At 48.6% G+C, this 143,180-nt stretch overlaps 3 protein-coding genes across 5 annotated transcripts in view; 2 read left to right on the forward strand and 1 right to left on the reverse strand.

The window, feature by feature from the left end:
* ZBP1 (Z-DNA binding protein 1) overlaps nucleotides 1–371 on the forward strand; it is a 9,796-nt gene extending 9,425 nt beyond the window's left edge. For all 3 annotated transcript variants that reach the window (XM_043884918.1, XM_043884917.1, XM_043884919.1), the window contains exon 8: nucleotides 1–371. This exon is cut by the window's left edge and continues 106 nt beyond it. In XM_043884918.1, coding sequence (XP_043740853.1) covers nucleotides 1–46 — 46 coding nt within the window. In that variant the 3' untranslated portion in view covers nucleotides 47–371.
* A 34,284-nt stretch (nucleotides 372–34,655) lies between these two features.
* Nucleotides 34,656–40,833, reverse strand: PCK1 (phosphoenolpyruvate carboxykinase 1). The gene is made up of 10 exons (XM_043884642.1): nucleotides 40,687–40,833; nucleotides 40,260–40,524; nucleotides 39,213–39,394; nucleotides 38,277–38,480; nucleotides 37,980–38,167; nucleotides 37,584–37,746; nucleotides 36,743–36,967; nucleotides 36,523–36,654; nucleotides 36,023–36,118; nucleotides 34,656–35,695 (listed from the first exon to the last, which is right to left on the reverse strand). Exons 2-10 carry the CDS (start codon nucleotides 40,481–40,483, stop codon nucleotides 35,241–35,243), a joined length of 1,869 nt encoding a protein of 622 aa, XP_043740577.1. The 5' UTR covers nucleotides 40,484–40,524; nucleotides 40,687–40,833; the 3' UTR covers nucleotides 34,656–35,240.
* Nucleotides 40,834–66,284: 25,451 nt separating this feature from the next.
* On the forward strand, nucleotides 66,285–103,239 carry CTCFL (CCCTC-binding factor like). The gene is made up of 12 exons (XM_043884188.1): nucleotides 66,285–66,317; nucleotides 79,331–79,679; nucleotides 79,776–79,901; nucleotides 80,851–81,076; nucleotides 82,962–83,132; nucleotides 83,442–83,575; nucleotides 88,234–88,354; nucleotides 88,890–89,039; nucleotides 92,424–92,584; nucleotides 93,995–94,177; nucleotides 101,986–102,103; nucleotides 102,986–103,239. Exons 2-12 carry the CDS (start codon nucleotides 79,344–79,346, stop codon nucleotides 103,132–103,134), a joined length of 1,875 nt encoding a protein of 624 aa, XP_043740123.1. The 5' UTR covers nucleotides 66,285–66,317; nucleotides 79,331–79,343; the 3' UTR covers nucleotides 103,135–103,239.
* Nucleotides 103,240–143,180: the final 39,941 nt, after the last annotated feature.

Raw genomic sequence — 143,180 nt, forward strand, 5'->3', positions numbered from 1 at the left:
GACCCTTGAGAAGCATGACTCCGAAAGCGCAGAAGACACCTGCTGAGTGATGGAACCGCAGAGCCTGTGTCCCCGGGGGGTGGGACTCAGAGCAAACAGCCTGCAGGCAGACTCACACAGAAAGAGTCTGGGGGCAGGTGAGCTCTCTGCCGCCATAAATGTCACTTCTTACCTTCTCGCCTCCGGACACATGACCAGTGTGGATCAGCATTTGGGCTGGCCCCAACATGGGGTGAAGGCGGCGTCGCGGCAGTCCAAGTGCAGCTTGGAATAGAATTTCCAGACACAGAGTACTGCAGAAAGTACTGTCTGTTAAGAACAGAGAGCAGAAATAAAGTGGGCACTGTGATCACAGTGGGCCGTCAAGTCCCGACAGGCCTGGGCAGCTGCTGTCCCAGTGCCGTCCCCTCCCTGTGTTGTGGCCGGGTTTGTCCTGCCCTGGCTGGGGCTGCTGGCTCGATGGCTGCTCTGCTTCCTGTCACCAGGCCCAGTTCCTCCAGCCACCCCTGCCCCTACCATCCATCCCCGCTGTGTGACCCCTCAGTCTGATGAGCAGAGACTGCTCTGCTTGGGGCCATGAGGTGGGGGGCAGAGGATACGACTGGCACCCACAGCGTGTGGACAGGAAGAGAAGCCAGGGGGCAGACACTAGGGTCTGGAAGCTGGACTTGGCCTGGACAGTGCTGGCTCCGCACCCCACAGGGCCCCCTCTGGCTGCTGAGATGTCTGTGAGCCGTGCTGGAGGGGGCATCTGGGCAGGACAAAGCTGGATGTCCAGCCGGGGAGGGCAGGGACAGGGTCCGATCATGCCTGAGGACCAGCAGTGGGGCGTGGGCTGGGCTGGGCTGGAGGCGCCCTGTGACACATAGTGCTTTTCCCGTGTACTCTGTGTGTGTCTGGGCTGTGCCTAGGGTTTCACAGATAAAGTCGTGTGGCAGCAGTAGGGAAAAAAAAAAAAATGGGCTTGCCTGGACGGTGCTGGCTTCCCACCCCGTGGGGCCTCCTTCGGCTGCTGAGAAGGGTAGCCGTTCCCTTCTCCGGGGTATCTTCCCGGAGATCCCTGGATTCCCAGGGATCGAATCCAGGTCTCCCACATTGCAGGCAGATTCTTTACCAGCTAAGCCACAGTGGAAGCCAAAGAATATTGCAGTGGGTAGCGTATCCTCTCTCCAGAGGATCTTCCTGACCCAGGAATTGAACCGGGGTCTCCTGCATTGCCGGCGGATTCTTTACCAGCTGAGCCCTATTGAGAACAAAGAGTAGAGATAAAGTGGCCGCTGGCAGCGGGCCGACAACTCCACAACTCCCGACAGGCCAGGGAGAGCTGACAGTTTTTGTGGGTTAATAGCCGATTTTTATAGCCTCAAGACAAAGAAAATTCCTGCTGGATGGTTTTCACCAGGTGATTGCTTGGGATACTATAGGGTATTTACTGCAGTGGGCATCTTTGCCTAGCTGGTAGTCAGGAAACTTGTTAATGATGATCGGGGACTTTCCGCAAAGTTACAAAGGGACTCAGTCAGCTTCTGAGGTGACCTTGGTTCTGGGCTCCGCTTCTGTGGCCTTGGGGACAGGACTCAACAGACAGGGCCTCTGGTGGCCAGGAGCAGCCTGCCAGGGGGCGCCTTCCTGGGTCCACTGAACATCAGAACCACCCACTCTGCTCTTCGTGTAAGACTTGACTTCCTCAAGGCCTATCGTGGCCCCCTGATGGTTTTACCAACTCACCTTTCTAGAACCTTCCCACCTTGACCTTGAAAGCTAGGGATGGGTCAGTCCCTAATGTTACCAGAAAAGGGTAAACTCCCAGATCATCGACTCAATGGGCATGAATTTGGGTAAACTCCGGGAGAGAGTGAAGGACAGGGAAACCTGATGTGCTGCAGTCCATGGGGTTGCAAAGAGTCAGACACGACTGAGTGACTGAACAAGACAGATGAGAACCTCAGAAGCCAGTTGCATCTTCCCCAGCAGCAGCCGGTGAACTCACTAGGCACAGAGGCCCTGTCTTTTCGCTCTTGAACCTCCAATAGATGCTAGACAGGCCCCCGCCTCCCACCACACTGACCATTTCCTGCGTACCACACCCTTGGGCTGCAGAGACAGGAAGACCAAGCCCCTGCTCTCAGGGAGCAGTTCGCAGTCAGCAGGAGAGGCAGCCCAGGCCTGGGCAGTGAGTCCTGAGCAGGAATGACCATGTAGAATAAAGGGGTGCAGAAGAGGGTCCCAGACACCATCTGCAGGGCTAGGAGGCTTTGAAGGAGATAGCTCTGGAACTCATTCTTCAGCACCTGGCAGAAGGAGGGGATTGGGAAGGGAATTATGTTCTAGGCAAGGGCTCAGCCTGAGCAAAGACACGATGCTCAGAACAAGACAACTTAGAGCAGCACAGCAGTGTGGGTGTTGCTGAAAAACCCAATGCGAAGAAAACACAACTGGAAGATCAGCTGGAGAGGAATCTGGACTTGATGCTGAGCTCTGGACAAGCACTGCTCCACCTGCGCAAACATTCAGAGAGAACAAGGAAGTTGGCTTCATTACAAGGAAGGCAGGGTTTTGTCTGGTGATCTGGGGCCCCCAAATCATTCCTGCCTGGGATAACCAGTTTGCAAACATGCCACCAGGATGTCAGGGGCATGAAATCAGGTTTGGCGCCTTGCTTCTGGCATTGTCTTCCCTCTGCAGTGAGCTAAAAACTAAGCGCTTGCCTCAAAGTTTGCCCGGCGTCTGTGGTTAACCAGGCCTGTATCGGTGGGTGATCAAAATCATCTCAGAGCTCAACCTCAGCTCCCACCTGCAGCCCAAGTCAGAGCACTCAATTTTCCTGCAAGATTTCACCTCTCTGTGTGATTAATTTGTCGTAAACACGCTGACAAAGCATTGTTGGCAGTTAATTGGGGCTGGAGGTGAAGGTCAAAGCTGGTCTCTTCAGGAATGAAATTAACTAGCTACCATTAATGCAAAGAATGATTAAGTCCATCTATCCCCCAGCCTTTTGCTCTCACTAGCTCATCCATCGCCCCAGCTTCTGCAATGATTCGAGTGCACACAGAACTTGAAGCCTCTGGAGTGGGATAGGGTGGGGGTGGGATGGGGAAGGAAGAATTTCCTACTTGAGTTAAAAGTGATTTTCCAAAATCACCATGACCTGCTCACACACAATTCTATTTTCCTTCTTTGTAAAAAAATGTTATTAGTGTTGATTTACAATGTCGTTTTAGTTTCTGTTGTACAGCAAAGTGAATCAGTTACACATAAACACATATCCACTCTTTTTTAGATTATTTTCCAATATAGGCCATTAAAATATATTGAGCAGAGTTCCCTGTGCTATACAGTGGGTCCTTTTTAGTTATCTATTTTATGTATAGTGACAAGTATATGTAAATCTCAGCCTCCCAATTCATTTCTCCCCCACCCTCCTTACTCCCTGGTAACCATTAGCTTGTTTTCTACATTTGTAACTCTATTTCTGTTCTGTGGATAAGTTCATTTGTTCCCTTCTTTTAGATCACAAGTGTAAGTGATGTTACATATTTGTCTTTTTCTCTTTCTTATTTCACTCAGTATGAGAAACTCTAGGTCCATCCATGTTACTGCAAGTGGCATTATTTTGCTGAGTAATATCCCATTGCATACATGGCTAAGTAATATTCCATCGTGCATATGTACCACATCTTCTGTATCCATTCCCGTGTCAGTGGACATTTGCGCTGCACCAAGGTCTTGGCTACTGTACATAGTGCTGCAATGAACGTTAGGGTGCATGTATCCTTTCTGATCTTGTTTCTCTCCAGATATATGCCCAGGAGTGGGATCGTGGGGTCAAAAGGTAGCTCTAGTTTTAGTTTTGAAAGGAAATGGCAGTATGTGTTGTGGTCGGCGCAGGGGTGGCTACCCACCTGGACACTTGGTTATCTCGGGCAGGGGGAGCAGGATCCCGTTGCTGCTGTAACAAACGGCCGCATGTGAGGGATTTAAAACAACACAAACTCAGCATCAGGTCCTGGAGGCAGACTGGGTGAAAGTCACTGTGTGAGCAAAGCCGGTTCCTCCGGAGATTCAGCAGAGACCCGTTCTCTTGCCTCTCCCAGCTTCCAGGGCCATCTGCTCTCCTGGCTCACGGCCCCTCCCTCTATCCCCAAATTGAGCAGCGTCATGTCTTCCATTCGCTGCCCTCTCTCCTCTTTCCACCTCTTCTAAGAACCTTGTGATTACTCTGCCCATCCATGATAATCTGCCCTCAAGGTCCTTTATCTCCTCCACACCCCGTGAGGATGAAAGGGTATCATGCACAGTGATTCTCAGCTCTCAGAGCATCTAACAAATGCTGAGTCCCAGTCCACCCAAATCGACTGATGACAGTTTCCGGGAGAGAGGCCTGGGCTGGGGTGTGTTTTTTAAAGCTCCTCTGTGATCCCAAGGAGCCCCTTGGGGGCTGAGATATCTCTGCCTGGCTCCAGTTGGACAAACCCAGGATGCCAACAGACCACAGCTGTTAGGACCCCAGAAACCCCTCACCCAGCACCACCTTCTGGCTAGTGGCAGAAGAGCATCTACAGAGAAAGGAACCCCAAGCCACGTCCCAGCCAGGTTCAGGGTCCCAGGTCCCAGGTCCCAGGTGGCCCTCAGCCTGAGAGCCGACTGTGGAGGATTCAGGTTCAGCCTTTCACTGCTTTGGTTTGAGCGCCACCTGCTGGCCATAGACAACTTGGCCACTGGCCGGCTGCAGCCCCCAGCAGGCTGGGTTTGTGAACTTCGAGGGTCCTAGTCTGGGGTGAGGTGCGCTGGGACCATTCCCTCCCTTTAAAGTAGCCAGACCTACATCCAGGGCTCTGCCTCACACTGTAAACTTGTCCACAGACCCCATATTAAGTCCCTGCACTGCCCTCCCTTCCCCCAGATGCCAGCACCCCAAAAATCAACAACCCAGTGCCCACAAAAGCTGATTCTCTTTCCTCAAGAGGAATACCCCTATAAGTTTGGGGACCCACCCCCCCCTCCACCCCGGAAGGCCCCAGCCCAACTTCTGCAGGAATTCCAGGGACCTGGTCTGTAGCATCACAGCCCTGAGTCCTGATATCGGTAGAACTCCTACTTGTACTAACTCACTTCATCCTTCCATCCAGCCTGTGAAGAAAGGGATTCTCATCCCATTTCACATGGTGGGAATACTGAGTCACAGAGAGGTTAAGCTACTTGCCCATGGTCACACAGCCAGCATCCAATCCAGGGGACAAAGTGGGTAAAAACTGCCCCTTGGGTGTGAAATAAAACCTCTGTACGTGGAAGGCCCACATGCTTGGGCAATGCCTTGGTCTGGGAGGTGAGGGTGGCTCCCACCTTCCCCCCACCTGAGTGCAGTCAGGCCACCTGTCCTCAGACAGGCCCACACAGGTGAATGCCCCCATGTCTCTGCAACAGTATAGGGCTGAAGAGAACAAGCTCAGGGCCACCCCGTTTCTAAGTTCAGCCACTCCCTCTCCTGCTGTGTGATCTTGGGCAGATGTCTAGTCTGTCTGTGCCTTAGATTCCATATGTGTGAAATGGGCTAATCATAGCTCTTCCTTCACAAGATGGTTTGCGGGATGAAATCAGTGTCTGGTTCTTAGGAACCAGGAGCCCCTGTGGCAGTGCTGTTGATAAGTGTGGCCCTCCCACACAGTCCCCTAAACGACCCACATCTCAGAGGCCACCCCTTTCCACATTGCCCCACACCGGCAACATGTGTCCCAGTTGCCCCACAGGCCTCCATCCTCCTCCGAATGCTGGTATAGCCCCTGGTTTTATTCCGACATCAGTGTGGATAGGATGGTCAGAAGCCTCACCACCCCTAGTGAGCCCCGTCAGGCCCAGCAGTCAGAAGCTTCACCCTCTGGGCTGTGACTCACCCTGAGTGGTCTGCTACCTTGGGTCTCAGCACCTCAACTCCCCATTGCACACACAGCTCAGTGCCCAGGACAGAAGGGGTGCCCCTCCCGACAGGGAAGCCCACTCCCACCAGCACGCACACATGTACACACACACGCACACACACACACACGCACGCACACACACACATTACACCTTGGTGTCCCTGGGCAACATCACTTCCTCCTGCCTACCCAGGGGCAACCAGGCCTGGGACCATCAGGGCTCATAGTCTTAGCAGAGGCTTGGCCCTGGAAACGCAATGTAGTCTATCTGAGCTTCGGGTTCCCCATCTGCAAAGCAGAGGGTTAGCACACACTCCGTGGCAGCGTCCAGTGTGCAGTGAGCATTCCGTGGACATTTGTGGATGTGGCTGCTGTGATCCTGTGCCCACAGCTTCCCCCACAGCCGTGGCCACAGTGACAGCAAGCAGTGAGCCTAAGCCGCTCTGACTTAATGCCATCTGCTGCTCAGGCCCCTCCTAGGAGGTATCCTGACCCCGTCTGCAGAGGACGAGGGCAGGCCAGGCCTCATCCCATAGCCTGTGAATCTGCGTTTGACCGCTGAGCTGTCCCTCCACACAGACGTCACCTATTCAGCCCTCACACCAGCCCTAAGAAATGCACAAAGAAATTTTGCTCATTTCACAGATACGGAAACTGAAACCCGGGAAAGCAAGGTCAAATCCCGGTCTGACCAGCCCCCATGGTGGGTCAGGACCCTCCAACTATAGGCAGAGCAGGGGCAGGTCATGGGGTGACTCGTAGCTGACCCTGGGAGGCTGGGTGGACCTGATCCCCAGAGCCATGAGGTGTGTGTCCAAATGTGGATTTGTCAAAACTCCCTTCTCATCACAGAGCTGAGGGCTTTGAAGTTTCAATCTTCCTCCAGGGACAAGAAACTCTGAAAAACTCACTTTGCTGTAATAAATCCAACCTACAGTGCTCAGCCAGCCCGAATCACCCCCTGGCCACACCCAGAGGGCATGTGCAGCTGCTCAGATTAGGTTGTGAAAGAACCTTCAGTGACACAGAAGGAGACCCAGTATCTCACAGTGTGTGGGGACAATCCCAGCAGGTCCCAGAGCTCCGTGTCAGGGGTGATGCACTTTTTGGATAAAAAGTTTCTGGATGCGTGGGAAAGAGATAGAAGAAAGTCAGTGTACATGCGTACATGAAGAAAGGCTCTCCTTGGCTGAAACTCCAGGTGCCTGGTTTATTTCTGCTTTACCTGGGTCTTCAGATTTACCTGCAGGGCGAGTGCATTAATTGGGTAAATATAAACATGGGCTTCCCAAGTGGCACTAGTGGTCAAGAATCTGCCTACAATGCAGGAGACACACGAAATGCGGGTTCAATCCCTCAGTTGGAAAGATCCCCTGGAGGAGGGCATGGCAACCCACTCCATTATTCTTGCCTGGAGAATCCCATGGAGAAAGGAGCCTGGCCAGCTACAGTCCATAGGGTTGCAAAGAGTTGGACACGACCGAGGGTCTTACAGGATAGGAAACACCTGTCATAGGGCCTCCTGGGCCCCCGACCCTGTGGGCCCCGAGGTGGGCCATGGCCAGGGCTCTGACCACGAGGTGGCGCCCCTGATCTTCTTTTGCAAATCGAGCCCAAGGTTGGAATTAATGGGGCAGTGGGGCAAGTGCTCATGGGATCCAATTTTCTGCCTCTAGTGAGCCCAGGACACTGAGGGTCGGGATTGGGTCCTGAGATTCGGAACTTCAGACTCCAAGACGTGGGTAGGGGGGCCTCTATGGACTCGCCACACCCAAGTCAGCAGTTCTTCCGTAGAGCAAGGCGACCACCCTGCACATCTCTTCCCTCTGCCCAGAGGTGTGTGTGTCCTCAAAGTGACCTTCAGGTGACCTTGTGTTCAGTCCCTGTAGGGACCCCACCTGTCCCAGCCCCTTCCCAGCCCTCACTGACCCCCTCATTCTGGTCAGTGTCACACCCCGTACACGCCTGAAGTCCCACCAGCTCTTGTCTTCGGCTGCCTGTCTCTCTGCATCTCTGTCTGATTTCCTCTCTCTGTCTCTCTCTCAGCATCCAGTCCTACCACATGAAATCTTACTGTCCAACAAAGTCCAGTGTCTGCATAGGCAGACTACCAGACCTCACCCTGAGAAATCAGGCGAGCAGGTCTGGGTGGACCCTGGAATCAGCATTTCATGCCAATCCCATCAGCTGAGAACCTTTATGGTGAGCTCACTGCTCAAGATCCCTTCCAGCCTGGGATGCGGGTCTGACCTGGCCCTGCCAGCCCCTCGCCCTCCTCTCCTCCTCTGTCTCCTTCCCTGGCCCCAAATCGCACAGCCTTGAATTTACCCCAGACCTCCTGCCCCAGGGCCTTTGCACAAACACTCCCTCCAGCTTCCTGTCTGTGTCTTCCGACTGGCTCTCCTTCCGGGTCTCAGTTTGTCTGTGATCCTCTCAGCATCAAGAACTATATCTGACTTTCAAATAGGGACGTAATATGTTTGCAATTCATGAATGAATGAGTGAACACCCCCAGGTGACTGATGCCCAGTGAGGGCTGGGACCTGGTCAATTAGCCCGCCTTTCAGGGCCTTTGAAGGGCTTCACTCCCTGCATTTTCCCCCAGGTGCTCCCCAGACCTGATCACTCCACTCCAGGGTCACCCTTTGCAGCCCCCAAGCCTTGGCTTGGGCAGCGCCCCCCACCTGGGTGCTCTCTCAACTCTGCCCATAGAACTCACTGTTAAGGCCCCACCCAACCTCCGACTCCACCAAGAAGCCTTCCTGGACTGTTCCTTTAGTCAATATTTATCTTTCTGTCCCATAAACTCCACCCTGTGCTTTATGGGTTTCTCAGGGCATTTGCTGTTTTCTCCAGGAGCAGCACCCCCCACCCCCCGCCAGGCACCTGGCCTATATTGACCATCCTCAGACCCCTGTGTTGGTTCCATAGAAATGCTGGCTCCAGGGCCCCTGAAGAAGAGGGACAGGATGAGTGTGGCCTGGGAATCAGCATCAGCAGCCTGCTTCCCGGGACCTGGTGTGGGCTGCGGTTGGCTAACCTCAGTGACTCATGTCTCCTCAAGCCAGGAGCCCGAACCCAGAAGGAGCAGCTCTTGCCCTCTGCTCTCTGCCCTTTGCCCTCTGCAGGACCCAGGGCAGCAGGGGAAATCGAGGCCTCCTTGCCCACCTTGTCCCATGGTCAGGCGCTCTGTCCCGGAGCCGCGTCGGCAGTGCAAACGCTCTCCCAGGCTGTGCAGCCCTGGGCAAATGCACGCCCTCTCTGTGCCGGTCTTCCGCCTGCACCGAGCTCACAGGCGGCTGTGGTGGTTCAGGGAGCCCAGACACCGACGCTCTTGAACCAGCCTGACACAGAGAAGCGAGAGCGTTTACTGAAGAAGAAACAGTCCGTCCGAAGAGTGGGCAACTCTTCCGGTCCCCGTATGACACACAAGGCAGAGAGGCAGGTGTGCTGGCGACCCTCCGAGGTCGTAACAGGGACCCTCATCCATCCACCTCCCCCCTGGACGGCAGGGAGGAACTTAGCTCAGCGCCTGTTCCCTCCACTGGACAGTGAGATCCTGAGGACAGCCGCTGTGCCGTCATTTGGGGCCCTGTCCCCACGCACAGTCCCAAACGATCCTGTCCCCTCCCCCTATGAGGGGAGTCCGTCCCAGCAGGACTGCATCTCAGATTCCCCAGGGGACCACGGTCAGGCTGCAGGAAGGTTGGGTGCCCCAGGAGCCCCATAGTCTCTGCACCCGCTACTCTTTGGGCCCTGGCTGCTAAGCACCCCCACTGGTGTCGAGCAGGTGGACTTGAACCCCACTGGTGGGCCAGGACTTTGGGCTGGGACTTCGCTCTGGGCTGGGGTGTTTACAGAGACCCCAGGCCTGGTCCAAGTGCTGACACCGGGGCCGATGTCCCCATTGGGTTAAGCATTGATGGTCCTGGCTGATTCCGGCTTTGGACAGGGTACACCGAAGGGAACTGCTGGGGCCAGACATGACCGAAACAGTTCAGAGGTTTTCCACCCGAGGTGGGGGCTGCCCTCCCACCCCAGACCCAGCTTCTCCTTTTCTGGCTTTCAAAGCCCAGACCAAACCTCCTCTCTGCCCTTGGCGCCAAGCTGCCCTCCCTCTTGCCCCCACTCCTCTGACCCTGTCGCCCTCCTCCAGGCTGACCCCCCACCCCCTCTTCCAGCCTGCCCTTTCCCTGTGAAGGATGGGGGGGGGGGGGCGCTGAGCCAGGCCTCCCTGCCCCTCCCACTGCTCTGAGGTGGTCCTGGCTCCTCCTGGGTGAGACAGAAGTCCCTGGAGGGTGAGGACTGGCACTCTGGATCTCCACCTCCCAGTTCGCTGGGAGTAGGGGAGGGCCTGGCCAGGCGGCTCTGGGCATCCCCAACCCCTGCTCATCAGATCCTTCCCAGGACCCCACAGATCTCTCTTGAGCAGTCTCACCAAGGGAGGGTCCTGACAACATTCACCCAGTAGAGCCTTCAAACCCACCAGACCCCCCTGCTTCCAAAGCCATCTGAGCCAGATGCCACCATCTTTCTACAGACACTCCAGAAGTCTCCTCACTGACCTCCCCTCTCTCACCTCTCTGCCCCTTCTCCACCCTGCATCCAGGAGACTTGGAAAATGCCACTCCAGTTCTGCTCCTCCTCCGCTGCAGCCCTCAGTGGCTCTCGATTGCCCCCTCGAACTTGGCCCTCAGGCCAGCCAGAACCAGTCGTCCAACCCCTCTGCCTCTTCTTCCCACTGCTTAACCCCCAGCTTTGCAAGTCACCCCCAGCTACCGCTTCTCTTCCCCATACGCCTCAGCCTCACCCTGGCCTCCAAGACTCTGCACAAGGCTATTCCCTCTCATGGGACGCCCTTCCCACTTCATGTGGCTCAGCTCAGATGTCTCTTTACAGACAGGAGGCTCCTGTCACTCTCCCTGCAGAGGTGCCGTCTTGGCGCGGCATGTGGCCCTGGGACTGGCACTAGGCCTCCAGTCTCCACTGGAGGCAGCTGTGTTTCGCTGAGTGGGCCTGGGGTGACCAGAGGCTGTGGGTGTCCCCAGGACAGAGCAGAGTGGGTGGATCCAGTTCCTGCCAGGGGCTCATGGGGACATATTCCATCTGCTGCTCAGGTCCCCTCCCAGCGAAGTCCTCCCTTCCAGTGAAGCCCCCCCGCTCAGCTCTTCACTCCAGCTGATGGTAGTGGGTCTCAGCCCTGCCCCGGGTGACCCCTCTGGGTCTGCGAGTCAGCGAGTCCCCAGCCACCCCCACACCACCTCCTTGGGAGCTGGCCGTCGGCCAAGGGAACATGTCCATGTCCATATCCATCCCAGGCCTGCCCACAACTGGCTCACAGGTGATGAGGGGCTCAGAGCTTACCTGCTCTGCCGTTTCCCGGCAGGGGGCTGACCCCTCTGAGCCTCAGGCTGCCCTGGAGTGGAGCTGATGGTGATCCCCCCACCCAGGGGCCCAGTGTGAGCTGGGCAGTTGTTGAGAGCCCGGAAATAACCCTGATGTGTAGTAAAAGCTCAATAAATGTGAGCATTTCCTTGTTAATTTCATCATCCTTTTACCAAGATTTTATTTTCATATTTATGTCTGCACCTGGTGTCTCATACCACCCGGTGTTCTGCAGGTGTTTAGTGAATAAACAATGGTCCCCAGGGCTCCAAGGAGACCCTGGCCCTCTTTACAGGCTGTGACAGGAAGTGGGGGGCGCGGTCTCTGGGGCTGCCCAGCTCCTGTGCCCCAGCCCCTGTTTCTCATCTAATCTCATCCTACCGCCTGTTGGCTCTGGAAGGAGTGTGAAGCGGTGTGACCCCAGCCACAGGAACTCAGGCCTTCCCCACGGACCCCAAAGATCCCCCTTCCTCGGGCAGGTCACAAAACACCCCACGGCACTGATCACAACCAGGCATGATGCTGGAGCCTGGGCCACCTGGGGCCTGGAAAGTTCTTCAGGCAGGACTCCAATGGACAGGGAATGATTAATGGAGCCGGCTGGGGCTGGATCTCTGGCTGGAAACATCCGAGCTCTTGGAGACAGTGGTTTGGATTAGCTGTGGCAGCCCGCACCCACCCCAGCAGGTCTGCCCCCCACTGCCCAGGACTTTGGTAAAGCAAAATCAGGCGTGCAAAGCCCTGTCTTAGCAGGGCAGAGGGCAGTGCAGGGGACACCGGAGGGGGGGACCTCCCCCCACCTGCCAGGAAAGCAGAACTCCTCAGAACTGGTGGCATCCAAGGGGCAGCAGGGCAGGGAGACTGTGTCCTCAAATCCTTTGTCCTGACTGTGCTCCTTGACTAGCTTTGAACCTGGAGCCATTCCTGGGGAGGGGTAGCTCGTTTGCAGGCTGGGACCCCTGGCTCCCCCAACTCAGCCCTCTGCACTGGAAAGCCCACCTCTGAGCTCTCCCCTGGGGCCACAGTCCTGATTCAGAGTGCCAGGTTGAGCCAGGCCTGCTGTGTGCCCAGCTGGGATCTACCCCAGTTCCTCCTCCCCACAGCCCTAGGGGTAGAGCAGGGTGGTAGGGAGGAGCCAAAGCAGACTGGGAGCCTCTCCCGGCTGGGTCCAACCCCAGCTGTGCCATGATGGTCTCTAAAAAATGGGCAATAATCCAACTCAGGGAGCTGCACTCAGAACAGGGAGACCACTGGTCACGGATCACGCAGCTGGGGAACAGCCCTGCAGGAATGCTGTCCACATATCTGTCCATGAACCCCCGCCCCGCCCCGGCCATCACCAGAAGCTCTGCCCTCCTGCAGATGCTGTCTGCATTACAGCCACCTCTAGGCATGCCCTGGGTGTCAGTGTAAAGGATGCTGGCTTAGGGTGGAGCCTGCTTTTTCTGTCCATGAGGAGGAAGTAGTAAGGATAGCACTGTGTGGTTGTTAATTACAGGAACTCTGCTATTTGGAAGTGCATGCTTGTGCTAAGCCACTTCAGTCCTGTCTGATTCTTTGAGGCCCTGTGGACTGTAGCCCACCAGGCTCCCCTGTAAATGGGTTCTCCAGGCAAGAGTACTGGAGTGGCTTGCCGTGTCCTCCTCCAAGGGATCTTCCCAACCCAGGGATTGAAGTCTCCTCTCTTTTTTTTTTTTTTGCTTGCATAAGGAGTTTATTTATTTATTTATTTATTTTTTATTTTTTCAGTGGGTTTTGTCATACATTGACATGAATCAGCAATAGATTTACACGTATCTCTTATGTCTCCTGCATTGGCAGGCGGGATCTTTATCACTAGCACCTCCTGGGACCTGAGTTCAAATCCTGCCTCCCTATATGGCCTCAAGCAGGTCTAGTCTCCCCTGTCATGGTGTCCCCGTTTGCAATGAGGACAATGACAGCTCCTCTTATAGGGGTTGCTCTGAAAGCAACTCTGGGGCCAGTCCCCAGAAGCATCCTCATTTTCACCATTCATGTGCTTGCGATTCCTTGGAAGGTCTGGGTTAGTGTCCAGGGTTAATATCTAGGGTTCAGCCCAGGGCTCAGGAATATTGATCATAAACCACTTGTGCTTTCTGGCCTTGGTTTCCTCTTCTGTTAGACAGAAATAGTAATAGTCAGCACTCCTCAAGTGCTTAGAAGTTACCAGGCCCTGTTCTAAGCTGTTCACATATATTTGTTGCTGTTCAGTCACTCAGTCATGTCCGATTCCTTTCCATATCATGGACTGTAGCACGCCAGGCCTCCCTGTCTCTCACTATCTCCCAGAGTTTGCCCAAGTTCATGTCCATTGAGTCAGTGATGCCATCCAACCATCTCTTTCTCTGTCGTCCCCTTCTTCTGCCCTGAATCTTTCCCAGCATCAGGGTCTTTTCCAATGAGTCGGTTCTTGGCATCAGGTGGTCAAAGTATTGGGGCTTCAGCATCAGTCCTTCCAATGAATATTCAGGGTTGATTTCCTTTAGGATTGACTGGTTTGATCTCCTTGCAGTCCGAGGGACTCTCAAGAGTGTATTATCTCATTTAATTCTCACCACAATCTAGTGAGTGCAGGTGTGGGGAGGGAGGGCCACACCTCCCCAGGCATGGGAGAAGAGCATGTGGCTTAGTCCTTCTAAGAGGCTAAAACACTCCTGGCAACAGAGAGTGCCTTGCATGGGCGCCCGGGTCGCTATTCCCAAGGTGGGACCATAGATTTTACTTATCTCCTCCACCCACCCCAGGACATACCAGTGTCCTCAGCCTGAGGGTCCAAGCCCACTGAGGTAGGTGCCCTTCTCCCCCTCTTGCCTCTTCCTACTCCCTGACTGATGTGAAGCGACCCAGGGATGCTGCAGGCTAAACCCCAGAAGCCGCCTTGGAAGATTGCGTCTGTTTCAGGCACTGTGTTAGGTAAACAAGGGCGGGGCCACCCACACCAGGATCTAAGGAGCGACCGCAGGGCTCATTAATGGTTGTTTTTTACCACCGGAGTGTTTTCTGGGACGTAGACACAAAGCCCTTGAGGATGCAGAGAAGCTTCTGGCTGTTGACCCCACTGGATATAGCCATTCTGCAGCTACTTGGGAAAGAGAGAGGGAGCTTCCCATCCTGGGAGGAAATCAAGCAAGGAATGTACACACCATTGTCTATGGTCCTGCAGTGGCTTGCCTGGGTAAGAAGGTGAACTGATGGTTCCCTCAGGCAGCAGTTTGACAGTGGGAGTGGGTGGGTACATGAGTTAGTCCAGGTCAAGCATCTACCATAGCATCAAGCTTACAGCACCCTGCATGGGCTTGTTGTTCCTTAGAGGTCCCTTCCTGGCCTAAATTGCACAAGTCTATGACTTTGTATTTATATTGCTATGTTTTAAGGAGTCTCAGTTATGTCCGACTCATTGCAACCATGTGAACTGTAGTCCACCAGGCTCCTCTGTCCATGGGGATTCTCCAAGCAAGAATGGGAGTGGGTTGCCATGCCCTCCTCCAAGGGATCTTCCCAACCCAGGGATCGAACCTGTGTCTCTTATGTCTCCTGCATTGGCAGGTGGGTTCTTTACTACTGAGCCACCTGGGAAGCCCTTTGTATTGATACATATGACCAAGTGCATAGCGTGGTGAAGAGACATCAGGGGAGAAAATGCTGAAGGATTTAGGTTTAAGTTAGAAACCAATTAAGGAATGAGTTGAGACACATCTCTGAGCCCCAACTCCCCAGTTGCTAGAACTTCTGTGGGAATGTGACAAATTGGAGAAATTCATATTTATTAGGGCTCCTCTCAGGAAGAATATGTTTGTGATTGCAAGAAATCTCAAGACAGACTGATATGAAGATGAGACTCTTTTCCAAAGATGCGTTTGGATGATAAAAGCGCCCCCTACAGCTGCTTCTAAAGAGGTGCAGCCGTGGCTCCAAAGGACTGGTTTAACAGAGCAGGGCTTCCATGGTGGCTCAGAAGGTAAAGAATCTGCCTGCAGTGCAGGAGACCCAGGTTCGATCCCTGGGTCGGAAAGATCTCCTGGAGAAGGGAATGGCAACCCACTCCAGTATTCTTGCCTAGAGAATTCCATGGACTGAGGAGCCTGGCGGGCTACAGTCTTATGTATACAATCCTATGTACCGGCTATGGGGTCACAAAGAGTCAGACAAGACTGAGTGGCTAACACTTTCACTTGCACTTTGGAGCTGAAGCAGAATTGCTCCAACCAAAAAGGAAGGTTAAATCCTGTCCATCACCTTCTCACTCTTAACATAGGAAACAGGCACAAGGACACCCAAGGAGGAGTTCTGTGGGCCTACTGTCCTCTGTCTCTCCAAGAGTCAGTCCCAAATTGAGAAGCCTCCTCCTGGATGGAGAAAGAGGCAGGGAGGCAAACATGTCCCTTATGGCAGCAAGAATGTGTCTTTTGGAAGAATCCACAAGGTGTACCGTTCAGTCCTCTTTGCTTGAGATGCCTCCCAGCTGTCCCAGCGGACATTGGAGGCCCCTGGGGTGCCCTCAACCTGCTCCCAGGGAGTCATTTCTCAAGGATGACCTCGTATGATGACCCTAGCTAGGCCACCCCACTGGACCTTGTGCTCTATGGGGACAGGGCTGTGTCTGTCTGCTCCCCCATTGTATCTACACATGGATAAAGTTTGTGGGTGCTCAGTTAATATGTGTTGGATCAGGTTATGTACAATCAAAGCCTTGTCCAGAGATGAGCATCTGTTTTCATCCTCTGCCTGACATTTCTGAGCTTCTGTGTTCAGGGAACCTGAACTTCCCTTTGCAGCCCATCCCCAGGCATCTTCTGAGCTCAGGGTGCCACCAGGCCAGTCGGTCCCCAAATGTGGTCCTCCCCACCTTGCTTCCTCCTGCCCATCTGCCTTTTGTCACTGCTCTCCACTTAATTCCAGATTTCTGCAAGTCCCAAATATACTCATTTCTTCCTTCCTCTCTATTCTGGATGAACACCCTTAGGCCACATCAGACATTGTTTTCCTGAGCATGAAGATAATGGAATTATTTTTCAGCACTTAATAAAAGTAATCATCTGGTTTTTACATTGGCTCTGGCATCAGGATAACTCTGTTCTCTGACGTGGACACTCACGGTGAGCCCATCGGTGTCCCAGACAAAGCCCTCTTCGTACCTTGGGACTGCCAGGATGTGGTCCTCCTTGGAGGGCTCCACGTTTAGGTGGACAATCATCACTTTAAAGCTTGGAATGCAACTGTGCGACATAGCTGTTGAGTTTTTATCCTGAGCAGGGGTACAGCCAGCCTCACCTGCAGCGTTCTCCACTCTAGAACTTATACCACAGCCTGGCTGAAGCCAAAACTCTTGGGAGTATCCTTGGTCCTTCTTGGTGTCCCACCACCAGCCTATCCATCTCCAGGCTGGTGGCCCAACCCTAGATGTCGCCTGAATCTGACACGTTCTTTCTACCCTCCTCTCTCTGCTGAAGCCCCTCCTTCACAGGATGGAGACCCTTGCTGTCCCCCTCACCCACCTCCCACATGACAGCCAGAAGGAACATTTTAAAACCGTCTACACTACTGTCTGCACTGTGTGTGCTAAGTCGCTTCAGTCGTGTCTGACTCTTTACGACCCTATAGGCTGTAGCCCACCAAGCTCCTCTGGCCATGGGATTCTCCAAGAATACTGCCATAGGTTGCCCAGTATTCCCTTCTCCAGGCATCTTCCTGACCCAAGGATCAAGCCCGGGTCTCCTGCGTTGCAGACAGATTCTTTACCTTCTGAGCCACCAGGGAAGCCTGTTCTATTAAACCAGAGTCCTTTGGGTTGGCATTGGCAGGAGGGTTCTTTACCACTAGCACCACCTGGGAGTGGGTCTCAGACTTGAGTGTGGGCCAGAGTCTGAATGGGGGGAGTGGTCCTGGGCCCCACCCCTAGTCTCTGATTCAGCATGTCCAGAGTGGGTCTCCCAAGGCTGCCTTGGTAACGAGTTCCCAAGTGCTCTGTGCTGACCTCAAACCAAAATCAGAATCACACGTCCAGTACCCCCCCGGGCAGTGGGTAGCACACAGACTCGGGAACCAGACTGTCTGGATTCAAGTCCTGGCTCAGCCACTTTCTGTGTGTCGATCAAATGATTTAACATCTCTGTGTTTCAGCTCAGTTTTCTTCTCTGCAAAATGGGGGCAACAATAGCATCTCCTTCCCAGGGCTTTGTGAGAATTGAATGAGCTAGCATGGTGTCTGGGTTGGGTTCTCCCACGAGCAGATTAGAGACAAGGATGGGCGTGACCCTGGAAGCCCCGGGGGAGGAATAGGGAAGGGAGACTGGAAGCAGGAGGTAGGCAGTGCAGGGGCTTGGACGGGGTAGGTCATCCTCACGGGCAGCTTGGACTTGGCCTTATGGTGGGGGGTGGGGCTCCAGGAGCCCGGGCAAGACACACTGTTGGTAACTGTGAGATGGAGTTTATTCCCAGCAGGAGGTGAGGGAGACTCAGGATTTACCCAACAACAGGAGGAGCTGTGGGTTGATGGCTGCCCCCAGCAGGATGTGGGGCAGAGTAACCAGCCTGCCCCACAGTGGGAAGAGCAGCCCCAGTGGCCCCAGAGAGCCCCCAGCACACAGAGTCACAGCTGCCGCTGGGAGAGAGCTGGGGGCACATGAGGACATCCTGAAAATACCAGCCTCGGGAGACAGGGCATGGGGAAGAGCTCATGGAGTTCCAGCTCCCCTTGTAACCACCCCCTGAACTGAGCCCTAATTGAATCACCTTCCAAGCTTGCTGCCTGCATGCCAGCCCCCCACTGGCCTGCTTCCTGCTCCCCCGACATGCCCAGCCTGAGAGCCCTTGCCCTGGCTGCACCCTCTGCCCAGAGCATCATTCCCAGCTCCCACGGCCCCTCTCCCCTCCTCCCTGCATCTCAACACCATCCCCTGCTCTGGGAGTGCCTCCCTACTTATCCTGTAAAGCCCACCACCACCAACACATCCCTCTCAATTCCCATTCCCCTTTCACTCCCAGCCTAGCCCACCTACTCCAGAACCTCCACATCCATTTCCTTGTTTATTGGTTCATAGTCTGTCTCCCACTGGAGACAACTGTCTACCTCACCCTGAATTCCAGAAACAGTCATGTTTACCATTCTGTCCCCAGACTCTAGCAAGCACAGAATGGCCTTTACTAGATGAATAAGTGACTAGAAGTACTTGCCTCAGAGGCAGAGAATCAGCAGTGTCATCTAAGGAAACTGGCTTCCTGAGCTGGCACCAAAAGGCTTGAATCTTAGCCCATTCCTCACCCCTGTGTCCTCCCTTTGACCCTCAGTGTGTTGCTTGTCTCATGGGATCACTAATACCCCTCTCACTGTGGGACCCGGGAGCACTGACCATGTCTGTGTAGGGGGGACTCCTCCTGCAAGGGTGAGACCCATAGATCTGAGGACAACCTGGACAGGGCCAAAAACATGTGCTTCCTCCTCTGTCCTGGGCACTCCCAAAAGCCTAGTAGAGTATGAGTTAGAATTCAGAGCAGAGAAACCAAGGTAAATGCAACTTAAAGAGTAGCAACAGATTATTTACCCTCCTGTAGGAGAAGCTCAGAGGAAGGATGTCTGGGGTGAGTAAGGCACCTTGCAAAAGTCAACAAAGCCTGGTCCTTCCTGCCTTGTTACCCCTCTATCCTCAGCACAGAACTTCTACTTCATAGTCCAAGATAGTGGCTTGTGCTCCAGCCATCATGTCTGCATTCCAACCATCAGTTAAAAGAAAGAGATGAAGAAAAGCTTGCTCTCTCCCAATATGGACACCTCCCAGAATGCCACACATAAGACTTCTGCTTGTAACTCATTGGCCAGCATGTGATTGCACATTTATCAGGCACGGATAAAACAGCAGGGGGCAAGATGAAGAAAGCCCTGCTTACTGACTGATGGGACCCACACTCCAGAGAATGGGACAGACAAGAATCAGGTCAGCACACACACGAGCTGGTGGCAGTGAAGCCCTGTGAAGAGAACAACAGTGATGAGAAGGAGCAGCAAATTTTGGGGAGTGAGGGGGTGGAAACCTACTCAAGCCAAGGAACACAGAGTGGGTCTTTCTGAAAAGGAGACATTTGAATGGAGCTACTGACCATTCAAAGAAGCAGGAGATGCCTTGCATGCCTCCACTGGGCCATGTGGCTGCTGTGCACCCTTCGGCAAGTCCCAATAGCTCTCTGAGCCTATCCTTTCTCCTCTGTGAAGTGAAGAGTAGCCACTCTCTCACTGGGTTGTGGGGTGGAATCTTGCTCACAGAACTGGATCTCCATGAAGAAATGAAGCTTACAGAGACCAAAGAACCTGGTTCTAGACCAGTAGTTCTCAACTGGAGGGGGGTTGTACCCTAGGGAACATGTCTGGAGCCATTCCTGGTGCTTAGAGCTGAGCGGGGCGGGGGGTGCTGCTGTGAATGGCATCCAGTGAATGGAGACCAGAAACATCCTGCAATGCTCAGAACAGCCCTCTACAAGAGAGAATCATGAACCCCAAATATCAGCAGTGCTGAGTCTGAGAAACCCCGCTCTCTGCAGTCACCTGGCCAGAAGGAACAGAGTCAGGGTCTAAATGCAGAGACACTTCGTCCAAAGTCCACTCTGTCTTCTCCTGATGGGTTTCAGAGTCCCCACCCCAGACCCCTTCTGTGTCCTCCAGACAATGGGGTTTAGGTGTCTGCTTTCTCAACAAACACCCACTTCAGTGATGACTCAGACATTCACCGTAGTTTAGGGAGAAATAAACTTTGTGCTTATAAAGTGCCAGGCACGTATTTGCCACTTCCCCCATCACCCTCCCTGCCCCCCCCATAACAAAATCCATTACGAGTTTAAAGTACAGCTATTATTTTTACAGCATTGCTTAGAAATGGCTTGCAATCTCTAATTTGCTAAATTGATGTGTATATTGACTAAATAAATATTCGGCACGAAGCCCGAGTCCCCCTTCCACACTTATTAATCCTCAGGAAATGGAAACACAAGACATGAAATGAGCTTTTGCTCAGAGCTACAGACAGGAATACATTATGTTGTTTTTCAAGTGCTCGGGGACTTGACGCGCTGCGGCAGAAGTGGGACAATCAGCTGCCTCTAAGTTTTCCATGACGGACGTGTCTGCCAACAGACGTGACTGTGTTGCTAAGGCTCTTCCTCTGACTTTGAGAGTATAAGACAGAAGACTCATCTCAGTGGGGGGACATCTGGAGTGACTGCCTTTTGGGGAGTTGATTTGAGGGGCTGATGTCTGGCACCAATATTCATTAATAGAAATCAAAACTGCTATAGGACCCCCAAGAGATAACCTGGGGACAGTTTTCTTTCTTTAAGGACTGGGGTGGTTTTAGTTCTCTCAGCTGTGGGGAGATAAGAGAGCTACCTGGGGCAGAGCCTCCCCCTGCAGCATGGAATAAGGAGACAGAGGGGTGCAATTCCCAGGGGCAAAGTTTGTTCTGAGTTTCTGGAGGCTCTGACCTGGCATGCTGATGAGTCCTGGGGCTGACATTATACCAGGATAGCCAAGGGGAGCACTAGACAGGTAGGGGTGACCCTGGGGCAGAGAAGGTCTTGCAGGTACTACTGTCTAAAGGTTCCTAATCCACAGAACATTCACCTACCATGCTGGCTGGCAGCAGCAAAGATAGAGCCCAGAGTTAGCAAACAAGTTCGTCTCATGAGAATCAGGAGATGCGAAATGCTCTCTGGAGAGAAAAGGCGAGAACTTTGCTTTTGCCCTACTGGGAGGAAGTGAATCCCAAGAGGAGGGCATTTCATCAATGTGGGTAGTCTCTGCCCACAGCCAGCCCAGACTGCTCAGGGTCTCCTCCCTGAGGGAAGCCAGATTCCACGGGCTAGAGACAGAGGGGGTTGTGGACATGGTGGAGACTTCAGTGTCCTGGTCTGTCTGATGGGCTTGTTCACATTGGGACCACTAGCAGTGACCTTGCCTGGCACCTAATCCTGCAAGCAAGCCCCTCGCTGCAGAAAACAGTGGTGACTCCCCCCGGACATGCGTTCACTGACAGATGGAGCTGGCAGATGGGAAGGTGGCAGGGGCTTCTCTGCAGACTGTGCTTAACCCCCAGTGAGCCTGTGGGACCCCAGGATGGAGCAGCTACAGAGGATACAGGGGTGAGAGAGGAGAAAACAGACATCTCCAAGGGAGGCCCCTCACTCTTGGGGCAGAAGGAGCAGCCAGTGCAAAGGCCCTGGCGTAGGACCAGATCTGGTTAAGGACTGGGGTGGTTAACAGGTGGGACGGTGGCCCAAGATGTGGGGAGAGGGAGCCCAGAAAGCCAACCCTCCTGCAGACCAATGGAGACTTTGTGGATTAAATAAAAGGGAGCCCTACGGCAGCTGCCACCAATCACACATCTGCTAGGGGAGGGGACAGACATAGCAGACCACTCTGGGTGCTGGCCAGGGTGCCAACCTCTTGTCCACTTGGAAGTGTGCCTGACAGTTCCTTAAAAAGTTAAAGCTGTGTGTGCCTACCCAAGAGAAAATGCCCTGAAGGAAGGACCAGGACAGGCATTCATAGCAGCCTTATCCTAAACAGGCAGCACTGGAAACAGACAAGGCAGCCATGGAGAGGGGAATGTCTCAGCCAACTGTGCTCATTGCTCCCAGTGGAGAACCACACAGCCAGCTACCAGCAGTCTCTGCAATGAGGTTGCCTCTCCTGGGACCGAGCACCAGGGTGGGCTTCTGGAAGTGCAGTCCGGTGAGGACTCAAGGCAAAACAGGCAGAAAACAAAACTGCACACGGAGGGTGAACCCAGGTCGACCCGGGACTTTGTCTGCCATGGATAAGGAGAACCTTGTTTCTAGTGACAGAAGGATCAGTGGTTCCCTGGGGCTTGGGGGGGTGGAGGTTAATAGAGAAGGGCACTAGGGAACTTTCAGGGGTGAAGATCGAATGTTCTGGATCTTGATCCGGGTGGTGGGTACACACAGGGGTCCAAGCTGCTCCCACTTCCGACTTAAGACCTGTGAGTGTTGCTGCAGGTAAAATATGCTTGAGTAAACAGCAGACCCGGTCTGCAGGTTTGCAGGTGGGTTTGAGATCCACACCTGCCCCTCCTCTCTCTCTTCCAAGCTGCCCAAGTTTCCCAGACAGAAGGCGGAAGTTCTGAGCAGGTGGAAAGTGCCTCACTCCAGGGCCGAGGGCTCCTGAGGCCACCGCGCCTGCCTGCCTGCGCCACATCCATCCTGTTATTGCCGGAGCCTGAGAACTGCTCCCCAGGCGGAATCTTGAATATTCATCTGATTTACGGCCCGCTGCCGACAGCTTTATGAATCCGCCCACCAGTACCTGCAGCCGGTCATCAATCTTCCCCCGAGACTGTGCTGCTGCCAGTAACTCATGAATTAAAGAGGCCCCTGGCGGCCCCCACACCTCCCTCCCCCAAGCGTCGCGTCGTGATGGAGAAGGACCTGACCAGAAGTCAAAACACTGCTGCCGCCTCGCCTGGCAGCTCGGGCGACCTTGGATGACTCCCTCAGCCTGTCTGCAGTCAGGAAGAGAAACTCGGGGGCCCTCAGAGAAGCCCCTTCCCAGCTCCCAACCCCAGTTTTCCTGCCTGCAGAGATGCAGAGGGGGCTCAGCATCACCTCTGTCTGCTCACCTGGGCAGGGGGCTGAGGCAGGCAGCTCGGTGGGCAAACCCAGGCGAACGCAAGATGCTTGCTATGATTTGACTTGAAGATTCTCACCGAAGGAGAGAGGTGGTGGTCCTCGCAGCAAGCTCCCCTAGGTGTTCTTATCAACAGAGTGGGAACCAAGGGAGCATCTCCCTCCAGGACTTCGGAGGCCTCCAGGTGGGCCCCCCCGCCCCTGTCCATAGGGAGTAAAGGTGATGATGTTTGTCCAGGAAGGAACAAATCTCACAGACTTAGCTCTGGGCTCCAGAAACAACCCCAAGGGTTTGCAGAGCTGACTCCTAGGCAGGAACTCCTGGCCCTGAATTATGCTACCCATGCCTTAGACAGTCTGGCTCACCCAGGACCCCCAGCACTTGCCATGGGGACAAGACTTGGCAAGTGGTCCCAGGGCTGAGCAAACCTTCGCCAACAAGCAAGACGTTGGTGACATGTGCAGAAGCATTGGGATCAGCCCCTGCCTGGCTCCATCTTGGTCCGCAGGTAGCTGGGAGGCAGAATGGTGGATGAACCCCTCTGAACCCAGACGCCAGGGTTCAAAGCTGCTCTGCCCCTCAGCATCCAGCAACCCTCAAGAGTTGTCTGGCACTGCCTGACCCCCATCCCAGCCTCGAAAGCCAGACACTGGGGTCACAGTTTCCTCAGAGGGTTGTTGGGGGGCTCGAAGAGGCAGCCTGTTGTCAGTGCCCCCACCGCCCCACGAGCCCTTGGGAATATCTGCTCACTGTCTTCCTGACACCAGGCTGTACTGGGTGCCGAGTTGGGTTTCTATTCCTCTGCGGGTCACTCAACAAATATTCACGCATCCCTCTGGATCACAAAATATTCATAATACCTGTGCCCGAGGACAGGCAGAGGGGGGCCCCCCTCCCCAAGTGCCGGCTCCCAGTGGTCTCTGCAATGAGGCTGCCTCTCCTGGGACAGTGACCTGTCGCCCGACTGAGGATCACCAGCCCTTCCAGTGCCCTGCCAAGGCCTCTCGGAGGTGTGGGCTTTCTGGGCCGCTTCAGGCCAGCCCCATGTCAGGGTGTTGGCAGTTTAACCAAGAGGCAGTGGGAGCCCCCAGGACAATCCTGGGTTGTGGGGGCCATTTGACCAACATGACCTCCCCCTCCCCCTTCCTCTGCTGTGGACCAGAATCCCCTTCCCCATGCGTCAGGTGTCAGGGGGTCGAGGAGTCCACCAACCACCAAACTGATTCTGAGGATGGGGTACCATTCAAGGAGGGAAGGAAGAGGCAGAGGCCAGAGCCAAGGGCACCAGTTTGTCTACTGGGCATCCTCCAAAACAGGGCAGAGCTCACGGGGAGAAAGGTCTCCGCTTCTGGGAACACTTCCCGGGGGGCTTGGCCTCAGCCTCTAAGGTTTCTGACCCGTGGACTTTTCACCTTGGCACCAGCTCCCTGACCACGCTGGCAGTGTTTACCTTGTGGGAAAGGCCAGATATGGGGGGCGAGTGTGTGTGTGTGTGTGTGTGTGCACACACGCACACACACACCCACTGGGGCAAGAGATCGGAGCCAGGGCAGCCAGTCTCGGGCCCCTGCCTGAGAGCCTCTGGACCCTGGAACTTTGGCTGTGGTTTTTCTCCTGATGCTTCACCTTCTCTGGTCCCCTTATCCTTCACATCTTGCACTTAGGGCTGAAATGCTGGTGAATGGATGATGCCAAACCCACCACCCTCCTCTCTGGGGATTTGCCCCCAGGGAGGAGAGAAGAGTTAAAATCCAAGTCCCATCCTGGCTAGCCATTCTAGTGCCTCATCTATGTAATGGGGACAACATTAACTTCCCAGCCTCAGCACTGAGCAAAGGAACCAAAGACGCAGTGCTTGGCAAGTGCTCGGCACGCTGTAAGCACTCCATAGAAGCTACTGTTGTTGGACCATGAATGCTCAGTAAATGTTTACTAAGTAGATGGGTGGGTGGATGACAGGGTGGGCTAAGGATAGATGGATGAATGTATAAGCAAGTAGACCCCTAGATAAGTAATTGGAGGTAGATGGTTGGGAGGGTGAATATGCACTTATTCGCTACCCATCCCTGCATCCATCCATCGATGTGTTCTTCCATCCAGCTCTCGGTTGTGGGGGCAGAAAGTGGATGGACAGGTAGACAGATGGATGCGTAGATGAATAAATGCATGGGTGGATATCTGGTTTGGTGGGTGGATAGAGGAAGGGTGGATGGACATTCCGATGGACAATTAGATGAATGAACAGATGGAGAGAGAGATGAATGGGCAGATAACTTGCTGGATGACTGGGACCACAAGCGAACACTTAAATTGCCTCCCCCTGGAAGGTGGAGATAACAATTGCTTCAGCTAATGCCTGGCACCACAGCCATGAACAAGGCCGCAGGGGCTGGAACACCTCAGCCTGCACAATCTGCTCATTAACTGGCTCACAAAGCTTTTCGCCTATTCCAAGCCAACGGGGTAGCAGCGTGACATTTAAGGTTTCCTTTCAGCAATCACTTGTGCGCCTTTCACAGAACACGGTGTGCAGCTGTTTGCTGGCTTGCGTTCTCCTCCAAAGGTGCCTTCAAGCCCCCAGGGCACTAATAGGTCCAAGTTCCCCAGGGCCAAGGTGGGGGTCCCCTGAAATGTTGGGGGCCCCCTTGCCATCTCCTCTGTCTGCAGCTGTGCCACCAATCACCTGAATTATCCTTCAGTTAGGGGGATTAATTTATAACGTGGTGGCAAGGAAGTATCAGAGAAAAGGGTTTCCTTGACAACCAAGTTTTTAAACCCAAGATCCTCTGGGTTTTAAAAGCCGCTTGGCATCTAATTTCCCCCCTCAAAATTAGCTTTAAACTTTTCAGATGCTGAGATTTTTAGCATAACAGCAGGCTAGCACTTATGTCAGAAACCATAAAAGATGGATTTCTCCCCTGCCAGAGGCAAGACCCTGGCAAGTTGTTCGGGTTCCTCCGCCACTTTGTTCTTGGTGAAAAACCAGGCCATTATGAAATGACCATAGAGACATCGTCTTCTGAACTGCAGGCAGCCAAGCTCCTGACAGCAACTTGTTTTCTGGCTCAAGTTGCTTCACGTCCTGTGAGAGCTGAATGGAGAGACCCTCACCCCCGGCCCCTATTCAGCCTTGGCTGGATGGTCTAGGACTGTACTCCTTGACAACCTGGGCCCATCTTCCTAGGTTGAGAAGGCTAATGCCACCGGTACACCCACCCCCCCAAAGGGGATAGTGCACAATTTCAGAGTCTACTCTTGGTCTGGGTTCCTCTCACTGGATGTTCCCCATCACCAGAGGCTTCCTACCTCCCTGTGCCAACAAATGAACCCCAGCCAACTCCACGGCCTGGCTTTCTGTAGTCTGCACCAGCCTGGGACCTACCCTGCCTTTCCCTCCTTCCACCATCCATACCCTTCACTCCGCCCAGGCCACACTCCATCCATTCCACTTTTAACCGTTCACACAGTATCTACCTTCTCTTCACCCTCCACCCATCGGCAAACATATTCCACCTTTGACCCACCCTGACATTCACTAACACTCCTCACTCCACCTGGATTTCCTCTATTTGCCCTTTAGATCTTGGTTTTCCAAATCTGACAGGAGTCTAGGAAAAGCTTCAGTCACTCAGTCATATCCTACTCTTTGTGACCCCATGAACTGCAGCACACCAGGCTTCCCTGTCCTTCACTGCCTCCTAGAGTTTTTTCAAACTCATGTCCATTGAGTCGATGATGTCATCCAACCAACTCATCCTCTGTCATCCCCTTCTCCTCCTGCCCTCAATCTATCCCAGCCTCAGGGTCTTTTCTAATGAATCAACTCTTTGCTTCAGGTGGTCAAATTATTGGAGGTTCAGCTTCAGCATCAGTCCTTCCAATGAATATTCAGGGTTGATTTCCTTTAGGGTTGATTGGTTTGACCTAGGAACACTGCTCAAATGCTGCTTCTTCTAGACCTCCTTCTTCACCCCTCCCCTCTCTCTGAACCTTTGTAGCAAACTGTCTTCAACCCACAGGGCGCCTGGCTCTTCTTCTCCATCCAGCTGAGCAGCTGTTCTGGCCTGGAGGCATGCCATCTAGAGAAAAATCAGGCTGAGTTGATTCAAATCCTGGCTCTCACAGCGTCATAGCTGTATGTCCTTGGTGAGAAGATGGAAGAGTGGCTCAGGGATGGAGGCTGAGTTTACGGCTGGTTGACCCTGAGATTAGGTGAGCCCCTGAGTGGAGGTTGGATGGTCTATTGGATGGGTGTTCAGATGGAAGGTCTATGGGGGCATAGATGGAAGACGCGAGTGGGTGATTAAATGGAAGGGTGGGGCTGGATTGGTGAAAGGAAGGAAGGGAAAGAGGGAAGAAGGGCCGAAGATGAACCCAGCTTCCAGGAAGATTTACAAAGTCGGAGGGACAGCCTAGGAGGCTGACTACCCAGGAATTCTGAACGGAGAAGAAAACAAACCTGTGGATTCTTTTTCACAGAAAATAATGCTCCTGATAACTTGAGGCTTGAAGTTTTTCGGTGACCCTGGGGAAAGGACAAGGCCTCCCATGGGACCAATTCATTAGGAAGGACCGTCCTGATCAGCTCCTCTAAGCACTTGGGCTGACTCTAAGTGCCAGGCAGTCAAAGGACGTTCAATAACTGTTCATTGGAAAGTGACGAATTGATCTCGGAGACCTGCCATCGAGGGGGGGCAGCCAGCTGGAAACAGCCCATCGGAGCTCGTTTCCTCACTCTGAGTGGCAGGAAAGTCTTGTCCTGCAGCAACCAGCCCAGACCCCAGTTTTCATTTATTGCCCCCACATCTGTGCAGTGACTGTAACCAATGTGTCAGAGGGGCTCTGGGGCACTTGCCTCCCAAAGAGAACCAACATCCGTGGTTTCAGAAGGTCGAACCTCTGACCATCTGGGTTCAGACATGAAGGACCTGAGGTTGGGCCAAGTCAATTCAAGGCAACTTGAGTTATAAACTGTTCTCAGGAGTCAATCTGCCTGTGAAACCTGGAAGACCCCATAGATAAAGGGCCACCCTATGGAGTGATCGTGGCACAGAGTGACAACAGGCCTCCTCCACACAAAGTGAGGAGCTCCTTTCTGGGAGGATAAACCTCCATGGGTGCTGATTGGAGACAGGCTCAGAGGTCCCAGGAAAGTACAGACTCCTCAGCTTGCCCGCCGAGGTCTGTTCTGACTTGGACAGTCTTACAGACTCTTGTCTGGGCACCTGAGAGAAGGTTACACTGCACAACCCCAGGGGGCACCCTTCACAGTGACTCGGGGGGAGGAGGGTGGGTTTCAGTGCACTTCATTGTGGGAGGGGGTCTGTGGGCCTCTGGTCTCTCAGTGATCCATCTGAAAAAACAAAGAAAACTTCCCAACATAAGTCACTGAGCCTTGTGTTGTTAATAAAACTATCTCTTTTCTTCTTCCCTCAGACTCCCTCCCTGCCAGGAAATAAAGAAAGGGATCCGGGGAGAGGGAAGGTACAAATTCACTTCTGCCTTATCTCTAAAGTGTTTAGCTAACTGCCGGGCACATAATAAGAACTCAATAAATAACCATTATTAGAGGAGGAAGAGATGGAGGAAATCAGACAGATCAGAATTTAATTCTGCCATGTGGATTTATTGTGCTTCTGCCCAAGGAAGAAGAGAGAAAGAATATCTCAGCTTTCCATCTTCTCTCTCCTGAGCTGACTCTGCGGCAGGCAGTGTCCTCTCGTCCCCTTTCGCCTGCAGCCTGTTGAAAAAAAAAAAAAAAAAGAAACACTGATCTGGCACGCTTGGCTGAGCCCCTGCTCCCAGTCCACAGCTCCCTCTGACTTTATGTTTAATTTCCCCGGGTCGAGAGGAAGCACTCTGATGATCCGAGTTAATTCAAAATGTAAATTCATCTCCTATCGCCTAATGGCTCTGACTCAGCTCTACAGGATGGGAGCAGCTGCCGCCTGAGTCACCTGGGGCCCTGGCTCCTGGGTCCCTGCTCCTAATGGTGATGAAGCCCTTGCCCAGGCTTCGGACAGACAATGCTGCCTCCGTGCCCACCGAGGCTAGAAGGTAGTTCACTTCGGAGAGCAGAGTGTTCCACTACCAGGGGGTGGGGGATGTGGTGGGGTGGGGAGTGGGGCTGGGAGGGAAAACCACAGCGCAGAGGTCAGTCCAGGAGACCCCAAATGAGCTCCCAGGAAGCTCACTAACCCAGATTCAGGATCCTCAGCCCAGGCAGAGTCCACTACAAGCTGGGGTTCCCCACTGGGTACAGAGGACTATCTTCACCCAGATCCCAAAAAGTAGCCATGAACCCTCCAGGAATCTTCACTTGAGTGACAGCCAAGGTCTTCCAGATGCTGGCTGGATGGTCCCAGAGCTGCCACAGAGCGGGTCCCCTCCCTCCCCGGGAGATGCGAAGGCCCCACTGTCTAAGCTTTGTGCCAAAGACAAAACCAGCAGCAGGTTGTGAGTTTCCGTGGGGGAGCCAGGCTTTGGGTCAGGATGGGGGTGGGGGCGAGGGGACCTTGGGGGTGTGCTCATGAGTTTCCTGTTCCCCACTGCCCTTCCCTGGGTCTTGGCATTGGAAGACCTCAGCAATACAGGAGGGGCAGTGGAACAGACAGGGAGCAAGGGGGCGTCCCAGGAGTGGCAGGTTGGAGGGGGAGAGACTTTCTGGGGGCAAGACAGGGCAGTCTTGTAGAGCTGGGGAAACCCAGGCTCAGAGAGGAAGCATTTGCACTGCACCCGGCACCTACGGTTAGTCCATTCCACAGGCTTCTTCTGCTCCCGGGGAGGGCTGAGGGCCCTCCTGCCGGGACTGGAGCTTCTGGGTCCAGGGCACCAGAGTGTCGCCCTCCCCTGTGGGGTGACATGAGCCCCTCTTCCACTGTGAGAGATTCAGATCCACTGTCAGAGGGGGCTGGGACCCATGGCCTCCAAACTCAGGGATCCTTCCCTCTGCTGAGGACCCCTGACACCTGGAATTTGAGGTCTCAGTTCTGCCACCTGCTGGCCTCTAGGAGTTCTGCAGGCTGCTGGTATGTTTCTCCTCTGCCAGTTGCTGTGATGACTTTTAGGGTGCTCATGATCATCTGAAACCAGGCCAGGCATTAAATGGCACTGAATCCCATAATGAATCAGCCCATCCCTTTTCCATTTCTCTGAATCCTCCTGATGCTCTCCAGGAGAGAAGCCCAAGAGGCTGCCTCCACCCTGGCCACATTCCCTTTCCTGGCTGCCCCGCTGTTATCTCCCTTTGTGACATGGCAAACCAGGCCTTCATCTCAGAGCCTTGGCAGATGATTGGTTTCTAACACAAGGCCAGGCTTTTGTTTTTATTGTATTTGTTCTTTGTTTCAATCACTTCATGGAGCTTTAATTCACATGCCATCAAATTCACCCACTTACAATGTAAAATTTATTAGCTTTTATTAGAATATATCCACAGGATTGCGCAACCTTCACCACAATCCAATTTTAGAATAGTTTCATCAGCCCCCAAAGAAACCCTGCGTCCATTAGTGATTTCTCCCCAATCTTTCTCCCTGACCCCTGACCCCTGGAAACCACAAATGTAATTCCTATCTCTGTGGATCTGCCTATTCTGGACATTTCACATCAATGGAACCACACAACGTATGTGTCTTTTGTGGCTAGCTCCTTCCATTCAGGGTTTATGTTTATATGCTTACTTTAGTGAGGAATGCTGGGTTTAGTTAACCACTGGGATTTAATGTTTTCTTCTTCATTCAGTCTAGTGTATTGATCATTTGCTTAAGTTACCAGTTACCCAAGGAAGGTAGGATGTGCTTAGAACATTTTCAATACACAGTGCAAATCCTGTCTGAGAGGTGGGGTCCCATTGCTCTGCTTCTCTGATTTGGGGAAATGTTCCCCTTTCTCCTCTTTCCAGAAGCCACTAAGCCCCTTCCTCCATCCTTTCTGACTTTTCTCCAAACCCTCATTGCACAGAGGAAAGACGGGGACCAGAGCAATATTTCCACAAACAAGCCGTTTGCCCCTCTCTTCAACAAACGCAAAGGGACAGATGTGGCCTCGGCTTCTCCCAGCCATCCTGTCTGGAATCAGCATATACGTCGAGTTTAATTATGCAATTAAAGTCATTTTCCTGAGCTGAACAAATATTTACAGCATATTTTGCTGAAAATGGCTTCGCCTGGAGAAAGGTTCTGCCGTTGGGCTGGCAGGTCTGGTGTGCGAATATTCACACATTTACATACCCTGTTACCAGGGGGCCACGCAGTGCTGAGCAGGTGTCAGACAACCAGGTCCCCAGGAACAAATACGTCAGTGAAAGATGTGGCAGGTGTCAGCCAGGCCTGTGTGTTCTGGGCCCCACCATGGTGTCACTGTGGGCCAGTGACGTCTGCTGTTCCTCCATGGCAGCCCTGAATCCCAGCTCTGCAGCATCAGAGAAACCTCTGGGCTAGGGCAGAGAGAACACAGTGCCTGAGAGCAGCTGTGTGATAATCAGAACCACAGCCATCCTGCCCTGTGCTGTGATCCTGGGAGGTGATACTTAACAAGAACCCATGTAGAGCACCTCCCAGGGGTCCCACTGTGTTCAGCTTCCCATGCAAGAAAATGCAAGGCAAAATTTCCAAAAGGCAGAAAAACCCACTTTGTAATATTTTACTCCCTCTGAACCTTGTCTCCTTCTCAAGCCCCCAGTTTTCCCCTTGGAGGAAACTGGATCTCATTGCACTGTGATGAGGTCAGTGGACTCAAGGTTTTCTTGAGGGTTTCTTCTCCTCCTGCCGAGTTTTATGGTCTTCATCAGAGTTCTGAGTTGGGGGGTGGTTGTGTAGCATCAGAACATTGGGGTGGGGCTAGGACAGGAGTTATGTTCAAAATACTTAAAAACCAGTGGGAGTAATGACCACCCAGAGATAAGCCAGAGATCAGATTTGGGAGTGCCACCCCCCCCTGCCCCCCGCTGTGTGGGAAGGTCTGGGGGTCCTGGGGGAGGACCTGGGATGGGTGATTTGGGGCCAGTCCGGGAGCTGGGGCAGGAGCTCCCCATCAGCCCATATGGGGGTGGGGGTTGGGTTTCAGCTTTTCACTTCCAGTCCCATTGTATTGAATGTCAGCCCAGAGTGGAGTGGAGCCCATTATACAGATGAGGAAACTGAGGTTTCCAGAGCTGTGCGTCATCACCTGAGGATACCCTGCTACAGGGAGGGGGGGTAGTGACTCACACCCAGACCCTCCGAGTCCCAGAACCTGTGCAGAGCTGGCCTGCTCATGTCATGCTCCTTGGACTCTAGCAGGGGCATTATTACTATGCCACGCTGCAGGTCTGGGTGTCACTTCAGGTGACACTGCTGGTCAAAGGCAGAGCTGGGAGGTGTCCAAGGTCACCAGTGTTTACTACCCTCAAGGAAGGAAGGGGGCAGGAGACCGGGGGCAGGCAGCCGGCCCTTTCCCATACATGACGGAACCCAGTCCCTCTTGCTGCAATCGCTGACGGTGAGGACAAGGCAGGGGTCACCGCCCTGGCGGGGCACAGCCCCAGGAGCCTCCAGAGCCCATGCCTGTGGCCTTAGAACCCCGGAAGGTACGTGTTGTGTGGCCCAGAGGTGGGGGGCGGCCGACCAGAGGCTCTGGGTTAGGGCGGGCCGAAGGAGAGAAGGGAGAAGATCCCCAAGAGCCCCCTCCTCACCACCACCCCCCACTCCCCTGGATTCCCCTCAGATGCCCAGGTGAACACAGGGACAAGTTTGTTGTCCTGGTGCAATATGTGCTGTGTATCCACTGTATTCTGGTCTTTAACCCAGACCCCAGCAGGGCTCCGGGAACCCATGGAGGTCAGGGGGCAGCTGCTACACTGGACTCCAGTAGAGGACGTCAGTACCTCTGTTGGTTTGGACTCATGTGTACTGTGGGGAGGGCTGATCAGGAACCAGGAGCCTGACTTCTCATTCTCACCCCCACCCTGAGCAAAGGGCCACTCTCAAGGCCTCAGTCTGATCACCTGCGAATGGCCTTGGCCTTAGCTGCCTTTTTGCCTTCGCTTGACAGCTCAGGCTCAACGATAGAACCTCAGCCATCAAGGTCCTAGTGTCCCTATTATTGTGGGCCCAGCACAGAAACTAGGACTTGGAGGTGGGTGAAGCACAGCCGGCTAGGTTTGGGGAAACCGACTTGGGCACCAATGGCGAGAGCTGAGTCCTTTTGGTTCCCTGAAAATTCTTATTCTGTTTAAGACACCTCCTCCAGGCTATCTCCCTGGCTTCCTGGGTCAGGTGGCAACACAGTCCTGTGTGAGTCTGCTTTCTGGGAGGGTGATGCTGTGCGCAGGGAACTGTGAGGTAGACAGCTTTGCTTGAAAAGAGATGAAGCCTCCGAGAGCCTAGAATAGGACGCCAAAGTCCGGGGTCTGCATTTTAAAAACAGTGCCCCAGCTATATCCTGAAAGTTGAATAGGACACCAAAGTCCCGGGTCTGCATTTTAAAAACAGTGCCCCAGCTATATCCTGAAAGTTCCTCTCAGGGGTCCAAGAAACTTCCTTAGAGGCTCCCAAAGAGTAGAAAAAAGGAAAACAGGAGGCCTGGGTCCCAACACCTGCCCAGCCTCATGTGGGCAGCCTCCTGTTCTGTCTCCCTTAGAAGCTGGGTTTTTTAGTCAGAATATCTGTCAAGCATGGGTTCTGTAGCGAAAAGGAAGAAACAAGTCTGAAAGCCACTGATTTAAATTAATACAACAGATAGCGCTTAATTCAGTTAAATGATTTTTCGCTGTCAGTGGTTTTGCTATCAGAACAGGACACTTTGTCGGCAGAGCCCCATCGGCTCTCAGCTCCTTAAAGGGGAAGAAAACTCTGGCTACCCTTTGGCAGCCCTGAAGGACCCACCTGGCCTCGGTTTCCCCACCTATAACATCGGGTGGATCTCAGCTTGCCCATCCACATGGATCCCAGAAGCAGCACAGGACTTTAAGGGGACGGTGAGTTTATAAGCTGTGGAAGCGAGCAGAGCTGAGGAGAACTGACTTCCTGGTGTGTGCTGAGCAGGAGAGCTGGCCCAGAAAGGAGACCAGCAGCTAGAGAAAGCCCTGTGCATCTATTGAATGCATGTGCCCGGTCCAGCGTGTGATCTGTTCAAACTGCTGGGGTCCCCAATAAACACCAAGGACAGAGGGACCAGAGGAGGGTACAAGGCAGCCCACCTTGAGCCCATCAAAGGCATGATGCCCTGTATACAGAAGGTGCTCCATCAATGCCTTTTTCTGTTTTCTTCTGAAGGATGTTTCTGTCTCTACTCTCCTCCCCAGTGGATGACAGTGAAGAAAAGAGTTGCTCAAAAGAGAATTTATTGACAAAAGTCTGTGAAATTGGCCATGATATAATTCTTGTGAAAGACCGAGCCCCCAGACCCAGGGTTTTGTCAAAAAGCATGCTTTAAACTCTCCTGTTCCACTTACCCAAGACCCACAATTTAAAGGTTTGTGGATGTTCAAGGGCACTGATCGACGGCTTCAAGTTAATTCAGACAACCCAAAGCATCGTGCCGTGTCACCTCTGGATGACAGTCTCTCTGCTCACACCTCCCCATCTGGCTCCCTCCATCCCCCAGCTCACCCCCCTCCACCAGGGTAGCCCCACGTTCTTTGAAGGGGATTCTATCACAGAAGGTTTCATCAGAGTCCCCTCTTCTTGGCTGTTCAGATAAGAAAAATCAGGCAAGCAAATTCATCTTTTCTATAAAAGTTTATTTTGTGATTTTTTTTTTCCAAGAAGTGTTAGGGGAAAATGTTGAAATTATGTAAAGGTAAGGAACCATAGTATATAAAAATAATTTAAACACACATATTAATAAGAAAGCAACATCGCATTCTAGCAACAACTAGTAGGTAATCTTGCCCAAGATTTTTCCAAAGTCATTAAATACGTTTTAGACAACAGTACACAAAAACACACGCATGTGCACACACACATATATACAGCTCAAGTGTCTTTTTCTGTGCATTCTGGCTAACTGATACAGCTAAAGGGAAAAGACAAAGAAGACTGTCTGCTTGAGTGTCCCTAAGTTGAACAAAGGTGCATTGTATCATGAATGTTTGCTATTTCCTGGAGCCTGCTATTTCCCTCCCCAACCTCATTAGTGACTAGCTTCAGTCTGCTATATGGTCTTATCTGAAAAATTAAGGTGTGTCTTTCAATCAGCCCCTGGGTGCGGTCATTGCGGTGCTGCAGGCGGTGAGAATTCAGGAAGCACCATGTCTCCTGTTCCTGGTGCGTTGTATGGACTGGAGGCGGACGGTCAGGCGAACCTGGTTACATCTGGCTGATTCTCTGCTTCAGGGCCAGGACCTCATTCTTGATCTCCGGGGGGAGATCGGCATTCACCTGCTCCTCCAGGTACTTCTGTATTTCTTCCACCTCCTCCTCCCAGAACTCCTTGGAGATGTGGAAGAGCTCCTTCACGTCAACATCCCCCAGGCCCTGCAGGTCCAGGGCACCCTCATCAGGGATGTAGCCGATGGGCGTGAGCTGGGCGCCGCCTTGCCCGCCCACGCGGTTGAACATCCACTCCAGCACCCGGGAGTTCTCGCCGAAGCCGGGCCAGAGGAACCTGCCAGCCTTGTCCTTTCGGAACCAGTTGACGTGGAAGATCTTGGGCAACTTGGCTGCAGGGCGCTGGGCCATGCTGAGCCAGTGCGCCAGGTACTGGCCGAAGTTGTAGCCGAAGAAGGGGCGCATGGCAAACGGGTCGTGCATGATGATTTTGCCTGTTAACAGGGGACTCTGTGGGTAAGTGAAGCCTCACAGGACTACGGGCACATTTACTGTTGACATGGCTGCCTGGCTTTCTGTACCTCTCTGCATATACAGAGAGAGACACGGGGAGACAGAGAGATAAAGAGACAGAGGGGCAACTAAGAGACAGAGATACAGAGACAGAAAGAGCAGAGAGACACAGAGATAGAGAAACAGAGAGAGACAGAGAGAGAAAGAGACAGAGAAGCAGAGTGACCGAAAAATAGAGAGACAGAGAAACACGGAGACAGAGATGTCACTGTCCCTTCTTGGCGGCCCCGGATCTTGGCCAGACTCACCCTTGTACTCCGCCGCTGCCGTGGCCTCGGATCTCATGGCCGCCCCCACAAACACGCCGTGCTGCCAGCTGAGAGCCTCATAGACCAGAGGGACGCCTTTAGCAGGAGAAAGAAACGCTCCTTAGAGGATTTGACCCCCAGCCCCCTCGGCCGCGATGTCGTCTCCCAGGTGGAAAGATGTGCTGTGTGTCGTCTCTCTTCTAAAGGGGCTGATGCTGCAGCTCCAGAGCAAAGGGCAGGCCTGCCACATCAGAGTCACGGCAGGGGGCCACGTGGCCGAAGTCAGACTGGGAGCCACATCCCTGGGATGAGGACCCAGGAGTTCTAGTGGCCAGAGACTAAGTTCTATGCCCGAGCTTGCTCATTACCCTGTCATTTGTGAAAGGAAGCTCCGTATCCCTGACTCCCTCCAACCAGGTCACGGAACGTGAGCCCTTGTAGTGACACATCCCCCCAGAGTGACACACCCGTGTCCCAGCCCAAGGGCCCGGGAGCCTCACCAACAGGCCGACGCCCTCCGAAGATGATGCCCTCAATGGGCACGCCCTCTGGAGACTCCCAGTCAGGGTCAATGATGGGGCACTGGCTGGCCGGAGTGCAGAACCGCGAGTTGGGGTGGGCGCAAGGCTCCCCTACAGCAGCAAGGGAAGACGGGGCCTGAGCGTCTGGCCCAGCACACACACCCAAGGGCTGGGGCTCCAGGCCTCCTGGGGGGCTTACCATCTTTGGGGTCCCACTCCTTGCCCTTCCAGGAAATGAGCTTGATGCCTGAGGCCAGTGGCTGGTCAATGCCTTCCCAGTAAACACCCCCATCACTGGTCTCGGCCACATTGGTGAAGATGGTATTCTTCTGGATGGTCTTGATGGCATTGGGGTTTGTCCTTATAGAGGTTCCCGGAGCGACACCAAAAAACCCATTCTCTGGGTTGATGGCCCGCAAGTTACCTGGCAAGTTTTAAATCAAGGAGTGGAAGTGAGTACCAAGGAAAGCATATCATCTTATATCTTGCCAGGTTAATTTCTGCACCAAATTCTCAAGTCTTTGTACTTTTTCCCTTCTCCCCAGAATCTCTTTCTCTTGTCTCATGCCAGCATTATTAATCAACTTTGACTGTTTCTCACGAGTTTCCCATCAAACTATTTTAACCAACCTAGGTAGCTCAGTGGTAAAGAATCTGCCTGTCAATGCAGGAGATGTGGGTTCGATCCCTGGGTCAGGAAGATCCTCTGGCAAAGGAAATGGCAACCCACTCCAGTATCCTTGCCTGGGAAATCCCATGGACAGAGGAGCCTGGTGGGCTACAGTCCATGTTGCAAAGAATCGGACATGACTTAGCAACTAGACAAAATGTAAACAAACAGTAATAGAAGGTCCCATTTCAATCCAGATTGGATATGAGATTAAAGAAAGCTGATGGAATACATATGTCCGTGCTTTTGCAAGAACTAACTGAATTAAAAAATCCGGACACTGTGGACTTGGGAGGATTTGGCATGTTTAAACCCAAAAGTTCACTAAGGTCCAATGATTATCATCAACACCTGGGCCTAAAAGAGTCACCTTGTTGGTCAAATTTCATCCAGGCGATATCATCACCCACACACTCTACTTTCCATCCTGGGAGGGTAGGGTTCATCATGGCCAGGTTGGTCTTCCCACAGGCGCTGGGAAACGCAGCCGCGAAGTACTTCTTCTGGCCCTTGGGGTTGGTGATGCCCAGAATCTGTTGGAGACAAGGTTTCTCCTGAAGCACTTGGTTCCTTTCTGCCCTAGAGGTCCACGCCCTAGTCTAGGAGGGGGCCTGGAAGCCATTCATCATTACTGATGGAATTCCCAATGTCCTTGGAGCACTGAAACGCTGATGCCTAATAGGAATGCTAATGCAGTAGGGGTCTGCCACTTCCCCTCCTCTGCCCGACCCTCGGCTGCACACATTTAGAATTCCCTGCGTCTTACCAGCATGTGCTCTGCCAGCCACCCCTCCTCCTTGGCCAGCCGGCTGGCCATCCTGAGGGCAAAGCACTTCTTCCCAAGGAGCGAGTTCCCGCCGTACCCACTCCCAAAGGAGATGATTTCTCGGCGGTCGGGCAGGTGGGCGATGAGTGTGAGCTCGGGGTTACAGGCCCAGTTGTTAACCAAAGGCTCTGTGCAGGAGGACACGCCCACATGAGTGTGCCAGGTCCCCAGCGGAGTTTAAGGGTAAGCTTTTTCTTTTTTTAATTCCGGCTTTTGATTTTGAAATAATGTGCTTACTTTTTAAAGGCAAAGGGCACCCCACGGAGTGGAGGCACTTGACGAACTCGCCGTCCCCCAGCGCTTCCAGGACGGCAGTGCCCATCCTCGTCATGATGCGCATGCTGGTCACCACGTAGGGTGAGTCTGTCAGCTCGATGCCAATCTTGGACAGAGGAGAGCCCAGGGGCCCCATGCTGAACGGGATGACGTACATGGTACGACCTGTGGGCCGGGAGGTGGGAGCTGGTGAGAAACAACCCCAGACTCACAGACAACCGCCAGTCATGACCCTTCTCATGATCCCCCTCCAACAACGTCACATCTTGCTTGCCACCAGCCCCTTGATTAGATGAGTCCTGTGGACTACAAGGAGATTACTCCAGTCAATCCTAAAGGAAATCAACCCTGAATACTCATTGGAAGGACTGATGCTGAAGCTCTAATACTCTGGCCACCTGATGTGAAGAACCGACTCATTGAAAAAGACACAGGAAAGATTGAGGACAAAAGTAGAAAGGGGTGGCAGAGGATGAGATGGCTGGATGGCATACCAACTCAATGGACAAGAATTTGAGCAAAGCCCAGAAGACAGTGGAGGACAGAGGAGCCTGGCATGCTGAAGTCCATGGGGTTACAAAAAGTAGAACACAACTTAGTGACTCAACAACACCAAATGAAAAGGTGGCCATGACAGCAAAATTAAGTTTTCATAAATGTGCAGCTGGGTTCCACCAAGCTATCTTAAATCCACAAGCATAGAAATTGTTTTCCTGGCCATCGAAGGCAGTCTATAAAACCAGAACTGAGATGTACATTTTCAACATGTGGCCAATTCTTATGTGGAACTTATGACTCTCTGAGCAATGGGAGTTCCTGAGACAATTACCGGTAGGATAGAGATGATAATAAAAGGTTTGCTGATATTGTACCCAGTCAAATAAATGTTTCACTCACCTTTCATGCACCCTGGAAATCGGATGTTGAACGCTTTCTCAAAATCCTCCTCGGACATCCAGCGGCCCAGCTGGCTGAGGCCGGTTTTGGGGATGGGCACCGTATCTCTTTGCTCTCGAGTGATGATGACCGTCTTGCTTTCAATTCTGGCCACATCCCTGGGGTCTGTGAGAGCCAACCAGCTGCAAAAAAAAAAAAAAAAAAATTAAAATACAGAGATTAGGGGCTTCCCTAGTGGCTTGGTGGTAAAGAATCTGCCTTGCAATGCAAGGGACACAGGTTCAATTTCTGATCTGGGAAGATCCCACATGCCATGGAGCAGCTAAGCCCTTTCACCACAACTGTTGAGCCTGAGCCTGTGTGTAAGAGTCTGGGAGCCGCAACTACTGAAGCCCCCACACTCTAGAGCCCGTGCTCTGCAACAAGAGAAGCCACCACAATGAGAAGCCCTGGCACCGCAACCAGAAAGTTGCCCCCGCTCTCTGCAACTAAAGAAAAGCCCTTGCAGCAACGAAGACCCAGCACAGCTGAAAATAAATAAGTAAATAAAAATTGAAAATACACAGGTGGGGATTAGAGAAGTGCTGGTATTCTGCATGGCATCTCCTCCCTAGGTTCCCTCAGCCATGGACCATTCAGGAAGGGGCCAGTTTTCTCATCATCATGTTCTTCCCACACCTGGCAGGTACCACGGGCACTAAGGATGCTCCATCAATGTGGACACAGCCACATCCACTGGGACGTGGTCAGAAGGACACTCACTAGACCAGGAGTTAGTGTTTTAGGACAGGGATTGTCGGACCTTCCTTTCAACTGGGGACCTGGTTTGCAAAGAGAGTTTGCATGTGCCCCTGCATTGATGACTTGGGCTGCTCTGCAAACATCATAAAATTAAGTCTACATGGTTCTGGCTCTTTTACTAAGTTTTTCAAGAGTCTGCAAACCACACAGCCCCACCTTGGCTCTGCTGAGGCCCACGTCCTCCTCATTCCACCTGCGCCCTGGGTAGAGAGAAAGGCCGAATACCGGGGGCAGAGCTGTGCTCACCAGTTGTCATACTTCTTCAGCCTCTTGATCACACCCTCCTCCTCCATGTGGCTCAGCAGCTGCTGGTTCTCCTCCTCGGAGCCATCGCAGATGTGGACTTGGTCGGGCCGGCACAGCTTGGCGCTGCTCTCCACGAACTCCCTCACGGCCTGGGGCAGGCTGTCCAGGGAGCCCTGGACGATTTTGGCTGAGTAGTTGAGGCCATCTGAGAGCTGGGGAGGCATCTCTGCAGAGCTGGGCTGGGGGGCACGGATGCTGAGGTTCCCTGCAATAGAAAAAGCACAGGCTTCATGAATAAAGACAACCACGGATGCCCTCAACTCCGCACACTTTGTTGGGGTCACCGTCGTGGCTGGGAGGAAAAAGAAAACCAGTTCCTATTAGTGTTGAAGTTTGTTAGAAACGTATGTGAACAGGCTCTGTCTACCTTTCTTCTCTTTGGACGATCAGGTCAGAGGCCCAAGGGTCTCTTGCAAGGCTCTTCCCGCGGGTGAGCGTGCGTTCCCAGTGGGAAGGCCCTGTTTGGGGTGTGGAGGCAGAACTTCCTGGCCTTTAAATTCCAAGAAAGAGAGAGGCCCGGCCCCTCAGCCACACCCAGAGAGGCTCGACTCTGACGTCAGGGGCTGGTCTTTGGATCACGGCCACGATCAGTTATGCTTTGGACTGGCTCACCACAATAAACCCAGGCAGATAATCATTGAACAGACAGTCGTTAATGAGTGCCATGTGGCCTACGGCCCCTGGACCAGCCATGACAGGCCCTTATACAACTTCTGACTGATGGAGCTCTGCCCCAGTCCCCCTGAAGATGCAAAACACATGCCCTCCTGTTGAAGGGAAGGGTGGGAAGGTGCAGAGGCTCGTGGGGAACTCAGGGGTTTTGGCAGCGCATCTTGTGTACAGATGGCTGCTGGTTGGCAGAATGCGGCAGTGGTGAGGTGTCACCCCACGGGCAAAGGCCCACGGGAAGAACACCCCCAAATGTGGGATGGTGCCTGGCTTATTGGCAACTGTCTGACCTAATTAGGGTCTATTAACCTTATAGAGTGTCCATGGTGTGCCCCCTGCCCCCACCCCAAGTATAAATTCCACAAGGGCAAGGATCTCTGTCTATTTTATTCCTCTCTGTATGCACAGCTTCTGGCGCTCAGTAGGTGCTGAATGTAAGAGCACTTACAACAATGCTCTGCACCGACTAACTCCTTGACCCTAAGTGGAGTCCACAAGCCCCCCAGTGTACAGACAAGGACGCTGAGGCATCAGGGATCTGGCGACTACTCCCCAACCCCAGGCTGGTGGGTTGCAGAGAGGGACTGGAACACGAGCTGCCGAGCTCCGGACTATCCCTTGTAAGGGAACTTTGCCCCTCCTGGAACCTTCCACGTATTGTCCCAGGAGTTCTGGGCTGGGTGCAGTTATTTCTGGAGTCAACTGTACACTTTTTGTTGCCCTTGCAAATCCCAGCGTCCAGGGAGTGGAGGGGGCTTGGCAGTTTTGCTCGATTACACTTGAGCAATGAGACCTTTATAACAGCTGTAAAAAAATTTGCTTTGCAAGCCATCAGAACATCAGTCCAATTTAATGAGCTATGGAGCTACTGGCTAGCATTTCAAGAACACTAGGTGAGAAGTCAGGAGAACAGGGCCAGGCCCCAACCGCCAGCAGCCAGCCCCCCAGCTCAGTGGGCGTCCTCTCACTGGAGGAGGTCAGTGGAGTGTGAGCCGAGATGGCTCCGTGACTGTGTCTGTGAGGAGCTGTGACAATCACAAGGCATTGGGAACAACAATCTCAAACCAGGAGTTCTCTGAGGACCATCCTATGGGACTTCACTCCCACCACCGTGCTGAGTGTACACACGTCACCAACTTCCACCAAAATTACCAACCCATTGCTATGTTTCATTTATTCAGATTTTGTGTGTGTGTGTGTAACATAAGGCTTTGTTTGTAAAAGCCAAAACTGGAAACAAGCCGAATGTCCATTAAGTGGGTAAGGAAACTGTGGGGCATCTATACAGGATAGTACATGGCTATAAAAAGAATGAAGCTATGAATTATGAATCATGAAATAATTATGCAGCATTGAGGGAAAGTACAATTTTTAAAATGTAAACATTTTTATGATTTCCATCATATAAAATTCTACAACACAAACTAATTTACTGTGAAAGTGTAAATCAGTAGTTGCTGTGAGGGCAGAAGGAGAGATTTTTAAAAGGGTACAAGCAAGTTCATTTATTCAGACTTTTAATTCAGCCAATTGAATCTTTCAGTGTAAGTACAACAGGAGATGTTTCTGTTTAGTTTAAAATCATTTGCCTAAATGGTCACCGAAATTCATTCATAACAATGCTGTCAGCCAAACAGAAGTGTGTCCCGTCTAATTTCCACCAAAACGTAACACTCCAAACACTCTGTTGCTGGGGACACTTTCTGAGAATCTGACATCAGTGAAATTAGCCATTCAAAGGCACAACCTTTGGGTAAATACGCAGCACACACATTCACACCCAGGTGGCTGATTTCCTCAAGTGAGTAGAGATTCCCAGTTTGCTGTTAAAAACTGTAATGGTGAAACCGAGCCCCCCAAAACCATGTTCCCTTACTGAGTTTATGATTAATCTCTCTACCCAAACTGCCCCCTTCCTCTGACCTCAATCCTGTTCTTGTCCCGTCAGAACTCCATGTTGTGCTAACTGAGCACTAATCAACCCGAGTTAGATGACTAAGACCATTGTTGTCAGAACTTCACTAATGCACTGAGGTTGCTGCTGTAGGTCTCATCACTAACGTACAAACTTGGGTTGTTTCTCTAAGGCCAGGTGAGCTCACAGACCCCTGAGCCACAGATCACCTGGCTAGAGAGTCATAAATAAGAGAATCCTGACCCCTGAAAGTACAATTAAGAAATGTCACAAAACAATGGTTAATCCCTGTTTCTTTGCTCTTCCCCTTTAAAAACACCCCAGCTCAGAGACCGAGATGGAGCAGATCTGAGGCTTACCTCCCGCTGCCCCACTTGATGCCCTCTGTTGATGCTGACTCGGGCCCAAGTCTGTCCCTGTTCTCGGAGACTCCCTGCCCCGGAGGGGACTCACTGAGCCAAGTTTTCAAAGGACTGACTGGTGACATTGTGTCTTCCCCATTTACCCATGGGCTTCATTGTAAATGGGCTTCCCAGGAAGTTCAGATGGTAAAGAAGCTGCCTGTAATGCCGGAGGCCTGGGTTCAGTCCCTGGTCCAGGAATATCCAATGGAGAAGGGAATGGCTACTCACACCAGTATTCTTACCTGGAGAATTCCATGGACAGAGGAGCCTGGCAGGCTATATGTAGTCCATGGGGTTGCACAGTATCGGACATGACTGAGCGACTAACACTGAGTTGTAAGTAAGTCTCAGAACTGAGTACCGGCCATGGGGGCCTGCAGTGGCAGCTCTGCTGTTGTTCTGCTGCTGGACTCCCTGAGGACGCTCAGTCACACCCGCCTCGTGGATTTTTTAATACATTCCTAGGTGGCCAGGGACGGTGGGGGCTACCTCTGTTCCTAGGTGGCCAGGGAGGGTGGGGGCTACCTCTGCCCGGCCCACTGTGTGAGCTGCATTTGTCGTTTCTACATTTGCAAACACCACAGGGACCCCTCAGCTTTCCTGGGGCTGTTTAAACATATCCTAAGGTACAAAGTTTCTCTTCTTTTAGAAAGCATCTTAAACGTTGAGCCCAGACACAAAACTGCTTTGTTGAAAGGAGAAAAATCAGACACTGAAAAAAAAAAAAAGCAGTTTCACTACATCTCCTTGAGGTCACACACACATTTTTTTGTTGTTGTCCTAAGCTGTAGCTGGCTGACCCCAGGGTTCTGAGGAGTGAGGAAGCAAGATTTTGAAAAGCCTTTATGTAATTTGTGCTCAGTCGTGTCCAACTCTTTGTGGCCTCATGGACTGTAACCTGCCAGTTCCTCTGTCCATGGGATTTCTTAGGCAAGAAAACTGGAGTGGGTTGCCATTTCCTTCTCCAGGGGATCTTCCTGACCCAAGGATGGAACCCAAGTTTCTTGCATCTCCTACACTAGCAGGCAGAATCTTTACCACTAGCGCCACCTGGAAAGCCCACTGAAAAGCCTTTATCATGAAAAACCTTTCTCATGTGCAAAATAGATAAGTAGCGGGAAGTTGTTATATAACATAGGGAGCCTATATATGTATGTGTATATATATATATGCTATATATATGCTATATAACATAGAGCCTGGTGCTCTATGACAACCTAGAAGGGTGAGATGGGAGGGGGAGGAGATATATATATATAAAATTATGGCTGATTCATGTTGTTGTACAACAGAAGCCAACACAACATTGTAAAGCAATTATCTTCTAATTAAAAAAGAAAAGAAAAGGTTTCAGTTGCCTGTGTGGACGGAGCCGTCAGGAGGGCAACTTGGAAACCAAGGCAGGACGAGGATGACAGGTGTGAGCAGGTGAGGCGAAGGGTGGGGAATGACAGCATTCCAGAAAGCAATGAAAAGCAAAGCCATGAACTTGGGCGGAATCTCCCAGAGGATTTTGAGGACAGTTTGACTGACATATGTTGGCATTTTCCTGGTTACCTTGAGGCCAATAAAATTACAACAGAAATTTCCAAGACCAGCCAACCAGAACTTGGAGTTCCTGTAGAGTCAGGAGCTGTGGTTTCTGCCCTGTGTTCTGAGGGGTTTAGGGGGCATTCTTCTGAGCCTCCTAAGGAGGAGGCAGGGTGAATGGCTAGGCGAGATGTGCTCAGGACCCTCCTCACTCACAGCAGCTTTGACCTCACCTGTGCTATATATTGGGTCTTCCCAAATGGCTCAGTGGCAAAGAATCTGCCTGCAATGCAAGAGACACAGGTTTGATCCTTGGGGTGGGAAAACCTCCTGGAGGAGGAAATGGCAACCCACTCCTGTATTCTTGCTTGGGAAATCCCATAGACAGAGAAGCCTGGCAGGGCTACAGTCCATGGGGTCGCAAAGAGTTGGACATGACTGAGTGCACATGCATGTGGTACGTATTGTATTAGACTGACATATTGGATCTCTGTTTCAGCAAGGAATTTCAGAAAACATTGGAAATCCACCGTTTACAATCAATTATTTCATTGGAAGAATGGAATAGCTGAGATTCAGGGAGGGCAAATGACGCGACTCAGTGACTAAACACCAACAAGAGAGAGCAAATAAACCATTTTTCCAAGCTAGGGCTCTCAACTGCAAGCCCATGACCTCTCTGCTGCTGCTGCTAAGTCGCTTCAGTCATGTCCGACTCTGTGCGACCCCATAGATGGCAGCCCACCAGGCTCCCCCCGTCCCTGGGATTCTCCAGGCAAGAGCACTGAAGTGGGGTGCCATTGCCTTCTCCGATGACCTCTCTACTCTAACCCAAAACTGATGAGAGTGACCACAAAAATGCCCCCCAGTTCAGGAATCTGAATTCCTGTGTCAGCCTGCCCCTTTTCTGGTAAAGATCAAAGGGACAGTGGTTTGCCAGGAGATGATAAGAAACTAACAGTGTAAATCCCATGTCTTGTCCTGGTGTCAAAGGTTGTACACAAATCAACTGTGGGTGTCCATTGCCACAGATGCTGCTCCGTGGGCACAGACTGGCCCCGCCATGGAAGTTTCCAACAGCAGGAAAACACTGGCCAGTCCTGTAATGATCTGCATGGCATCATCAGACCTGGGAAATTCCCATCAGCCACTCCGGCTGTGTTTGTTAGAGACAAATTTTAGACATTCTATTTTATGGGGAACCTTAAAATCTCTACAGCTTGGAGGGGTTTTGTTTTATTCTCTTTTATTTTACAGAGCTAAATGAGTTGAGTTCCTATTTTAAAGCCATAGAATCATACAATTAAGGTCCTTAAAAGATGATGCTCATCCAGCTTAATGAGTCGGCGGTCTCCCTTGGGGGTGATGAACATGTCTTGGAATCAGATAGAGGTGGTGGTTGCATCACATTCTCAACACACTAAATGTGGCTGACTTGTACACTTTAAAATGGCTGATTTTATGGCATGTGAATTTTACCTCAACTGAAAAACAAAAGTGGTAGTCCTGTCTTTTAGGCTTCTCTGGTGGCTCAGATGGTGAAGAATCCACCTGCAATGCGGGAGACCTGAGTCCAAACCCTGGGTTGGGAAGATCCCCTGGAGGAGGGCATGGCAACCCACTCCAGTATTCTTGCCTGGAGAATCCCATGGGCAGAAGAGCCTGGCAGGCTACAGTCCATGGGTTCAAAGAATCAGACATGACTGAGTGACTAAGCACAGCACAGCACAGTCCTGTCTTTTATTTGAAAGATGTAGAAATAATGACCCAGGGTGGATGGCAGGTATATTGTGGGGGAACGAGTCATTCTAGGATGTTGGCAGGTCTTCAACACTCCCCACCCGCCCATCATCCCTCTTCCTAATCCTTTCTGCATCTCTCAACAGCCTCGTAACGTTTGAAGACCCCAGTCTTAGGCTGAATGTACACTCACCCAGCAAAGACGACTGTTTGTGATATTAGCGAATCTTCTCCCGCGAGGGTCATGATTTTGTCTGTGTGCATATTCTTTCCACAATGAAGAAATAAAAATGGATCTAGAGGGAACCCATTTTGCCTCCACATGTTAATAATGCAAAATTTTTTCAGCAAAGACATGCACATAGTATGTGTTAAATGAATGCTAACAACCAAGTGTTAGAATCTATCTAGGGGGTTGGCTGTCTCCCCTTTCAGTCATTAGTGACCCATGGAAATAGCGACTCTATAAAGTCTTGTTTATTTCCTTTGGAGATTTCTTTGTCAGGTGTTTGGAGAGCTGTAAAGACGATCTGGGTGTGCAAGAGTGATGCACATGTTGGAATTCAACATCCCACCCCACATCCATCCCGTGAACGACTTCAGAGCACAGGGTCACCTCTGTGGGATGCTGACACTTAACGGCTATGGAGGCTGGGGCACCAGGTGGGGACAGGAGAGTCAACCCTCCAAGTCAGGACCAGCAGATAAAGTCCACGACTCCTCTGGGTCACCTTTGCTGGCTGGCTGTTTGAATTAGGTGGCTTCTGGTTTGCAGCCAAAAACATCCTCCATTAGACAAGATTTCAACCTACACAGAACCCTAACTCAGGAGACCCAGGTCAATCCTGGACCCGGCTTCTCCAGAAACCCGTGAGACCAGCATCCATGCCTCACTCTATTCACCTGTGCGGGGAGGAAGCAAATGAGACACTGCGCGTGTTCACTGCCATGCATTCTGAGGCCCATGGTGGCTTTGGTTTTCATCTTCTTCCCCTCTCACTTACTTTGGAAAATCAGTGATTCTGTGTCTGCTGGGTCTCCTTTCTTGTTGGAGGCTGGGGAGGACTTAGTGTCCATGCTGCATGTGCATATTAAAACAGGAAGTCAGAGTCACATGCTGGCTAACTTATGTGCACGGCTACATTGGGTGGAAAACGATAAAAAAAAAAAAACTACAGAAGAAAATTAAAAACTCAGGTTTGCCTTAAGTTTTTTTTTTTTTTTACAACCTTGCCTTAGTTCTCTTCGTCAGTTCCATGCTGTATTCAGAGTGTAGCCAGATTTTGGCTTCAATCCCGAATCTTCTACTATTTCTATATTCCAACTTTCTACTATGATTTTCAGTGTGGAGGGTGCTAGCTGGGCCAGACAGCTCCATGTGGTCTTTGACAATGCGTGTGCCCCCTGTGCTGAGTGTCCCTGGATCGGTCACCTACTGTCTCAGTTTCCTTATCTCTAAAATGAGATGGACTTTCTGACTCTCAGTGCCCTTGGGATGTCAAGTGCTACAGAGAAAGTTAAGTCCATTTTCCCAGAGTGTCTGGGAGAACACAGAATGCTGTTCCAAGCACGCTCGCAGAGAAAAGACAGCACCACCCAGTGAAGCACGGAGCAAAGAGAACTCATTGCATCGTTACCATGAAAACAATCCAATGCACTTGTTTTGTAGCGAGAAAATGGATCCACTTTGCAGTGCAGTTAACTGTCTCTGAAAGTTATAATTGCTCAGGAACTGAACACTCCTCTTCCCCAGCGTTCCACAGTAACTATGCAAATTCTTCCGCACGCCCGCGATGTTACGGCTCAGAACTACAATGTCTCTTCTGATGTATGCTAGGGATAATTCTCCAAACTCAGTAGATCAGACGCTCTCAGCTCCTCTCCCGAGGGTGTGTGCATGCTAAGTCGCTTCACTCGTGTCCAACTCGTTCGTGACCCCATGGAATGTAGCCTGCCAGGCTCCTCTGTCCATGGGATTCTCCAGGCAAGAATGCTGTAGTGGGTTGCCGTGCCCTCCTCCAGGGGATCTTCTCAACCCAGGGATTGAACCCGCATCTCTTATGTCTGCCTCATTGCAGACGGGTTCTTTACCACTGAGCCACTGTGGAAGCCAAGGGTTGGGGGCAGGAATTCACAGCATCGAGACTCAGGGACACGTGCCACAGGGTTGGGGTCCAGCCAGCACATTTCATCAGGGACTGAAGCATCTAACTTAGCCATGATACCCTGAAGTATTTCCAAGTTGAAATATGGAGGAAATGGAAGTCCATCAGGATGCTGTTCTTACATCCTGGTACTGCATCAGAATCCAACTACATACACACAGAAAACCCTGTTTGAACAATGACCACAGAGTCTGATGGGGAAAATGCCAGCCCATAGCCCCCTTCACTAAACTAGTCTGTGTTGCTTTCAAGAGGCAACCAAGTGAAATAAATGGTAAAGGTGGAAAGAAATTTTCATTTTGGTATTTTGGGTATTTCAGGAAAAAGTAAAATTGTCAAAGGTGTGAGAAATCTGCTGAAGGTACCTAGAATCAGGCCAACACAGAGGAGATTCATCTCATCAGTAAGTCGGTGTTTCAGATGGGAAAACGGGAAGCAGGAGCTGGGGAGACCTCTGCCCCTTGTATGTGTTAGTGTCTGTCATTCTTTAATTTTCAATCAGGCAGAATTCCAGGGACTTCCCTGGCGGTCGATCCAGTGGTTACGACTTCAACTTCCAATGCAGGGGGTGCAGGTTTGATCTCTGGTCAGGGAGTCAGAATCTCACATGCTTCACAGCCAAAAATCCCAAACATAAAACAGAAGCAGTGTTGTAACAAGTTAAGTAAAGACTTTAAAAATGGTCCACATTAAAAAAAAAAAAAAAAAAAAAACTTAAAAAATCCATTCTGCAATTCTGCCAAAAGCCGAGGTTAGGCCAGTTTACTTTCCCTGTATTGGCTCAGGAAAGCTGTGATGCAAGAGGCCTCTTTCTCAATCCTCTGCCTTGTTGGGGGTGGGCCTGGCCAGGACCACAGGGTCTAGGGCACTATGGGGCTGGAACACAGTGGGAAGCCTGGGCTCCCAGACACCAGTTTTAATACAGAGATGGGTCAACGTCGCTGTGTAGTGGACCCTCTTTGAGCATTCCGGTCATGAGAAACAGTGATTGGCTTGGTATTTCAACCTGCAGATGAGGCCCCCAGTGTCATTTGGGGAGGCATAGTAGCCAACAGCATGGACACCAGAGTCCAATACTTCCATTCCTACGTAGAACACGTGGCCTAGTCAAGTCATAGTCTTTCTATGCTTCTTCATCCCCTGGAGAAGTAAATGGCAACCCACTCCAGTATTCTTGCCTGGAAAATCCCATGGACTGAGGATCCTGGTAGGCTACAATCCATGGGGTCGCAAAGAGTTGGACACAACTGAGCGACTTCACTTTTCAGTCTCCTCACCACTTAGGTGAGGATAATTATAGTACTTACATCAGAGGGTAGCCGGATCATACCTGGTAGTCCAAATAAACACTCTTTTTTTTTTATTGGAGTATAATTGCTTTACAATGTTGTGTTAGTTTCTACTCTACAACAGTGTGAATCAGCTATATGGATACACATATTCCCTCCCTCTTAGCCCTCCCTCCCACCCTCCCCATCCCGCCCCTCTAGGTCATCACAGAGCACCGAGATGAGCTCCCTGCGCTTTCCAGCAGCTTCCCACTAGCTATCTATTTCACACACGGTAATGTAAATACATCAATGCTACTCTCCCAATCTGACCCACCCTCCCTTCCTCCCCACTATGTCTACAAGTTGGCTTTCTACATCTGCATCTCTATTCCTGCCTGCAAATAGGTTCATCTGGACCATGTTTCTAGATTCCACACCGTATGGATTTTTTGCAGGGACAGAAAGGCAAAAGGCAAGACCCCGGATTTCTAGGACTCTGTGTTCTCACTCCTTTCAGCAAACTCTGCCCCTTAAACCAAGCCTGGCACATAGTAAGTGTACAGCAAACGATCACTGAACAAACCGCGCTGGAGGACAAGTTCTACAAAAGGAGGAGCGGAACCTCCCACGGCCACAGTGATGAGCACACGGCGCAGGCGATAAATACACCCAATCCATGCACCCACCCCCACTAAATCCCTAACCGGGGAGCAACAGCAGCAGCACCTCGGGTTTTTATTTAACTTTTTCCATATGTTTTCCTGTCTACTCTTCTACCCTCTCATTTCCTGGAATCAGATTTATGTTATCATGTGTGGCGTGAGCGGCTCATTTTTCACTCCGTTCCCCTCGTTGCATCAGCTCCCCAGAGCACGGTCTGCCTGGGCTTATTCGAAGCTGCCGGGGAAGGCGTTTTTCTGAGCCATGTTGTTTACTTTTCCAGAAGTCCCACAGGGTCTTCTCATAATTAGGACCAACAGCAACCACAGGAGTACCCACACTGAATCAAATAGGTGCACTAAATATCCCGAGTCGTTCCCAAAATCTGGAGTTCCGGCCGACCGGGCTCCTATTAGCAGCCCGCAGAGCTCATTGTGAATATTGGTAAACAATTCTGGTGGGAGACGTGTCTTGACAGCTTTGATAAATGGCTGGAGTCATTTTCCGGCTGGCCAGACGCATTCCAATTGCAAGCCGCTGAAAATACCCTTTTCACACTTGACCTTTGCTAAGTGCCGAGGCACAAACCAAAGTCCATTCCCGGGCTGGGTACCTAATTTTTATTAATAATATCTCCACTCTATCAATCATCGTTAACTTACGAGAACATTTGAAGAAATTAATTTAAGCCCAGGAAGAGGGAGCATGGCAGCCCGCCACACTTCCCTCCCCGCTGGATTCTGCATCATGGGCTGCATCCCAAGCGCCCACAGTGACTCAGGTTCTCCTGACTTGACTTTCTCCAACAGAGGATGGTCTCTCCTTCACAGAGCCGTGTCCTGGACTGGGGGGCTGTGCTAGCAAAGTTTCTTAATGGTTTTCCATCCTTGATCTCATTCAGCACTGGGGAAGCCATTGGTCTTGACACTGGGCGCCACGGCTGGTCCACAGGTAAGGATGAGCCGCCTGTCCAAGAATTCACCTGACACCAAGGTCAGCCTTTTGCTCCCTGGGGTAAAGTCAGGCCTCCATATTTTTGACCAAGGGTGGAGAGCAAAGAAGACATAAGAGACGCAGTTTTGATCCCTGGGTTGGGAAGAATCCCCTGGAGGAGGGCATTCAGTATTCTTGCCTGGAGAAACTCATGAACAGAGGAACCTGGTGGGCTATGGTCACACCAGGGGTCACACAGAGTTGGACACGACTAAAGTGACTGAGCATGCACGCAGAGCAAAGGAAGAGAAAGAGGGAAAGGCTGAATCCCAGTCACAGGAGCAGCTCTTTGGTACCCTTCCCACTGACCTGTTCCTTCAACCCATCCTGTATTCAGGCCAACACTTGTCCTCCTGGGCCCCTGGCATTTCAGGAACAAGATGGTAGCCATGGACCAGTCCTTCGGGACTTGTGTATATTTCTTGTGTTTATTTCTATTCAGCAAATTACAACTTCCGGGCTCCAAGTTTCAAGATTCATGAGCATTTTGAATGCTGTGTGCACCTGTGAAAAATGCAACAAGCCACAAATAAGCAAGCTTGGATTCTCCGTGAGCTGGCCTGTGGTGGTAAATGAAAATTTTCACACGCTGGAGGGCACGTCATGTTTGTAAAATACCTGTATTTAAAGATGCATGTCAAGCACTTCTGTGTTTAGAACACTTTTGCATACATTTTGAACATGCAAAACATAGCTGAGCAAATATAACGCTTTGTTTTTATCTTTCAGGTGAAAATTTCAGGTGTTCCTTCTGTTAAAATGAGTCTTCAGAGCCTCCATTTGCAGAGAGAAAGAGAGAGAGAGAAATTAAATCACATTCAGTAGGCGTCCACATATAAAGTAGCTCATGTGAATTATTAATGATAGATTTTGGGGTGGGGGAACTTCTTGGACTTTTTTTGTCGTACTTTTAACAGTTGAACGCGATGCTCATCAGACGTCTCCTTGTGAGATGTCACATTATTTAAATGAGAGCACATCTGACATTTCCAGAAGAGCATGCTAAATTTTGAAAAGAGAATGTTCTTCTCACCGATTTGATGGGCACCACTTGGGCTTTTCAAAATAAAGGTTTTGAGCACTTTAATTTTGGAGTGACTTGCCTTAGTTCAACACAGAGATTTAAAATACTCTCAACCACTTTAAAGAAGAACAGTGAAAAAAGTTTTCTTCGAGATAAACAGAGGAACACTCCACAAGTGACATTTGAAAGGCACTGATGGTGGATAATAACTGCTCAAAATATACTTAGAAACGCTTGGCGTTTCATTGTTCTTTATGTATCTAATTATTCCAGGTATTGTCATGTCAAAAAAGTTTCATATGACACATGTTGTTCTTTAAAAAAAAAAAAAAAGGTCTAAGTCAGAGATGAAATTTAACTTTCCATGCAAATAGAGGCCTGGGTGGGCAATCTCTGTGAGATGACCTTCCTATCTCCAATTGCAGGCACTCACATTTTAACAAAAAGGGATTTACTTTTGTTAAATAAGGTTTTGCCCATGCTGCTCCTTCCCTTTCTACAAGTGCCTAGGACATTTACTGACAGATAAAGTGTGTTAATCGCTCAGTCATATCTGACTCTTTGTGACTTCATGGATTGTAGCCCACCAGGCTCCTCCGTCCATGGAATTTTCCAGTCAAGAATACTAGAGTGGGTTGCCATTCCCTTCTCCAGGGGATCTTACTGACCCAGGGATTGAACCCCAGTCTCCTGTATTGCAGGTAGATTCTTTACCATCTGAGCCACGAGGGAAGCCCATATTCATGCAATTCATGAGGCCAGACACCGTGCTAACTAATGTGAAGGATGAGATGGGTGTGGGATGGTGCATAGAGCAACAAGAAGAATCCAAAAATTTTCAGTCCATTGATTTTTTAAAATCTGCTTACCTCATCCTCCATGTCAGACTGTGATCAGCCCTTGGGAGCTCTAAGGAGCTCTTCAGAACTCCAAAACCAGCTTCTTTTCTGTGAGTTAAACTTGGTCACACCCTTGAGCCACCTTTGTTCCAACTCAGGGCCTTTGCACCTGCTCTTGTCTCTGCCTGGAGCATTCCTCCTGCCACTCGGGGCTCAGCCCTTCCCAGGAACCCCGCACACTGTCTCCTCATGCGTCTCCTTCCTTCACTTCCTTTACTACTATTTGACATTAGTGTCTTCGGTTGTTACAGGTTAAATTTCAGAATCTCTGACTCAATCATGATGAGCTCCATGCTGGACAAACACCTTGTCGGTCTTGGTCATGATTATGTCCTGGATCTGACGGTGATAAATCCTCAGTGGCTGCTGTTGTCTGCGTAAGTGAATTCAGCTTATGCTAACCAACTCCTTTGCCTGAGTTCTCTACTCCTGAGCACCATGAGAGTATGATTTGGCTTCTGAAAGCCATGCAGGATGTAGATGCCAGGACCTCAGTCCTAGCACAGCTCTGGTCTCATTGCAGGTCAGCATATAGGGGTTCTTGTTCTAAACATCAGTCTCATGAGCTTGGTTAAGAGGAGCCCAGCTCTGAGTCATCTACTCCTGGGTTCCTTACAACACTGGGTTTAAGGATGGGAGTTTGGGACTTCCCTTGCAGTCTAGAGGTTAAGACTCCACATTTCTACTGCAGGGGGCAAAGTTTCGATCCCTTGTTGGAAAACTAAGATCCAGTATGCTGCGTGGTACTCCCCCGCTGACCCTGCCACCAAAAAAATGATGGGAGCTTTGAGTCCTAACACTGGGCTACGGGAAAATCAGCCAGAAGTAAATTCCCCCTTCACATAACAGGAGGACAGCCCTGGGGGCCCTGCCCAGGCCCCAGATTCCTTGCCACTGTTATGTCTTGTGTGGACTTCCAAGCACATCAAGAAGGCTCCAGGTTCTATCTGTATTAAGTACTTTACCTCTCTAGTTTCCTGACTTTGTACAAGAATTCTTCTTTGAGTAAACAAAGTACCAAAAAACCCAAGCAAGTGTCTTTCCGGGAATAAATAACAACAGCACTAAATTAGATGATCGATGGTAAGTTAGCCAAAGGATCAATACAGGCATGCAAACTTGTTCCAGACTCCATCTCTGAAAAAGCAGTACTGTCATGAGTCACCATAGACATAAGAGCGAGATGCAGAAACGCCTTTAAATTGGTGATTCATTTGTTTTTTAAACAATAATTTCCCTCATGCTCTGTGCACTTACATAACCACGCCATGAAAACTCTTAGGAGTCAGGAAGGAGCGTCAGCGTGGGTGGTGGGGGGCTCAAGTTCGTCTTTTATCATAAGATCATAAGACCGTCTCTATCTGTTAAATGTCAGCCAAAACACCCCAAACACATATTGCCTTACTGGGACCTTTCTCTGGTCATTATTAATTTATTTATTCATTTATTCATTAAACCTTTCAGGGTAATTTGCCATCTGAAAAGAGAGATGATGGCAAAAGGTTTGTGGCACAAATTCTACAATATAAGCCTGAACAAGCCATTTGAAAATGTTTAAAAGATTTTCAATGGTGAAAATATAAAAATTAAAGGGGAAAAAACAGAAAGCTTTTGGTGCTAACTTATAATATGCTAATATATAAGAAATGCAATTACATATTCATCACTTGCAGTGAAATGGTTATTAAAACAGTATGGTATTCTAAAAATGATAGGGTTATTATAAAATAATAGGGAATTTATCTCACCTTCTTTTGCATTAAGATACAATAAAATTACACTCTGAAAACAAATTACGTTTCCTGTTATCTTCACAAAACAGCAAGACCTGGGCCGTCCACTAGAAACTATCTTTGCCTTGCCGTGTCGAGGCATCGATTTCAAAGTCAGACTTTCTTCCTTCCTTTGGTCATGACATTTGAGGACTGGAGAGAAACTTCTAGAAGGAGACTGAATCCCTTCTTAAACTGTAGAGGCCACTGTGGCTGTGTGTGGTTGCCTGACTCTGTGGGCTAGAGAGAGATGGAGTGAGGAATCCCATCTCGCTAAGACCCTTCCTTTCACATGGACGCTGAGCTAAGCTGCCCCATGCATCACCTGAGGCCCACCTGAATCCCAGGCTGTGGCCAGCTCTGCAGGCTGCTTGGGCATGGCTGGTGTTTGTAGAGTGAGGAGGAGAGGGGGGGTTTCTGTGCAGCTTGTTTCTGAGACACACTAAGACACACTCTGTGCAAGGCATTATTCTGAAGCCATTGCCAATGGAGAGAAGAAAAACACAACTGAATGCAAAGATCAAGTGTTCAAAGTGGCCCTGTCCATTTCCTTTATGGTGTCAGGACAAGTGAAATCCATGTCATCCAAGTCCAGGTGGTCCCTGAAAACCCCTCCCTCCAGCCCTGGCTAGGAGAGGCATGTTCAACCATGCATGCGGTGGCTCCAGAAGGAGACCCAGGAAGGGAGAACAGGTGTCAGGGAGGTTAGAAGCAGGGCATCCTTGCTATGTGTGGTCATGCAAGCTGTCCCAGGGTCCTCGCCTAGAACAGCACAATGAGAATAGCCCCATTACACGGTGCCTTGGGGAGAATCAGAGGGATAAGGCCTGGCAGCCCACAGCTGAATACACAGTTCACCCCTCCCCAGCAACACTACATGTCTTTACCTCTGTCTGCTATTCTCTTTCTGAACAGAAAAATCCAGGAGGTCCTACAAAACCCCCAAGCATCATCCCGCTCTCACTCTTGCACTTCGCTGACACCTGCAAACCCTGTCAAGTCCTGACTGTCCCCGGAGGAGTCAGAAACGTCAACACATAGGACCCCACAGCACCACTCACCACCCCTCCAGGAGAGCCAACCTGAGACTGTCTGATCATGTTTCCCAGGGAAGATACACTTATAATTTGTCTGGCTTCTTAATTTCTCCAAAGACAATGTGACAGACTGTTCTTCCCCTCTGTGTTGGCTTTGATGATGTCTTCCTTTGTTTTTCCATCTCGCCCACTCTTCCCTTGCTCAGCCCCCACTTCTGTATTCAATTGTCACTCCAGTATTAGCCCACTGTCTGCCTGGCAACCCACTATTATGCACTTATTTTATTACTTGGTTTCCTACCCTGATCTTGTGATTCATTTCTAACCTTTACCGACTGTAACATAACTCCTTTTCTTTACTTTCTTTCCTTCCCACCAGCCCCCTCCACTTTTAACTTTCCGGTGTCAGTTTCAGGTAAAGCTTGCTGTCCTCACGTCCCCAGAAACTGGCCTTATCTGCAGCTCTAAGTGGACAGTCTTGTTTTTTTCACTTAGAGCCATCAGTCTAATCGTATCAAGAGCTGTACCTAATGTTTTCAAGTCGCTTTGAATAAGATCAGGAGAGATAAACAGGAATCAAGAAAGAAAATAAAGTGATAAATTGATCCCACGGGCAGATACTGGACAAAAGTCCAGACACTCCTTTTTCTAACCTCACCTGGCTTGATTGTGTAACCAGAAAGTTACATAAACATAGGTCAATGGTCACAATTCTGATGACCCATGCATGATGTTTCTAAATAATTTTAGAATCGTATGGGACAGTTTAAGAATTAAGAATGCCCATCTTTAAGGATATCCTGTGCAAAGGAAACCCAGTATATAAAACATTCAAAGTTATTTAACACAATAAGCCCTCTTCATGTCAGTGGTAGCAGGGAGGTGTCAGGTGGAATTTTCTGGGGGTGATGCTTAGGAAGAAAGAAGACAGGAGGAGAATCTTGGAAATCACAGAACATTAAGAGTTGGAAAGGAACACATGGATCATTTTATCTAACTCCCTAAGGTTTAGATGAGGAAATTGAGGCTCTGGGAGTTTAAGAGATTTGCCTGAAGCCTAGAGGCAGGTCTCTGAACTCCAAACCCTAAACTCTTTCTAGCAACTCAGCAACTGGAAGCATAACTTCTGTTAACAGAAATAATGATTATAAAAATCCTATTTCAAGTTTTTATGACCATAACCTCCTAACTCTCTCTCCCCCATAATTCAGACACCCTAAAATAATTCATCCTTTAAAAGTACAGTGTACAATTCAGTGGTTTTTAATATACTCACAGAAGTAAGCAACCATCACCGCACTCACTTTTAAAACATTTCATAACCTCAAAGGGAAATGAGTCACTCATTCCCAGCTACTCCTCATTACTATCTCCTAACCTCTTAGCAACCATCAATCCCCTTTCCATCTCTATAGATTTGCCTGTAAATAAAATTAGATTTTCTATAAATGGAATCATACAAAATGTGGCCTCTTGGAGCTTCCTTCACTTAGCATATTTTCATGGTTTATCTACGTTGTAGTATATGTCAATATTTCATACCTTTTCATGGCTGAATAGTATTCCATTGTGTGTTTATATCACATTTTGTTTACCCATACTTCTATTGATGGACACTTGGGTTGTTTCCATTTTGGGACTATAAAGACTGATGCTGAAACTGAAGCTCCAGTACTTTGGCCACCTGATTCGAAGAGCCAAATCATTGGAAAAGACCCTGATGCAGGGAAAGATTTAAGGCAAAAGGAAAAGGGACAGGCAGAGGATAATATGGTTAGATAGCATCACCGACTCAATAGATAAGAATTTGAGCAAACTCCGGGACACAGTGGAGGATAGAAGAGCCTGGTATGCTACAGTCCATGAGGTTACAAAGAATGGGACATTATTTAGCGACTGAACAACAACAAATGGATGATGTTGCTGGTCTTGTATGAATTTACTTGGTAACTGTGGTTGCCCATCTTTCTCCTAATCTTGCCCTACATCAGGGCATAAACTAAAGACCAAATTTTCCTGGGCCAGCCCCCACCCCTCCATAGCCGGCACTGTCTCTCACCTTAAACTTCACATTATCTCTAAACGGCTTTGAGAGAGCCGTTTCTTGTGTTTTATGAAACACCCCTTGTGACATTTCTGCTTTCTTCCATGGCTCCCTTTCTGCACACTCTCTCTTAAAGATCTTTTCAGAATTCTGTTATGCCAACCCATCCATTTTCACTTTGCAGATCTGAGAGATCCTGTAGACAGGATTTTGTATAAAAACTTTCCGTTTTCTGCCTCTAGATCCCTTCTCTTCTCAAATCTGATCTTTACAAATCTGAGAAGGGAGGAAAATGGCAGATGATTTCAAAACACTGAAACTAAATATCGAAGAAATCAACACAGTTTGTTAGAGACCAGCCCGAATCTGACCCATGCCTAGACAAGCAAGCTTTCCGGGAGACCTCATGGCAATGATTCAACTTCTAAGACAAAGAACAGGGCGCTGGTGCAGGTGAGCAGGAATTAAAATTTCCTGTTAAAATTATTCATTTACCTTTGAAAAATCCATAGTTAAAGCTGGACACACACAATTAAATTGGGTGCCCCAAATTAAATTATGTGAAGCAGCTATAAAAACGGTGTCATGACATGAACATTATGTATCTCAGCAATATGGAACTGCTGCCCTGGTGAGTACAGCAGAGGTGGAAATGAGTTGAGTAAACCTCTTCAGTTCTGCCCCTCTAACAGCAATCCTGACAGAGGCCGAGTTAAAGTTTACCTTTTAAGATCTTCTGAGAAAGCCTTTGCTAAGCAAATTAACCATGTCAACAGGATTTCTGGTGACTGTTGAAGCTACTTAAGAGTTCAAGCTGTTCCCTAACACATTAAACAGAGCAGAGATTATGGATACACTTATGTGCTGGTGGGTAGTGCACAGGTAATCCAGATCTTACAAAATGAAGTTCCCTATCTTCTTCACCCTTAGTTAACTAGCCTAGTTCTTGCTTGTTTTGAATGTGGTAAAATACCTTATTTCTTAAATTGGAAAATTATTTGCACTTTTACTAATTCGGCCAAGCCTTCTCTGACAAATTACAATGGAGCAAGCTCTTCTAGATGGGGTTTTCCTGGTGGTTCACTGGTAAAGAATCAGCCTGCCAATACGGAAGACACAGGTTCGATCCCTGGTCTGAGAAGATCCCCTGGAGGAGGAAATGGCAACCCACTCAGTATTGTTGCCTGGGAAATCCCATGGACAGAGGAGCCTGGTGGGCTACAGTCCTTGGGGTTGTAAAGAGTCAGACATGACTTAGTGACTCAACAACAACAACAAAGTTATTCTGGCCATGATATAGAGATCAGTATACTACTGAGTTCTGCTGGTAAGGAACATTTTGAAACTTGATAGTAATGCAGACAAATACAGGCATTGGGAATATAGAACCAAAAACTGAAGTTTAGACACGATAACTTAACCCTATCCTTAAAAATCACTTTGTGGTAAATATCAAGCAGTCAGAGGAGGTACAGTTGAGAACAAGGTTATCCTTAGAAAAGAAAGAGAACAGGTAAAAGGGCCTGGAATCTCGGTCCACCTGCATGCAAGCCCCACCTGGGGGACATATCATTGTCCTCATTTTGCACAGGAACCTGTGGTCCAGCGAGGTTCATCCACATCCCCCAGGATCACAATGTTAGAAGAAGCCATGGGCAACCACACGGGAGAAAAAATGAGCTCTCCAGAGAAGTGATTCTCTGCAGAGAAGTTTTGACTCCGAGGGGGTGAGGGGTGTCCTGGTCCAGGCTGGAGGGACATTCCAAAAGCTGGGGTCAAGACAGAGACCCCGTGAGCAGGAGAGTATGAACGGAGGGCGTGAGGTGGAACGGTCTGGAGGGAGTGTCCCTGAGGGAGAGGCTGAACCTCACTCCCCGATAAACTACGCCACAGGTACTTGATTCACTGTAGCCATTCGGTATCTGTCAGACAAACGATAGCAGAGATTAGTCTGGAAAAGAGAAGATCAAAGCACACTTTCAGTCAGGGAGGAGTCTGCACAGGTGTGGACACTGAAGTGTGTTACAGAGGACAGTGGACTTCTGGGTGAGGCTGTCCTTAGACTGGAGCTCCTCCAGTGGGGTGATGCTGTCCTCAGCCTGGGGATATGTGTCAGTCTCCAAAACCCTGAGTATTCATTGGAAGGACTGAAGCTGAAGCTGAGGCTCCAACACTTTGGTCACCTGATGTGAAGTGCTGGAAAAGACCCTGATGCTAGGAAACAGTGAGGGCAGGAGGAGAAGCAGGTGACAGAGGATGAGATGGTTAGATAGTATCACCGGCTTAATGGACATGAGCTTGAGCAAATTCTGGGAGGCGTGAAGGACAGGGAAGCCTGGCGTGCTACAGTCCACTGGGTCACAAAGAGTCGGACACAACTTAGTGACTGAACAACAACAAGAGGCATCTTTGGTCATCACAATGGGGTGGTGATACTAGCATCTGGGGGTAGAAACCAGAGATGCAACTCAGCCCTGGAACAAACAGCCCCACACAGAGAATCCCTCCGCCTGTTCAGTTCAGTCGCTCAGTTGTGTCTGACTCTTTGTGACCCCATGGACTGCAGCACGCCAGGCTTCGCTGTCCATCACCAACTCCCAGAGCTTGTTCAAACCCATGTCCACTGGAGAGACCAATAAATGATGGGTGGAGAAGCTCTGCCTGCTAGAGTCCACCTCTTCACTCAGTTCTGTGCTCACCAGGCAGCCTTCACCTCTTGCTTGTTCTGCTTGGTTGCTGGTAGTGTCACCATAGCTACTATGGTTTCTGCCAGCCAAACTACTGATTCCTCATGACAGGGGCGGATTCCGTTCACCAGAGCCCATGAGATTTCTAGGCTGCAAGATCACCGCTCTGTGTATCCTTCAGTGTAAGAAGATCTACGCAAGAAAATCTATGCAGTAATAATATTCTGTTCAGTAAATGCTATTCTGATCCCATTTAGCAGATGAGAAGACTGAATCTCAGAAAAATGAAGCAGTTTATTTCAGGGGACAACTGCTGGAACAGGAAGCCACTCGTTGACCCTGAAGTCTATACTCTTAAACCACTGCATTTAGCTGTCTCATTAAAACCATCCAATGCTTCTTTTTTGCACCCAGCAATTTACATAAGTATTTTCCTTTAATCTTCCCAGCCATCCTAAGAGTAGGAGGCCGGATGACTATCTTACAAAGACAGAAACTGAGTCTCAGAAAAGTTGCGGTTTGCTGGAGATAACTCATGGAGCTAGGACTCTCCCCTGGTCTGTCTTTCCACCAGCCACAGTTCTAATCACAGTAGCTGTAAGAAATGAGAAACCCTAAACGGTAGAGTTGGGGCCTATCTTTCTAGAGTTGGGGCCCTCCCAAAAGGGAGTGTTTTGCTGTAAATTAAGAAATTGGCACCAACTGATACATCAGTGCCTTCCTGACAGAATTAAGTTCCTAGACCTTCATGGCAGCAAATCAGACCCCGAGCCCAAGCAACAGCCTCAAGGTGATCACTCCCTCCCCCGGTGCCATCAGTCACCCTGTGACATCATTATGACGAAGCACAATGCCACACAAACAACTATAGGAACAAACACCAATGCCACCTTATAATATTAGCATGGATAAGTTTGACATTTTTGCAGATAGCAACAGTGCAAAAAAACTTCCACTTGCAGAGTCAAGCTCCCATGAAAAATGCCCCAGTGATATCTTTAGGCATTATTATCTAGAATAAGCGTCAATAGCTATTACATCCTGAACATTTGCACTGATGATTCGGGCTCAGAAGCGTTCCATCAGATGAAGATGAGCATTTTGATACTGCTAAGAACATAGACGCCCTTGAAATGTGTTCCTTTCATCAGTTCTGCTAGGTTAACTTCCACGGCTGGCCCTATTTGAACTCCACTCTCAAGCAGCCAAACTCTGCCCGGCACTGTCCCTTCATTAGTAAAAGAAGCAGAAAGCTAATTGGTTTTTAAGCTGCTGATTCCCTGCATTCATCACTAAGACACCACAACCGGTTCCTGCCAGAGTGAAGGCCCATTTGTGTCAAGGCAAAGACTCAGCGGTCTTTTGTCTCAGTTTATGTGACGACCACTGGTAATTGGAAAATTACCTCTAAATTCATCTTTCAAAACACAACTAAAGTCTGGGCTAACTGTTGAAGGGTGCTTAGTCTATAACTTCCTGACAGGCTACTGGAAAGAAGCCAGATCAAAGTCTCAGGAAGAAAGTGAACATATGGTGCTAAAGCAAACAGCAAGATGAAGGGTGTCGGTACACGTCCACTCCAGAGCCCAGCGCCTTCTTTCTCTGGAATGTTCCTTGACTTGGAGAGCCTGTTTGCAAGAGCTAAATGCTTGCACAGGTTGATGAGAAGACTGAGTTTCAGGAGTCACAAATGCTTATGTCTGCTATTGTCAAGGAAAGTCAAGACCATCAGCAGTTGGGACATGCCTGGTGGTTCAGTGGCTAAGGCTCTGAAGTCCCAAAGCAAGGGGCCCCTGTTCAATCTCTGGTCAGAGAACTAGATCCCACATGCTGTAACTAAAGCTCCTGTATGCCATAACTAAGACTCGGCACAGCCAAATAAATTAATTAATTAAAATATTTTAAAAAAAGACCATCAGCAGTGCCTTGCTCTGTCCACCGCAGAACTTAGGACTTAAAAGTGCATTATATCAACTATAATTCAATTTTTTTTAAGTAACTGATAGATTTATAAATTTTTTTTAAAGGACATCAACATTTGGACTCTTCAATTTCACTCAGCAGATGAATGTCAGGTACCGTTCACACTTCTGAGGGACAGAGGGGATCAAGGGGGCCCTTCCTTCCTGGAGCCACGTTCTAAGGGGAAACAAACAATGAACAGGCAAACATATGAACAAGAATTCAGATGAAAGAGAGACTAATGCACGGGGTGGTGATGGAAATCATGTGTTGGGGAGGGGAGTATTCTAGACTATGGCTATACCAGGGAAAGCACACTTTTGTTGAGCAGGAGTTGCCATGTTTACATCAGAGGGAGGAGACCCTCCCCTCCCCCCAACAAAATGGGCCTGCATTTGGCATTTATGAGGAAAGCTGAGGCCAGGGAGTCTGCGGCCAAGAAACAGTGGGGCAGAGAGGGAGGCGGTGGGACGGCCAAGAGGCCGTTGGCAGGTGCTGGACAGGGTGGACATCTCCACCTCCTACTAGATCAAGCTTTCAAGGTCAACAAACTGAAGACTAATTTCCTCATGCTCCAGCCCAGGCCGTTTAAAACAGTAAAGACTAAATGGGTTCCAGTGAGCATCTCCATGAACGGTAAGCTGATGAGAAAAATGTTTTGTCTCTAATAATGGATGTGTCTTTCATGGGAGAGAGATAGAGATGAGCTGGGTCATGTTTATGATCTTTACGGCTGAAGGAGAATGATTTCCACTCCCTAAGAAGTTAAGATGACAGTAGCAGCTTGCCTCCTTGCCACCCAGTCATCTCATCCATCGCTCTCGACAGGATGACACCTGGGTCATCTCTCTCCTGCAGTCAGTGGAGATATGGCAGGCATTCCCATCAGCAAAGATCATGGTTACCATTGCGGGGTCGAAAGCATGAATCTAAGTACCCAAGGGTACAGAGAGACATAAGAGCAGAGATAAGCAAAGGAGAGAACTTCGTAAAATAACTTGGGTGGCGTCACTCCCTGAGGCAAAGCCCACACCAGTGGCTTTCTCTGGAACCCAAAGAGAGTTCGACTTCTGACCTGGGACCATCTGTGCTCCTGTAGGAGCTGGCCCTGCACTTCACCACCTCCCAGGAGCTCGGAGAGCAGGGAACAAGGGGTAGGAGCTTAGACGGGGCTATATGGCCCAGGCAGACACAGAAGGCAGATGTGAAGGAGTCCTGAGGGAATGCTTCAGACTTGGACTAGTGAAGAGGCAGGCAAGTGAGAAAACCTGCAGGACTGTGTGTAAAGTCTAAAGTAAAGGTAGTCTAAAGTAAAGGTAGTCTAAAGTAAAGGTAGTCTGAATCCATATGAAAGCCCCTCAAACAGCAGCAATAACCTCTCACTTTGAACACAATAGGTCCAACATCATCAACTTTCCCTCCTGAGTTGGCAAAGGTCATCCTTTCTCTGGTTAGCCCCCTGGGAGCAATTGTCATGTGGCTAGGAGCTCTGGCAGGAGCCCTGGAGTCCTGATGTCATGCACACCTGTGGTTCAAATGTTCAGGCTGCAACTGGACTCCCAGGCCTTTGACCTCAGACAAGCCATCCTTGTCCCCATTACACCAGGAGAAAATGGAGGATACCTGCACCACCATTGATGTGATGAACCTGATAGCACTATACAAAGTTTAATTATTATGACTCCAGAGCTTTCATTTGACAAAAACAATGACTTCATAAGTTCATAAAGCACTTACGAGTACTCTTGGAATGATCCATAGTGCCAACCATCCAGTCCCCTCCTTCTGTGACTAAGTAATGGGAAGTGATGGGAAATAATCCATTTGGCTTGGGGCCAATCTGGCTCTTGCATCCTTTTATTTGATTGACAAGAGGAGGACTTAAAACTTCTTTCAATTAGTTGCCACTGTTTGAAACTCAGAGGCATTTACTTAGATGCTCAGGCCCTGACTTGTCTAGAAAAATAAGGCTTGAGGCATTGCCTCTCTGTGGCTGTGGCTGAGTGAAGCTGGGAGCACTGGACACCTCAGGAGAGAAAATCCCCCTGCTTCTGACAACCAGAGTCACCCATGGGCCTGGTCCCTAGAGGCCATGGCTTTGCTGCTTTGTCCTAGATTTTAAAACATATCCTTTATCCTCGGACAACAAGGAGATGGAACCAGTCAATCTTAAAGGAAATCAACCCTGAATATTCATCGGAAGGACTGAAGCTAGAGCTCCAATACTTTGGCCACCTGATACAAAGAGCCGACTTATTGGAAAATATCCTGATGCTGGGAAAGATTGAGGGCAGGAGAAGGGGGCAACAGAGGGTGAGATGGTTGGATGGCATCACCAACTCAATGGACATGAGTTTGAGCAAACTCCGGGAGATAGTGAAGGACAGGGAAGCCTCACGTGCTGTAGTCCATGGGGTTGCAAAGAGTTGGACATGGCTGAGCAACTGAACAACAGGAACAATCCTTTATCCATAATGTCAGCACTCTGGGGTCTTCATGGAAACAATTGCTATCACAGGTCATGACGTAGGTTTCCAAGGGTATGGAGGAAATGAATCTGGTAAAACAGTCCCTAATGCTTTCACCTCCAGAAGGCTCTCTTCCCATCTCCACAGACACCCTGGCACTCTAGGACCCAGCTCACAAGGCTTAGCTCCCAGACGCTATCCCCACCCCCTCGCCAGAAGCTGTCCACATGTGGACTTTGTGGGTGAGAGGACTTTGGAGTGTGAGCTATTTTGCACTGAAGTCAGAGTCATTCTGTCACATCAGCGTAGTTCCAGGGCTGTGTTGCAAAGGCCAACATGGCCCTCAATGTCGAGATAAGACAGGCATGACATGGGAGTGTGTGAGGTCTGCTGCACACACACAGACACACCCCCATGCAAGTCGTATGGAAAAATACAATATCCTTCCCAAAATTTCTATCAGTTTGCAAGGGGCTTAAATCCTTATGGTTACAGGGATGGATGGGAGAGGAGGGGGTGTGGCCATGGAGGGGGTCGTTCGAGGGATCCCGGGGGTGATGGTTCTTGGTATCTTGATGCCAAGATGTGGTGCCTGCACAAATCTACATGTGTGAAAGAACTACACACACGCACACAGAGGAGTGCATGTAAAACCGAGGATTTAGGTAAACTGTGGATTGTACCCACATCTGTTTCCTGCTTTTGATATTGCTCTGCAGGTACATAAGATGTAACCACCACAGAGGACTTGGCAAAGGGTATGTGCCCCTCCCTTTCCCCCCATCGCCGTACACTCTGTTTTGTCAACTTCCTGTCAATTCCTCTTAGCTCAGTCGGTAAAGAATCTGCCTGCAATGCAGGAGACCTGGGTTCGATTCCTGGATTGGGAAGATCCCCTGGAGCAGGAAATGGCAACCCACTCCAATATTCTTGCCTGGAGGATCCCATGGACAGAGGAGACTGGCAGGCTATAGTCCATGCGATCACAAGAGTCGGACACGACTTAGTGACTAAACCAACCAACCTGTCAATCTAGAATGATTTTCAAAGCAGAAAGTTTAAAAACAAAACCAACACTCTCACGGTGGCCTCTGTCCAAACCCCAGGTCTGGGTTAATTTTATGTGTGAACCTTTCCCCCAACCCACACCGCCCTGCACTGCACACCGGAAGACATGGAAGCCAGCCCTTCCTACACGTACACAAACATCCCCCCAAATATACACACACATCACCCTCAAGCTGAGGACTCTGTGTGTGCAGCGGAGCTCACTGACAGCTGAAAGGAGAGATGCACAACCTGCAGCTTAATAAAATAATCTCCGCTTAGGCGGTAACTTCAGCCTTCCCTGGTGGCTCAGGTGGAAGAGAACCTGCCTGTAATGCGGAAGACCCAGGTTCGATCCCTGGTTTGGGAAGATCCCCTGGAGGAGGAATTGGCTACCCACTCCCAGTATTCTTGCCTGGAGAATTCCATGGAGAGAGGAGCCTGGTGGGCTACAGTCCATGGGGTCACAAAGAGTCAGACACAACTGAGCATCTCACACTTTTACTTCTAGGCAATGCCTCAGACATTTCACAGCACAGGTGACCCCCTGGACAACACTGGCTGGAACTGCACGATAGGTCCCCTAACAATGGGTGTTTTCAGTAGTAAATATGGCAAGGTTTGTGGTGGTTGGATCGCTGGATGTGAATGGAGGGGACCCCGGATGGGTGGGGAGAACTGCAAGTTATATGAGGGTTTTCGGCTCTGTGGAGGGTCGGTGCCCCAATCCCCATGCTGCTCAAGGGTCCACAGTATTGTCTGGTTGTCCCTCTCCCCATACTCTTTTCCCTGCATGCCCTCCTCCTTCAACATCAGCGAAGGAAAGGCAAACGCAATAGAGGTGAATTCCCTGAGTCTAATGTGAGCAGTTTCCTTATCTCACCTAGGGTGTTGGCTGGGAACCTCTTCTACCCTCAGGCAACTTATCAAGGTGATTATACACGTTAGGACAGTCCTTCTTTCCAGAGATATGAGAGTCCAGCTGCTTTAGACAATGGGTCTCCCCTTGGGTGGCTGCCGGAGGGGCTCCTGGCCTGCCCCAAGAAGCCTCTGGGAGACCTGGTTGATCTGCCAGCCACCCAATGGCTCACCTGGGCTTCTAGTTTGCTTTCCAAGCCCCTTCCTTCCTTCCTTCTTTCCTCCCTTCCTTCCTTCCATCTATCCATTCATAAATATTTGGCTGAAGTACAACCCTGAGGATGCCTAAACTAAAGAGAAGCCCATTGGCTCTGCATCTCAGGAGACAAGCCCTACACAGAGACTCCGAGTCCCTGTCACCCACAAGGCAGCCCTTGTTCCAAAGGAAAATGATCCCTTCCCCTTTCCAGAGTCATGATTCTGAATTTTAATTTTGTAGAATATATATTTTGCAACACATCTTGATGAAAACCCGGAAGGACTTTGGGGAGAAGACATAAACCATGAAAAGACTCTCAGCGTCCATCTGGGGATTCTGTTTTCCTGTTGCTGTTTTATAGCAGGTAGCCTTTCTAAACCCTTCAGATTGAGAAGTTAAAGAAGTAGTAGACACGTGTTATGTTACAGGTTATAGACAGCTAACCTTAAAAGGTAAATAGAACCCACTACACATTTATTTTGAACACTTGACTCTTGAAACCAGGTAAAATTATTGCGTAAAATGATTGCACAACTATTCATTCAGGTCCATTCATTCAGCAGACACTTGTTGAGTGCCTTGCACGTGGCAGGCCTGACCCAGGACCGGGAAGAAACAAACAGCAGATTAAAAAAAAAAAAAGAAAACACACACAGGAAGGACCTTGGCCCTCGGGGAGCATGCATTTTAGTGATATTTGTTATGAGCACGCCATGAGCCTTCAGGTTTTAGAGGAGACGCCAGCCAGTCTGAAATGCTGGGGAACATGAAGCTGACAACAGACGGGGGGTTCAGTTTTAAACAGGGAAGTCAGAGAAGGATCAGAAAACCCAAGATCAAATTTTAGGGGTGGCAAAACTTTTCCTTTGTCCTCAAAGGATCTCCAGCTGCGCCTGAGAATTAAATGATCTAAGACAGATTAACGGGCTTCCCAGGTGGTTCAGTGGTAAAGAAACCATCTGCCAATGCAGAAGATGTAGATTCAATCCCTGGGTTGGGAAGATTCTCTGGAGAAGGAAATGGCAATCCACTCCAGTACTCTTGCCTACAGAATCCTGTGGATAGAGGATCCTGGTAGGCTACAGTCCACGGGGTCGCAAAAAGTCAGACAAGATGTAGCAACTGAGCACTCACCCAAGACAGGTTAACAGGAGTAACGCAGATTGTTGCATGGACTTGGGTACTTCCAAAGGAACAAAGACCCAGGGAAGGGACCAGGTCTGGATGTTTATCCACCAAATTGAGCAAAGACAGGCAACTATGGAAAAGTAATAATACATGGGGAGACTAAAGGATGATAGGAAGTATTTGAACAAGTCTGCTTGTTCAGATTTCTTTCTGCCTCCATGCCCCATCTCTATGACAAGACTGTTTCTCTCCTCCTAGTGTCAGGAAAGCAGCATCCATATGGGGGTTTCATCTCCTGCTTTCAGGAAGAAAGAAAAGGGAGGGGGGTTAGGAGGTCCTGCTTGCATCTGATCTTTTCCAAACTCCTTTACCTCAAAATAATCCTTATGCCAAAGCAAGGTCTTTGGGGTGGCACATTCTGCCATCTTTCAAAGTGCAAGGTCCCTGAGGGACACGCTGCTTAGGGTGTGAGGGACAATAAGGGGCTGTGTGGCAGGAGCAGGTGGGAGAGAGGTAGTCACTTGACATCTGGGGGTGGATGGGAGACACCAACTCTCATGGTGTCTGGGAGCCTCTGCGTGGGGCAGGGTGGTGTTTTGAGCAGAGGTGAGATTCTAGTCTCCTGGGCTGGGTAGGAGCAGGGGAGGGTTGGAGGGGTGGTCAGAGCACTGGGAACTGAGCAGAGACCCATCGGTGTGGTTACCATTGACCTTGACAAGAGCAAGAATGGAGTAGCTCCTGCAAAAACCGGGACATCCCAAGCTCTCCTCAGGACCGGGCAATGCTGGACCTCACTCATCTTAGGTTGTAGAGTAGGAATACCAGGGAGAATATCAGCGAGACAGTGAAGGACAGGCAAGTCTAGTGTTCTGCACTTCATGGGGTCACAAAGAGTCAGACACAACTTAGCAACTGAACAACAACAACCATGTTGCTGAATTTAGACCTTGCTTTAATGCTGAACCTACTGGAGAAATATAAAAATGTAAAATAATACCTCTTTATGTGTTCTGTGCCAAAAGATTTAAGGATGTCATTTTGTTTTTAAGGCAGATTTAATTTTAGAACTAGCAAAAGAAATCTAAAAACTGAAGCTTAAAAGACTTGCAGAATTCCAACAACATCAACTCATTTTATTATAAATAATAATCTTTGCACAAATCAGTGAAAAATATTAATATCTGACATTTATTTTGTATTTACTATATCCCCAGCACTGTGTTATTTTTCAGCACTTGACATGGATTATTTCATTTATTCCCCATAATAATACAACTAAGAAGGCACTATTTTTAGGCTCAAGTTAGAGATGAAAAAATAGAAGCTCAGAGAAGGTGAGTAAACAGTTGAAGGCCACACAGCCGGGAAGCAGGGTACCATTTTTACTGCTACTTTCTGCTTCCTCTGGATGTTGAATAGCAGTGAGACACTTGCTTGGGATGTAGAGACAAACGGAACAGTCCATGAACCCTCAGCATTTATTTCACACTTTTGATCCTCTAGAATTTTTTTCCAACAACAAAAAAGTAAACCACCTTTTCTTTTGCATTAGTTTTCTGTACTATTTTTAAAAATTATGTACAGAGAAATAGAATCCTTCTCATTGGCCTCTTCAGCAGACCAGCCTGCAAGCTAACTACCAATCATGGGCTGCAGTTTCCAGATTTTTACTCCAAAATATGCTTGTTATCAGACTCCATTTAACCAGACAATGTAATCAAGCATTAATTATGTATTTATCTACTTATTTCCCCAGTGTTTCTTCATGTAGAAGCAGGACAAAGGAGAGGTCATAATGATAAAGTTCTGGGCAATTCCAGAACACCTCCTGCACTTTTGCTTAACAGTCAAATTGGGCTTCCCTGGTGGCTCAGATGGTGAAGAATCCACCTGCAACGGGGGAGACCTGGGTTCGATCCCTGGGTTGGGAAGATCCCCTGGAGAATGGAATGGCTACCCACTCCAGTATTCTGGCCTGGAGAATTCCATGGACTGTACAGTCCATGGGATCGCAAAGAGTTGAATACAACTGAATGACTTTCACTTCACTCCCACACTTGGACCCTGCCTCTCACACAATTTTAAGAATTCTCTCTCGCACCTTCTCTGTCCCCAAACTCTTCCCCCGAGGCCAAGTCCACCAGCAATGCTGAATGGCTCATTATATAAAAGTACATTTGCTTTGCGTTCATACCAAAGGTCAAAGTATAAAGACCCGTATAACAACAACAATGTTTGCCAAACAGGTTAACTGGCATGTTCGAAAACGGACACTCCTTGGCAACCCATTGGTTGAATCCAGAATGACAGCAATCACATCTCAGGCAAAACAGCAAGGCTGTTTAGGTACTCTTTGGGGACGAATTATCTTTATGACATGCAGAGGAGCCAATCTAGTCCTTGTAAAAGTGGATTAAAAAATAATTTACTACCAGTTGCTAGTCAGGCTTTGGTGCAACAGAAGTAAATAAACACAGAAACAACCAACCTTGCAGAGGAAAACCTTGGTATCTGATCTCCAATTCTAATATTTAACAAAGTAAAAGTTAACTTTCACTCTCCTTTTCCTTAGAATTGAGTTGATTATGGTAACACCTGCAGTTGAGGATCTTAGCACCGGGGCTACCTCCTAACCTATTATGTGTGAAATTCTCTTTACCTTAAAGCAGGCCCACCATCCATTCGGGCAAATGGCCCATTGATGTTAAGTCTGGAAATTCTAGGATCAGATCTGCTTTTGAAAGATGGAGCTATCTGAGTTCATTATCAACACCTACTGCATGAGTGAACAATTGTTGAAAACAGTAAAAAGTTTTAGGAAGCCTTCTTAAAATGAAGGGTTTCAGAGATGTCTTTTCATTGTTCAGGTGATTATCCCTGCAGGGCAATAGTAGAAAACTACCCTGACATTTATTTATGTGAGACTCAGGGTATAAAAATCACACTCACCCTTCATGAATGTTAGAGAAGCCAGAAAAGTGAATGGTGAAGCATTACAGGCGCCAACATCCAGTGATTCTACAAAGAGCTGTGGAGGGTTCTCTCTGTCCCAGGTACACTGGATACACAACTACTGACAAAGACCCCTTGTCGCAGATTTTCTGGCAGTTCCAACCTTTAGGCAGCATTGCATCATCAAACTCCTTTTTCCCTTGGGAAGCTCAAATACTTCAATGTTTACCACATGGCTTATAAAGATTTTGCACTCAAGTTAGGGGGAGCAGGGACTCATTATGAAGTAAGGCTCATGACATCACGTTGGAAGCAGTGAGCAGACTGAGAATAATTTCAAAAGACAATGACAGCACTTGCTGGCCTGCCTCTTTAATGCTGTCCTGCAAGATATTCATTTAGTATTTTTTGCTGTTTAAAAATATTGTTACATTGACCACATATATCTCTGTGTAAATCTATTACATTTCCGAATAGTATTAATAATATATATCGTGTCTATCCCACGCATCCATGCCTCCTGAATCAAAAACAGACTCTGGAGACACTTGGCCTGTGGCCAAGAGAGCTAAGTAGAAGGTGCTCGGACACTTGCACCAAGCATCAACGTAGCCTCCTGCCCTTGTTCTATATAAGCACCATACACTTGGCAGGACCCTTTTTTACTCTGAGCCACACTGGCTGATCAAGAGCTGATAATATGGGCGGGCTGAGGAACAATACTGCCCTCAATGCTAAAAGGCCAGAGGCTACAGGCCCCTGAGTGTCTCCCAGGAACCCATCCAGCAAGCAGCTATCAACCACACAGAAGTCCCCTGACATCCTGCGCAAGAGGCATGGTGAGCATCTTTTTCTTCTGAAGGAGGCAAATGACCGACAACTATATGTGGGCACTGGAAGGACCGGAGTCTAGTTCGTCCCAATCCCAGTCATGTTTAGAATATGAAACAGCACTTGCCTTAGGAAGAGCAGGCAGGACCTCCCGGGTCTCGGCAGGGCTACATCGGTGCCATCGAGAACACCAACGATGGCAAAGCTGAGCCAGATGCAAAGCTCTGGAGTTAGAACAGACACACAACTCAGCTTACACCCTGTGTGGCCACTTGCGATAATTAGAAGATGGGTCTGGATGGAGCAGGCATAAGGAACTGCAGAAGAAAACATCTGGGAAGGGGTAAGAGGTTAAGTGGAAGTATTAGTCACTCAGTCATGTCCGACTCTTTGTGACCCCATGAATTGTAGCCCATCAGGCTCCTCCATCCATGGAATTCTCCAGGCAAGATTATTGGAGGGAGTAGTCATTCCCTTCTCCAGGGAATCTTCTTGACCCAGGGAATCTTCCTGACCCAGGGATCAAACCTGGGTCTCCTGCATTGCAGACAGATTCTTTACCATCTGAGCTACTGGGAAGCCCACCAAGGAGGCACCAAAGCGAATCTGAGACGTTTAGACTTGACAGTTGTGGGCCCAGGAGTTAATTGCTCTTTTCATTCTCAGCTGAATGCAAATGGCCTGCCTCCTTTTCTATTTCTAACCCCTGATAAACAAGGATCAAGAGTTTAACTGGTGGAAACTGCCCCTCACATTCTGGGTGAAACAGGGTCACATCTCATTTTGTAAGACTTCTGTGCTCCAAGAGCCTATTAGCAGAAGTCCAGTATCTCCTTCTGGAGATGTCCACCCTCAACACACATCCCGCCTCCCCTCATATTATATCATCCAAGATGGCAGGGAGGCTCAGGAAGCAGGAAGAGAAGGGTCAGTTCAGATTCCACAGAGAACCTGGAATGGACATGACAGTCGCCCGCCTCCTTGAAGAAGCAAGCCCTGCCAAAATCAAGCTTCCACATTCTGGATCCTTCCAGAGGCTGCCAGCCATGCCCACTGCCTTAGGGTTGAGGCGGGTAGGCTCCAAATACTGCCCACCTTTGGAACCCAGCCCCGGCACTGCCTGGGGTGCTGCCTCACCAGCCCCGCATAGTGAGGGACAGGTTCACTTCATCGTGATCCACACGTGAGAACTCCTCCCCGTGCCCTGGTCAGTGGGGCTGCCTGGACATCCTGGAAGGAAGACAACCTTCTGGGGTGTCCCTCCTACCTCCACCTTCTGAATGAAGGCCACTCGAAGGCTCCAAAGGGACATGTCCTTCAGCAGGAGGTCTTCCAGTGAATCCCAGAGATGTCTGAAAAGAGTAAAGGAAACGCTTTACAATCTTTGCTGAAACTTCCTACATGAGAACCAGTTTGGAAAACCACAGGCCTCTCTCCTTTGCTTTATCCCCTTCGAATATTTCATCCACGTCACCCTTCTCTCCTCTTCAAGGAGGCTCTCCCCTGCTTGCCCTCCATCCCTTAAAAGCCCCTACTTTTCCCTCCAAGTCTATTTCTGTTTCCCCTTTCTACATCTCCCCTTTCCTTTAAAAAATGTGCTTTTAATCAGTAGTTGAAATTTCTAAACACAAATTTGTGATATAAATACTGGCAAAACATTGTAGCTGGATGAGCATTAGAGCAATAACACAAAATTATCCGAGAAGGCACTAAAGAGGTCGTGATTGTTCAAGCAGAAAAACTCATTTCAATGATTTAAAAGAAGTTATTGAAACACACTCTTTTCCCAGTAACCTTCAAATATTTATCTTCTCCTCATAAAGCATATAAATTGTCATAGAAAGCCAGACACAGTGTTAAAACTAGCCATCCAAGGTTTTAACCAACAAACCTATTACAGCTGCTATATGAGGGTTTTTTTTATTTTATTTTATTGGAGTATAGTTGATTTACAATGTTGTGTTAGTTTCAAATGAGTTTCTTTCAAAAACAAATTTAGTTTTATCCTTTGTACTATCAAAAAACAACCCCCCAAAATGAGTATGCACTATACACAATAATGTGAAATAAAATGAGAAGAGGCTTGGAGAATGAATGGGCAGACACATAAAAGGCATGTTGATGGACATAGTTCTCTGGCTGTGGGCGGGAGGAAAACCCATCACCGGTTTGTTGGAAGATGTGCTCAAAAGCCATTGCTCCCCTGAAGGAGGGGAAGCCCCCCCAAAACCCCATCCTCAAGACTGCTGTCTTCTTTCTTTAGTTTTTGTTTTCCAGTGCGCATTTTGTTTGTTTTCTAGTGTGGGAGTGTGCTAAGTCACTCGGTCATGTCTGACTCTTTTGTGATCCCATGGACTGTAGCCCACTAGGCCCCTCTGTTCATGGAATTTTCCAGGCAAGAATACTGGAGTGGGTTGCCAGGCCCTCCTCGGGACTCAGGGATCCAACCCACGTTTCTTATCTCTTCTACACTGGCAGGCAAGTTCTTTGCCACTAGAGCCACCTGGGAAGCCCAGTCCACATACATTTATTCACAATCAGAAACTAAGACAATTCCACTAAATTTTAAGATTTTGTAAAGTAAAAACAACACGAAATTTTCCTGGAACAGTATAAACCATACCTTAAAAAAAAAAAAAAAAAAAAAAGAATGAGTGAACTAAAAATGATTTTAATCATCCATTGGCTCCAAACTTGTATTTATTTGTATCTAGTGGAGACCGAATTCCTTCTGGAGAAATAAAAAATCAGTCATCTCCATTAAAAAAAACTTCCTGAGGTGAAATTCCAACAGAAAGTAACCCCTTTAAAGCGAACAATTCAGGGACACATAGCTGGTGCACCATGGCTCCTTCTGAGTTTAAACTCTCCTCCTCCCAACTCCCCCACAGCGCACCCTTTCTGCCCCTCCTCCTCAGTATTCTACTCCATTGACTTCCATTTCTCACTTCCCCACCATCCTGTCCTGAGCTCCCTCCCGTTCTCCATCACACCCACCGTATTTCCCCACTCTGCTCCCGCCCTTGCTCTCCTCCACCATCCACCACCGAACCCAGCCCAGGCCTCAAGATCCTCCTAAGAGTTCCCTCCTCTTTCTTCAACCCACTCCATCTGTCAAAACTCCCTTCAGTTCATTTTTTACTTTCTCCCACTGCCCCATTCATCTATCGTCCCCCAGGTCCCAGCCCTCCTCTACTCCCCCATCCATTCCCCCATGTGGTCTCAGCGCCCCCTGCAGGTCACCCCCCACTCCCCCGTCCATCTCCCCTGGTGGTCTCTCAGCGCCCCCTGCAGATCCCCCCACTCCCACATCCATCTTCCCTCTGGTCTGTCAGCACCCTCTTCAGGTCCCCCCCACACTCCCCCATCCATCCCCCCACGAGGTCTCAGCGCCCCCTGCAGGTCCCCCCCCCACTCCCCCATCCATTCCCCCACACGGTCTCAGCGCCCCTTGAAGGTCCCCCCACTCCCCCGTCCATCCCCCCACGTGGTCTCAGCGCCCCCTGCAGGTCCCCCCCACTCCCCCATCCATACCCTCACTGGTCTCAGCGCCCCCTGCAGGTCACCCCCCACTCCCCCGTCCATCTCCCCTGGTGGTCTCTCAGCGCCCCCTGCAGATCCCCCCCACTCCCACATCCATCTTCCCTCTGGTCTGTCAGTACCCCCTGCAGGTACCCCCCTCCCCCACTCCCCCATTCATCCCCCAATGTGATCTCTCAGCGTCCCCTTCAGGTCGCCCTCTATGCCCCACTCCATCCCCCGAGGTGGTCTCAGCGCCCCCTGCAGGTCCCCCCTACTCCCCCATCCATCTCCTCACAAGGTCTCAGCTCCCCCTGCAGGTCCTCCTCCATTCTCCATTCATCCCCCGACATGGTCTCTCAGCATCCCCTGCAGATCCCCCCTACTCCCCCATCCATCTCCCCACGTGGTCTCTCAGCGCCCCCTGCAGGTCCTCCTCCATTCCCCATCCATCTCCCCACGTGGTCTCTCAGCGCCTCCTGCAGATCCCCCCTACTCCCCATCCATCTCCTCACGAGGTCTCAGCTCCCCCTGCAGGTTCTCCTCCATTCCCCATTCATCCCCCCACGTGGTCTCTCAGCGCCCCCTGCAGGTCCTCCTCCATTCCCCATCTATCCCCCTACATGGTCTCTCAGCGCCCCCTGCAGATCCCCCCTACTCCCCCATCCATCTCCTCACGAGGTCTCAGCTCCCCCTGCAGGTCCTCCTCCATTCCCCATTCATCCCCCCACGTGGTCTCTCAGCGCCCCCTGCAGGTCCTCCTCCATTCCCCATCTATCCCCCTACATGGTCTCTCAGCGCCCCCTGCAGATCCCCCCTACTCCCCCATCCATCTCCTCACGAGGTCTCAGCTCCCCCTGCAGGTCCTCCTCCATTCCCCATTCATCCCCCCACGTGGTCTCTCAGCGCCCCCTGCAGGTCCTCCTCCATTCCCCATCTATCCCCCTACATGGTCTCTCAGCACCCCCTGCAGGTCCCCCCCACTCCCCCATCCATCTCCCCACTGGTCTCAGCACCCACTGCAGGTCACCCCCCACTCCCCCGTCCATCTCCCCTGGTGGTCTCTCAGCGCCCCCTGCAGATCCCCCCACTCCCACATCCATCTCCCCTCTGGTCTGTCAGCACCCACTGCAGGTCCTACCCCCCACTCCCCCATCCATCCCCCCACGTGGTCTCAGCGCCCCCTGCAGGTCATCCCCCATTCCCCCATCCATCTCCCCATGTGGTCTCTCAGCGCCCCCTGCAGATCCCCCCACTCCCCCATCCATCCCCCCATGTGGTCTCAGCGCCCCCTGTAGGTCCCCCCCCCACTCCCCCGTCCATCCCCCCAACACGGTCTCAGCACCCCCTGTAGGTCCCCCCCCACTCCCCCATCCATCCCCCCCACACGGTCTCAGTGCCCCCTGTAGGTCCCCCCCCCACTCCCCCATCCATCCCCCCCACACGGTCTCAGCGCCCCCTGAAGGTCCCCCCCACTCCCCCATCCATCTCCCCTGGTGGTCTCTCAGCGCCCCCTGCAGATCCTCCCCACTCCCACATCAATCTTCCCTCTGGTCTGTCAGTATCCCCTGCAAATCCCCCCCAACTCCCCCATCCATCCTTCCACGTGGTCTCAGCTCCCCCTTCAGGTCGCCCTCTACGCCCCACTCCATCCCCCCAGGTGGTCTCAGTGCCCCCTGCAGGTCCCCCTTCACCCCTCCATCCATCTCCCCACATGGTCTCTCAGCGCCCCCTGCAGGTCCTCCTCCATTCCCCATCCATCCCCCAACGTGGTCTCTCAGCGTCCCCTGCAGATCCCCTCACTCCCCCATCCATCTCCCCTGGTGGACTCTCAGCGCCCCCTGCAGGTCCCTCTCCACTCCCATCCATCTCCCCTCGTGGACTCTCGGTGCTCCCTGCAGGTGCCCCCCAACCCCCATCCATCCCCCCTGGTGGTCTCAGGGCCCCCTGTAGGTCCCCCCCCACTCCCTCATCCATCCCCTCACGTGGTCTCAGTGCCCCCTGCAAGTCACCCTCCACTCCCCCATCCATCTCCCCACGTGGTCTCTCAGCGCCCCCTGCAGGTCGCCCTCCACTCCCCCTTCCATCCCCCCACGTGGTCTCTCAGCGCCCCCTGCAGGTCGCCCTCCACTCCCCCCCTCCATCCCCCAACGTGGTCTCAGCGCCCCCTGCAGGTCCTCCTCCACACCGCCCCCTCAGCTCCCCCCTAGTCTCAGTGCCCTTTGTAGGGCTCCCTCCACTCTCTTCATCCATCCCCACTGGCCATTGTCTCTGCACTACCTGAAGCCCCCCCAACCCGGCAGCTCTCACCTCCTCTGCCTCACTTTCTGCCTCCTCCATCATCCTCCCCCCAGGCCACGCCCCTTGCATGCTGCCCCCCTCCCCTCCCCACTCTGCGCCTGCGCACTGCCGTCTTTGACCCTCGCACCCAGTCGGCAGGCAGCAGCAGGCAGTGGCCTGCAAGCATGCGGCACGAGGCGAATTCCAGTGGGCTTGGTGGGCTGCACCTCCAGACCACGTTTCTTGGGTGAGGATCCTCGCCGCGGGGGCCAGACTCCAGCCTCCTCTGGAGGAGGAGCTGCTCCGCGTGGGCGCGGGAGTGGGAGTGGGGAGGATGGCGGGAAAGGTTCCGGGGAGCTGCACCAGAGAGGTGGGGCCGGGGCCCAGCCATGGAGGGGCCAAGCTGGGAGAGGTGGTCCAGGAAGGGAAAGATGCCCCAGGCCTGGAGGGGGCATGTGGTGAGCCTGAGGCCTGAAGGCCAAGGCTGCGCGGGTAGAGGCCCTAGGCCTGAAGCCTCCATGGCTCAAAGGGTGCTCAGTCTGTGATTGTGCCCTGGTAGGAAGCTGGTTCACGCCACCCTTCTGTACCTGGAATGTGCGTTTGCTGAAAGCCTGGCCAGTCTCAAGCCTTCCAGGCCTGGAATATGCATTTGCTGAAAGCTTGCCCAGGCTCAAATCTTTTGGTTCTAGAATCTTCTAGACAAACACCTACCTTAGCCTAAATCCTGCTTAGCTTCAGCCCCTTCTCAGCCTAGGCTGAGTTAACTTAGTCCTGACTCATGTGAGCCCCCAAGTCTTTGGGGGCTGGAACCTTATGGGGCCTTGATCAGCACCAAAGCCTGCAAGGCTGGACCCCCCACTGTTTCCACCCAGACAGGCTTGCTTCTTTCTCTGACAGAGGCGGAGTCATAATGGCAGGGGCTGAGCTCTCTGTCCCCCCTGAGCAGTTCACCCAAATCAAAGAACCAGAGTTGATACCAGACAGGGCCCTGGAGGAGGAGGAGGAAGAGGAAAATGACGGGGTGTGCCGAGTAAAGGAACAGCCTGACTCTGCGGGTTTGGAGGTGGAGAGTGTTCCGGGGCCCCTCCAGACCACGATCCTGGAGGAGGTGCCAGAGCTGGTGCTGACTGCCCCGGAGGAGAGCGAGAAGCACATCCTGACCCTGCAGACCGTGCATTTCCCCTCGGAAGAGGCTGAACTGCAGGACCTCAGCTGGCTGGATCCCCAGCAGGAGGACGAGATGCAGGTGATGGTGCACCAGGCTGATAGTGGGGTGCAGTCGCTGGTGTGGTTCGGGGAGGTGGCCCAGCAGAGCCTGCACCAGTGTGTCCTCAATGTCCAGGAGGAGGTATACTCGCTGCAGGAGATGGAGGTGATGCAGTTTCAGCTTCTGGAGGAGAATGTGACCGGGGCCGGTGAAGACTATAAGTCTGCAATGAGCCTGGAAGAAAGCACTGGATCCATAAAGGTACACCTGGTTTTAAGAAAAGGAAGGGGGAGCCAGAAAACTATTTTTTAGAGTTCTCCTTCCCTGGGTTGGGAAGATCCCTCAGAAAGGCATGGCTACCCATCCCTGGTGGCTTAGACGGTAAAGCATCTGCCTGCAGTGCGGGAGACCCAGGTTCAATTCCTGGGTTGGGAAGATCCCCTGGAGAAGGAAATGGCAACCCACTCCAGTACTCTTGACTGGAAAATTTCAAGGACTGAGGAGCCTGGTGGGCTATAGTTCATGGGGTCGCAAAGAGTCGGACATGACTGAGCAACTTCACTTCACTTTCACCCATTCCTGTACTCTTGCCTGAAGAATCCCATGGACAGAGGAGCCTGGCGGGCTATAGTCCATGGAGTCGCAGAATCAGAAATGACTGAGTGACTAACTTGTGCACTGTTACATATGGACAAGCAGTTTAAATTTTGTATTTTGAACACAGGGACTTCTCAGGTGGTCAGTGGTTAAGACTTCTCATTTCAGTGCAGGGGGTGCAGGTTTGATCCCTGTAAACTAAGATCCCATATGCCTTATGGCCAAGAAACCAAAACATAAAACAGAAGCAATATGTTAACAAATTTAATAAAGACTTAAAAAATGGTCCACATCAAAAAAAAAAAAACTTAAAAAAAAGATAAAATCAAACACAATAAAAATATGTTCCAGAAAAATCATGGAGGAACTTGTGCAGTTTTTTTAGAGTTTAAGAATATGATAAGATCCGTTGAGTTTTTAAACTGTGTTAATGTTCCATTCAAACCCTTGATGCTTAATAATTACAGTTTAAGCATTTTGGTTGCAATGGACAATTTTCTGTACTTTTTTGTGTTTTCCTCTTTGGATTTTATGGTTTCATCAAGGCAAAGAGTTAAACCAGGCTGTAATTAACAGTATTGTACTTGTTTGAATACTTGTTTTTCTGCATTAGTTCCAGAAAGGTCAGGAAGAGGAACAGCTGCTCGCTGAAGGTGGATTCAGTGAAAATACAGAAGAGCATTTTTTTCTTGTGGAAGCAAGGCCAGGAGATGAAGGAAGAGATGAAATCGTTCTGACATTTTCAAACTTAAATATGGAAGAACAAAAAGAGAAACCTGAACTGGATCAAGCACACCTTGAAAAACCCAGCACTACGAAAAATCAAAAAAAGGCAAAGGGTAGGCCAGTTCATTTGGTGCAAGAAGCTCTGCAAACAACAGGGCAACTGATTCTCTTTAGTGGGGGAGATGGCAATTTGAGTTTGTAGTGGTTGCTTTAGTCGTCTTCAGAATGGCAGGAAATTTTGAACTCTGTATTGTGAATCAAAAGCAAAAGAGTTTTGGGTTTTGTGACCAAATGTTTTAAAAGCATAGTACAGAGACTCCCTTCTACTTAGGTGCACTTAAATAGAAGTTTGGATTTCCAAGGTGGCTCAGTGGTAAAGAATCTACCTGCTAGTGCAGGAGACTTGAGTTTGAGCCCTGGGTTGGGAAGATGCCCTGGAGGAGGAAACAGCAACCCACTCCAGTATTCTTGCCTGGGAAATCCCCTGAACATAGGAGCCTGGCAGGTACAGTCCATGGGGTTGCAAAGAGTCGGAAACGACTTAGTGACTAAACAACAGCAACAGATAGAAGTTTGGGCCCCATCTGCTCCCTAGTTTGCAGCCCTGGGGGTTGAGAGGTCTGATGGAGACCAAAGCAAGTGTCCATCTGACAGATGGACAGAGTGATGCCCAGAAGACAGCCAAGATATCATCTTCTAAGGGGAGGGGATGTTTAGGTGAGGCTAGAAAAGAAGATAAACCTGACCCTCAAAAATTATTTGTTCAGGTTTTTAAAAAGTTTAGTTTCTCTTTTATCTAAATCAAGAGATTTCACCCTTGAAATTTCAACTTTAAGCTCTTTTATAAAAAGCTGTATCTGGCCACCCTTGGCTATTTCCTCCTTCTAGCAACAGTTGGTCAGGGCTAAAAAGTGATTCAGTTTAGAAAACCACACTGCCACCACTGTCCCTTCTTACTTGTGGTTAGCATCATCTCAAAGTATTTTGCAATTTCTTCTTTGACCCATTGGTCCTTTAGGAGTGTATTGTTTAACTTCTATATATTTGTGAATTTTCCAAATTTCTTTCTTTTATTGATTTCTGACTTCAGTCTGTGATGGTCAAAGGGCAGATTATTTCTTTCTTTTAAAATTAATTGACACTTGTTTTCTGGTTTACCCTATTGTCTTTACTGGAGAAGGTTCCATATACACCTGTGAAGAATGTATATTTTGCTCTTGTTGAGTGGAGTGTTCATAGAAGTCTATTCTGTCAAATAGGTTTATGTTGAGTCTTCTGTTTCCTTGATGATATTTTGTCTAGGTGTGCTCTTCATGGTTGAAAGTGGGTTGTTGAAGTCTCCAACTGCTATTGAAGGCTCTCTTCCTACCTTCAATTCTTTCAGTTTTAGCTTCAAGTATTTGGGGGACTTATTATTAGGTGCATGTGTGTTTATAATTGTTATATCTTCAGGATGATTTGACTCTTTTACTGTTACATTATGTTCTTTTTAAAAAATGCTTACTTATTTATTTTTGGCTGCAAGGGCTTTTCTCTAGTTGCAGCAGAGCTGGGACTACTCTCTAGTTTCGATGCGCAGGCATCTCATTGCAGTGGCTTCTTTTGTTGTGGAGCACAGGATCTAGGGCATTCGGGCTTTAGTAGTTGTGGCACATGGGCTTAGTTGCTCTGCAGCAGGTGGGATCTTCCCTGGATCAAGGATCGAGCCCCATGTCTCCTACATTGGCAGGTGAATTCTTTCCTGCTTCCGGGAAGCCCTACATTAAGTTCTTACCTGTCTCTGGTAACAGTTTTTGTCAGAGTCTATTTCATCTATTAGTATAGCCACCCAGCTATACTATTCTTTTGGTTACCATTTGCATGGAGTGTCTTGTTGGGTCACCACGTTAGGTTGAAAAAAAAAGGATGTACCAAGTTACTTTCATGTATTTAAATGGAATTTGAACACCTAAAGAAAAATGTTTACAAGCACATAAATGTCGTCTCTCCCTCCTGCAGAAGTAAAACAAACCTTCCATTGCAACTTGTGCAAGTTCACCTCTTCTAGAATTTCGAATTTCAATCGTCATGTGAAAATTCACAGCACTGAAAAGCCCCACGTGTGTCACCTTTGTCTGAAAGCTTTCCGTACAGTTACCCTCCTTCGGAACCATGTCAATACCCATACAGGTAAACAGCTGAGGGGGGCCTTTCCCTTGCAGGATGCGTTGAGGCTTGTGTAAGAAGGCAAATCCACCAGTTTCTATATTAAAATGGTGTCTTTTTTTAGACTTTAGTTTTGTCTTTTTTTCTTCCACTTTGGTTAAAAACTTTGGATGGTCCAAAAATTTTTCTCATATCTCTCTGGAGCATTTGGTTTAAAGAGCCTCTTCTGAATTTTTAAAGCATTTTGAGACTGAGTATCATTTATACATTATAATTGCCTAAAAAAATTGTTGTTAAATCTTGTTTGAAAGAATAAACTGTGTGATTTTACAGGAACCAGGCCCCACAAGTGTGGTGATTGTGACATGGCGTTTGTCACCAGTGGAGAACTCACCCGGCACAGACGTTATAAACACACTCACGAGAAGCCCTTTAAGTGTTCCGTGTGCAAGTATGCTAGTGTAGAAGTAAGTTCACTCTTTGTGCTTAGTGTCTTATTAAGAAGTTTCTGTAAATCAAACTGGTAATAGAATCTCTTTCAATATCTCATTCTTGTTTCTAAATTTAATTTTTAAAACATGATTTCTTTGTTTTTCTTTGATACCAACTAGTGAAAGTAATATATTATGGTGTACAGATGACAAGTAATCTATGGTCCTTGAGAAATAATTCTCATATTTGTTTAAACATTCTACCCAGCATTCCATGCAGCACTCATTCCACAAAATCAAAATGTATTTGCTGTAACACAGAACACAGACCCGGTTTGAATTTTTGCTGAAATCTTTGAGCTTTCCTCAGTGGTACTTGGTTCCGTGCAAAGCAACTTGCTTAAAGATTTAAACATGGCCATTTCTGCTCTTAAGGACAGAGAACACCTTTTTCCATCTTCAATTTTGTCATGATCATTTCAATTAGATTGGTTTATTTATGCCTTCCAGAAAACTGAGCTCATCCTCAGTGAAATGACAGCAGAAGAGTACAGTTACTCTTTAGATTTTTTATTGACTTATTTTTATTTTTGTCTGTGCTGGGTCTTCGTTGCTACACGCAGGTTTTGCAGTGAGTGGGGGCTACTCTCTAGTTGTGGAGCAATAGTCTCTAGGGCGTGTGGGCTTCAGTAATTGCGGCTCCTGGGCTCTCGAGCACAGGCTTAGCAGTTGTGGCTCACAGACCCAGCTGCTCCGCTGCATGTGAGATCCTCCGAGACCAGGGATCAAACCAGTGTCCCTCGAATTGCGAGGCAGATTCTTAACCACTGGACCACAGTTACTTTTGAATGTCACTTTTCTGCAAGTTTTAAGGACTTCACTGTCCAGTACAGCACATGCTGGGTCCTGAGCCCATTGGGCAAGGAAAAGACACTGGAACTCAACTAAGCCAAAGGGGACAGTGAAAGTTTAAATGCAGTAGTGATGCAACTGTGTTTCATCAACTAGGAAATTTCACAGACAGTGTCAGAATTTGATTCCAAAAATAATTTTTTTTTTTTGCTATTACTATTTTTAAAAATTGTTTCTCATCTGAGTTAAAGGTTGTAACTGTATAATGAAAATGTAACCAAAAGAATGTGTGGGGTCCAGCTGCTCGCCACTCAAAAGCCAATAAACAGGCCAGGTTGGTGGAAAGGAAAGTTTGATTTATTTCAGGTGCCAGTGTAGCTCAGTCAGTAAAGAATCTGCCTGCAGTGCAGGAGACCCAAGTTCGATTCCTGGATTGGGAAGATCCCCTGGAGAAAGAAATGGCGACCCACTCCAATATTCTTGCCTGGACAATCCCGTGGACAGAGGAGCCTGGCAGGCTACAGTCCACAGGGTCACAAGAGTCAGACAAGACTTAGCAACTAAATAATCACCACCAGCAACTTGGGGGAGAGGGTGGCGGACATCTATCCAAAGGCCAACTCCTCTCGCCCCGACAAGCAGAGGGTGAGAGCCTTTATAGACAGAGTTGGCTGGGGGGAGCTACATGCAGAAACAGCAGTCATCTGTAACAATCATCTTCAAATTGGTCGTCACTGGTCAGACTAGCATCATCTTGGTTGTTTTAGGTACAGTTAATCTTCAGTTCCAGGGTCCCTTTGTTCCCAGTTCTTTGAGGCCAGTTCTCAGAACTCTGGCAGAATTCTCAGAATTCTCATGTCCTGGGTGCCCTCTGGTCTTCATGTAGTTAACTTTCCCACCTGGTGTTTTAGTATCTGTAAGACAGTTCACAGGATATGACCTAGAATATTATCTATAGCCCTTGAGAAAGAACTAAAGGTCCTTCACTATGCTTAATGAAAACATCATTATTATTGAGTCTTTTTTGACTTTGTTTTTCATTTATTTCAGCATTTCTCACTCTCTGGTTGAACTTATTCTTTGACTGAAGTTTTCCACAGACGAAAGGCAGGCAGAGAACGTGTTGCGGGGCGGGGGGGGGGTGGGGCGCAAGGACCATAGGATCCTGAAAGTGTGAGTCGCTCAGGTGTCTGACTCCTTGTGACCCCCATAGACTGTAGCCCCCCGGGTCCTCTGTCCATGGAATTCTCCAGGCAAGAATATTGAAGTGGGTTGCCTTTCCCTTCTCCAGGGAATCTTCCCAAGCCAGGGATCGAACCCGGGTCTCCTGCACTGCAGGCAGATTCTTTACTGTCTGAGCCACTAGAGAAGTATGGGCTCCTGCTCCATTTCAAGAACACAAATGGGGGGTTTCACAGAATGAAGCCATCTGAGGGTCGTAAGCGTGGCGTGGACTTTTGGTTGCTGTCCTGCCAGTTCTCAGCACACACTTCCCATGTTTGCTGAGACCCGTCTCTGGGGTTGGCCTCAACACCGACCCTCTGCTGCCGCCTTCACCTTGTTGGTTGTGTTGGTTTTTTTTTGTTTTGTTTTGTTTTTGCACTTTTGAAGTGTAGCATGCTGGTCTGCTCTAAGGAGGAGTAGCCCAATTCCCCTGTGTGACATCACCCCTATTACCCAAGTGCCAGCAGGAGTGAGTCAGGCTGGGGTACAGGTATAGCAGCTTCTGAACTCCCCTCTCTCCCTATCTCACGTTCATAGCCGTCCAGAGAAGGTTTACACACAGCCTTCTTTGATGGGCTTCTCTGGTGGCTCAGGCAGTAAAGAGTCTGCCTGCAGTGCAGGAGACCTGGGTTCGAGCCCTGCGTCAGGAAGATCCCCTTGAAAAGGGAATGGCTACCCACTCTAGTATTCTTGCCTGGAGAATCCCATGGAGAGAGGAGCCTGGCAGGCTACAGTCTATGGGAACACAGAGTCGGACACGCCTATGTGACTAACACTCTTCTTTGATCATTCACACCATTCAAACTATTCATGCTATGATTTTAAAAGTTCTTTTTGTTTTGCTTTCTGGTACACTCAAAGATATCTTTTTTTCTCCTAAAAATCTAAGCTGGGACTTCCCTGGTGGCGCAGTGGATAAAGAATCAGCCTGCCAATGCAGGGGTTCAATCGCTGGTCTGGGAAGGTCCCACAAGCCACAGAGCTACTGAGCCCGTGGCCACAACTACTGAGCCCACGTGCCGCAACTCCCGAAGCCTGTGCGCCGAGGGCCTGTACTCTGCAACCAGAAAAGCCACCGCAACGAGAGGCTGACTCACCGCAACGAAGAGTAGCCCCCACTCACTGCAACTGGAGAAAGCCTGCCACAGCAGCGAAGACCCAGTCCAACCAAAAATAAATACATAGAAATGAAAACCTAAAAGCTGAATTTTCTTTGGTTTGGCTCTTGTTTTCCAAGTCTTCCTCTGTTCTAGAATGTTCTTCAGGCTTGTGTGTAGTTGCCACACATTAGGGAACCCAGCCCAGCACAGCCCTCCTAAGATTACAAAGAGGCTGCTCAGGCATCCTCTGACATCTGTATTCCAGGCATGGGTGATTACCTTCTGTTCTACTAAAGGTAGATAAAGGCCCAAAATAAGTGATTACAGAGTAAGAACAGTTCTTGAAGGTAATAAAGTAGGCAAAAAAAAAAAGATCAAATGAGAGGCGTGTCTGCCTTTTAACTGAGTAAGATGCATACATTCTAATCAAATTAGAATGTAGTGTATTTTTTTTCTACTTAAAAGTTACTTTTCTTCTACTTAAAAGTTACTTCTCTGGTGGTACAGGGAATAAGAATCTGCCTGCCAATGCAGGGCACATGGGTTCGATCAATCTCTGATCTGGGAAGATTCCACATGCCACAGAGCAACTAAGCCGATGCATCACAGCTACTGAAGGCTGAGCACCTAGAGCCCATGCTCCGCAGCAAGAGAAGCCACTGCAATGAGGAGCCCGTCCACAACTGGAGTAGCCCTCGCTCTCTGCAACTAGAGAAAGCCCACACGCAGCAAGAAAGACCCAATGCATTCACAAATAGAATAAATAATTTTTTTAAAGTTACTTCTCACGGAGAAGCTACTGCCACGTGGAACCTATTCTTTTGTTAAAAGGTAGTTTTTTGACTGCTCCAGTCGTTAGTTGCGGCCCACGGAATCTTCAGTCTTCGCTCGGGTTATGGCATGTGGGATCCAGTTCCCCGACGAGGGATCGAACCTGGGCCTCCTGCATTGGGAGTGTAGAGTCCTAGCCACTGGACCACCAGGGAAGTCCCTGGAACCTCTTCTTAATTACCAAGAAGGCTTTCCTCCATCCCTGGGCTGTTTAGAGTCCACAGGACTTGGAGCTGTGAATTGCCTCCAACAGATGCAGGTCTATTCAAGAGCTCACATTTCAAGTTTCTCTATTTACACAAAGAATAGTTGTGTGGCCTCCGCACTTCTGCAGCATAATCTAAACTTTGCCACTTTTGAGAGGATGTTGCTTTAGAAATGAAAATAAAATCGTGTTTGTGCTGAGCATCTGGATTTCCATCTTCTCTTGCAAAGCAAAGCTGAAGCTGAGAGTCTCTTGATCCTCCCGCTCATTATCACCTGAGGATCTCGGCGCACACAACTCAGATGAAGGACACTGTCCAACCCAGAGAGGAAAATGAAAGGCTTAGCATGTTTTCCAGCGTGTGAAATGGGCTCTGATGTTAACGTTGGGCTCATTTACATATCTTTTATAATGCTGCTTCATTCCAGAGTCCGCAGGTTTGAAGTTTCCATTGCAATAAATATCTTTCATTTGTTTACCAGGCGAGCAAGTTGAAGCGCCACATCCGCTCGCACACGGGTGAGCGCCCGTTTCAGTGCTCCCTCTGCAGCTATGCCAGCAAGGACACCTACAAGCTGAAGCGGCACATGAGAACACATTCAGGTAAGAGTTTCTCCTGCTCAAGGCCAATTAGGTAAAGCATTGCTTTCTCTGAGGGCTTCCCGGGTGGTGCTAGTGGTAAAGAACCCGCCTGCCAATGCAGGAGACACGAGAGATGCGGGTTCCATCCCTGGTTCAGGAAGATCCCCTGGAGGAGGGCATGGCAACCCACTCCAGTATCTTGCCTGGAAAATCCCATGGACAGAGGAGCCTGATGGGCTATAGTTCATAGGGTCTCAAAGAGTTGGACCCAACTGGGCGATTGAGCACAGAGGCATGCGTGGGTCTTGAGTCATGAGCAGCCACCGGATGTTAGGAGAGTCGCTCCCTCTGGCCCACTGTCCACACAACTGGATGTGACGTCCAGCTTGATTTAGGAATCTTGTGCTCATTGGAGAGTCAAACATAGGATGAAGGAGCTGAAAAGGGAATACTGGGGGAAAGAAAGGCTTTCAGCTCCAGGTATCTTTTGGGGAGCACCAGGGTTTTCGGGATGGAGCCCCTCAGCGGAGGGTCACTGTTGTCCTCCGTGTCCCAGGTGAGAAGCCCTACGAATGCCACATCTGCCATGCCCGCTTCACCCAGAGCGGGACCATGAAGATGCACATCGTGCAGAAGCACAGTGAGAATGTCCCCAAGTACCAGTGCCCGCACTGCGCCACCATCATCGCCAGGAAGAGCGACCTGCGTGAGTGTCTGGCGTCCGGAACGTCCTTTATTGTTTTTTTTCATTGGCATGTAGTTGCTTTAGGCTTTTCACCAGTTCCCTGGTGGCTCAGACGGTAAAGAATCTGCCTGCAATGCAGGAGCCCTGGGTTCAATCCCGGGATCAGGAAGATCCTCTAGAGAAGGAAATGGAAACCCATGCCAGTATTTGTGTGTGGAGAATCCCATGGACAGAGGAGCCTGGCAGGCTACAGTCCATGGGGTTGCAAGACTCGAATATGACAGAGACAAAGACTTTCACTTTTCATAGCTGCTTTACAGTACAACGTGAATCAGCTACATGTATACATATACCCCCTCCTTCTTGAGCCTCTCTCCCACCCCGCCCCATCCCACCCCTCTAGGTCACCCCAGAACCCTGAGCTGAGCTACCTCTGCGGTACAGCGTCTTCCCACTAGCTATGTTTTACATATGATAGCGTATACATGTCAGTGCTACTGACTTCTTTTGGCTTCACTGTGTGCAGCTCTGGGAAACCTGAGGAGCCCTAGACTTGATGCCAGGGAGGCAGTAGGATTCAAGAACTGCTCCTGGGACTGGTTGGTGTTTTTTTTCCAGCGGTCCTATGGTGCCATCTTGTGGCTGTATCACATAACTGCAGTTTCAGAGTTTGGTCCAGGTCCACTTTAGGTACACAGATGAGCTCTCACAGGCATTTGAGCTCATAATGGGCTTCTTCCCGGTGTTACTTGGCTCCATACTGGGTCTGTTTTTTCACAAATGACGAAGGGGATCAGAGACAGAAAGCGAACTTACCCCAGAGTCCCGTGACCAGGATGCCAGGATATGGCCTCGTTGCAGGTTCTGAATCTTTTATCAGTGTTCCGTCCAGTGACACTCAGCAAGCTTTTCTTAAGCCACTGCTGTGACCCTGAAACGTTATGGGAACTAAAGGTACAAAAGTAAGAAGTGGGACATGGTTCTTCCCATAAGGAACTTGCTTCAGTGAAAGAGTCCTCTTCCTATGACATGAAATGCTCATTGTGACCAGGTAAACCATCATAACAGAGGAGGCACCTTGAGCAGCTCTGAGTGCTGGGTTGAGAGCTGGGATCATATGCCACCTTCAGGGGAAACTGGTTGTAGTTGGTGTCAGGGGTGGGGGACAGGGAGAGTGAGTGAGCCAGTCTCTCTCCTTTGTTCCAGGGTTCCTGGTCCCTTAGTTTCCACTGCCTCTGTCCTCTTCCTAAAACATATAACACTGTGATGCTCAGAATATGCCAGCAGAGATAGAGTCCCGTTTGCCTAGAGAAATTCTACAGACGAGAGACACTATTTTGAAAACATTTCTGAAAGGGTAAAGGTGTTTAGTGAAGGCTTAGCTTTTATTTTTCATTCAAAATCTTTGTCAGTTGCAAAACACAGCCCAGCAGGACCTTGTAGGGCGTGAATCATGAGCCAGTTGCCAAGAAGGAACATTTTCGACACCACCACCAAGAAATACAGGCTGTGGCCCATCTGAGTCAGTGACACCCTCCATACATGTCATGAGATGCTCTATAAACAAGCTCAGCCTTCCTTCTTGTTTCTGTGCTGCTGCTGCTAAGTTGCTTCAGTCGTGTCCGACTCTGTGCGACCCCATAGACAGCAGCCCACCAGGCTCCCCCATCCCTGGGATTCTCCAGGAAAGAATACTGGAGTGGGTTGCCATTTCCTTCTCCAATGCCTGAAAGTGAAAAGTGAAAGTGAAGTCGCTCAGTCGTGTCTGACTCCCAGCAACCCCATGGACTGCAGCCTACCAGGCTTCTCAGTCCATGGGATTTTCCAGACAAGAGTACTGGAGTGGGGTGCCATTGCCTTCTCCGTCTTGTCTCTATAGGAGATACCAAACTCTTTAAATGACTGAGTCAGCACACCTGGTGTGTGTACCTCCACCCAACAGTTGTTGACTTTAGTTTAGCCTCTGACACTAAGGATCACAAAGCCAACTCCTACTAGACTCAGTTGACAAGACTATCTTAGAGTGTGTCTGTCAATTACGACATAGGAAAAATCAGAAGATTGACATCTCTGGGCTTTTAAGTCAGAATACAGAGGTTAGGGACTTCCCTGGTGGTCCAGTGGTTAACACTCAGAGGTCCCAATGCAGGGGGCCCAGGTTTGATCCTTGATCAGAGAACTAGATCCTGCATGCCCCAACTAAGACCTGGTGCAACCAAATAAATATATATATTTTTTAATTACACAAAAATGCAGAATTTATATCTTTGTTATATAAAACCATCCTAGGCGACACATTGGTAAAAACCCGCCTGCCAATACAGGAGACGCAAGACACAGGTTCTATCCCAGAATCGGGAAGATCCCTCGGAGAAGGAAATAGCGACCCACTCCAGTATTCTTGTCTGGGAAACCCTGTGGACAGAGGAGCCTGGTGGGCTACAGTCCATAAGGTTGCAAAGAGTCGGACACAATCAGCGTGTGCACAGACATGCACATAAAACCATCTTAACATTATCCTAAAAATCCACCCACATAGTAAGGTTCTCCAAGTGCTTTGTTTAATGAACATGTTGGGTCCGATATGTCCTACCTTATGTACTTAACTCCATGAGAAATATTAGCATGAGATGTCAGTACACTGTGCATTTAAAGCAGCCGTTTTTAGCTGAGAATGACTTTACAGCTGGGGAGGTGGGCATTTGGCAGTACCTGGAGGCACTTTGGTGGTCACCCTGGGGAGGAAGGGATTCAACTGGTGCTAGAGGGTGGAGGCCAGCATTTTTGCTAAACATACATCCTGCAGCACCCAGGAGGCCCCCACCCTGCCCAGGAAAACATCAGCCAGCTTCAAGTGTTACTACCAGCAGACCCCATTCTATTGCACTTTGCTTTATTGTGCTCCTCAGAAGCTGTGTTTTTTACACATTGAACGTTTGTGGCAACCCTGCATTGAGCAAGTCTATTTGCACCATTTTTCTCCAGCTGCATTTGTTCACTTCTTGTTTCTTGTTATCACATTTTGGTATAAATCTCACAATATTTCAAATCCTCCACCAGCAAAAAGATTATGACTTACTGAAGGTTCAGATGACAATCAGTATTTTTTAAAGCAGTAAAGTAGTTTTAAATTAAAGCGTGTATCTTGTTTTTTAGACACAGTGCTACTGCACACTTAATAGACAATAGTCTAGCATAAACATAAGATTTATAGGCACTGGGAAGTAAAAACATCCATGTGTTAATAGTTGTTTTATTTGGTTATCATAGTGGTCTGAAAGGGAACCTGCAGTATCTCTGAGGTCTGCCTGTAGTTCCAAGGCTGAGAAACTCTATTTGGAGGGTAGGGGGAATCGACCTCACAGAAAATAACTTCTTGTACACGATGCTCCATGATGCTTTTAGGTGTCCATTTGCGCAACCTGCACACATATGAGACTGTAGAGATGAAGTGCCGTTACTGCCCTTCTGTCTTCCACGATCGCTACAGTCTCATCCAGCACCAGAAAACTCACAAAAATGAGAAGAGATTCAAGTGTGACTACTGCAGCTATGCCTGCAAGCAGGTACTGTGTGTGGATCAGGGACTCCGGGCAGGTGCTGGGGGGCAGGGGGAGATGGAAGAAGGGAGGGCTGGAGTTGGATTCTCTTTCACTTTGAACATATTCTGGAAAATCGTGCCTTCCATAAAAGAGACTGTTCAGAATAGCCAGAAGACAGCGGTGCGTGAGCCAAGAGTTGTTTTTACAGTGTGGGTTCAAAAGTGTGGCTCACAGACCCCTTGAGGTCCTTGAAGCCAATCAGAATCATAAGGTCAAAGTCACTGTCATTAAGTAGTTATGCTGCCAACACACTCTCCGCCCTTTCACTATGTGACGTTGGCATTGATGGTGCAAAAGCAGTGGGGCTGCCCGAACGTGCGTCAAAGCAGCCACGCCAAGCAGGACCGCTGTGTGTCTTGTTTTTTAATTAATTAATTTATTTTTGGTTGTGCCGGGTCTTTGGTGATGCGTGTGGCCTTTCTCAAGTTGTGGAAATTGGGAGCTACTCTCAAGTTGCAGCGCGTGGGTTTCTCATCGCGGTGGGTTCTCGTTGCAGCACATGGGGCTCTAGGTGTGCAGGCTTAGTAGTTGCAGCACGTCAGCTCAGTCATCCCACAGCATGTAGAATCTATATTTTTGTCTTGATTCCCCAAATGAGTTACTCATATAAATCTTAGTTAAAATTTCTGGTGATTTCTTTGTTGAGAACAATGATTTTCACCACTGTGCTTTTAAATCGATATGGAGATTTGCTGTAACACCATCGGGTAATAGCCAGGAAAATGTTGAGATGCTTAACTTCCTTCGACCCCCAAATATCTGCTGAATTGAAACTCTAATGATAAGTTTTCAAGTTTACAGGATCTGTCTGCTCTTTGTAAACTCGCATCATGGCAAATAATTATAGAAATGAGGCTGCAGCTACATGAGCTCTTCTGGAGAGGAAATTGATTTCGGTTTCACTCTTCCAAGTGTGGTCTGCCTCATCCCCCCGGGAGTGAAGGACCGGCTGGGATTAATCGTGAGAACTTGGTAACCTGGTGGCAAGGACCGGGTAAGACCGTGCTTCCTAGAGGCCATACTATGCTGCATCCGTAGTAGTGCTGTGTTGAGAATGCATTGGCTTTATTTTTTCTTAAAAATGCACACATCTTTGGAGGAGGGGGGAAAGGTATGCAATTAATAATGGGTCTTCCCCAATGGCTCAGCGGGAAAGAATTTGCCTGCAATGCAAGAGATGCTGGTTCAATCCCTAGGTCAGGAAGATGCCCTGGAGGAGGAAATGGCATTTCTCCCATTCCAGTATTCTGCAGGCTACAGTCCATGAGGTCACAAAGACTCAGACAGACTGAGTGACTAAGCACACACAATAAACAATGCCTGATACTAAAAAATTATCAGTAGCTAAGCCTGTTTGTTTTCCTTGCCTTCCAGGAACGTCATATGACAGTTCACATACGTACCCATACCGGAGAGAAGCCATTTGTCTGTCTCTCCTGCAATCAATGTTTCCGACAGCAGCAGCTTCTAAATGTGCACTTCAAGAAATACCACGATGCCAATTTCGTCCCGACTGTTTATGAATGCCCCAAGTGTGGCAAAGGTTTTTCCCGCTGGGTAAGCTCACTCAAGTCACAATAAATCCTCCTTGAAAAGATCCCGGGATCCTCCAGGCACAGTGTCACACCCAGGCAGTTTAAACCTGATTATAGAAACTTGCTAGGATTTACGATAGCATCTGTCATGCCTTAGGAAAGTGGTTATTAGTTTTTTGGAGTCATGAAGTCTTGGAAATCTTATATAAACGTGTCGTCTCCCTTCTGTGGAAAAAGACAATCCTGCAGACAGAATCTTGCAAATGGCTTTAAGGGAAGTCAGACTAAAGAACCCCTGCTTCTCAGGTAACATTTTAAAGAATTGTCCTTGTGGATTTGATTTAGGCTACTTCACATAGAGAATGCTGTTTTTCATACGTTTTGTAAATATTCTTAGATTCGTGCCATTGGTACTATGCCGAGAAATACACTTACTATTCTATTTATCATTTTTCAGATGTTGTATCTATGGCATCACGAATTACCCCCAACGTACTGGCTTAACACAACCCACATTTGTCCTGTCTCATTTTCTGTGGCTGAGGAAGCTGGGGTGGTTCTGGCTCTGGGTCTCTCATGAGTCGCAATCAGCATGTTGTCAGGGTGGTAGTCATTTGAAGGCTTGACGAGGGCTGGAGGGACCACTTCCAAGCTGGCGCTCTCAACGTGGCTTTTGGCTGGAGGCCACAGTTCCTGACCACATGGACCTCTCCACTGTGTTGCTCAAGTATCCTCATAACCAGAGCGAGTGAGAGAGAGCAAGGAGGAAGCCGTGGTGCCTTTTGTCCCTAGTCTTAAAAGTGACACGACCCTGCTTCTGTTCATTGCAAACGCATCACATAATTCAGGCCCTATTCCAGGGATGGGGAATGAGTCCCTTTCGAAAGAAAGAAGTATCAATTTATGGACATTTTAAAGGCACCAGAGATGATTAGCCAGATTCCTAGATATGATGTATGCTTCACTCTAACTTTATAAAAGCTTAAAATGATCTGAATTTTATTATTTTATGGAGGAAACTGTCTTTCCTCTTAAGAGACGATGGTAGGGTCATTGTGTTTTTGGGGTAGTGTCATGGGACACTTAGAGTGTTCATGCTAACACTTTTACTTTAGAGTGTTAATGCTAAAGCTTCAGAATTCAAACAGAAGCAGTGGCAGTGCTCCAGAAACAGTGTCATTCATGCTGAGTTAAAATTGTAAAGAAGCCACAGGAAAACAGAGAAAAGAATAAGTCAGTCTCATAGACTCCTTCAGAACATATAATCGGAAGTTTTGAAACTTTTCCTCCTATTCAAGCAAGCACATTGGGACTTGCGTCTAGAATGTATAAAGAACTTTTACAGCTCAATAATAAAAAGATAAGTATTCTTTTAAAAACAGGCAAAGGATCCAAGTAGACATTTCTCCAAAGAAAATATACAGATAAACCATAGGCTTATGAAAAGATTTCTCACTAAGGAAATGCAAAGCAGAATGATGGTGAGCTACCCCATGGGACAGTCATCAGGATAACTGTCATCAAAGAAGACAGATCATAAAAGATGTGGGGAGACTGGACCCTCATACACTACTGGTGAAATTTTTAAATGATGAAGTCACCATGTAAGATAGCCTGGCAGGTCCTCAAAAAGTTAAACATAGAGTTACCATGTAACCTGGCAATTCCACACCTAGTCGTGTAACCCAAAGAAGTGAAAACTTATGGCTACACAAAAATGTGCACACAGGCGTTCACAGCAGCATTATTCATTAAAAAGTGGAAACTCCCCAAATGTCCATCAATAACAAACAGATAAAATGCTGCCCATCCGTTTGATAGAATATTTGCTATTCAGTCGCCAAGTTGTGTCCAACTCTTTGGGACCCCATGGACTGTAGCACGCCAGGCTACCCTGTCCCTCACCATCTCCCAGAGTTTGCCCAAGTTCATGTCCTTTGAATCAGTAATGCCATCCAACCATCTCATCCTCTGTCACCTCCATCTCCTCGTACCCTCAGTCTTTCCCAGCATCAGGGTCTTTTACCAGTGAGTTGACTCTTCACATCAGGCAGCCAAAGTATTGGAGCTTCAGCTTCAGCAACAGTCCTTCCAATGAATATTCAGAGTTGATTTCCTTTAGGAATGACTGGTTTGATCTCCTTGTAGTCCAAGGGACTCTCAAGACTCTTCTCAAGCACTGCAGTTCAAAAGAATCAATTCTTCAGTGCTCAGCCTCCTTTATGGTCCAGCTTTCACATCCATACATGACTACTGGAAAAACCATAGCTTTGACTATATGACCCTTTGTCCACAGAGTAATGTCTCTGTTTTTTAATATGCTCTCTAGATTTGTCATAACTTTTCTTCCAAGGAGCAAGCAGCCTTTAATTTCATGGCTGCAATCACCATTCACAGTGATTTTGGAGCCCAGGCCTATTTACAGCAGTTTCTTTTATACAGTACATCATGTCCAGCTAACAAGAAAAAATTCCGAAACATGCCAAACAGCAAAAATAAATAAATAAAAATTTGAAGAGAGTGAGCATCAGGAGGGCCAGGGACCTTGGAATTATCAAACAGGAGTTTAAAACAACTATGATTCATATGCTAAGAGCTCTAACAGAAAAAATAGGCAGCATACCATGTAAGCTGAGCTGGAAATCCTAAGAAAGAACTGAAAAGAAATGCTAGAGATCAATAACACTATAACAGAAATGAAGAATGCTCTGATGAATAAAGTCAAAGAAGAACCAAATGCGTAGAGAAATATTCCAGGTTTATGGATAAGAAAATTCAGTATCATCAAGGTATCACCTATAGATTCAGTGCAATTCCCATCAAAGTCTTGGCAAGTTACTTTGTGGTTACTAACAAACTGATTCTCTCTGTTTACAGAGAGAACAGAAGGCCCACAATATTGAAGGAGAAGAATAAAGTTGAGAGACTCATGCTCCCTGACTTTAAGACTTACTGTAAAGCCTTAGGGACTTCCCAGGTAGTCCAGAGGTTAAGAATCTGCCTTCCAATGCTAGGGACACAGGTTCAATCTCTGGTCGGAGAACCAAGATCCCACATGCCTCAGGGTGACTAAGCCCGGGTGTCACAGCTACTGAGCCACATACTCTATAGAGTTCCCAGGACACAACAAGGGATCCCAGGTTGCTGCAACTAAGACCCGATGCAGCCAAATAAATAAATAAACTTTTTTTTAATATACAAAATTATTAAAAAAAAAAAAAAAAACTTCAGATAGTGTGATGTTGGTGCAAGAACAGACCAACAGATCAATGGAACAGAATAGAGACCCCAGAAATAGACCTCCCAAAACACAATCAGCTGACCTTTGAAAAAGCAAAAGCAAGACAATGGAGAAAAGATATTCTTTTCAACAAATGAAGCTGGAGCAATGGGACACCCACATGCCGGAAAAAAAAAAAAAATCAAGATCCAGGCCTTACACTCTTCCAGAAATTAGCTCAAAATGGATCACAGACTTACAGGTTTAAAAAAAAAAAAAAAAAACTGTAAAAATCTTAGAGTATAACATGGGGGGAAAGTTCTGGATGACCTTGGTATGGTGATGTCTTTATAGAAAAAACACCAAAGACATGATCCATGAGAGAAACAACTGATACAGTAGGCTTCAATAAAGTTAAAACAACTTCTGTGAAAGACTATGTCATAAGCTACATAAGCTACAAACTAGGAGAAAATATTTGCAAATGTCAAATCTGATGAAAGATTTATCAAGAATACAAAGAACCCTTAAAACTCAACCACAAGGAAACGACCCAGTTAAAAAATGGACCAAGGATTTTAGCAGACACCTCAGCGAAGAAGATAATTGTCATTATTGTTCAGTCGCTAAGTTGAGTCTGACTCTTTGCAACCCCATGGTCTGTGACACCTCAGGCGCCTCTGTCTTCCACTTCCACTAAATTCATGTCCATTGAGTCAGTGGTGCCATCCAAAGATCTCATCCTCTGTTGCCCTCTTTTCCTTTTGCTTTCAGTTTTTCCCAGCATCAGGGTCTATTCCAACGAGTTGGCTCTTTGCACCAGATAGTCAAAGTACTGGAGCTTCAGCATCAGTCCTTCCAATGAATATTCAGGGTTGAGTTCTTTCTTTTAGGATTGACAAAGGTCCATCCAGTCAAGGCTACGGTTTTTCCAGTGGTCATGTATGGATGTGAGAGTTGGACTATAAAGAAAGCTGAGCCCTGAAGAGTTGATGCTTTTGAACTGTGGTGTTGGAGAAGACTCTTGAGAGTCCCTTGGACTGCAAGGAGATCCAACTAGTCCATCCTAAAGGAAATCAGTCCTGAATGTTCATTGGAAGGACTGATGCTGAAGCTGAAACTCCGATACTTTGACTACCTGATGCGAAGAACTGACTCATTTGAAAAGACTCTGATGCTGGGAGAGATTGAAGGTGAGAGGAGAAGGGGACAATAGAGGATGAGATGGTTGGATGGCATCACCGACTCAATGGACATGAGTTTGAGTAAACTCCAGGAGTTGGTGATGGACAGGGAGGCCTGGCGTGCTGCAGTCCATGGGGTCGCAAAGAGTCGGACATGACTGAGCGACTGAACTGAACTGAACTGAGTGGTTTGATCTCCTCGCAGTCCAAGGGACTCTCTAGAGTCTTCTCCAGCACTACAATTTGAAAGCATCAATTCTTCAGCACTCACCCTTCTTTATGGTCCACTTCTCACATCTGTACATGACTACTGGGAAAACCATAGCTTTAACCAGACAGACCTTTGTCAGCAAAGTGATGTCTCTGCTTTTTAATACGCTAAGTTTGTCACAGCTTTTCTTCCAAGGAGCAAGCGTCTTTTTATTTCATAGCTGCAGTCACCGTCCTCAGTGATTATGGAGCCCAAGAAAATAAACTCTGTCACTGCTTCCACTTTTCCCCCATCTATTTGCCGTGAAGTGATGGGACTGGATGCCATGATCTTCTTAGAAAGGTATACAGATGGCAAATAAGCCTACAAAAAATTATTCCCCATCATATGTCATCAGGGAAATGCGAATTCAAACAATGCTATTTTACCGAAACATGTGTAATAACTTGTTAGAATAAACATCATTTTGTTTAACACTTTAAAAAAAAAATTAGATGCCACGACACACCTATTGGAGCAGCCAAAATCCAGAACACTGACAACACCAGATATTGGCAAGGATGTGGAGCAACAGGAACTGTCATTCGTGAAAGTGTAAAACAGCGCAGCCACTTTGGAAGACAGCTTGGAAGTTTCCTGCAAAACTAAACGTACTCGTAGAGTACTACAGGACAGTCCAGCAATCGTGTTCTTTGATATTTGCCCCCAAAGAGCTGAAAGTTTATATTTACATACAAAGCTGCTCACGGGTGTTTATAGCAGCTTTACTCATAATAGCCCAACTTGGAAGCGACCAAGGCTGCCTCGAGTAGGTGGATGGATACATAAACTGCGGTGCATCCAGACAGTGGGATGTTATTCAGTGCTAAAAGGGAATGAGCCATCAAGCCATGAAAAGACACGGAGGAACTGTACATTCTCATTAGGTGAAAGAAGCCAGTCTGAAAAGACTACAGATTGTATGATTCCCACTACATGACTCTCTGGAAAAGGCAAAACTGTGGAGACAATAAAAAGATCAATGGCCTCCAAGGGTTGAGCTCGATGGAGGAATGCACAGGCACAAAACAAAAAATTTTTAGGGCAGAAAATCTCTACCTCCCTCTCAATTTTACTGAGAATGTAAAACTACTCCAAAAAAAAAAAAAACTGTTTACATAAATGAAAGCCTATATGGATACTCAAATTCAATTTAGTTTTTAAAAAGTAGTTGAGAACAGACTAGTGGACCCAGCGGGGGAAGGGGAGGATGGGACGAATGGAGAGAGTAGAATTGACGTATATACAATGCCGCGTGTAAAACAGTTAGTGTGAAGCTGCTATGTAGTGCAGGGAGCTCAACTCAGTGCTCCGTGATGACCTAGAAGGGTGGGATAAGGGGTGCAAGAGGGGTCCAAAAGGGAGAGCATGTATGTACACCTAGAGCTGATTCAGGCTTACCCGGTGGCTCAGCAGTAAAGAACCCACCAGTGATGTAGAAGACGCAGGAGACGCGGGTTTAATCCCTGGGTCGGGAAGATCCCCTGGAGGAGGGCATGGCAACCCACTCCAGTGTTCATGCCTGGAGATTCCCATGGACAGAAGAGCCTGGCTGGCTGCAGTCCACAGGGTCGCAAAGAGTTGGACACGACCAAGCATGCGGGCGTGCTTTGCTACACGGCAGATACCAACAACACTGTAAGGCAGTCATGCTCCAATCAGAAGTCAGTGATCCACCGACTTCCTGTCTGTAACACACAGCGGGCCCTGTGTACTCCTCGAGGCAGGAAGACTGGAGTGGGTGCCAGAATGTCACCCCCGCTTCCTCCCCAGAAAGGACCCCCACTCTGGATCTGGAGTACCAGGGACCTCCTCTCTTGGGAAACGTTTCCCTGACACGAATGTTTGTTGTATTATTATACTTTGCTCTCTGGGCCCTAAATGTTGATGTGTGCGAAGTCGCTCAGTCACGTCCGACTCTGTGAATTGTAGCCTACCACGCTCCTCTGTCTAAGGAACTCTCCAGGCAAGAATACTGGAGTGGGTTGCCATTTCCTTCTCCAGGGGATCTTCCTGACTCAGGGATCGAACCCTCACGTCTTATGTCTCATGCATTGGCAGGCGAGTTCCTTACCACTAGCGCCATCTGGGAAGCCCCAAATATCGATATGTTTACTTAAAATCTTACCCCACTTACTTTTTAAAGGCTTGATGTTTTTATTTGTTCTGTTTGTTCATCCAAAACTGGTATCGGGGTCCTTAGCCATGAACTTCGTGACGTTGTTGGGAAGTCCGTGATGTTGTTGGAAAGTTGTAGATGGAGATTTATGAACTTTCCTGGGGGTGGGAGCCATTGCTTTTATCATATTCACAGAAGAATCATTGACTCCACAAGGCTTGGTTTTACATCCATTATCACTCTATTAACCAAGGATTGGTACACTTTTTTTCTGTAAAGGGTTAGAAAGTAAATATTTTCAGCTTCGCAGACCAGTTTCTGTCCCAGCTACTTAAGTCTGCTGTTGAACCAGTATTCCAACCTCTATGAATAAGCATAAAATGGAAGAAATTTAAATAGTATTTCCCCTCCCCTGACATGTGAATCCTTCCTCCTCCTCCCCACACACCAGGACGGCCCTTAGCACCACACTGAAGTCAAAATGGAAATTAGGAGGCGTGTTTTATATAATGGACGTATTTAATGACATGCTGCCAATATCTTACTTTAGCTTATGAACTTGTCAGATAGTGTAAGTGTTCTCACTTATTTTAAATCATCCTGAGTGTTTGCTGACAAAAATATATGGTTAATAGGTCTGATATGAAAGCTCTGAGCTGCCTTTTTAACTCCAGATGTTGTATGATCTTAATACCTTCCTGGGGGAAGCTGACAGCACAGTGAAATGTACATGGTATATCATTGATTTTCATAAAATCCGGGATACAGTCTATTGAATTTTTCAAGCCTCGCTTCATAGAGTAAAAACAGTCCAGAAAAATAAATTTTGTCTTCTCACTGACTCCTATGATGTTTAAAATATTTAAAGATGAGCAGGATTTTGGCTCGACCTAAACACAACAGAAAGCAGTCTCCTTTAAAAAGTTGTCTTGTTTGTAGAAACTATGCGAGGCACGCACTCTTCCCTGCGTCCTGTCTCTTTAGCCTGGGTTTTCCAGGCCGATCCTGGCAACAATGACTTGCCCTCTGCTGTGTCGTTTCTCTCTCCCCTCCACAGAGCAACATGCACAGACACTCAGAAAAATGTAACTCCGGGCAGGAAAAGCCGGCCACCATGGAAAAAGAAACAACAATGAAGAAGCCTGCCAACCCAAGAGAGCCAGCCAAGGAAGACGGTACCTCGTTTTAAACCAACTGGGTTTTATTCCACAGTGGTTTCTGGTTGTACATTTCCCTGGGTCCTGGGAGTTACTGTGAAAGGGAACCCTAAGTGCCGACCCCAGCAGGCGCCTGGTCCTAGCAGTGTTGCTGCTGCCGCTGCAGTGGGTGGGTTGGAAAAGTGGGCTGTTGATAGCAGTGAGGAATCTGAGAGGAATGAGCCTGGGGGCCTGGTGGATCCACACCCCCGTCTCATGGGGTCCTGGCTGGACGTGTGAGCTGGGCGGTGACGTCCTTGGCCACCCTGGTGGACTGTCCCTGGGCCTCATGGAGTTGCTGGGCGCCGTGTCCATCTTCTGGAAATGCTACAGCAAATGACCATGTTGTTATTGTTTAGTCACTCAATTGTGTCCGACTCTGTGACCCCATGAACTCCAGCACGTCAGACTTCCCTGTCCTTCACTATCTCCCAGATTCTTCACTATCTCTCTCAAATTCATGTCCATTGAGTTGGTGATGCCATCCAACCATCTCGTCCTCTGCCTTCCCCTTCTCTTGCCATGAGTCTTTCCCAGCATCAGGGAAGTCGTTTCCAGCACTTCACGTCAGGTAACCAAAGTATTGGAGCTTCAGCTTCAGTATCTGTCCTTCCAATGAGTATTCCCAGTTGATTTCCTCTAGGATTGACTGGTTTGATTTCCTTGCTGTCCAGAGGACTCTCAGGAGTCTACTCCAGGACCACATTTGTACTGTTCTATAAACAGAAGGATTGCTTTCTAAAACGCTTACTGCCGTGCTAAAAATTCAGCAGTTACTTCCAAGATACAGTTGCACCACCTATCAATTTTAATTTCTTGGCTTTATTTTAAATATACCAACCCTGTGCCTTTTTCCCCAAGAAGCCACAGCCGAGGAGGTATCCCTGGTGAGTGGAGAGCTGTACCCAGAAGAGACGGTGCCCATTGACTTCATAGAAGCCAAGACCGAAGGCGAGGACCTGGAGGAAGACCTGAGCTGTGACATGATCCTAGCCTTGATGGATAAGTGATAGGAGGCAGGGTTCAGTCTCACAGCCACGGAATTCTTAAATAGAGTTACAAGGTTTTAGCACTGTGTTTGAAACAATTGAATTCATCATAGCGAATTATCATAGTTTTTTCTATAGCTTGTGGTAGTGCCTAGAATTCTTTGCCTATTTTCAACTGGATGTTGCAAAACATTGCAGATATTGGATGAAGGGCCCAAGTCCTGAATTGGAGGATAAAACCTCAAACCTATGAATTCGTTTGCTTGATGCAGACAACATGGCCCTTGATGAACGAGCAATAATTTTTGGATAAGAGTTATTTCCATCGTAGTATTGACTATTTAGTGTTTCAGCAAATAGTGTCAAACACGGGAAACTATAGGTTACATTGTACACACCCATGATATTTCCGATATTATAAGTTTTAACACGTAGACTACTTTTGTGTCCGTTTTTTAATATAAATAAATTTCCATAAAATTTAAGGCTAAATTTAATGTAATATAATAAAATGTAATGCTTTTAGTTAGTTTTAAGTTCAACATGAAATATCTTAATGTTATTTTAAAAACTGACTAGAAATAAGAAACTTTAAACTGGAAAATGATGAGTAAATTTTTTACTTTAGTTGATGAGCAAGACTCGATTTTAGATTTTGTATTCTTTCTTCATGTCATTATTTGGCATGTATGAAACCCCTCCCCCCATTACATTCCATTATTGCTTATTAATTACTAGATCAATTGGTCACCCTTTTGTTTTGCTAAAACACTTTTGTTTATATTTTTTAAATAATTGGCAGAGAAAAAACATAAATACCCAATAATGTGAATGTGTACCTGTAAAGAATTTGTACTTTTTTAGAGCTCCCTATAATGAGTATTTCTCTTTTGCCAATTGAATTTTCCCACAGTTGAGCAGCACGTAAAATGCCTCTTTTACTTAAAATTAACTAGTACCTATTTTTATAGTGAGGGTTTCCCATGTGCCTCAGGGTAAAGAACCCACCTGCCAATGCAGGAGACTTGGGTTCAATCCCTGAGTGGGAAAGAGCTCCTGGAGGAGGAAATGGCAACCCACTCCAGTATTCTTGCCTGGAGAATCCCATGGACAGAGGAGTCTGGTGGGCTACAGTCCATGGGGTTGCAAAAGAGCCAGACATGACAGCAACTAAACATTTATACTGAGTCATATTTTTCTTCTTAGCTCAGCAACTGCTTTTGCTGTGAACTCTTCCCCCCACCCCATATTTTAAAATCATTGATAGGCCCTAAATTCTTTTTTTTAGCTTTATTGAGATGTAATTGACAAAATTGTAAGGTTTTTAAAGTGTACCTTGTGATGACTTGATAAACAATTTGATGTACCTATACATTGTAAAAGAATTTCTCCCATCTCATTAACTAAATTCAAATTCTTAAAATGCTGATCTGCCCAAGTTCAGAAGGCCCATGTAAGGTGAACATATGGAAGCAATTTCCTAGCAGGAAAGACAGTATATTCATTTTATGACAGTGAATTAATTGAAACCACACAATAAGACTTAAATCCCATGCTCTGCTATATGCTACAATTGGATCTATTTGAACTTCTGTAACACTTTCTTATTCTTTGACTGTTGTTTAAAGATGTTTTTGCAAAACTCAATAAAATGAATTGACTTAAATTTGCTGTCTTTTGTTATGTGTGAATGACGGTTCTAAAAAATGTTTTCTTCACCCGATGAGAAGGTAGAGAAACTGGAACCCTTGTGCATTGTTGGTGAGAATGTTAAATAGTGCAGATGCTAGGTGCTATGGAAACAGTATGGTGGCTCCTCAGAAAATTAAAAATAGAATTACCACGTGATTCAGCAGTTTGGGGGATAGACCCAAAAGAATTGAAGCAGGGGATTTAAGAGATACTTGTATACCTGTGTTCACGGAAGCACTATTCATCATAGCCAGAAAGTGGAAGTAACACAGGTGTCCATGGATAGATGAATGGATAAGCCAAATGTGGTCTATCTGTACAGTGGAATATCATTCAGCCATAAAAAGGAAGGAAAATTTGACACCTGCTAAAAGGTAGATGAACCTTGAAGATATTATGCTTAGTGATATAAGCCGGTGATAAAAGGACAAATACTGCTTGATTTCACTCATGTGAGGTTCCTAGAGGAGTCAAATTCACAGAGACAGAAAGTAAGTCGGTGGTTTGCAGGTGCTGGGGGGGAGGGGGCAGGGGAGTTATTGTCTAATGGGGACAGCTTCAGTTTGGGAAGACAAGAAGGGTTGTAGAGATTGGTTGCAAAGTGAATGTAATGAACCCTACTGAACTCCACACTTAAAATGGTTAAGATGCTAAATTTCGTATCCTGTATTTTACTAAAATGTATTTTTTTTTTAATTTAAAAAGAACAGATAAGAAACGTGTTTGATAATGGTTGCCGGGGGTAAGGATGGGAGGAAGGGATAGTTGGGAGTTTGGGATGGACATGTACACACTGCTATGTTTAAAATGGATAACCAACAAGGGCCTATTGTATAGCACAGGGAACTCTGCTCAGAGTTGTGTGGAAGCCTGGATAGGAGGGGAGTTTGGGGAGAATAGATACACGCATACGTATGGCTGAGTCCCTTTGCTATCCACCTAAAACTTTCACAGTGCTGTTAATCTGCTATACTTCAATATAAAATAAAATAGTTTAAAAAGAAAAGAAACATGTTTGATAAGTGTTAAGTCCAGTTGGTACGTAGACACCATCAAAAACTTCCTGGAAACAGTCTTTTTCGTAGGTTATTTGCAGAGTTTTGAACATATACCACCTGGATGAGCTATTCGGTAGAATTAAGTTCAGATGCCTGACTTAGATTCTGTTATGTGCCCAGATTCCCACCAGCTTTGAAATTTCTCAAAGGAAAAATCCCCAAAGCCTGACTTCTGTGGCAGGAGCAATGACACAAGTGCCCACAAGAGGGCAATAGTTTCTTCCTTTTCAGACATGGAGCTGGACTCCAGTCCTCGGAGATGGCTAACACAAGTTACAAAAAAGTCTTGGTGATCCGTTTGATCACTCTCGTACCACACAGAAAGATGAATAAAAAGTTGTGTGTCTTTTAATATTAACAGGAGGGTTTCTGGCCCATTGTTCACTGAGACAGGGGCCTTTCCCAGACCTGGAAGAGAAGATATCTCGTGGGCTTGGGGTCAGGATGCCTGGAGAGAGACCGCCTTCAACACACTTCTGCTTTAAATAGTTGTGAGATCCAGCAGGAAATTATTCTGGAATGCATACCTCTTGCACAATTTAATGTCTCTGTTTGGAGGCAAGGGTGTTCAAACTGCAGCACTGTTTGACAACAGCTTTATTATATAAAAGATGCTTTTTAAACACACCTGAGGCTGTGAAGAAAGCTGAGCACCAAAAAATTGATGCTTTTGAACTGTGGTGTTGGAGAAGACTCTTGAGGGTCCCTTGTACTGCAAGGAGACCCAACCAGTCCATCCTAAAGGAGATCAGTCCTGGGTGTTCATTGGAAGGACTGATGCTGAAGTTGAAACTCCAGTACTTTGGCCACCTCATGCGAAGAGTTGATTCATTGGAAAAGACCCTGATGCTGGGAGGGATTGGGGCAGGAGGAGAAGGGGACGATAGAGGATGAGATGGCTGGATGGCATCACCGACTCGATGGGCATGAGTTTGAGTAAACTCTGGGAGTTTGTGATGGACAAGGAGGCCTGGTGTGCTGCGATTCACGGGGTCGCAAAGAGTCGGACATGTCTGAGCAACTGAACTGAACTGAACTGAGGCTTGTCTGATGCCTCTGTTGTTTGAGGTCGGTCTCTGGTGGCTCAGTGGTAAAGAGCCTGCATGCCAGTGCAGGAGACACAGTAGACTTGGGTTTGATCCCTGGGTCAGGAAGATCCCCTGGAGAAGGAAATGGCAGCCCACTCCAGTGTTCTTGCCTGGAGAATCCCATGGACAGAGTAGTCTGATAGGCTACAGTCTGTGGGGTCTCAAAGAGACACAACTGAGCAACTAGACAACAAACAGCAACAACTGAAAGAGTTCGTACCACTAGGGGGTTAGCCCTGATGGAACGCAAGCGGCTTACACTAGAAAGTTCAACAGCCTTATGAAAATGGCAGGGCTTTCTTATTTTCCAGGCATTATTTCCAGGACAGTAAGTCCCCTACACACAAACCTGGGAACTTTCAAAGATGTGAACCTGTATTCACATGGCCAATCCTGTAAGTTAGCTCACGTGTCTGGGGTATTTTGTCATGTAGCCCAAGTACCCTCTACACGTGACTGGATTTTGTGTACATTGCTCTATAATCCTGTACAGAGTACAGTAGTTTAGTATCTTTATTTCAAATCTAGGATGTCCTGTGGGTGTTAGTCTCTCAGGCATGTCTGACTCTTTGAGACTCCATGGACTGTAGCCCGCCAGCCTCCTCTGTCCATGGAATTCTCCAGGCAAGAATACTGGAGTGGGTTCATTTCCTCCTCCAGGGGATCTTCCCAGCCCAGGAGTTGAACCCAGATCTCCTGCACTGCAGGCAGATTCTTTACTATCCAAGCCACCGGGGAGCCTAGGATGTCTGGAAGAAAGGGTAAAAGCAGTGGTGATGTAGCTGGTACTACTGTACTTTTCAACGTACTGTCCTGTAAGATTTAAAGTGGGTTTTTTTTAATGTATTATTTATGTGGTAAGTATTAGAAACCTATTACAGCACAGTACTACATAGCTGATTGTGTTAGCTGGGTATCTAAGCTAACTTTGTTGGACTTATGAACATGCTCTCAGAATAGAACTCGTTCGTCAGTAGGGGACTTACTGTATAAATGTTATGCTTTTGGCTGACCTTTGATAATCTCACTTAATAGTCCCTGGAAATGTATCCTTTACAGCGATCAGTCCTTTTAGCGGGCAGTTAAGGACTTAATAGCATTGAACTTAAACACGTTCAATGAAAAGCCTTAGGACCTTTGGCTTATCAAACCAACTGTTTCTACATTTCCCCATCTTTATTTGCACTTTAATTTTAATGGGGTGTATCAGATAAAACAGATCTTAAGAGGCAGCCTCGTTCCGGGTGTGACTTAAGTAGCTTTTGCATCATTTCCAAGGCATGGCTATGACTATAAGCCTTGTTTCCATAAATCATTGTCTTTCATAGTGTGCGCAATTCAGGATGTCAAAAGACACGTGTGCTTGTTTCTCTGAGCAGTTGCAGATTAAGTGTTGTACAGGATGCTCACCATGATTGTTGAGACAAAAAATGCAGTAAAAGAAAAAAAAAACTCTTTATTGAGCCCCATTGGCCAGGAGCCAGTCACAGGAGACGAGATAGGATGGCTGCAAATAGCTGTCGTGGTAGAATACTGCCCTGCGTAGCAGCCAAATGGTTGAGCTGGAACGTGATGTCATTTCCTGTTAATGAAGGGTGACAGTTTGTAGACGAGTCCAGAGGTCGCTGATTAAAAGATTCATCCTGATAATTATTATAATTACATCCCACTGCCTGAACTACCAACATCAGGAAGGTAACAACAGAAAACAGTGCACTAGACTATGAATTGCTTTAAGTCCATCAGCTTCGGTCACTAACTCGATCAGAAAAGCTGTGTTTAAACTTTTCTGAGGTAGCCCTTTCACTTAATGACCATCTGCAAACTTTAAACACAAATCTGTTTGTAGCGAGAAGCGTGTCTAGTATTTCAAAGCATGAGAACCACTTCACCCCCTAAAAATGAGAGTAGCCGGTTGATGGCATTGGAATCATCGGTAAACACTGACAAAACAATTCTAAAAGGGATTCTAGGATTTTTCTATGACATAAGAGTATTTTGTCAGTTAAATAATTTGTCTTAAGCAGAAAAAAATAAAAACCTTTCACGATACAGGCATGCCCTAGTTTGCTGTGTAGCAAGATTTAAATACAGCTGCCTTGGGCGTCAAAAATCAATTTTAAATGAAATACAGGAACAGTTAGGCTTTTTCCATCCTGGCCGCAGAGTGTTGTTATCAAGCCTGTTGCCAACTCCCTAAATAAAGAAGCTAATATTTGAAAGTAGGAGGCTTTCAGAGGAGCGGAAGTTGAGTTTTATTGCCCAACTTAGCAGTGAAATCTCTGGAACGATTTTCGCCGGGAGGAGCCCTGGAGGCCAAAGTGTCACCTAGTGTGATGGTCTCCCTAGAAGTGGCCACAATTGCTGGCGCTCTTTTTTCAACTGTGTGCCTGGATTTTAGGATGTGATCCCAAAGCTGTTCATAATACCATAGGCGTGAACCCAACTGAATTCCCTTGGAAGCCCCAGCATGAAATGAAAGTCATGTTTTCAGGGCTTGGGAAGAGCAGACGTGGTCATGAGCGGCAGGGGGAGCCCGGCGCCTCTGCTGGAAGAGGCGGAGGGGTGGAGAGGGGGATGTCTTCGGGAACAGACGGAGTGGCTGGAGCTGCAAGTGGGCAGTGAGGATGGCTGGACAGCCCCACCTGGACTGGAGTCTGTGTCTGCAGGCGACACCCCAGCTCTTTGGGGGTGCTTCTGCTCAGCGGCAGCCTGTCTGTGCAGATGGCCTGGGTCCCCCTCGGAACAGCGTCACCTGTCACCAGGTTGGGGGGGTGGTGTGTGCGTCTCCCTGCTCTGGTCACCTGGTCCCCCATTGGCCAGCGTGGGTCCCCTCCTCTAGGGCCACCGCACAACACACTTGTCACTTGATCCTGTCCTGGGGGCGGGGGCGGAGTCCCAGCTCCTTCAAGGCCCTCGACTGACTGACCGCGGAGTTCAGAAATGTCTCTGGGCGCTGGGATTGTCCAGGAGCTTGTGAAAATCACAGACTCCCGGACAGGACACCCTGGCCCACGAAGTGAGCGGCTCCGAGTGACGCCCAAGAGCTGGCATTTTCCACTGGCAGTGCTGTGGCTGAGCCAGCTCGGCATCTCCTGCCCTCCAGGCTGCGCTGCTTCTGTGCTTTCACCGATGTTGGAAAAACTGAAGATGCTTTCACTACCAGGTCCTGAGGGTTTCACTCTGCATGGTTCTACCCCCAAAGGGCACCTCGGCAGCCCTCTGGTGGCCTGGCAACTGGCTTCTGCCCCCCTGGGAACGGAAGGAGACAGAGCTCTGGAAGCATCAGGTGACCTGTGATCTGGAGCCTGCTGGGCCTCGTCCGTGGTTCGGAACTGAGATCCCACACTCAGGTGGCCTGGGACATCTGTTTCGTGGTGGCAGAGCACCAGGGGAGGGAGACGGCAGTAAGATTCAGGGTCTGCCAACCACACAGGAGATTCTACCAGGCTGACGGTAAATGTGTCACGTAGAGAATGGACATTTGAAAATGCATTGGAGTGACTGAATTTGTCCTGTGTCGGGGTAATAACACAGACCCATTTCAGAATAAGAAAAGCTGGATCTTCTTAAAAATTATCCTTACCATGTATTGCAACAGGTAGGATAACATCAGGATGGATGGATGAATGGGTAGGTACAGATAGATACTTGCTCACATTCTTTTAAAATTTTGATTTAAAAAAATTTCTTGAAGGGACCTCCTTGGTGGTCCAGTGGTTAAGACTCTGCACTTCCACTGCAGGGGGCATGGGTTCTATCTCTGGTCAGGGAACTAAGATGCCACACCCTTCATGGTATGGCAAAAAAATAAATAAAAATAAAACTTAAGTAAGTATCTTTAAAAAAAACAAAATTTCATGAAGAATCAGAAATTAGTCATGGAGCTGTCAAACATTGGCCAAATAGAAATTAGTTTACTAATCACAATGTTTTATCTACATGAGCTGGATAGTAGAATTGCCAGTGCTATTTTCCAACACTGTATTTTTTTTTACATGTTTTTGATTTTTGAGGTATAACTTACAAATAGTAAAAGTTCCCCTTTCAAGTGCACAATTCTGAGTTTTGACAAGAGAACTGTCATGTAAACACCACCCTAAGCCCCACAGTGCCCCTTTGTTCCTACCCTGCTCCTGGCCCACAGCAAAAATTGGTTTCTTTCTGCCCCGACAATCACCATTTCCAGAGCGTCCTATAAATGGAATCACATGTTTCTAATCAAATACACTATATTTTCGAGCCTGGCTTCTTTCATTCAAGGTAATGACTTTGAGATTTTGCCTTACTGTTTCCTAGATTATTTGTTAATTTATCTTTATTATGGGGTAATATTCCATTGTATGGCTATTCCAAAATTTGCTTCTCTATCCACCAGGTCAAGGACATTTGAGTTGTTCCCACTTTGGGTAGATTATGAATAAAGCTATTATAAAACATTTGTGTACAGGTTTTGTGCAAATCTATATTTTCATTTCTCCTGAGGTGAGATCTCTGGGTCATAAGATAGATGTGTGTTTACCTTGGTAAGAAACTACCAAACCAGTTCTCAAAGTGGACGCACCTGTATTCCCACCAGCCAGGTGTAAGCGGTCAGGTCACCCCACATCCTGGCCATCACTTGGTATTATCAGGGTTTATTTGGTTTTGTTTTAAGCTGTCCTAATAGGTATAGTGATATCTTACTGTGGTTTTGGTTTGTACTTTATTAATAACTCGTGAGTCTGAAAAACCTTTCCATAGACTTATTTGCCATCTACACATCTTCTCTAATGAAATATCTGGTCAAATCTTTTAACTATTTTTTCAATTAGTTTGAGAGTTTATAGATTCTAGACACAGATTCTTTATCAGACATATGCTTTGCAAATATTTTCTCTCTGTCTTCTCTTTTCATTCCCTTAATAGTGTTTTTCAAAGAGTAGGTTTTTCTTTTAATTTGATAGTGTCTAATTTATCCTTTTCTTGGGATGAATCATTCTTTTAGTATCTTGGCTAAGACATCTTTGCATAATGCAGGGTTACAAAGATTTTTTTCCACTAGGTTTAGTTCCAAAGTTTCATAATTTTATGCTTTGCATGGGAGTCATGGATCTATTTTGAGTCAAATTTTGTTTATGATACAAGGTGTGGATCAAGGTTTCTTTTTCACACATGGATGACCAATTGTTCCAGCACCATTTGTTGAAAAAACTATCCTTTGTCCATTGAATTCCCTTTGCAGCTGTGTTGAAAGTAAATTGGCCACACATGTGGGATCTATTTCTGGATTCCACTCTGTTCCACTGATCCAGGCTTTCATCAGTACCACACTGTCTTGATTACTGTAGCTTTATAGTAAGCATCGAAATTAGAAAATGAGAGTCTTCCAAAGTTGTTCTTTCTCCAAATTGTTTTGCTTATTCTAGATCTGTTGCCTCTCCAAGTAAATTTACAAACCAGCTTGTTGATTTGTACCAAAGATGTACAAATTCCTACATTTTGTTGGACAAAAGTACATTTTGGAAGGGAAGACTTTACAGACTTGTTTGGGAAGAATCTATCATTTTAACAATATTGAGTCTTCTGAATCCCATGAACAGAGGAGCCTGGCAGGCTAGAGTCCCGGGGTCACAAAGAGTCAGACATGACTGAGCAACTAAGCAAGCATGCACTGATTCATGAACACAGTATATCTCTCCACTTGTTTAGGTTTTTAATTTCATTTATCATTGTTTTATAGACTTCAGTGTACAGATCTTGCACAGATGTTGGAATTTATACTCAGTTTTTGGTGAGATTTTTCTTTTTTTTTTTTTTGGTACTATTGTAAATTGTGCTGTTTTTAGAATTTCAACTTCCTACTGTTCATTGCTAGCACAGAGAAATATTGTTGAGTTTTATATATTGACCTTGTATCCTGCAACGTTACTAAACTCACTTATTATTCATTCTCGCAATTTGTTTGTAGATTTCTTGGTGTTTTCTAAATAGACAGTCATGCCATCTGCAAATAGAATGATTTTATTTTTTTTTCCCCTCTCCAATCTAGGTTTTTATTTTCTTGCCTCATTTTACTTGTGAGGGCCTCCAGTATGATGTTGAATAGGAGTGGTGAGAGTGGACATCTTTTTCCAGTTCCCAATTTAGGGGGTGAGGATCGAGCTTTTTGCCATTAACTAAGATGTTAGCTGTAGATGTTCTGTGGATGCCATTTAATGTATTGAGGACATTTATTCCTAATATCAGTTTGCTGAGAATTAATCATGAATGAGTACTGAATTCTGTCAAATGCTTTTTCTATATCAGTTGAGATGATTCTATGCTTTGTCTATATCTGTCAGTGCTTTAGATTACATTGACAGATTTTCCAATGTTGAACAGCCTTGCATTCCAGGATAAACTTCACTTGGTCATGATGTATTATACATTTTATATTTTGCTGAATTTGACTTGATGATATTTTGCTGAGGATTCTTTTACTTATGTATACTAGCAATGCTGGTCTATAGTTTCCTTTTCCTCTAATATCTTTGGTATTAGCATATGCTAGCCTCAAGAAATGAGTTGGGAAGTGTTCCCTCTTCTTCAATTTTCTGGAAGAATTTGTGTAGAATTAGGATTATTTCTCCCTTGAATGGTAATATTTACCAGTGAAGACATCTGGTCTGGAGCTTGCTTTGTTAGAAAGTTTTAACTATACATTCCATGTCTTTAATAGTTATGGTTAACTATTCCTTCTTGAGTGAGTTTTGGTTTTCTAGGTCTTTCAGGCATTAGTCCATTTCACCTAAGCTGTTAAATTTTAGGACATAACATTGTTTGTAACCTTTCTTTACCATCTTTTTCATGCCTGTAGAGTCTTAAGCCAGAGAAGGCGATGGCACCCCACTCCAGTACTCTTGCCTGGAAAATCCCATGGACGGAGGAGCCTGGTAGGCTGCAGTCCATGGGGTCACGAAGAGTCAGACATGACTGAATGGCTTCACTTTCACTTTTCACTTTCATGCATTGGAGAAGGAAATGGCAACCCACTCCAGTGTTCTTGCCTGGAGTATCCCAGGGACGGGGGAGCCTGGTGGGCTGCCGTCTATAGGGACGCACAGAGTCGGCCACGACTGAAGCAACTTAGCAGCAGCAGCAGCAGAGTCTTTAGTAATGTTTTCTCTTTCATTTCTAATACTGCTAATGTTTATCTTCTCTCCTTTAGTTATTATCTGTCCGGCTAGAGGTTTATCAATTTTGTTGGCCTTTTCAAATAGTCAGATTTCTGTTTCATTAATTTTTCTCTTTAATTTTTTCTGATATTAATTACATTGCTTTCTGCGCTTATCTTTATAATTTCACTCCTTCAGCCTGAAGTTGCCATTCTTCTAGCTTCTTAAGGTAGAAGTTTGGATAATTCGTTTGAGATGTTTTTTATTTTCTAACATAAGCACTTGACATTATGAAACTCCCTCTCAGCGCTGCTTTAGTTGCATTTTACAAATCTTGATATATTCTTATTTTTAGTCAGTTCAGAATATTTTCTACTTTCCCTTGAGATTTCCACTTTGACCTAGAAGTGCATTTAATTTTTAAATATTTGGGAATTTCCCAGATACCTTTCTGTTTGTGAACTCTAGATTTATTAACTTATGGTCAGAGAATGAACACTGTATGCTCTCATTCCTCTTAAATTTGTTAGGGTTTGTTTGGTTGCCCAGAATACGGTCTGTCTTGGTGACAGTTCCATGGGCACTTGAGAAAACTGTGTATCCTGTTACTGAGTGGCCTGTTCTAATGTGTCACTTAGATCACATCACTGACGGTGCCATCCAGGTCTTTTCTATCCTCACTGATTGCTTGTCTATTTTTTCAATAACTTAGAGAAGAGTTTGAGGTCAACCAGAATTGTGGATTTGTCTATCCTTTCAGTTTTTGCTTTGTGTATTTTGAAAAGGCATATTGTCGTTCAGTTGCTCAGTCATGTCCGACTCTTGGCGACCCCCATGGACCGCAGCACGCCAGGCTTCCCTGAACTTCACCATCTCCTGAAGTTTGCTCAAACTCATGTCCCTTAAGACGATGATGCCATCCAACCATCTCATCCTCTGTCACCCCCTTCTCCTCCTGCCCTCAGTCTTTAGAGACTTCATGTTAATAAATGCTGCACCCATCACTTGCTAAAATCATTTTGCAAAGCTGCAAGTTGTTAAGAAATGGGTGCTCAGAATAAAGGCTTTGAACTTTAGGGCCACTGGGAAGGGCAGAGTCTTCTTCATTGCCTGAGGCAGAGCATCTGAGCTCAACTACCAGCTGGGCCTCTCAGTCCTCCAGGGGTCAGAGATAACTGGACAAGAAGGGTTGATTCCAGGGTGGGGCACAGGGTCTGTGCTCAGGATCCTACCCCACCACCAGGTGGTCTTGGACACTGATTGCCTCAAGTCAATCAACCTTCATAAATGGGCTGTCCGCGCTAGATGCTGGTGAAACCAAAATGTGAATCTTGCTCCAAGGATGACTATAACCCCTCCTTCCTGGTACTCAAGGCTCCTGAACAGCAGATGGGGCCCCGCATGTGTTATCAGGCCTCCTTTCAGCACTATGCTGGCAAATGTTCAACCACAATTTGGAGTGGGGGAGGCCCATTTGCAGCACTTGCCAATTTCCATGGTGTGAATACTCCCAACCATGACGGGTTTCAAGCTACCAGCCTGACTCCCTTTGTGTGGAGCAGGGAGACACAGAGGCATACACTGTCCAAAGCATTTACACCGCACGGAGACAACAGAGATAAATAACCGCAAGGGCATGGATAATGGTAAAGTGTACTGAGGGATTTTCCTCCTGGTTCAGTTGATAAGACTTCACTTTCCACTGCAGGGCTGCAGAGGGTGCGGGTTCAATCCCCACTTGGGGAGACAAGATCCCACATGTCACAGGGCCAAAAAAGCAAAACATAAAAGAGAATCAATACTGGAACAAATGCAATAAAGACTTTAAAAATGGTCCACATCGGGGCTTTCCCGGGTGGCTCAGTGGTAAAGAAACCGCCTGCAAATGCAGGACACACAGGTTCCATCCCTGGGCCGGGAAGATCCCACATGCCACGCAGAGCAACTAAGCCTGTATACCACAACTATTAAGCCTGTACTCTAGAGTCCAGCAACCAAGATGGCTGAAGCCCACACACGCTAGAGCCCATGATCTACAACAAGAAAAGCCACCACGATGAGAAGCCTGTCCACCGAAACTAGAGAGTACCCTCTGCTCGCCACAGCTAGAGAAAAGCCCATGCAGTAACAAGGGCCAAGCGCAGCCAATAAATAAATACATTTTTTAATGGCCCACATAAAAAAATATTCTTCAAAAAAAATAGTAAAATGTAGTGAAATAATTAGGGAGAGATAAGTGCCAAGTATTGATTACCTTTGTTTTTAATATAACTCATTTAATGATAAGTTCATACAATGCAATTTCAATGTTTCCCATGTGTGACAAATGATATGCAAAATTCCTGCCAATTCAGCCATCATTTTGTGTGGATTCACTGGAGAGCTGACCCAATCGCCACTCAGACAAGCCTCAGACAAGCTCGGCTGACAGAAATGAATTGATTCAAGTGAGAGGTTCCGTAGCAGCTCTTAAGCAGAGGGTCTTGGGTTCCCATGCTTAACAGTGTCTGCAGTAACCTCCCTGCTAGCTGTGAGATCTAGCCCTAAAGCACAGAGGCCATGCAGTGCTCTGATTGGTCAGCCCTGGCCACGCCTCCTTCCTGGAACTGGGGGTGGAGTCAGCATCCAGTGGACCAAAGTCCGGAGCAGTAAAGTTCCTGGCACATCTAAAAGGCATCAGGAGATGGAGAGCGGATGTCCAGTTGTCAGAAAGAGTGAGGGTCCATCACGCAAAACCACAGAAGCCCTTTGCTAACTGTAAAACCCCATATGAATATTCAGTTTGAGATTTTTCAATCTTGGGATATATTTAAAGTTTTTGGTGTTCAAGGTTTTCAAATTTTGGGAGTAATCCATACTTGTTTTAAACAATAAATACAAAGCTTTGCATAAGGACAGAGTTACTCACCTCCCAGGCTCTAGCTCCAGCCCCTAACCCACTCTCCCTCCTGCTCCCCCATTCCCATAGTTACCAGCCTGCTGCATGCCCCACCCAGGCTAAGCAGTCCCAGACACACATACCCGTGGGAGTTGTTTTGTTTTTGCAGAAGTAGACCCAGACACACCTGTGATTCTAAGGCCTGCTGTTTCTCACTTCGAGATAAATCTCGGGCTTCTCAGCAGTCGGTAGAGCCTGGCATAGGTTAGGGGTTTGCTCTAGCTGGACTGGCAGGGGCTGGGGATGGGGGCCTTTTCATCCATTCCTCCTACCGAGGGCATGGGCGTGCAAAGACCTCTTGTGATTTCTAAATTTGGTCAGAGTGCAGGAGGCAGTGCAGGGTGCCTGTGTGCTAAAAATACCAGCCGGGGTCTGGGGTGGAGGCCACGCATTCAGAGCAGACAAGACGGGGAAGCCCAGGGTGGCAGAGCGTCGGGGTCCTTGGCAAAGCATCTTCAGGTTTTTCCAAAGAGCCTCGGCCTCTACGCTGACACCCATGCCCACAGCCACATGTCCAAGTGACCAAGGTGCAGGTGTGCTAAGTCTTTTCAGTCGTGCCCAACTCTGTGCGACCCTATGAACTGTAGGCCACCAGGCTCCTCTGTCCATGGGATTCTCCAGGCCAGAATACTAGAGTAGGTTGCTGTGCCCTTCCTCCAGGGGATCTTCCCCACCTAGGGGTTGAACCCAGGTCTCTTACGTCTCCTGCATTAGCAGGCAGGTTCTTTACCACTAGCACAACCTGGGAGGCCCAAATGACCAGGGTATAAATTCTAAAAACTGCCTTCAACTGAGTCACCATCACCCTGTGGGTCATGTTAACCCGTTGTTTGATACCACCTCAGGATGTGGACCCTATCTAGGTACCACTGCACAGAAACTTATTTTCAACTCACTTTTTAAATATATGATTTTATTTATTTATTTTCTTTTTGGCTGTGCTGCGTCTTCATTGTTGCACAGGCTTTCTCTAGCTGCGGAGAGCAGGGGCTACTCTTGGCTGCAGTGCTCAGGCTTCTCATTGCAGTGGCTGCTTTTGTTGCAGAGCCAGAGCTCTAGGGCACACGGGTTTCAGTAGCTGTGGCTCCCAGGCTCTAGGACACAGGCTCAATAGTTGTCATGCACAGGCTTAGTTGCTCCACTGCATGTGGGATCTTCCCAAACCAGTGATCAAACCTGTGTCTCCTGCATTGGAAGGCGGATTCTTTATCGCCGAACCACCAGAGAAACCCTCAACTCACTTTTAAAAAAGCAAATACATTTATTTCTAAATAGAGCTTCACAACACTACAGTAAATAGAAAACCAGTATCGCTTGCCATAAATAATTATGATAGATAGATAAGTAGATCAGATACATAGTGATTACACATAATGTTGTTACTAACAGTTTTGAGCGTTTACTCTGTACCAGTCTCTGTTCTAATCTAAAATGTGAACTCGATCCTTATACCAGCCCCCATTCTACTGTCACCCCATCGTATAGATGAGAAAATGAGGCTCAGAGTAGCTCCGCCTTAAAGTAGACAGGTCACTACCAAAACCAAAGTCAGGAACTGTCTTGATCATCCAGGTGCCCATGGGCGAGGAACCTCAGCTATGCTGGACTTTGAATTCACTTCCGGCTTTTGATTTGCTCATTCACTCGTCTCTTTAACAAGCGTTTACTGAGCACTTACTGTGCGCCAGGGCTGTGGGGTGGAGGGGGGAAGCGGGGGGATTCTCTCTCTGCCCTTGACGAGCTCTGTCTGGAGTGGGGAGGGTGCATGTGGTGGGCGCTTCAGAGCTGCAGTGCTGGGGACAAGAGAGGGCACATTCACCAGCCTAGGCTTAGGGGTGGGGAGTGATGCTGGACCAAGTTTCTAACCTTTTCAGGAAGAACAGGAGCTGAGTAGAATAAAGGAAGAGGAGAGGGGAACGTGGCAATTCAGGTGCATTAAAAAGGTGAATTCAAGTAATTTTCATGTCCTTGCTGGAGACCCCTATTATGAGCAGATCGAAAGAAGAAGTTAACCTCAGTTTCTTCATCTGTAAAATGGGAATAATGGTACCAGCGTCATAGAGTAACATCTGTGACGAGGATGGATGTGTCACAGTTTATGAAGCATTCTGGCAGTTCTCGCCACAGAATAAATGCTCAAAATGTCACTAATAATAATGATGATAATTATTCCTGTTTCTGGCAAGTGATCGTGTTTACTATGTACCAAAGCAGTATGTAAAGTTCTTTTTAAGTCTTTTTTATTTAAAAAAAAATGAATTTAAAAGTGGCATGCTTCACCTAAAACTATCACAAATTTTTAAATCAACTATAATTTTTAAAAAATAAGAAAAGTGGCCCTCTTACAGTGAGTTTAAGCTAATATTCATATTACCATGTTGGTATTCATTCGCATACATCCTTTAATTTTATAAGCACATATGAAAAACTTAACCTGTAACTTCCACCTGTCTTTTTTTCCTTCCCCAGGCTTTATTTTGAAAGAAGTGGAAATCCAAGACCATTCTTTCAAACTAATAGCAATACATTTACTTGACAAGGGATTTAATTCCTTACCAAATGATATGAGCAACCTCATAATGAACAGTATTTCTAAGTAGCATAGCTCACAGCATGGGGCTCCCTAAATCTGACTTAGTGGGACAGCCATCTTTCATGACGAAGTTTCTCATAGAAAAGCCATGGTTTTGCAAGGACACCTATCAGAGTAGCCAGTAGAAGCTGAATTTTTCCTCATATCTTCCACCTACAAACATGCTCGGCCACTGTCTGTGAGGAAGGTGGTATTTGGGGGAAAATTAAAAATCTGGAAGTCATTATCAGGAGCCCATGGGCAATGGGTTACTCCTGGTCCAAGGGGTTTACACTCATGATCTCACATCTTCACAACCATCCCTTGGGGAAAATGCCATCATTATTTACTTTTTACAAAGCAGAAAGCAAGGCACGGTGAAGTTAAGAAACACGACCCAGGCCACACAGCTCATAGATAGAGCCAGGATTCGAATCTGGGCAGTGAGATGCCCGAGGCTCTAGGAGAGAATCCATTTATACTTGCCTTGGAAAAGGTGCTGGAAAGCACCTGGAGCCTGCCAAAATCCCGTGGCTCATGGCCTCTTTCGCCTTCAAAGCCAGGAAAGGCTGGCTTATTTTTCTCCCTCTGACACTGACTCTCCTGCCTCCATTTAAAGGATTTTGTGATGGCATTGCGGGGGGTGGGGGGGGGGGTTCCCGGTGGCTTAGACAGTAAAGAATCTGCCTGACAATGCAGGAGACGCATGTTGGATCCATGGGTCTGGAAGATCCCCTGGAGAAGGGAACAGCAACCCACCCCAGAATTCTTGCCTGGAGAATCCCATGGGCAGAGGAGCCTGGTGGGCTACAGTTCGTAGGGTCACACAGAGTCAGACGCGACGGAAGCGACTTAGCACGCACATGCACCTGCACGTGCATAGAGATGACATTGGCCCACCCGGATAGTCTAGGACAATCTCCCTGTTTTAAAGTCAGCTGATTGGCAACATCACTTCCCTCTGCAACTTTAACTTCCCTGCCACTTAAGGGAGTATCACCGATTATAAGGATTAGGATGGGGATATCTTTGGTCACAGGGTCAATCCTGGCATTTCTCCACCCTTTGGTGGAGATGCACCCTTTGGAAAGGACAGCCTGGACTGTCAGGTCTGCATCAGAACGGATTGGGGTGAGGAAAAGGGTGGGGAGGGCTGGGAGGGAGGAAGAGAAGGGAGAAAGAGACAAAGAGGAGAAGAGACGAAGCAGAGCAGGAGGGAAAGCCACAGCCTCTCTCCCCACACCGAGGGGACTCTGGCTCCTCTCTGGCCCCTGACAGGGAGTCCCTAACTCAGCCCCTTGGAAGGACCCGGTGGCCCCAGTCTCCACCTCCAGAGCAGGTGGCCGGAATGATGCCGCCCGAGGCCTGGGGAGGCTGAAGGCTCCTTTGCATATGCAAAGAGCCTCCACGTCCAGAGCAGAGGCCAGGCCAGGATCTGGCAGATGTTGGAACGCTGGTTCAGGGATCTTCAGCCCCCACACCCTTTCCAGAGTTCACTGTCCCTGGGCTGTTTATCCTCACAGTCAGCCTGGCCCTGAGGAGGCTCTTGACCTTGTAGCCAGGCCTGCCCCGAACAGTCACACTACGTCGCTCCCAAGAACTTCACCAAAGGAGAGAAGGAGGAAAGAAGGCAAGAATAGGGGAAAGAAGGAATGGAAAGGGGAGGAAGGTTGTGGATGCAGGACCCCACTGCAATTTCAGGACAGCAAGGCAGTATCACAACAGCCTGAGCAGTGAGTGGGAGGGACGCCAGGCTAAGGGGGCCACCCGAGGTGGGTGGGGCTCACCTGCCCCTGTGCTCAACCTTCCACGGCAACATCTCCCTGGTCCATGCAACCACCTGGGAGGCAGCGCTCCATGCCCATTTCACAGATGGGGAAACTGAGGGTCATACTGGGAGAAAGAAGATGGAGAACCCAGGACTCAGATACCAATGCTGAGAACCCCTTGAAAAGCAGCCACCGCTCATGTGTGCATCTCAGGACAGTGACAGCAGCCGATCAACTGTGTTGACAGGACTAACTATTCATCCTGGTGTTTTCAGGCCACTTGGAAGCGGCAGGTTGAACTCTGGTAGCACCGCAGGAAAGGGAATATGCCACATCGAAGTCAGCTAAGGTGGGGGAGGGGGAGCTACAGCACCCCCTCTTTATAAAAATGTTCTTAAATTTGCTTTTACTATTTTTTTTAACAGAAAAAGAGAGACGGAGAGAGTGAGTTAATTTGAAGGGAGAGTTGTTTAAACAGAAGAGAGAACTTTTCTGCTGGGATGCAATGGGATTTCCAAAAAGACCTCACACATGGGCTGTGAACTTCTGTGCAGCCAGAACTGTCACGTGTAAAATGGGTGTGATGGGGGGGTGGGAGGGAGGTAGGTCCACAAGGGATGGGATGTATGTATGCTTATGACTGGTTCACTTCGTTGGCCAGCGGAAAGTAGCGCAATATTATAAACCAACTATGTATGTGTGCTCAGTCACTTCAGTTGTGTCTGACTCTTTGTGACCCCATGGATTATAGCCCACTGGTAGGCTCCACCGTCCGAGGGATTCTCCAGACAAGAATAATGGAGTGGGTTGCCATGCCCTCCTCCAGGGGATTTTTCCTATCCAGGGATTGAACATTTGTCTCTTAAGTCTCCTGCATTGGCAGGCGAGTTCTTTACTACTAGCGCCATCTGGGAAGTCCCATAAAGGAACTATACGCCACTGAAAATAAATTAATAAAAAAAATGTTGAAAGAGATGAAAAAAATTAATGAGAGGTTTGCCTGAAATCACCCCTGCCCTCAAGCCCAACAGGACCAAGTCAACCCAGGGCCACAATTCAAATGCCCCTTGGGGTGGGCAGGTGCAAAATGGGCAGGTAAGGAGAGTCAAGAACTGCATTTTCACGTGACTATTCCTCTTACATACTGGGTGCTAATTTGCAATTTTCAGAAACATTCCCATTTGCTGGAAAAGACCATCTACGGCTTGATTTCCCTGTTCATTGCCCCTCTCGGCTGCTCTAGGTTCCCTTTTGGTTCTCCTCAGAACACTGTGTCTCTCTGAGGCTTTCTGGGGCCCAAAATATCTAGAAGCAGGCTATTTTTATGGGACTCTGATAGCACAGGTCGGAGGAGCTGGGGGGCCAGGCCGGTGCTGGGCTTGGAGTCTTTTATCAGCTTTTATCACCCAGCTCTGAGCTGATGGACTCAGAGTGCCTGGAGGCATTGGAGAAGCCCAGGAATGTTCCCACTGGCGACGTCTGGGGAGAGTCAGGCAGCCTGGGATAATTATAAATAGGACATCCTTGCAGGTGGAGCCTAACCGGCAGGCTGTGGAAAGCTAGTTCCTGCTCCTTGAACCCTTCCATCTCTTCCTCTTCCAGAGCCTCGGGTGCCCATTTCCCTAACATTTGCATGGCGGTTGCCTGGGTCTCCAGTCAAAGTGCAGGCAAATCCAAGCTCTGTGCCCCAAACTTATCTCTTGATGAACACTGTTCCCAAGAGAGCCCAGACCTGAGATGCCCAGGGAGAGAGGGAGTAGGTGTTCTTCCATCCCTCAAATATGTAATAAGTACCTACTGTGTGCAGGCAGCGTGCTAGGGGCTGGGTACCAGAGTGAGCAGCCATTCCGCACCTGTGGGGCTTCCAGTCAATGGGCAGACAGCTGGACAAATCCATCAAATGCCTAAGATGACAGCTGGGGTGTGTGTGCGGGGAGGGTGCATAAGTGCTTTGTTGCTCAGTCATGTCCGACTCTTTGCAACCCCGTGGACTATAACCCACCAGGCTCTCAGTCCATGGAATTTTCCAGGCAAGAATACTGGAGCAGGATGCCATTTCCAACTCCAGAGGATCTTCTCTAACTGGGGATGGGTAATACTTAAAACAGGGTTGTGCAAGAATGCTCTTAGCAATTTTATTTATAAGAGCCCCGAACGAGGAATAATTCAAATGCCCATCCACGGGGTGGAGAAAAAAAGGGCCGTGTATACAGCTGTGGAATATTCCTGATCACTGAGGACAGATGAGACACCAGCCACAGGAATGCATCTCGACATGAGAAGGAAGCCAGACTAGGAGAACACACTGTGTGCTTCCATGCACAGATCATTCAAAGACAAGAACTGTCTATGTGTGGAGCTGAAAATAAGGGCAGTGGTAACCCCAGGGTGGAACAGGGGGCCCAGAGAGGCACAAGGAGAACTTCGAGGGTCAAGTTCTCTTTCTGGATCTGGGTTCTAGATACCCATGTGTGCTCCCTTTGTGAAGATTTGTGCATCTGGTCAGTTAAGATCTGTGCCCTTCTCTGTTTGTATATTTTACGTCTTGATAAAAGTTTACATAAAATAATACAGGAGGGAAGGGGAGGTGTGGGGCTGTCCAGGAAGTAGGGCTGCAGAGAAAACACAGCGCATCCAGTTAAATTTGAATTTCAGTTAAACAAGGAATCACTGTTTTTTTTAGCACAAGTATGTCCTGAATATTGCTGGACCTGCCTGGCATGCTACTGGGAACCACAGTCCCAGGACCTGGCCTCTCTCCACCACCTCTCATGGTCTCCAGGTAGTCTCCATGGTCTCCAGCTCATCTGCTCCCCAGATGGGTTGCTTTGGGGTGCTGCCAGACCATGAACCCAGGGCTCTGGGCACCCCCCAAGGCAGCTCAGCTCTGCACCAAGACTTGGAATCAGGAAGTTGAAGACACCAGCAAGTCCCCCTCAAGGCTTTCCCTCTGTCCAGATGAAAATACTAAGTGGAACACCAGAGATGGATCCTCTGGAGTCTAATGGGTAATGGCCACGATATAGTTCCTGAGTGCTCAGCAAATGTTATGAGCCTCTGGTTTAACCAGTGGTAGCTCTGAATCCTGACTGTGTGTCTGCACAGGCGTGTGCAATTCCCGCTTTGAACGGAGAGGAGATGCTTTGTAGAAAGTTGGTTGATTGAATGAATGAGACCTCCCACTGCTATCACAGCCCCCACCTACCACCTGTGCGGTGACTTTGGAACCCTTCCCCGCTTAAGCCTCAGTTTCCTTCTCTGCAAAACAGAGATGATGACTCACTGGCTCACTTGGAAGGGTTTCTCAGCCTCGGCACAACAACCATTCGGCCTGGACCATTCTGTGCAGGGGTATGTCCTGCACCGCCAGCGGCTCAGCGGCATCAGGGTCTCTACTCACAAGATGCAGGTAGCAGCCGCTCTTGGCTGAGATGACCGAAAGGTCTCCAGATGTCTCCAAGTGTCCTCAGGGAGAGAGGATCACTAGCTGAGAGCCCCTGGGTTGTTCTGAAGATTAATGAGATTATGTCTGCAGAGGACCTAGCAGAAATCCCAGCACAGGATGATTGCTATCAAGTTGAGGAGCCTAAAAGTGCCAGGATGGACTTGAACTCAATGTGTCTGACCGCAAGGCCTGATTGTGGCCACGGACGCCCCGGGGATCTCGCTGGGTGCTGATCTGATGGGACAGGTCTAGGGTGGGCCCAAGATGCAGCCCTTGTCTGAAGTGCATGAATCTTTGCACTAGACACTGCCTGTGGCCTTGGGGCGCTTATGGTCCAGTGTTAGTCACTCAGACCCCATAGACTATAGTCTGCAAGCCTCCTCTGACCATGGAATTCTGTAAGCAAGAATATTGAAGTGGATTGCCATTCCTTTCTCCAGGGGATCTTCCCAACCCGGGGATCGAACCGAGGTCTCCTGCACTGCAGGCAGATTCTTTGCCATCTGAGTCACCAGGGAATCCCGGTCCAGAGGGGAAGAAAGAAGGACACACACCATAGGACCTGCCATAAGACAGGAAGGTGGAAGGTGTACATAATATAAATTGGGTGGCAGTGGGGAAGCAGTACATAAGTGAAGCCTTCAGTTTGCAAAATTCAGATCAGTAAGCTACAGCCACTATAGGCCGCTGTCTGTCTGTGTAAATAATGTTCATTGGCACCGGGGCTGGGTTTAGGGCAAGGCAAGTGAGGCAGGATGGTGCCAGCACTGGGCTGCCGCCTGTCTGTGCCAAACTTTTTCTGTATTTTGTACCTCATGGCTTTTTTTCGGCAATTGATTTTTAAAAATTATTTATTGATTGATTTCGCTGAGTCTTCATTGCTATCTGTGGGCTTTCTCTAGTTGCAGCGAGCAGGGGCTTCTCTCTAGTTGTGGTTCAAGGGCTTCTCACTGTGGTGGCCTCTCTTGTTGCAGAGCACAGGCTCTAGGCACTCGGGCTTCAGTAGCTGCAACACATGGGCTTAGTTGCTCTGTGGCATGTGAGATCTTTCTGGACCAAGGATCAAACCTGTGTCTCCTGCACTGGAAGGCAGATTCTTAACTACTGGATCACCAGGGAAGCCCTCAGCATTGATTTTGATTTTTTTAAATTTTGCTTTGTAATTATCTCGATGATAGCATTTTCTGTGTACAGGGCCGTGCCTCACTCGCCTCATCCTAGCCTCAGCCCCGCTGGAAGGGTTCTAGAAGGGCTCTGCACCTCCAGAGGGGACCAGCAGGGGCTCAGATGTGACACTGCCCTGTGTCTGCACCCTGCTCTGCCCCTGGCTCGCTGTGTGGCCTGGGCAGCAGCCTGAGCTCTGTGGCCTCCATTTCCCTCCTGTGAAATGGGGCCAGCAGTGCCCAACTCTCCTACCTGGCAGGGATATAGAAAGAATTAAATGAGATAAATATAGGCAGAAGCTTTTTGGAGGCCTGAAGTATACTCACTGCAAGCTAGAACACAAAGTCAAGTCAAATCCATCACATGGAGGCCAAAAAGAAGCAGGAAAGCCTTCGAGGGGCTGAGCTGGGTCATCACAGGTGACTCTCACAATGGGTCTGGAGGAATAAGGAAGGGCTCAGATAATCCAGAAAGACATCCGGGTGAAAGAACCTGCGGAGGGCAAGACTTAGAGGAAGGGGTTCTCCTGGAAGGTGGGGCCCAGACGGCCACGTGCGGAGGGACAGTCGGAGCTCAGCATGTCTGCACATCGGCAGCGGAGGTATTTCTCTCTGTGGCCAGGAGGAAGGGGAAGTCCCAGCCTGGCGTGGCTCACCATGGAGGGTAATCACCACACCAGCAGGAACCATCCATATGCTTGAGCCCCAGCAAGCAGCCAAGGACTTCCCCACGCAACCTCCTTTGCCACGGACACCATGTGGGGTTACAGAATTGAGAACGCGGGCTTCTGATGGTCCAGACCTGGAGGGAGGGAGAGTCACACCAGGGTGGCCTGGATGCAGGAAACGAAACTGAAAATACGAAGCAGAGGATTTGGCTTTGGGCACCAGGGAGACTTGGCTTCCCTGGTGGCTCAGACGTAAAGAGTCGGCCTACTAATGCAGGAGACCCGGGTTCAATCCCTGGGCCAGGAAGATCTGCTGGAGAAGGAAACGGCAACCCACTCCAGTATTCTTGCCTGGAGAATTCCATGGACAGAGAAGGCTGGCGGGCTACACTTCATGAGATCGCAAACAGTCGGACACAAGTGAGCAACTAACACGTTCACTTTTTTTCACTGGGGAGACAAAGAGCCAATAGCATCCAACCTCGGACATATCAGCTTCAGACTCACTGAGTTTCAAGATACCATGTGGCAGGGAGACAGGCTCTGATAAATTGCTCTCTGGGTTAGAAAGCAGCCGATTCCAGCTGGGGGCCTGGTCTGGGTGATTTCCCCCTAAACTTACCCAGAGAGGGCCCCAGGAGGCCTCCCCAAGTCACACAGTTGGCGAGTCTCAAGAGGCACCATCTTGGGATGCCTTTGCTCTGGGTACACGGTGTGAGGTTGCACAACCCCAGGGGCACTGCCACAGGGTGACCTGTAGAACATCAGCTTTATCTCCTTGATCTGTGCTGTCAGGACCATTATTATCCCCTTTTGCTGCTGAACAGAGTAAGGCTCAGAGAGGTGATGTAACTTGCACTTTGGCCAACAGCTAATGCAGGTGGAGAGGGATTCACGGCCAGCTCCTGTGCCTTTCCAGGACAAATGACTTCTACCCCACTGGCCTCTCCCCTGAGGACTCACTTTCATCCAAACCCACTCAAAAGATGCTAAACATTCTCCCACACCCTCTGGTTTCTCTGCCTAGGAGAACTGGAGGCCAGCCTTAGGGAAGTTCCCTGGGACTTAGGGTTTATTGGAATTGGAAGAAACCACTTCCTCCCAGGACAACACACCTGAGCCTGCGCTCTGTCCATCCACCTGGGCCTGTGGGGGAGGTGCAGCCTCCAGGAAGTCAGGCTGTTGGGGGTTCAGTGCTGTGCCAAGGTCTGATTTCATCAAGGAAATTGACCAAGTCCGATTGCAGGATGTAAGAGAAGGTTCCTAAAAATCATGTAGCAAGAGAGGTAGAGAGGCAGGCGTCACACCCTCTGGGGGAAGGCATGGGGGAGGGGACACCATAAACATAAGATGTTCATCCTTGCGCATCCGCAGCAGTGGGAGTCAACACACTTCAATGGGGATGTAAGCTTTGGTTGAATGACAAGGTGGAAGATTAATTATAATCACAGCCATTTAAGATGTCTGTATTCATTTCTCCATGTCTGATGTAACAATGGACTGCAAACCAGTCGGCTTAAGACAACAGAGATTTATTCTGTCCCAGTTCTAGAGGTCAGAGTCCAAAGTCAAATTGTTGACTGTGCCTCTCCTCCTCTGCAGCTTCTGGGGGACGACCCTTTCCTGGGCTCTTCTGGTGACCCCAGGTGTCCTGGGCTTGTGGCCACATCACTCCAGTCTCTGCCTCCATCATCACATGGCTCCACCCTGTGTGTCCCCTTCTCTTCTCTTCTAAGGACACTCGTCACTGGACTTGGGGCCCACCCTGATCCAGGATGTCTTTGTTTTGAGATCCTTAACTTGATTACATCTGTAAAGACCCTTTCCCCAGTAAGGTCCATATTAGCAGGCTCCAGGGGGACATAACTTTTGCAGGGGGAGAGGCCACCCTCAACCAACAACTGCGTCATTCCCATGTGCCAAAGGCTGAGTGGGCAAGGGAGGGCTTTCCAAGGACAACTTCATTTGCACACAGTTTTGTACATAAAAATATGAGCTCCCTGTGGAACAGTGTGTTGGCTGTGAAGGGCACCCCTGTCGGCCAAAGTCATTGCCTGGTATTTCCTTCCCCCGCCACCCCATCTCGGGTAAAAGGGAGAAAGAGGGAGGGAGCTTGCAAACAGCACATCCACTACTCATTAGAGATGCCCTATATGGAAAGGGAATGGTTGCACAGTCACACACATGCACACATACCTACACACATACAATTCTGAAAGCCAAGCATCTGGTCATTTTACGGGTAGGGAATCCGAGGCTGGGATGACTGGAGGGAGGATGACTGGACGTAGAGGATCAGAGTGATGGCTTCCATGCCCAGGTAGGGTTGGTTGACCCCCAAGAGTGCATTTCAAACCACCTTGAGCCTGGCCTCAAAAGGACATCCGCAAACACCTCCCAGAACTTTGGTTGAGAGGCTTCTGAGAGAAAATCCGCGCCTGCAGCCTTTTTACTCGCATACCGAGCCATCCGAGCAGATCTAGGCCTGCTTCTCAGAGCAGAGCCGGGGCAGGTGCTCCGCAGGCAGCATTGGTTTGGAATAAGCTTATCTCGCAGAGATTAAATCCGCTCTCGGGGCTGAATTAAAGTTCGATGAAAGATATTTCTTAATGCCTTGCTGGCCTCACAGAGCCCTCTGGGAGACAAGTCCTTCAAAATTCCTTCCTATGAGCCCATACCTTCCCGAAATCAAGCAGCCGTGTCATCCAAGGCAGGGTACACCAGAAGCAGGCCAGAGGAAAACATGAGTTTTCTTCTGGTAGGAAGTTTGGCATCTCCACTGCCAGGATTAAAATTCTGGCTCTGTTTCAGACTAACTGAGAAGCAAAGGTTGTTTTCATCCATTCATTCATTCATTCATCCAGCAAGTATTTTTTGAGGGCCTGCTTAGTCCTGGGGCTTGCATGACCTCATCCTCTAGAGGGAAGGTGGACATGAAACCAATAACAACACAACAACCACATAATCAAGCCATGGAGGCTTAGAGTGGGAGGTGGGGTGCTACAGGGTGGGACAGGCAGAGCTGAAGGATCCTGTTGGAAGGAAGACCCTCCCCAGGGGAAGTGATGCTTGAAATGAAACTTTAAGGACAACTAGGAGAGACCTGGAGGAGGTAGACCTAGGGAAGGGGAGTCACCCCAACAAAGGAACAGCAGGTGCAAAGGCCCTGAGGTGGGAGGACACCAAGGTAGGAGGGCCTGAAAGCAGGCCAGAGGAGGGGGAGGTGGGAACCCCAGGTAAGAAATCAGGTGTGCCCTGGGGTGGGCATGGCCAAAGCACAGAAGGGCTTGGATTTAATTCTGAGGGCAATCAGAAGCCTTTGGAGCATTTATTTCCAACTAAGCTTGTAATTTGTAGATAATTATTGATTTCCATGCAGAAGGAAGACATAATGCAAAGAAATCCTGTGTAATGTCACCTCACTTCCCCCAGTGGTTTATTTTGTTGTTTAGTCGCTAAATCGTGTCCGACTCTTTTGTGACCCCATGGATTGTATAGCCCACCAGGCTCCTCTGTCCATGGGATTTCCCAGGCAAGAATACTGGAGTGGGTTGCCATTTCCCTTCTCCACGGATCTTCCCAACCTAGGGATTGAACTAGAGTCTCCTGCATTGGCAGGTGGCTTCTTTACTGCTGAGTCACTGGGGAAGCCCCTCCCTCCATGATTATATTATACAAAACTATAGTGTAGGGTCACAACCAGGACGCTGACATGGATACAAGCCACCCATTTTATTCAGACTCCCCCAGTTTGCTCACTCGTGTATGTATGTGTGTTTATGTGTATATGTGTGTATTTGTGTCCCTGTGAGTGTTTGTGTACGTGTGTGTACATGTGTATGTAAGTGTATACACACGTGTGTTTAGTTCAGCGCAGCGAGTAGGCTTGTGGGGCTACTCACACATTTATCTACCATTTCACAGTAAAAGAAAAGAGCTTGTAAACATGAAATACGACAGATGGGGTTCAAGTCCCCACGGATCACTCCCATTACTGGTCCCTGTCGCCTCTCCCAGAGTGAGCCTTAAGAGATCTCTTTGGTGTGGAGACCTCCTCAGCTCTGCACTGTAGGTGGAAAGTTGTAGTATCATTAATTTTCCAGGATGGCTAGAAAGTAAAACCAATGCCACGTGGGCTGTATGTGCCCGTGGTAGGATGTGACAAGAAGGGAATTTCACCTCTGTGGTCTTCCTTCCCCAAACTCCAAGCCTGGTCTAACCTTGAGGAAAACATCAGGCAGACCCAGATTGGAAGGTGTGTCACAAAACACTTGAGCTGTACTCCCCCAAATGGCCAAGACCACCAAAAACAAGGCATGATGGAGAAAGTCACTGAGGACTAAGGTAACGAGATCACTAAATGTCACGTGCACCCTGGATGTGTGCTGGCGCGGGGACCTGTGGACTCTAAATAAAGTCTGGAATGGAGTGAATAATGATACCAGGACTAGTGCAGGATCCAATCATGTAGAATGACATTATGGGAAATTTCAAACTGAGTGAGAAACACAGGCAAACACTCTGTACTATCTTTGCAACTTTTAGTACTTTTAGTTGCAAAGATAGCACAGAGTGTTCTTGTATGTTCCACACTCATAGTTCAAGGGACCCCAGGGAGCTTATACATTCAAAAGTATGCAAAGTACAAAATTCAAGTTTCCCCTCCAGTATCTTCTACCCTAAATTTACTACCCAGTAGCTAGGACACGATATGGATTTTCTGCCACCTTTGGGAGTTCTTTTATAAAAGAACCTTCCAGTGCCTGATGACAGGCTCATCTTTGCAGAGGAGTCCTAAGTCAGAGGGAAGTCTCTGGAAAGACCCTCACTTGGTCATATTTCAAATAACATAAAACCCACATAGTCTGAACTTCTTCCGGGCACCAGGCCCTCTGCTTCCTCACCCCAGCCCACCAAACAGAAACTGTCTTTAGCTCCATTTTCAAGAGGAGGAAACAGGTCTGAGCCACAGACACTTGTGATGGGAGTGGAATTCGGTTCTTGCCTCTGATGGCTACACACAGCATCGTCCCCCACTCCCCGGGGCTTCCCTCTCACAGTTCTTCCTTCCCTGCTTCTTTCCTCCCTTCCTTCCTCTGTCACTCCCTCCTTCTTCACCTCTCTCTCTTTCCCTTCCTACTTTCTTTCCTTCTCTCTCTCTCCAGACCGGCAGCATCAGCACCACCAGAACACACATTGTCAGGAGCCCGCGGGGCAGTGGTGAGCACGTACCATCCTGAGGGGTCCTCTTAGAGCATCTCCCCTCATAAGGGATGCTAGTGAAAAGCCCCCAGGCCCATCTGACTCCAGACGGCGTGCTGGGCTGGGATGGAAACTTTAGGAGGCTCCCTGACTAGGTTCAAGGACGCTTGGGTCTCACGCTTCAGCCAGGCACTTAATTGGCAACTTCCTCTTTCTAGCCTAGGAAACGGCTTTAAAAAGCTCTGCAGAACCTAGGTCCTGGGAACCCTGGCTCTGCCGATCCGCCACATCCCCAGGGAGGCCATTCTGCCAGCCCAGGAGCGGCCTGGGCTGGCTCTTGGCACTAACCACAAGTGGCCTACTTTGGTGGGTCCCATGGGTGGCTCACCCCCACCTTAATGATACGGCCACGGACCCCGAGCACCTCAAAGTCTTACACCCTCTCCTGCACAGAGCAAGCCCTGGGGAAGGGATACTGTGAAGGGGAAGAGCTTGTGGACACAGGACTCTGTCTTCTCTCCTCTGATTTCTGAGGCGGAGACTCTGTCCTTTGAGGCAAGAAGGTGAAGGTGAAGTCGCTCAGTCATGTCCGACTCTTTGCAACCCCATGGACTGTACTCTACCAGGCTCCTCTGTCCATGGGATTTTCCAGGCAAGAACACTGCAGTGGGTTGCCATTCCCTTCTCCAGGAGATCTTCCCGACCCAGGGATTGAACCCAGGAAGCATCTGTCAAAGTTCCCTGCTCTGCAGCCTGGATTCAGCACCACCCCAGCCTGTTGCTCCTAACTCCCAACCTTGACTTCCCCATCTGTAGTATAGACTGACCGTCGTTTCCATCCTGTGGGGGTGTCATGAGGACTAAGCAAGATGCTGCAGCGAGGGAGGACAGGCTGGCACTGGCTCAGTGAATCTATAACAAGAGAAAGGTCAGAAATTAAAGAAATAACTGTGTGTGGGCTAAGTCGCTTTAATTGTGTCCAACTCTTTGTGACTCTGTGGACTGTAGCCCACCAGGCTCCTCTGTCCATGGGATTTCTCAGGCAAGAATGCTGGGGTGGGTTGCCGTGCCCTCCTGCGGGGGATCTTCCTGATCCAGGGATCAAACCCGAGTCTCTTACATCTCCTGCATTGACAGATGGGTTCTTTACCACTAGCACCACCTGGGAAACCCAAACAGAAAGGTGGAGGATTAAAAATGGGGCATGGCAGGGCATCTCTGATGGGGCCCCTAAACCAGGAACAAATGAACCGTTCCCAGCAGGTACACCTCTCAGGAGGAAGCAGACATTCGAAAATGTTTGTGGAAAACAGGGACTCTTCCCATGTTGGGGGGAGGCAACCTCAGCGTCCCATCCAGCCCCATAATCCTCCGGCAGGGCCCAATGAGAAAAGAAAACTTGGGGCCTTTGTTCAAAAAGTATTGAGACTTTTTAAACAGCGGCAACAGAGCATTAAAGTCAGCGTGAGGTGCTTCAGAGAGGGCCTGTGTGACCACCCAAGCCACACACCCACAAAGCCAGCCTTGCTCAGGGGTCTCTCTGTCTTCAGAAAGTGAAATCCGGAGAACACTGTTAGCAGATGCCTTTACCCAAGCAGCCTAGCCACGATCCCCCCCATCTCTTCTAATAGTTCCCCAAAGTGCAAATCAATCTAGAGGTCAGAGTGGCCCACACCATTAACAAGAGGGGAAGTGGGAGAAGGGGAGGGGACCCTGGGAGAAGTCAAAGTGTCACCATACAGCTCTAGGAGATAAGCTGATGATAACCAGCAGCCACCAGGCATTTGCCATGATGCCAGAAACATCACTTGTCTGCTTCCCGTGGTCTAGAAAGGAAGTCAGCTGACACACAAGGGCCCCCTGCTCCAGTCCAGGCAGTGGGTGGATGCTTAGAGCCTTCAAGCACCCCCAGAGCACGCTGCAGGATGGAGCCAGCAGCCGACGGGACCATGGAGCACAGGGACGAATGACCTTCCCAGAGCATCCCCGGTGCCTCTGGACACTGCGAACAGGAACAGACCTTGAGCCTGCAGATTCAGGGGCAGCGGGATGCTCCTGCCTGAGAACCTCAGTTCCTCTGGAGGTCTTCTGATGGGGGTGCACAGCGGAGGGGAAGGAGGTGGGCCCCTCAAAACAAAACGAAAGGACTCTGGCATTGGGGACACTGCAGAGCAGCCAGGGCCCTGTGGGCCGTGGGGAGTTGCGGGAGGCCATGTGGCAGGAGGGACAGGGGAGTACAGGGTGGGGGATCAGCTCCTCACCCCACGCCTGAGGCAGCGCCAGCAGAGGAGGCCGCAGACAGAGACCAGGCCCTGTTCTCAGGGAGTCAAGGCTCTAGGGCAATTACAGATGGACAGCGCTCCCCACCTCCCGCCCACCAACAAACATGCCCCGCACCGTGCAAAAGTTCTCCCAATAGACAAGGAGAAACAACAGGACCCAGCCATGCAGTCTTCCCCAATGCTGCTCTGTGTGGCCTCAACTAATCTGGCACCATCAGAACCTCCATCCTACAGAGGAGGAGCCTGAGGGTCAGAGAGGGACTGCATCTCTAGGGTCACACCACTGATCAATGGCAAAAGCAGTATTTAACCCAGATTGGAGTCACCTTCGGGGTCTTCCAGGGCTTCCCAGGTGGCACTAGTAGTAAAGAACTCGACTGCCAATGCAGGAGACATAAGAGGTGCAGGTTTGATGCATGAGTCAGAAAGAATCCCTGGAGGAGGTCATGGCAACCCACTCCAGTATTCTTGTCTGGAGAATCACATGGCTATCGTCCATGGGGTCACAAAGAATCAGACACTACTGAGGCAACTTAGCACACATGCATGCTTCTTTCCAATCTTAGGAAGCCCTCCTCTCATCCAGGGATGGCTATATCCCCTTTGCCCACCCAGCCTTGAACTCTGTCCTCCAACCACCCACCTTGGGGAGGGCCCACCGACTCATACACACACACACACACACACACAGATACACACGCATACACACACACTGGCTTTAGAATTTCCCCACAAGGGATTTTGATGGTGGTTAAGAATCTGCCTTCCAATGCAGGAGACATGGGTTCAATCCCTGCTCAGGGAACTAAGATCCCACGTGCCTTGGGGTAACTAACCTTGTGTGCTGCAAATACTGAGTCTACAAATCACAGTGAAAGATCCTGCATGCCTCAACTAAGACTTGACGCAGCCAAATAAATAAATATTAAAAATAAAACTACTTTATTAAAAAAGAATTTCCCCTCAGTTGGCTTCTTGCCCTGGGTGGTGTGATGGGAGATGCTCACACACACACATACACACCCCTTCATTTTTGTCTCATCGAATGCAGAGATGGCTACATCCCCACTCCCATATCTTTTGGAAATAGAACTTAGAATTTTCTTACAGGACTGTCTACCTCAAGTCAATTCCCTATTGTTGGGGTAGTGAAAAAGTTTGCTTAAAGCTCAACATTCAGAAAACTAAGATCATGGCATCTGGTCCCATCACTTCATGGCAAATAGGTGGGGAAATAGTGGAAACAGTGGCTGACTTTATTTTTTTGGGCTCCAAAATCACCATAGATGGTGATTGCAGCCATGAAAATAAAAGACACTCCTTGGAAGGAAAGTTATGACCAACCCAGACAGCATATTAAAAAGCAGAGACATTACTTTGTCAGCAAAGGTCCATCTAGTCAAGGCTATGGTTTTTCCAGTAGTCATGTATCGATGTGAGAGTTGGACTGCAAAGAAACCTGAGTGCTGAAGAATTGATGCTTTTGAATTGTGGTGTTGGAGAAGACTCTTGAGAGTCCTTTGGACTGCCAGGATACCCAACCAGTCCATCCTAAAGGAGATCAGTCCTGGGTGTTCATTGGAAGGACTGATGCTGAAGCTGAAACTCCAATACTTTGGCCACCTGATGCAAAGACCTGACTCATTTAAAAAGACCCTGATGCTGGGAAAGACTGAGGGCAGGAGGAGAAGGGGAAGACAGAGGATGAGATGGTTGAATGGCATCACTGACCCAATGGACATGAGTTTGGGTAAACTTTGGGAGTTGGTGATGGACAGGGAGGCCTGGCATGCTGCGCTTCATGGAGTCGCAAAGAGTCAGACACGACTGAGCGACTGAACTGAACTGAACTGAACTGAGGGGAACTCCATTTCGAGGGTCCAAGGGTGGACATGTGACTCAGTCCTGGCCCATCAGCTTATTCCATCCTCCAGGCCTCAGCAATTGATTCATAGACAGGAGGGTGACCCAAATCAATCCAGTCTGTTAATTCTGTGAAACTACTGGAAAGAAATAGCCTGAATTTCTATTGGAAGAGGAGGTGGGAGGATGTAAATCTTGAGCTGCCAGGAGTTGACTGGAAAGGAAGACAGAGCCAATGATGGAGAGAAATCAAGTCCTGGTGACAGGATTTGATCTCCTGGATCCAGCTATGCCTGAAGCCAGAACCAGACCATTTCAGTTACATAAAAATCATTTTTTTGAAGTCTATTCAGTCAGATTTTGTGTCACTCATGACAGAAGGAGCCCTGAGCAGTATTCTGTCTCTTTCTTTTGTGAAGAATACAGGCACACAGGAGCAGACTCCACACTTGGCTGTCAAACACAGTGCTCAGAACTTGGAGAAACTCCCAAAGCTGGCCCAAGGAAGGCTTTGGAATGGAGCCCGTGCCTCTCACTGACTTTTCTTTCTAAGGCAATTTGACCAGGAGTCCTTCCAAAGAGTGCTCTTGTCCCCCCTCGTGTAGCACAGAGAGCATCCAATCCTTATGGGAGGTAGAACCCTGTCGTCTGGTGCAGACACCTGGCATAATTTCTTTCCCTTGAATGTGGGCAGGACTATGAATAAGATGGAATATCAGTCCCAAGAAAAAGTCACTAATCAGTTGACTTGAAGTTTCTCCAAGGGGAGATTACCTGGGATGGGCCTGGTTTAATCAGGTGAGGTATTAAAAGAGACCAGGCCCTCCTGAAATCAGAGTTTGAAACCATGAGGACTGAGAGAGAGGGTCACGTGGTAAGGATCTAGAAGCAGCCTGTAGAAGCTGAGAGTAGTTCCCAGCCAACAGCTACAGGACAAAAGCATCTCAGTTCTGAGTCTGTGATAATTTGAGGGAGCTTATTGCTCAGTCGTTCAGCCCTGTCTGACTCTCTGCAATCCCATGGACTGCAGGACGCCAGGTTTCTCTGTCCTTCACTATCTCCTGCAGTTTGCTCTAACTCATGTCCATTGAGTCGGTGATGCCACCCAACCATCTCATCCTCTGTCACCCCCTTCACCTGCTCCCCTCTTTCTCAGCATCAGGGTCTTTTCCAATGTGTCGGCTCCGCATCATGTGGCACAAAGTATTGGCACTTCAACTTTAGCATCAGCCCTTCTAATGAATATTCATTGCCGATTTCTTCTAGAATTGACTGGTTTGATCTCCTTGCAGTCCAAGAGACTCTTGAGAGTCTTCTCCAGCACCACAGTTCAAAAGTACCAATTCTGAAGATAGTCTTTCTGTGGGTAAGCCTTCCGATGAGAACCCAGCTCAGCCCACTCCACGGCTGCAGCCTTGTCAGACTCTGAGCAAAGAGCTCAGCTAAAATGTGCCAACTTCTGACTCACGGGCACCCTGAGTGCTCCATCAGCCACTAAGTTTATGGCCCTTTGTTACACAGTTTTGAAGATGAACACACCTCTCCTCTGCCTGGCTCACCTTCTCTTTGTTCAGGTCTCAAAGGTCACCTCCCCAGAGGTCTTCCTGACCCCCTGCTGTAGGCAGAACCCCCACCCTGACCCCATCCAATCAGCCTCCAGTCTCTTACCCACTTTAATGGCCTTCTAGCCCTTCTACCTGCCACAGCATGGACACCACATGCCTGCTGATTCTTTACCCATCTCCCCTGCAGATATGGAACTCCAGGGGAGGTGGGTGGGGTGGGGAGGGGAGGGGAGGGGCATGGCCTGACTGTCTACTGGCTGCTGCTGCTGCCCTGGGCCAAGAACTTGGCCAAGGAGAAGGCTTCCATCAACACTGGTTGAATGAATGAGTGAATGAATGAATGAATAAGAAATTGAATGAAGAACCAGCCAATTTTAGCTGCTCAGGAGCCCTGCCCAGTTGCAGCTCTTGTGGGGAGCAGATAAGCATGTGGTTTCCAAAGTTCCGGTTCCTCTAGAGCAGCTAAAGTTCTCCCCATGACCTCTGCGGCCGACCAGGCCAAGAATCCCCTCCCAAGGCGTATGCACACTCAGGGTCAGCAAACTTCTTCCCAGAGCCTGGTTGCTCAGGCTGCATCCCCACACAGGTCCTGCTCCCCAGGAGCCTGTGGCCATCAACCGAGCTCTCCATGCCTTGGTCTTCTTATCTACAAAATGGGTACACTGGTGCTCCAGTGGCTAGCACTTCACCTTCCAATGCAGGGGGTGCAGGTCTGATCCCTGGTTGGGGACCTATGATCCCACATGCCTCATGGCCAAAAAACCAAAACATGAGACAGAAACAGTGTTGTAGCAGATTTAATAAAGACTTTGAAAATGGCCCATATTAAAAAAAAAATCTTTTTAAAAAATGGCTACAAGAGTTTAACTGGCTCCCAAGGCTTTTTGAGGATTAGATAACTCATTTGTACCCAGTTTTACTCAACTCATTTGTCCCTAAAAGGTGCCCAGTTCACTTTAACAAGTATTATAACAGAAATGAATTTGCAGCGCTACTGAGAAGGGTGGGCTCCATCAAGAACCACCCCCCTAACTTTCTTGGTGCAAGTTGCAGTGTCTGACTGGCTCCATCTGGGCCATGAGACCAGAGGAGGGGATACAGCAGACCCTTAACATAGTGACACCCCAGGGCTGTGGATAGAGGGGCTATGTGAGCAGTTGAGGGGGTCAGTTTAGCAAGTGATGTCTTAGCTTGGGGAGTTCCCAGAGAGAAGCCATGGTCTTCCCCCTTCCTGCCCTGAGCAGATCCCGAGTCTCCCCACCCCCACTGCCAACTTCACCAAGCAGGAAACAGAAATGCCTGGGCCCCCAGCCAACAGGCAAAAGAATCACAAGCCTTTGGAGATGGCAAATAGGTGCATGCCAAGGGCAGAGGGCCACCAGGCCCAGGGCTGTGAAGCTGTGGGTGACCCTGGAGAAAGCAGACACCTGCCAGGCCCATCTCTGGGCTGGGGTACCAGCAGGGACCATACCTCCAGTGGTGGGGCACGGCCGAGAAGTCCCAGATTCACACTGGGACCAAGAGGGGGCTGTGAATACTCCTAACACATGATGAGATGTGCCAGCCACAGTCCTACCTCTTACTGACTCCCACCCTGGGCTTCCCCAGGCTGCCCTCCCTTTCCTCCCTCCTGCTGGGTCCCAAGGTGCCCAGTAGAGAACAGGGTGTTGACAGAGCATTACCCCAACAGCCCTCAATGCCCTATCTCACCCGGTCAGCCAGTGCATTTCATCACATGCCCCCAAAAGTTAGCCACCCAGACTTCACAAGCTGCGCTCAGTGCCCTCCAAGTAATTCCCGACTAACACGTCAGCAAGTTAACCCACTGGATGCCCCTGGTAGCTCAGATGGTAAAGAATCTGCCTGCAATGCAGGAGACCCAGGTTCAATCCCTGCGTTGGGAAGATCCCCTGATTGAAGGGAATGGCTACCCACTCCAGTATTCTTGCCTGGAGAACTTCATGGACAGAGGAGCTGGTGGGCTAGAGTCCATGGAGTTGCAGAGCCAGGCACGACTGAGAGGCAAACATTTTCACTTTCAACATGCCAGCAAACTGACACCAGCTAAGCGAAGTGAAACTTGTTGTCACTGTTCAGTCACTAAGTCGTGTCCGACTCTTTGTGACCCCCATGGACTGCAGTACGTCAGGCTCCCCCATCCTCCACTATCTCCTGAAGTTTGTTCAGATTCATGTCCATCGAGTCAGTGATACTGTCTAACGATCTCATCCTCTGCCGTCCCCTTTTCCTCCTGCCTTCTGTCTTTCCCAGCATCAGGGTATTTTCCAATGAGTCAGTTCTTCACATTAGGTGGCCAAAGTATTGGAGCTTCAGCTTCAACATCAGTCCTTCCAATAAATATTCAGGGTTGGTAAGTGAAACTTGACATCCAGTAACCTTCACATGACACCCAAGCAAGGGACACCTTCACAGGCTCCTTGAGGAAACTACTCTCCCTCTGCCTGACCCTTGAGCTTCCTGCCCCTCTCTGCAGCCATTTGGTCACCCAAGAGACACTTCACCAACCTTGGTGGAGCAGGGATGATAGACAAGAGCAGCCCATGTCCACTGACAGCCAGATGTTGGCAGATTTGAAATCAGCCCTGAGCCCACGAGGGCATCTGCCCTGTGCAGGCCTGCTTATTGGCCACAGGATACGCAAGATCAGGAAATGGGGCCATGGGAGGGGAAGGCAGCTGCTGAGCCTCACTTATGCAAAGTTAGCTGAGTGGGCATCCCTCCCTCTGTGTTACATAACTCTCTCTCTCTGACCTACCAGAAGGAGCCCCTTGTCTCAGCCTGATTTCAGAGTCACCTGGAAAATGCAGATGCCAGAGTCCACTGCAGAGATTCCAAAGCAACTGGTCTGGGGCATAGCCTGGACACCAGGATTTTAAAAGCCCTTTGGATACTCCAAAGGCAGACAGGGTTGAGAACACAGCTCCAGGTTCAGGAGCAGAGCCATGGCCCATGGAACAAAAGGCTGGACCCTACCCAACTGCAAGGATCACAGAGTCTTAGATGTAAGCTGAGCCTTAGAGTTGTGCAGTCCACAACCTGTGCAACTAGGCAGAGCACCCTGTGGGAGGCAGGGGAGAAACTGAGCGTTGAACACTCTTTGTTGATGATATATAACAACATGGTTCAAACCCTGGCCCTGTTGTTTGTTCAGGGAATTTGTACTCCAAATTCCCTTCAACCCTCTAATGGCCTGGAGAGGGAGACAGAAAACAAAGAATCTCACAAATGAATATATAATGACAGATTTGATAAACGCGTGTGATAGAAAAGATGAGTCAGGTAATGCAGGAGGCAAAATAATGGTCCCGCAAAGATGCCCAAGCCCCAGTCTCCAGACTCTATGAATACGTTAGGTTATATGACAAAGAGGAATAAAGGCTGCAGAGAGAACCGAGGCTACTAAACAGCTGACCTTTTTTTGCTTAACATACAATACTAGATTTTTTTCCCTTAATATTAAACATTAAGTACAGCTGGAATATGTGACCATTTCATATGCGTAGATTGGAAGGTCTTAAAGTTGTGGAATCACTTAGGCAGGAAACAGGATTAAGAAATACATGAGAAATCAGAAGATGAATGAAAACATCTAGACAAATTAGAACAACCCACTCTTAAATGAACAAGGTAAAGTTTTTTTAAAATTTCTATTCATTTTATTTTATATTTCAGGTTATATTGAGAAAATCTTTTTTACATTTTTATTAATTATTTTTATTGAGGTATAATTGACATACAACATTATATTTTTTTCAGGTGTACAACATAAGGATTCAATAATTGTGTACATTGAGAAATGATCACCACAATAGCTAACATCCATCCCCATACACGGTTACAAAATATTTTTCTTTTTTTCTGCTGGTAAGGACTTCAAGTTAATCTACTCTCAGGAACTTATGTTTGTTTATTTGGCTTTTCTGGGTCTTAATTGTGGCACAGGGGCTTAGCTGCTCCATGGCACATGGGATCTTCCCAGTTCAGGGATCAAACCAGGGATCTTTAGCTGTGGCCTGTGAACTTAGTTGCAGTATGTGGGATCTAGTTCCCTGACCAGGGATTGAACCTGGGCACTTTGCATTGGGAGCGTGGACTTTTAGCCACTGGACCACTGGGGAAGTCCCTCTTAGCAACTTTTAAATATGCAATCTGGTATTATGAACTATTGTCCCCATGCCGTACGTTACATCCCCATGATTTATGTATCTAAACAGCTGACCTTGAGATGACGCGATTATCCAGGATAATCCAGGTCCAATGTAATCACAAAGATCCTTCAGAATGGAAGATAATATATATGTAATGTTACATGGCAATGACATCTCAAAAAAAAAAAGTGGAAGAGCATTGGAGAGAGTCAGAGAGATGGCAGACTGAGAAAGACTTGGCCTTGAGCTTGCTGAAGGCAGGGGCCACCAGCCAAAGCTCTGAATTCTGCCAACAATCCAAATGAACAGGAAATAGGTGCTTCCCAGATCTCTAGGAAGGAGTGTAGCCAACCACCACCTTGGGAGACCCCAAAACTACAAGCAAGTGGAGTCCCCTGCACTTATGACCCATGCACTCTCAACTCATGAAGGCTGTTGTTTACATCCACTCCATTTGCGAGGATGGGGTACAGCAGCAAATAGTCAGTGCCCAAAAGGAGGGCGGAGTCTAGTCTGGGGCGGGGTCTAGTATGGGGGCGGGAGAAGGCTTCCTGAAGAAGCAGCTCTTGAGGGGAAAAGGGAGACAGAGGGAACAGAAGGTGTGAAGGCCCCTAGGCAGGGGGAAACCTTGTGCAAGTGACTAGAGGGCAGACCCCTGGGGACGTCACCACACTCACTGAGCCTCAGTTTCCTCCTCTGTGAAATGGGACGGTAAGAGCATTTCCTCATTTGAGGGTGAAGGGGGCCTGGGAGCCCTGCGGTGACAGAGCAGACAGGCTGGGCCCTACAGTCAGACCAGAGCTGGATTCAGTCTGGTCTTCTGGTCACCCCTGGGTGACCCGAGCAGCCCACAGCCCCTCTCTGAACCTTGCTTCTCGACCTGCTGGATGAGAGCATGCTGGGAGTGCTTGACAAGTCCTGGTTATTTATCCCCGTCATCATCGATGGGAGACTGGGGCCCAGCGATGGGAAGGGACATGCTCAGGGTCACACAGAGACCCCGAGGCTGACCTTCCTCCTCCCAATGTCCAGGTGGGGACAGAAGTCAGGCCACAGACTCACACGCCCCCCAAACCTCCACTCTGATCAGCACCATCCTCGCTCACCTGCAAAGTTGGTTCTGTGTTAGCAGAACGAACCCGAGGTTTCTACACGCACGTATCAGCAGCCTCGATGAAAACCAGCTGTGAGGTTTAAAATAGCCTCCTCAGGCTTCCAGAGATGCCAGGTCCCTGGCTGGGGGAGGAAGATTCAGGCCCGAGGTGGGGGCTCCATCTTCAGAGAATAACAACATCTGTCATGCATCCAGGCCCAGAGATCGCCTGAGAGATGGGTGAGCTGAACTTCCCAGAGAGGCACATGTGCAGAGGAAACCCAGGGGGTGGGGGGTGGTCCAGAAAGTCCCCCAAAGTGGGGCATCATTTTACACTTGTCAAGTCTTTCTCTCTCCTCTCCTC

This window comes from Cervus elaphus, chromosome 23, assembly GCF_910594005.1.
Source record: "Cervus elaphus chromosome 23, mCerEla1.1, whole genome shotgun sequence".
NCBI lineage: Eukaryota > Metazoa > Chordata > Mammalia > Artiodactyla > Cervidae > Cervus > Cervus elaphus.

What these genes read in the sequence shown, in the direction of transcription:
- PCK1 (XM_043884642.1), bottom strand. Translation starts at nt 40,483, where the DNA reads ATGCCTCCCCAGCTCTCAGATGGCCTCAACTACTCAGCCAAAATCGTC. An exon ending in GGCTGGCAGAGCACATGCTG is followed by an intron (nt 37,747 to 37,979) that starts GTAAGACGCAGG and finishes TGTCTCCAACAG; the next exon opens with ATTCTGGGCATCACCAACCC. An exon ending in GATGAAATTTGACCAACAAG is followed by an intron (nt 36,968 to 37,583) that starts GTGACTCTTTTA and finishes AAAACTTGCCAG; the next exon opens with GTAACTTGCGGGCCATCAAC.
- CTCFL (XM_043884188.1), top strand. Translation starts at nt 79,344, where the DNA reads ATGGCAGGGGCTGAGCTCTCTGTCCCCCCTGAGCAGTTCACCCAAATC. An exon ending in GCAGCTATGCCTGCAAGCAG is followed by an intron (nt 92,585 to 93,994) that starts GTACTGTGTGTG and finishes CTTGCCTTCCAG; the next exon opens with GAACGTCATATGACAGTTCA. An exon ending in GCAAAGGTTTTTCCCGCTGG is followed by an intron (nt 94,178 to 101,985) that starts GTAAGCTCACTC and finishes TCCCCTCCACAG; the next exon opens with AGCAACATGCACAGACACTC.